The 144,179-nt window shown below is 42.4% G+C and overlaps 5 protein-coding genes across 19 annotated transcripts in view; all 5 read left to right on the top strand.

Moving 5' to 3' along the window:
• LOC115207869 (protein transport protein Sec61 subunit alpha) overlaps positions 1 to 4,814 on the top strand; it is a 5,362-nt gene extending 548 nt beyond the window's left edge. Inside the window, exons 2-12 of the mRNA XM_029775392.1 lie at positions 434 to 501; positions 628 to 693; positions 801 to 879; positions 1,155 to 1,286; positions 1,399 to 1,508; positions 1,749 to 1,902; positions 2,098 to 2,258; positions 2,462 to 2,659; positions 2,815 to 3,006; positions 3,199 to 3,275; positions 3,410 to 4,814. Coding sequence (XP_029631252.1) covers positions 434 to 501; positions 628 to 693; positions 801 to 879; positions 1,155 to 1,286; positions 1,399 to 1,508; positions 1,749 to 1,902; positions 2,098 to 2,258; positions 2,462 to 2,659; positions 2,815 to 3,006; positions 3,199 to 3,275; positions 3,410 to 3,596 — 1,424 coding nt within the window. The 3' untranslated portion in view covers positions 3,597 to 4,814. The remainder of the gene's footprint in view (positions 1 to 433; positions 502 to 627; positions 694 to 800; positions 880 to 1,154; positions 1,287 to 1,398; positions 1,509 to 1,748; positions 1,903 to 2,097; positions 2,259 to 2,461; positions 2,660 to 2,814; positions 3,007 to 3,198; positions 3,276 to 3,409) is intronic.
• Positions 4,815 to 5,930: 1,116 nt separating this feature from the next.
• LOC115207868 (mitochondrial intermembrane space import and assembly protein 40-A) lies at positions 5,931 to 20,803 on the top strand. Of its 3 annotated transcripts, none has more exons than XM_029775391.1 (4): positions 5,931 to 6,495; positions 10,290 to 10,388; positions 10,611 to 11,014; positions 20,785 to 20,803. In XM_029775391.1, the coding sequence occupies exons 1-3, from the start codon at positions 6,474 to 6,476 to the stop codon at positions 10,973 to 10,975; spliced, it is 486 nt and encodes a 161-aa protein (XP_029631251.1). In that variant the 5' UTR covers positions 5,931 to 6,473; the 3' UTR covers positions 10,976 to 11,014; positions 20,785 to 20,803. The 3 variants fall into 3 exon arrangements, with proteins under 3 accessions (XP_029631251.1, XP_029631250.1, XP_029631249.1); XM_029775390.1 differs by lacking the exon at positions 20,785 to 20,803 and adding an exon at positions 11,991 to 12,146; XM_029775389.1 differs by lacking the exon at positions 20,785 to 20,803 and having other exon boundaries at positions 5,932 to 6,495; positions 10,611 to 11,899.
• Positions 20,804 to 34,505: 13,702 nt separating this feature from the next.
• On the top strand, positions 34,506 to 46,978 carry si:dkey-197j19.5 (EF-hand calcium-binding domain-containing protein 12). Of its 6 annotated transcripts, XR_003881071.1 has the most exons (10): positions 34,506 to 35,110; positions 37,097 to 37,303; positions 37,395 to 37,647; positions 37,824 to 37,987; positions 38,124 to 38,337; positions 43,190 to 43,397; positions 43,572 to 43,700; positions 44,648 to 44,727; positions 46,124 to 46,704; positions 46,805 to 46,978. XR_003881071.1 is itself a non-coding variant. In XM_029775388.1 (9 exons), exons 1-9 carry the CDS (start codon positions 34,631 to 34,633, stop codon positions 46,180 to 46,182), a joined length of 1,767 nt encoding a protein of 588 aa, XP_029631248.1. In that variant the 5' UTR covers positions 34,506 to 34,630; the 3' UTR covers positions 46,183 to 46,978. The 6 variants fall into 6 exon arrangements, 5 of the variants coding, with proteins under 5 accessions (XP_029631248.1, XP_029631246.1, XP_029631247.1 ...); XM_029775388.1 differs by having other exon boundaries at positions 44,675 to 44,727; positions 46,124 to 46,978; XM_029775386.1 differs by having other exon boundaries at positions 46,124 to 46,978.
• A 21,195-nt stretch (positions 46,979 to 68,173) lies between these two features.
• On the top strand, positions 68,174 to 89,069 carry LOC115207865 (MAP kinase-activated protein kinase 2). Of its 7 annotated transcripts, XM_029775377.1 has the most exons (14): positions 68,174 to 69,123; positions 75,074 to 75,213; positions 75,553 to 75,617; positions 75,732 to 75,811; positions 75,966 to 76,092; positions 76,775 to 76,850; positions 77,164 to 77,288; positions 78,031 to 78,116; positions 78,211 to 78,291; positions 83,376 to 83,521; positions 87,522 to 87,607; positions 88,427 to 88,467; positions 88,606 to 88,742; positions 88,916 to 89,069. In XM_029775377.1, the coding sequence occupies exons 1-13, from the start codon at positions 68,848 to 68,850 to the stop codon at positions 88,714 to 88,716; spliced, it is 1,440 nt and encodes a 479-aa protein (XP_029631237.1). In that variant the 5' UTR covers positions 68,174 to 68,847; the 3' UTR covers positions 88,717 to 88,742; positions 88,916 to 89,069. The 7 variants fall into 7 exon arrangements, 6 of the variants coding, with proteins under 6 accessions (XP_029631237.1, XP_029631238.1, XP_029631241.1 ...); XR_003881070.1 differs by lacking the exon at positions 88,916 to 89,069 and having other exon boundaries at positions 68,175 to 69,123; positions 87,522 to 87,608; positions 87,826 to 88,467; positions 88,606 to 88,699; XM_029775378.1 differs by lacking the exon at positions 88,916 to 89,069 and having other exon boundaries at positions 68,175 to 69,123; positions 87,522 to 87,608; positions 87,826 to 88,731.
• Positions 89,070 to 92,183: 3,114 nt separating this feature from the next.
• Positions 92,184 to 133,930, top strand: LOC115207864 (6-phosphofructo-2-kinase/fructose-2,6-bisphosphatase 4). 2 transcript variants are annotated; one of them, XM_029775376.1, is made up of 14 exons: positions 92,184 to 92,306; positions 127,257 to 127,373; positions 127,492 to 127,588; positions 127,893 to 127,959; positions 128,379 to 128,453; positions 128,563 to 128,619; positions 128,887 to 129,008; positions 129,173 to 129,380; positions 129,460 to 129,606; positions 129,897 to 130,001; positions 130,073 to 130,202; positions 130,420 to 130,482; positions 130,918 to 130,982; positions 131,831 to 133,930. In XM_029775376.1, exons 1-14 carry the CDS (start codon positions 92,264 to 92,266, stop codon positions 131,888 to 131,890), a joined length of 1,356 nt encoding a protein of 451 aa, XP_029631236.1. In that variant the 5' UTR covers positions 92,184 to 92,263; the 3' UTR covers positions 131,891 to 133,930. The 2 variants fall into 2 exon arrangements, with proteins under 2 accessions (XP_029631236.1, XP_029631235.1); XM_029775375.1 differs by lacking the exon at positions 92,184 to 92,306 and adding an exon at positions 115,368 to 115,554.
• Positions 133,931 to 144,179: the final 10,249 nt, after the last annotated feature.

Below are 144,179 nucleotides of genomic sequence, written 5' to 3'. Positions count from 1 at the left end.
TATTATTAAATGCCCAGTCAGCTACATTGATAACTATTTAATATCTACCATTGTTACATGATCATTGATATCTCAGAGCTCGGTAACTTTGCAGGTTTATCTTGCAGGGGTTATGCTAACATAGCTAGCTAAACTTGAAGCAGACAACCAGACTAGTGATGACGACGCACAGCTAACAGTCAGTGTTTGCCACATAAGTAGCTCCATATCATAAGCAGCAAATGCTAACTGAAACCCTTCAGCTGGTATGCAAAATGTTTAATTGAACTATTTGGTATAGTGCGAAATGTTTTCATAGTCAATATCCAAAGATGCAAAACCTCTAGTTATGCATGTATCGCTATGCCACGTCCCCCTATAAATAGGTTCACTGCCCTTGATTGATGTTTATAATGGGGAACCAATAACATCCCTCCCATTGTCTGTTTTTTAGTCAAGTTCCTGGAGGTAATAAAGCCCTTCTGCGCTGTACTACCTGAAATCCAGAAACCCGAAAGAAAGGTACAGTATTTACTTCATGATGACAAGAATAGTTTTACTTTAAACTTTATAAACCTCTGTATGTGTTATGTTGTTAATGCTGTCATTTTTGCTTCCATGTCTCACTGTAATTGTTGTGTTCAACAGATCCAGTTCAGAGAGAAGGTACTATGGACAGCCATCACTCTCTTCATTTTCCTTGTGTGCTGCCAGGTAAATATCTGCCTTTTTGTTCACACCATATTTTGTACCATGTTAAACGAGTATAATTAATTAAATAAAAACCTCACACCTGAATGTCTGTCACGTCTATCCTCCAGATTCCCCTGTTTGGCATCATGTCTTCAGACTCTGCAGATCCCTTCTACTGGATGAGAGTGATTCTGGCCTCCAACAGAGGTGGGTTGTCACTTTTGCAGTGTAGAGACATCAAATTAGAGTAACAGGTGAATAAATGAAACGCTCTGCGAATTGATAACTCAATCAAGGGACATATCAACGAATTAATAACTGAGTGTGGGAATTGATAGTGTTTAGTGAATGTTGAGTTGATCAATTGGAGTGATAACTTTATCTCCGACTTGAATGGATGAATGGTGTTATTTATGAATGAATGGCTGAACATCTCTATGGCTCTGCTCTCCTGTTAACGTCCCCTGGGTCTCTCCCTCAAGGTACCCTGATGGAGCTGGGTATCTCTCCGATCGTCACCTCAGGCCTCATCATGCAGCTCCTGGCTGGGGCTAAGATCATCGAGGTGGGAGACACCCCCAAAGACAGGGCCCTCTTCAATGGAGCACAGAAATGTAAGACCACAAGCCCCACTTCCTGTTCCTAGTCTTTGACTTGATTCTGTCAAGCACGAGCATTACTGTGAATGAAGCCATAGATTCTTTAACCCCTTGCCATCTCCTACAGTGTTTGGTATGATCATCACCATTGGTCAGGCCATCGTGTATGTGATGACTGGCATGTATGGAGACCCCTCCGATATGGGTGCTGGGATCTGTCTTCTCATCATCATCCAGGTGGGCCCTCCTCCCCACCCCTCTGAGTCATATTCTTATCCCTAATCTTTACCTCCCCTATCAGATCCAGGCTTGGTCCTAATATAGAGCAAGGTTCACATCATATTCTTGAATCAATCCAACCCTCTCAGATTACTTCATGGAATGTAGGAAGAATAGGTATATTTAAAGGAAGTCAAACAGGGCTTCAGTGCGAGTGGTTTGTCTCTGTCTCTCTAACCCATCTGTCTCCCCCTCTAGCTGTTTGTGGCCGGTCTGATCGTGCTGCTGCTGGATGAGCTGCTGCAGAAGGGTTATGGTCTGGGTTCTGGTATCTCTTTGTTCATCGCCACCAACATCTGTGAGACCATCGTCTGGAAGGCCTTTAGCCCCACCACCGTCAACACTGGCAGAGGTATGGGGCATTGAAACTGATGTGCCATGTCTGGGTGTACATTTAGGACAGACTTACTAATTTCCAAGTAGTAATTTCACATAAGACCAACTAGGGCTCCTATAGATCCAGACTTGGCCTTGAAACCCCCCAGGAGTATGGCCAGGTGGTCTCTAGATGTGAGGCTGATGTTTGAGTCTCTTGTCTTGTGTTCAGGCACAGAGTTTGAGGGGGCTATCATTGCTCTCTTCCACCTGCTGGCCACGCGGACAGACAAGGTGCGTGCCCTGAGAGAGGCCTTCTACCGCCAGAACCTGCCCAACCTCATGAACCTCCTCGCCACCGTCTTCGTCTTTGGTGTAGTCATATACTTCCAGGTCAGTAACGCTCTTTCTTCATTGTCTGTCCTAAAAGCAGTTAAAGGAGTTGAACACATTTGTTATTGTCAGATAATTGGTCACTCCAAAAACAACACAATGTGGTAGATTTTTTTCTTCACCTTTTTAGTAACGTCCATTTAGACTTTATAAATGTATACTGTATCTCACCATGTCCGTATCTTCCTCCCATCTCTCCACAGGGCTTCAGGGTGGACCTGCCCATCAAGTCTGCCCGTTACCGTGGCCAGTACAACACTTATCCCATCAAGCTCTTCTACACCTCCAACATTCCCATCATCCTCCAATCTGCCCTCGTGTCCAACCTGTACGTGATCTCTCAGATGCTCTCCACACGATTCAGTGGTAACTTCCTGGTTAACCTGCTGGGCACCTGGTCAGTAAGTACACACCATTTTTTTAAATCCCTGAACTACCATGTCTGAACTACCATATCTGAACTCTAAACTCAATTTAACTACATTTGACATGTTTGTCACATGAACATATCTAGCAACACAGACTGTATGAGATGACCAGACATGTGTGTTTGTAGGACACGTCGTCAGGCGGTCCAGCCCGTGCCTACCCAGTGGGTGGGCTCTGTTACTACTTCTCTCCCCCGGAGTCGTTTGGCTCGGTCCTAGATGACCCCATCCATGCTGCCATCTACATCTGCTTCATGCTGGGCTCCTGTGCCTTCTTCTCCAAGACCTGGATCGAGGTGTCCGGCTCCTCTGCCAAAGATGTAAGTCCTGCTACCACATGTACTGTACATTTGTTAGACTATGTATTCATCAACTATTCTGATTTAATTAAAATTACTCAAGTGGTTTTGATGTAGAAATCTTATTAACTAAACATTTCCAGGGCTTACGTGGGCAGCATGTGTCAGAGGACCTGTACATGTTATGTAATCATAGTGTGTTTTGTCTCCCAGGTGGCTAAGCAGCTAAAGGAGCAACAGATGGTTATGAGGGGACACAGAGAGACCTCCATGGTCCATGAACTCAACAGGTGAACAATCTCAGCCATCTCTCTAACCTTTAGCCATAACAATCCACATCATCATAGCTTTACCAGGGTTTAATATTACACTATTCCAAACTTTCTTCAGGTAATGATTGGTGCACTACTACTCTGTGTTCCAGGTACATCCCCACAGCAGCTGCCTTTGGTGGTCTCTGTATCGGCGGCCTTTCTGTCATGGCGGACTTCCTTGGTGCTATTGGCTCAGGAACAGGTATCCTGCTGGCCGTCACCATCATCTACCAGTACTTTGAGATCTTTGTCAAGGAGCAGAGTGAAATGGGCAGCATGGGAGCCCTGCTCTTCTAGACAGACACCTGGCTGCCCACACCTATGACGAAACAACCCTCTTAATGCACATGGACAGATCAGACCAAGTCCCCCCAAATCTCCATCTATTATTATTATTCCCATAATTTATGTCCATTTAGATTTTTTAAATCTGCATAATTAATCTGTGTCATTTCCCGGGTGCTTTCTGGCATCTCCCCCTGACATGGCCTATAGAAGGTTCAGCTCGAACAGAATGGTTTGTGTAGCAAAGTGGTGGGACTGACTACATCCTGACATTCACAACCCATGGCCTGCTCCCTCTTTGTCATAACGCATAGATCAATCTCTCAACTCAGTTTGCCTGATGCCTGGGACTGGTTAGCCTCCTCAGAGTCATCATCTGAAGTGTTTCATATCTGTATAAAATGGTCTGATCCACAGGGGGGGTGTTGTTCCTTTTCAGACTGAGAGAAGAGTTCTGTGGCTCATGTATGCAATCATGTGTGCTACACTGGGATGACGGCAGTCCCTCTCTTACTGGACTTCTTTCATACAACCCAACACAGTATACATAGGAACACTTTGTTTTTCTGCTTAATGTCCATCTCTATTACCTGGAGGATATAGATGAGTACGAGTGTACAGTATACCTTCACAGCTGGGCTCTTTGGTACAGTCTTTATCTGGGGTGTTGACCTGATGGCCACTCATTTCACTGAGTAGCAAAGGAAGTTTTGGACCAGGCTCAGAACTATTCAGAATATAACCATGTTTGTCTGCCAGACGTGACTGTTTTCAAGCAGTGATCCAATATAGGATCAGGTAGAGTGTAGGGCTCTGTGTGGTCCAGCTTTGTCAAAAACAAATGTGTTTAATGTGAAAGTGTGCAGCAGTGGAAGAGTTTATCCAGTGAACCACTCAGCAGAAGGTCCTTAATGTTGAAACTGGGCGTGCGTTTAGGGAGAGGTAATCTTATATATGCCACGTTCATACCTGTTGCCCACTTTGTTGGGTAAGATTGGGTGAGGAAAGATTTTTTTTGTGTTTTTGTCTGCTTTGAGCATGACTGTATTAAAACACTTTCACATGTCGTGGATTTTGGTTTTCTGTATATATGCCATGCATTGAATCTATCAACAGTGTAAAATACGTTTTTTTTAATATGTAAAAAAATATATAATAGTATGCTGTTCCGAACAAATGTATTCCGGGAAAAAAAAGATCTTTCTCAATAAAAACTCATTTTAGGGAAAAGTTGTTTTTTCTTTGTCTGTAAAGATTATACTAACAACTTGAATTATTGTCTGGATAAATCCATCACAACACACTTAGAGCAAAGTAGCTTTGTGTCACATGATGAAAATAACTTTCCAATATCTGGAAGTCTAAACTAATGGTCGACGGTGTAAACCAATTTGCTTTCTTGTATCTAATCTACTTCAGTCAAGATTATTGTACCCCACGGTGAAATCGGGGAGGGGACTGTGGTTCTCTTACTGTCTGTCCCTTAAAGCCGATTTATGCTTGGTGTTGAGGCTCTGTATGGAGGTGTAACCGATGTGCAAGGGCCGCGGATTTCGTGGAGCGATGGGTAACGATGCTTCGAGGGTAGCTGTTTATGTGTGCAGAGGGTCCCTGGTTCGAGCCCAGGTAGGGGCGAGGAGAGGAAGCAAAACTGTTAGAGGGTGTGATGCAATTGCTGAGCTTGCGGAGGCCAAATCGAGCTCCGTATACCTCCCAAATATTTTAACGAGTGTATAGCTCCGCATTGACATGATTGGTTGACGTTAGGTAGAGGTGGAAGGTCCTGTATAAACACAAACCCACTTCCTTAACAACAGCTCTGCTCCATGAAACGCATGAAGTATGAGTGCCCTGACTTCTGCAGAGGCCGTATGACAGCATTTTAAGTCATACCTGTACATTAAAGCCGATTTATGCTTGATATGGCCATGTGGCCCGAAGACTCTGTATGGAGGGTTGTGTACCGCATCGCCGTGCGCCTCCCAAATGTTTTAACAATGCGGAGGGCTCCGTATAGCTCTGCATTTGCATGATTGGTTGACAATTTATGTTCATCAAAAGCCAATGTATGGTCATTCAAGCATCGAATTGGCCATACAGTATTTACTGCAATGTGGCCTCTACAGAAGTCAGGGCATTCATACTTCTTGCACTTTGAGAAGCAGAGCTGTTGTGAAGGAAGTTGTCAAGGAAGTGTTTGTGTTTATACAGGACGTATAGGCCCCACCTACCGTCAACCAATCATGTCAGTGCGGAGCCCTACACATTGTTACAACATTTGGGTTGATTTGGCCTCCGCTAGCTGGACCATATTGCATCAAGCATAAATCGGCCTTAGTCACACGAGTATGTTAACTCCGTATTGACGTTGAGGTTTAAAGTTGTAGCGGACTTTTCTTAGCGGATTTACATTCAACGCTAATTGAATTATGGGGCGTTTCAGGCCAGACGTGAACATAGTTGTACACTCGCAAACTCCATTAGAAACTAGGGCTGAGGGGCTTAAGTTGCAAACTTCCCTTGCTTGGCTAATCATTTGGACCGACGACAAATATGGCTGCGGGGATTCCCCCAAGGGCATATGACGAGGGTGTGTCTTTTAAGTGATTGGACTGCAACCTAAGTGTTTGACAGTTCCCTAAGAATTTATGTCAGGAACTAAGAGGGGCAGCTAAAATGGGTCCTTCGTTCTTACGTCCTCAGATGCACTGACACAAAAAACGTGGGTTATGTGAACGATGAAGTAGTTGTGAAACAGCTAGCTAGCTATACAATACCAAATTATTCTCCTTTTGTAATTGATAAAGTAGTATAACATCAGTCGGGAAACTCGGCACCGTAGGGACACCTTGAAGGGCACAACACGTCAGTAGACACCACACCGAAGAAATGTCCTCAGGCAAGGAGGAAGGTAACGTTACGTGCTGTGGGAATGAATGACCGCTTCTCTTCAAACTGGTTAGATGCAGTAGCTAGCTAGCTAACGTTGCTCGATCATTGTATTTTATAATTATGATTCTATTTAGAACGAGGCATTGTTTGTCTCCAATGCTTGTAGAACCAGTTTCAGACAGAGACAGATTGTCTAAATCTGTCTCTATGTCGCTGATTTCAGGCATGGTGTGTGAGATATCAGTTTCAGTACAAGTAGACGGACTGCTGTCGGTGTGATAACTTATGAATGGGTGATTCTGCAACTACGGGCACTTCTATGTATTCGGGTCAATTTTGGGGATTTTATAAATAATAGAACAAATACAAATATTTGTTAAGTTCACACAGTAATCACTCCATACTTTTTAAACACCTTTCTATATCAAGTATTTTAGGTACTGTTCAGATGCATTTTATACCTCAATTTCACTATTTTGCCCTTGTCCCTGACCCAGACTTTTAAACTTCTACTATGTTTTTCTATGAGAGAACATTAATAATTACACATTATATAATGGTATGTACTACAGAGTCAATTAAATAAAATCTATATCAATATTTATTGTGAGTATGCCCTTTTATATTGTTTCTTTTACACAAAATATACCTGTCCTTTGGGAGTGGTGTCATTTCCACCATTAAGGACGAAATACCTCATTAATAAAAAAAAAATCAATAGAATGTTAATTTAGTTACCATGGAAACATATTGTGACACTGAAGCACATGCCTGCAGTGGACAGTTGTTCCAGATGTGATGTCCAGAAGTTGAAGAAAAATCGAGGTAAATATTGCTTGTGTAGAGAATATTTGAATTGTCAGTCATTTCCAAACAGGCTATAATTTCTTTAATTTGTGGTAGAACTTTTGGGGGGGAAAAGTATATTTTAATAATTTAGTATAAATGATATGCTAGCTTTAATACTAACCAAAGCATGCTAAGCAGTCTGTCGATTTTCTTCAGAAACTGTAGAAGTGTAATTTCCATTACAAACTTAAGTGTGGTGGAAATGACAACGTGGTGGAAATGACACAAATCCATTATCTTACTTGTTTTTACATTGTTTTCTTCTTAATTTAATTTAGAAAATGGTCCAAGGTGTGCACAAGTTGAAAACTAAGTAGTATGTCTTTATTCTTAGAAGATGCCACATAAAACAGCACAGAGGTCACAGACATATAGAAACAAAATAAAAAATGATCCTATAAGATACCAGGAACATCTGCAAAAAGACAGGGAGAAGTGAAATCTATCTCTGAGCTTACAAAGCGAGAACAAAGAAACAAGAGAAGGCAATGGTAATGCAACCAACGGAATAGAAGACAGACTTTTTAAAGAGAACAGTTGCAATGGAGACCTACCTATCAGGCAACACACCACCTCAGTCACCAGATGTAGACCTACCTATCAGGCAACACACCACCTCAGTCACCGGATGGAGACCTAACTATCAGGCACCACAACACCTCAGTCACCAGATGGAGACCTACCTATCAGGCAACACAACACCTCAGTCACCAGATGGAGACCTACCTATCAGGCACCACAACACCTCAGTCACCAGATGGAGACCTACCTATCAGGCAACACACCACCTCAGTCACCAGATGGAGACCTACCTATCAGGCAACACACCGCCTCAGTCACCAGATTGAGACCTACCTATCAGACAACACCTCAGTCACCAGATGACTTGCAGCCAGAACATGAGGCTAACATACCTCCCCCTAACTTGCCTGCCCCTGATGCACACCCTGATACCCCTTCCTCATCGTCTGCAACAGGAATGAGAAGTCGAATACTTGCTGGAAGGAAAAAAGTTGGAAGATTTCGCTCAAAAGCATACAGAGATCTTAGTATGACAAACGTCAAACTTGATAATGCTTTACGGAAAGCTGAGAAATACAAAAAAAGGTATGATCGACTGATGAACAAAATGGAGAGACAAGATTCCCCAAAGACAAAACAGCAAATGAAGGGACCTCCGAAGAACTTGAGAAGGATTTTATTGTTTCAAAATGCCATCATTGCAGAGTTAAAACAAAAGTATAAAAAAAATGTCCAGTGCCAAGGACAAACAAGTGGCTTCAAAAATGCTCAGAGGCAAAGTATGGCTTGGTCAAAGCCACAAACAGAGAATTTGGATTTTCAGCAAAAGCAATGAGGGCAAATGAAAACAGGCCATCAAGTCTTCAATACTCCAGGAAAAATCAGTGTAACAGAATTAGCACTGCCACAGAAGAGAAAATCACTAGATTCTATGAACGTGATGACAACAGCAGAGCAACAAGAGGGAAAAAGGACCCACTAACGAGGAACAAGAAGAAAAAGCAGAAGCGCTTCTTGAATGGCACAATTCAGAACCTTTATCAGAAGTTTAAGAGGGAATATTCAGAAATTCAAATTTTGGGTTGTCAAGCCAGCAGTCCAGGATAGGGACACGTCTCTGCAAACCCCACACCAACCTCCAGTTCATGGTGGACAAACTACAGTATCACAAAGTGATCAGCTGCAGCAACATTGAGAAACTTTGAGTCTTTGTGCTGTAAGAACCTAAAGAAAGAGTGTGTGTATAGAGTGCGCTCCCTTTGTCAAGCAAAATAGCTTAAAACATCTGACTTTGATGCTGGTGAGCAGACATGGTGGTTTGAGTGGAAAAACAGAGGGACACATGGAGAAGTTCATGGTACATTTGACAGTAAAAGAAAAGGTATGTGGCACACTGCAGATTCTATTGGAGAAGTTCTCCAAAGGATTTTAAGAGAAGTTGGGGAAACACGTGTACAACATTCGACACCAATACTCCAAACGGAGAGAATTAAAAGAGAATTTGGGGAAAGAGATCATTGTGCATATTGACTGCAGAGAACTACCTGTGTAAATGGCCAATGAGAGACGACATCATATGGTACAGACCACAGCATATGCTTGGACTTGTCCCTGAGCCCCATCCAGGGACCAAAAGGCACATGGAGCTGGATGCCTTGGTCTGGGAGAAACATAGCTCTCTTTCTAAGCCTTAGATATATTGGAAACTCACTATACAGTACATACAAAGCAGGGCATAAAATCATACATGAAATAAAACGTGTAGCTCTCAATTAACTCGTCCCTCTATGTGCTAGAATTTCTATTTGTAGCATTTATTTGTTTTAGATATGGAAATCATATGGTTGTTATCATAATCTCACAAAAAGGTTGGGTGGAAATATCTTATTTTTCATGATAAATGTTTTCAGCTGTCACCAAGGAAAGTTTATACTTTCAGGTGTCGTGTTGAATTATTAATATTAGGAAAACCTTATCACTTAAAATAATATTCAATACAAGTTCATGTACAAATGTATAAGAAATCCATTATAAATCAATTGTATGATATTTAATTTAACTAAAATGGATGTTTAAAGACGTGATGGAAATGACATTTGTCTATGGCTGTCTGGGGGAAAATGACAAAAATATATACAATCCTGAATAGGATGATCGCAGCCATTCTCGGATATAGTTTCTAGACAAATCAAAGACAAGTACAATACTGGTAAAATGGTTTTTGAATAAGTTTTAATTTCTGAAAGTTTGCATGGCCCAAGTGCCCGAAGTTGCAGAATCACCCGACTATAAATTGGTCGGCCATTAATTTCCATCACATTTGACTGTATAAGTGAATAGTATATGATTGGACATATTAGCGTTGACTAACTTCAGTCCAAAATCCTCTTCATGCCACTTGAGTCAGCGGAGACTGATATCTGCCTGTCCTCTCCACACCAGGTAAGGACCGTGTCATCTTTGTGACTAAGGAGGAACATGAAACACCGAGCAACGCTGAGCTGGTGGAGGAGGATCCTGATGACCCCTATGAAGAACGAGGTGAGTAGAGAGGAGTAGTGCTTCTCAATTAGATTGCATTAGGCCCAGATTAGCTCAATTGCTAACTAGATTGACATGAGGACACGCCCCACATGTTTTCATTGGTTTGTTGTGACATTGGCCAGACTTGCTGACCTCTGTTATAACCAGTAACCTAATAGATTTGCACTCCTTTCTGGTATAATTAGTATCTGTTTCCCTTTTTCTCTGTCTCCTCCCAAGGTCTGATCCTGCCCAATGGGGAGATCAACTGGAACTGCCCCTGTCTGGGAGGGATGGCCAGCGGTCCCTGTGGAGCATCGTTTAAGGAGGCCTTCTCCTGTTTCCACTACAGCAAGGAGGAGGTGAAGGGCTCAGAGTGCCTGGAGCAATTCAGGGGCATGCAGGAGTGTATGCAGAGATACCCAGAACTCTACCCCCAGGAGGACGACAAGGAGACCCAGGGAGGGCCATCTGAAACGGATCCCTCCAAACAAGACTCTGCCCCTGAACCAACCCCTACACCTGCAGCCCCTGTCCAAGACTCTAGCCCCTCCACCGCCCCTGCTGACACCCCACCACCCTCAAACAGCTCAGCCTCAGGCTGAGCATGATTCACGACAAGCCCTTTCTATGGATGTGTTAAGGTGATCCTTTTTGTATCAATTATTTAAACTGATAAATGAAAGTGTTGACTATTCCCCCCCACTCTAACCCAGATTGGGTTTTCCTCATAGAATATAAGAGACTTGTAGAGGGAGGAGGGTAAGGAAAAAGATGGGATAACTTTATTCTAGGTGTGTGTATATTCCTCTCTTTTTGCTCCTTCAGGAAAAAAACAAGACCATGTGTGCTGTGCTATCCTTTGCCATTACTAGTGTTCTGTTTTTGTATTGATTGTTCTCTTTACTATAAAGTCCATTAGTAATTGTTCTCTTTACTATAAAGTCCATTAGTAATTGTTCTCTTTACTATAAAGTCCATTAGTAATTGTTCTCTTTACTATAAAGTCCATTAGTAATTGTTCTCTTTACTATAAAGTCCATTAGTAATTGTTCTCTTTACTATAAAGTCCATTAGTAATTGTTCTCTTTACTATAAAGTCCATTAGTAATTGTTCTCTTTACTATAAAGTCCATTAGTAATTGTTCTCTTTACTATAAAGTCCATTAGTAATTGTTCACTTTACTATAAAGTCCATTAGTAATTGTTCTCTTTACTATAAAGTCCATTAGTAATTGTTCTCTTTACTATAAAGTCCATTAGTAATTGTTCTCTTTACTATAAAGTCCATTAGTAATTGTTCTCTTTACTATAAAGTCCATTAGTAATTGTTCTCTTTACTATAAAGTCCATTAGTAATTGTTCTCTTTACTATAAAGTCCATTAGTAATTGTTCTCTTTACTATAAAGTCCATTAGTAATTGTTCTCTTTACTATAAAGTCCATTAGTAATTGTTCTCTTTACTATAAAGTCCATTAGTAATTGTTCTCTTTACTATAAAGTCCATTAGTAATTGCTTTTTGTATTTTAAAAACTTTGTTTCTACTTTCTTTCTTTCCATTTGTCTTTTATATTTAATTCACACCTGGTTTTTCATTTTTATTTTCCAATTTTCTCAGATTCTGTGGGTGCCTTGCAAAAGTATTCAGACCCCTTGGACTTCTTCACATTTTGTTGTGTTGCAAAGTGAGATTTAAAATTGATTTAATTATTTTTTTGTCAACAAATCTACAAAAAAGTTGAATAGAAATTAAATAACTAAAATAGTCATTGCATAAGTATTCAGCTCCATGAGTCAATACATGTTAGAAACACCTTTGGCAGTGATAACAGCTGTGAGTCTTCTTTGGGTAAGTCTATAAGAGCTTTACACACCTGGATTGTGGAATATTTGCCCATTATTATTTTCAAAATTCTTCAAGCTCTGTCAAGATGTTAGGGATCATGGCTAGATTTTCAAGCAGAAAAAAGTCTTGCCATAGTTTTGACTTAAATCTGCTTGAAAATCTAACTTGGCCACTCAGGAATATTCACTGTCGTCTTGGTGGATTTAGGTTATTTTCCTGCTGAAAGGTGAAGTCTTCTCCTAGTCTCTGGTGTAAAGCAGACTGAAGCAGGTTTTCCTCTAGTTTGTTGCCTGTGCTTAGCTTAGTCCGATGTCAAGTATATCCATTCCATGATGCAGCCATCACAATGCTTGAAAATAAGGAGGCAGTTACTCATGTGTTATGTTGGGGTCAAATCCAACACAAGGCTTTGCATGAAGTATATTCCTTTGCTGTTTTTTTTTTTGCAATATTAATTTCGTGCCTTGTTGCATACAGGATGCACGTTTTGTATATTTGTATTCTTTTCACTCTGTCATTTAGGTCATTATTGTGGAGTGACTACAATGTTGATCCAACCTCAGTTTTCAACCATCACAGACATTACACTCTAGCTGTTTTAAAATCACCAATGGCCTCATGGTAACATCCCTGAGCTGTTTCAACCTGTCCTGCAGCTCAGTTCAGGAGGACGACTATATTTCTTTATGTGTCTGGGTGGTTTAATATACACAGAGTACAAAACATTAAGATCAACAGCCTTAAGACAATTGAGACATGGATTATGTATGTGCGCCATTCAGAGGGTGAATGGGCAAGACAAAAGATGTAAGTGCTTTTGAACGGGTATATTATAAGGTGCTAGTTGCACCGGTTTGTGTCAAGAACTGCAACGCTGCTGGGTTTTTCATGCTCGACAGATTCCCATGTGTATCAAGAATGGTCCACCACCCAAAGGACATCCAGCTAACTTGACACAACTATGGGAAGCGTTGGAGTCATGGGCCTGCATCCTTGTGGAATGCTTTCGACACCTTGTAGAGTCCATTCCCCGACGAATAGAGGCTATTGTTATGGGGGGGGGTGTTAGTCACTCAAAGATCATGTAATTTATGTGATTTGTTAAACCAAATGTTACTCCTGAACTAATTTAGGCTTGAATGTATTAATCCACTTTGATATTTCAGATTATTTTGTCTTAATTGTAGACAAATGACAAATCCATTTTAATCCCTCTTTGTAAACACACAATGTGAAGAAATCCAAGGAGTCAGAATAGTTTTGTAAGGCACTCTGTATTGTTTCTGGATCGCTGAAAGCTTAAAAATATATATGAAATGGGAACGCAATAGAAGCTACAGTGCCTTCAGAAAGTATTCAAACCCCTTAACTTTTTCCACATTTTGTTGTGTTACAGCCTGAATTTAAAATGGATACAATTTCAATTTTGTGTCACTGGCCTCCACACAATACTCCATAATGGTAAAGTGGAATTATGTTTTTCAATGTTTTTACAATAATGGATAATGAAAAGCTGAAATGTCTTGAGTCAATAAGTATGCAACCCATTTGTTATGGCAAGTTCAGGAGTACATATTTGTTTAACAAGTCACAAGTTGCATGGACTCACTCTGTGCAATAATAATGTTTAACATGATTTTTGAATGACTACCTCTGTACCCCACATATACAATTAATTATCTGTTAATTGTATGTCTGGGGTCGAGCAGTGAATTTCAAACACATTCAACCAAAAAGACCAGGGAGGTTTTCCAATGCAACGCGAAGAAAGGCACCTCTTGCTAGATAGTTTTTTTTACCTGACATTGAATTTCCCTTTGAGCATGGTGAAGTTATTAATTACATGGGGTATCAATACACCCAGTCACAACAAATATACAGGCGTCCTTCCTAACTTAGTTGCCGGAGAGGAAGGAAACTGCTCGGAGAAAACTGAGGACATATCAACAACATTGTAGTTTCTCCACAATACTAACCTAATTGACAGTGAAAAGGAAGTCTGTACAGAAGAAAATTATTCAAAAACAAAAAACTGGCAAAGCAATTAACTTTTTGTCCTGAATACAAAGTGTTATGTTTGGGAAAAATCCAATATAACAAATTACTGAGTACCACTCTCCAAATGTTCAAGCGTAATGGTGGTTGCATAATGTTATAGGCATGCTTGTAATCGCTAAGGACTGGGGAGTTTTTCAGGATAAAAAAGAAACACACTGGAGCTAAGCACAGGCTAAATCCTAGAGGAAAATCTGGTTCAGTCTGCTTTCCACCAGACACTGGGAGATGTATTCACCTTTCAGCAGGACAATAACCTAAAACACAAGGCCACATCTTCCCTGGAGTTGCTTACCAAGAAGATAGTGAATGTTCCTGAGTGGGCGAGTTACTTTTTTGACTTAAATCTACACTGAACAAAAATATAAACACATGTAAAGTGTTGGTCCCATGTTTCATGAGCTGAAATAAGATGCCAGAAATTGTCCATACACACAAAAAGCTTATTTCACTCAAATTGTAACAGATGAGAAGAAGGCAGAGATGATGGCCAAGCGTTTGTTCAAGTGCATAGCTCAGCAAATTTGTCAGAGGGAGAGAGAACGAAAGAGGAGCATCCTGGAGTGCTAGATAGGAGGGAGGATGTAAATGATGCGTTGAATGAACCATTTATCATGGCAGACGTGAAGAGGGCAATAGGTAAGGCTGGGTTAACTTCACCTAGGAAAGATGAGCTGATGAGGCACTGGATAAGGTATTGGGGTTGTACAACAGAGTGTGGGAGGAGGGCAAACTACCAGGCAGTTGGAAGGAGGCAGTAGTGGTACCAATTCGGAAGCCAGGGAAGGACCCAACGAGGCCAACAAGCTATCGGCCAATAGCCTTAACATCACATGTATGTAAGATTATGGAGCATATGATAACGGAGAGGCTAACTTACTTCCTGGAGAGCAGGGGGTTAGTATCGCCAGATCAGAGTGGATTCAGGAAGGGTAGGGGAACAATGGGCCCAGTGCTCTGCTTAGAAACAGAGGTCAGGTGAGGCTCAGGTGAACAAGAAGACTGTTGTAGCTGTATTTTTTTGATGTGGAGAAGGCGTATGATATGATGTGGAAGGAGGGGTTGTTATCAAGCTTGATATTATGGGGGTAGGAGGAAGAACGTACAACTGGATAAAGGATTTCTTGTTTGGAAGGTCTATCCAGGTGAGGGTGGTGAAGTCTCTCAGGCAGCTACATGGTGGATAATGGTACACCACAGGGGAGCGTGATTAGTCCTCTGTTGTTCTCAATCATGATCAATGATGTTGACTCTCAGGTACAGCTGGATTTTGGGAGGTCGTTATTTGCAGATGATGGGGCCTTATGGAAGAGAGGAAGAAATGTTCCATACATAGTCAGGAAGGTACAGGAAGCAATTGATGAGGTAGAGTGGTGGGCATTAGGTTCTCTGTAGAGAACTGACAGTGTTCTTTACCAGGAGGAAGGTGGGAGATGAGGTATGCTTGAGGTTATAAGGGAGAAACTTGGAGAGGGTGGGGGTCTTCAGGTTCCTTGGGGTATACTTTGATACTAGAATGACCTGGGCAGAACACATTGAGAGAGTGGTGGGAAAGTGTATGAAGGTACTAAATGTGATGCGCTGTCTGACAGGGAAGGAGTGGGGGGCTGGGCGTGCCTCATTGAAGACCATATATGTTGCATTGATCCAATCTGTAATAGACTATGTAAGTATAGCGTATGGTTCGGCAGCCTGGACATCATTGGAAAGGCTAGATGTCATACAGGAACAAGGACTCAGAATATGTAGTGGGGCGTTTTGGATGTCTCCGGTGTTTGCAGTACAGGTGGAGGTGGGAGAAATGCCATTGCAGATTAGGAGACAGCAGCTGGCAATTAATTATCAGGTCAACCTACAGGGACATGGGGTATCTCATCCTGCAAAAGGGATTTTACAGGCATGCTGGGAACATGAGCAAAGACAGAACACGAGCTTTGGGTGGGTGGGTAGTACCCAGGCGAGGGAGATGAGACTGTATGGAAGGGAGTTTAGCCCAACGGTAGCTATTCCTGTGAATCCACCATGGCTCCTCCCACATCCAGTAGTAGATCTAGAAGTGTTGGAGAGAACACAGAAATATAGGGAGGGTGTTGATCCATCTGATTTGTTTAAGAGAAGTCTTGATACTGTGTATCAGGATTTTGCCATATACACAGATGGTTCAAAAGATCCAAGGACAGGATGTACTGGGTCAGCATTTGTAGTGCAGGAATATGGGGTGAAAATCAGGAAACGTATTACAGATCATCTGGCTGTATATATGGCGGAGATGGCCATACTGTTGGCCTTGCAGTGTGTGGGGGAAGTTAAGCCAGAAAGAGTAGTCATTTGCTCTGATTCATGTGCAGTGCTAAGGAGTGTCCAGTCCTTTATATCACGTAGCAGACAAGACCTGCTTTATGAGGTGCTACAAACCCATGGCAGGAGTAAACAAATGGGTATAGAGATAATATTTACATGGGTCCCAGCTCATGTGGGAGTGGAGGGGAACGAGGCAGTTGATGTACTGGCTAAACAAGCACTAAGTAGTGGGGATGTTGATGTGGTAGTTTCAATGAGCAAGGCAGAGGCAAAAAGCTTGATATGGACAGTGATGGTGGAGAAATGGCAGGAGCAGTGGAAGAGATACACTAAGGGCAGGCATTTATTTCAAGTACAGAGGAAAGTTGGGGAGGTGAGAACGGCAGGAAGGGACAGAAGAGAGGAGGCTATATTTACAAGATTAAGGGTGGGACACAGCCAGTTGAATAAGACCTTACATGTGATAGGAAAGCATCCAACAGGAAAATGTGAGTATTGCCAGGAAACAGACAGTGGACAGTATTGTTTGTTCACTTTCACAGCTAGAATACAGCTAGCTAGTTCAGCCTACTCAAACACCTGTCTCAAACAGCTGGCTATGGCTATCCAACACTGGAACTCTTCCAAGTCAAGGTAAACTTTTGGTTTTATGAATTTATTGCCACCGGGGCCTACCGATGTACTTGATACACTTTGATGAAACTGCTTGCTTCTGACTGTACACTGTAGTGAATGATTGTTTACTAATGCGTTAGTTGTAGTAGCTACAGTATGTTGACTATGACGTTAATATGGTGACAACGATGTAGGCTGTGTGCAGCGTTTAGCAGTAATGATATGAAGGTTTGGCTTGGAAAGGTTTTCAAATCAAATGTTTTGTCACATACACATGGTTAGCAGAGGTTAATGCGAGTGTAGCAAAATCTTGTGCATTTCTCTTGACTTTTTTAGCCTGGTCACAGACAGCTCATGTGTTGTGCACTGAAGTTGAAGTCCACAAGCGAAGAGAAAAGGTGAGAGGAGGAGAGCAAGTAGACGCGAGAAGGATTTATACAATGATCAATGCGATCATGCTATTTGTATGTGGCTGCTATGAAAGTGAACTGTGTTTGTGTGTGATCAGGGGTGTATTCATTCCGCCGATTCTGTTGAAAAACGTTTCTTAAACAGAAGCAAACGGAACTAAACGGGGATAAACATACCTGAATTTGTCTAATAGAAACTCGTTTGCAACTGTTGGACTAATGATTACAACCTAGATCAGCTAGTTGCAGGCAAGAGTGTGCAAGGCGGTATTGGATGTGTCAATGTCTGTCACCTTGATTACTCAAATTTCTCTCAACCTGTGCACCTACATTGTAAACTTTAATTCATAGGCTAGATTGTAGCAAACTCATGATGGGTATAGGGAAAATTAGAGTATCGTGTATTAGCCTAAACCTATCGACGTTATATTGAGCTGGGTGAATGTAATATGAATGACAGTCATCCACTATGCTGTAATAGAAATAAGGCCATGCTCGTAAAGAAAATGATTGTCCTCCCTCATCTTAAACGGCACCAACCGCCACTGATTGACATAGTTGAGCTGTGAGTTGTGGATTCTGACTGAGGTGTGTTTCCAGTGCTTTTGAAATAAATGAGACTGAATCAGCTTGATCTGAAGTGAATAGTGATATTATAATAAATTGTTCTCTTTAAATTGTTGTGAGACATTTTAAATTAACCCTTGTATCTATTGTGAACAGCAGTATGTGGTTGTTAGAATTAAGGTGAGTTGGCGCTCTTAGACAGATACAAGATACTTTGTTGAAGTTTGATTTTCCCCAATCCTACTCTAAAATAATATGGAAACCATACAGCAAAGAGATGTCAGTTCAAAAATGTAATGTAACAAAACCTGCACCTGAGTGCATAGTTCTGAGATCCATAGTTGTTACTTAAACCAATCTCACAATAACTTTATTGTGTAGGGAACACTACTTCAGAACAAGGTCACAGCATTACATGACAACAAACCTAGAATAGCAAAAATGTACATAGGCACGAGTCAGTCATCTGAACACAATCTATATTTGAACCATGAGTTTTGTATCAGCAGTGTGACTGAACTGTCTACTATTACAGAAAGAAACCTGTCAGTTCTGAGCATACAGTTAGGGAAAAAAGTATTTGATCCCCTGCTGATTTCGTACGTTTGCCCACTGACAAAGAAATGATCAGTCTATAATTTTAATAGTAGGTTTATTTGAAGTGAGAGACAGAATAACAACAACATCCAGAAAAACGCATGTCAAATGTTATAAATTGATTTGCATTTTAATGAGGGAAATAAGTATTTGACCCCTCTGCAAAACATGACTTGCTGTACTGCTCCTTAGTACATAACTCTAAGGCTACTTCTGAAGGAGCTTGAACAAAACTGCTCAGAATGGAAGACATTTTCCTCAACCAATACAACTATTACAAAGGCTAAAAAAAAAAACACAACTCACCTGCTGTCAGTCTGGGTTCAAGGACAGGAGCCACACCCCACTATTCTCCAAAAACAACTAACTAACTGGCCCTGGTCTTCGTGCAGTCACATGTGGTGGGGTTTTATGCACACAAAACCAGTGGAGTGGAAAAGACAACCAGAAACTGGCGGCCCCCCCATAACCACGGAGGTGCTCCCGAGCCGATGTAGGGGAAAGGAAAAGGGAAGCTCTATCCACGTTCACTGCCACCTAAAACAAAAACACCACGAGCCTCCTATTGACACTCGCTGATAAGCCTGAACAGGAGAGGACTCCCACTTGAACAAAAACCCAGAAAAATCCAGAGTGAATTGTTAACCAAATTTAGCTACCAAACTGAACCAAAATAACACATGGCTCTCAACACTCTCTCCAACAATGTTGGCCCAACCAAAACATCCCCTCAAACCAAAAAATTTGGCAAACTAAACTAACCCAAGTTAACTATAAAACAATAGTCAAATAAGCCAAATTACAAATAAACAAACGTATCAATAATAAAGCAAAGACAATCTAGACAAAACCTTAACCAACTATGACAAAAATGTTAAAGTAAACTAAAATATTAAAGTAAGACTAAAGTACAATCAACTTTAACTTACGGATGAGCCCCCACTTGTCACATGCCGGCTCATAGCCTGTGGCAAAAATGAGGGGACATCAACAACAGGTATAGGCCAATTCAAAAAGGTTCTTTATTATAAACAAAACTATTAACTTTAAACAAAGGAAAAAGGAATGAGGTGTGGAAATGTCATAATGTAGGGTGTATGTAAAGTGCATGGATGCGTGAATATGTGTGTGTGAACATGACTGAGTGGAAACTACGTAAAACTACAAAGGAACAAACCAAACAGGATCATACCTGGAGGAGCAGGGGGAGAGAGGTTAGTGGAGCAGTTTTATACCCTGAGACCAGGTGGCTCCAATCACTAATGACCCTCCTCTGCCTGCAGGAGGAACCGCCCCTGCACTGCAGAGGAGGAGCCGTGACACAACCTATTTCTGGTTAATACATAGTCATTATTAGAGATGGTTCCATTGTATTTTCCTGATTAAGGGGGGTGGCAGGTAGCATAGTGGTTAGAGTGTTGGGCCAGTAACCGAAAGGTTGCTGGATTGAATCCCAGAACTGACAAGGTAAAAATCTGTCGTTCTACCCCTGAACAAGGCAGTTAACCCACTGTTCCCCGGTAGGCCATCATTGTAAATAAGAACTTGTTCCTAACTGACTTGCCTAGTTAAATAAAAGTAAAAAAAATTCTGTAGGGTACATGGGCCTGTTCTGAGATGCGTACAGTATGTGTGTTTTTCTGAGTTACATGATTTAGCTGAGAGGTCAGAGGTCAGTGCCAGTTTACGTCCCAAATGGAACCCTGTTCCCTAAGTAGTGCAGACCCAGTAATTGTCGACTGAACGTGTGTGCCACATCATATTCACTAGAAGATCAATTATTACCCTTTTCTGGTTCTGCCCTGCTATTGGTGCGGTGAGGAGGGGGAAAAGGCCAGATAACCAATGAGAGTGCCTAGAGGAGGGTGACACTCAACACAGGTAGCTGTCTGACAATCTACGTCACCTTTACTCTGATAAAGAGTGGACAGCAGTGAGCTACAGAGCTGCATGCCCATTTTCACTGTGATCCTGACATTGTGTGTCTCTATGGGTTTGTCTCTCCTCTGATCCTGCTTAAGTCCCCCACAGTAGACAGGATGTTGAACCTGAAGGAGCTGTGTAGGGGCCTGCCCCTGGACCCAATGACACCCAACCAGGGCCGGGACCCCAATGAGCCACACGCACCCGTCCGGACGCCCAACCTCACTCCAGAGGAGGGGAGGGTGAGTACACAGACATACTGTCACATCTCTGGAATGCAGACCCATGTCAACGAGCATAGACATCACACTCAGGGATTTACCTGTAGATTTTTCCAAGACTTCTCAGTTTATCTTTGAGTGGAACCATAATGCTTTTAATATTTTAGGAGTAACTAAACTAGAGGCATATCCCATTTATAGCCAAGGAATTATCTTATTGAGGCCAGTGTCATAAACTTCATAAGCTTTTTTTTATCTCATCCAGAGAATTGTCAGTTTAGGTGTCAAATAATGCCCATCCTTGTATTCCTCAGTGAGAGTGAATCTTTAAATTGAAAAAGGAGGAGTGAAGATTACAGACACACTACAGCTTGTGGGTTGTATCCAAATATTGTTGGAGACAATTGGGGAAACTGAACATAATAACACACAGTGCATGTGATTAACTTGATCCAATCTACTGGGGGTCAATGATGTGTTGACGCACGGTTCACATTATGTAATGCTCAGCACAATGGCATTTTTTTGGCTTTAGGGTAGGAGACAGTGTTGGTTCACCCCCTCAGAACCTTCTATCAGCTTCACTACCGTTTGCCAGAACTGGGAGCAATGGACACTGTCAACGATTAAGAGAGATACGAGTGAGTGCTTTCAGAGGGGGCTAGAGAGGGGGAGCGAAACACAAAGGACCAGAAAGTTAGCAAAAGAGAGGATGCAAAAGAAAAAGAGGGTCAATGTCCTTGAGTTATTTCAAAACAATTACGCCACATTCTGACCTCCTGTCTCACCCCCTCCTTTCGTCCTCCTCTCTAGCTGGCCCTGAGGAATGACCTGCGCTACCCTTCCTCCCACAACAACATCCCGGCTTCTGAATTTGCCTGGGAGCTCAGGCAGTATGGACACATCTTCATGTACCGCTTCTGCCCTCTAATACATATTAGGTACTTATAAACATCAAAAACACCACCTCTCATCTCCCCATCTGTAGTAATCTGTCTCTCGATTCCATGATACGGTCCTATCCCCTGATCTGTGTGTGTGTGTGTGTGTGTGTGTGTGTGTGTGTGTGTGTGTGTGTGTGTGTGTGTGTGTGTGTGTGTGTGTGTGTGTGTGTGTGTGTCCGTCCTCAGGGCCTACCCTATAGATCAGTATCCCTGTCGTACACGCCAAGCTGCCTCCATCATGCTCATCATCATGAATAACCTGGACCCTGCAGTTGCCCAGGTAACCACCACTCTCACATACTGTACATGGCACACAACAGTTCACTTCTCATTTCTGATTTAACTAAAACAATGTATTAATCCACCGAAGTCACTCTGTCTATGGTTGCTTCATCATCTTCCCGTGCTCTGCTCTCCAGTTTCCCCAGAAGCTGGTTACCTATGTGGGGAATGGACAGGTGTTCAGTATCTGGGCCCAGGTAAGGACAGAGCACGTGAGTATGATGGTATTACAGTATGTAGGTATCTGTGTGTAATAATGTGTGTGTAATTTTACTTGTACTGTGTGGAAACACATTCGTTGCTATATACAGTATCTTTGTGTGTATGTGTGAGTGGGTAGATCCGTCTGGTGATGCACTACCTGAGTGACATGACAGAGGAGCAGACTCTTGTCATGTACAGTGGTCATCCATCAGGGCTGATCCCCAGCCTGCCCTCCTCCTCCCATGCCATCGTCACCAGTGGCATGGTAACCACACATCCCTCCCTTCACCTATCCTCCCTTCTCTACAGCATTTCAATTAGATGCTGTTTTTCCGTTACCATTTAGGTTTTCCCAGTTTGATTTGGAATAGTCCATGGCACCACGATTAGTCCTAACAGTCAACAGTAGAGGGCACTAACCCCTTTGTAAACTCACATTGACATTGTCTTAAAGGGAGACTTTGGGATTTTGGAGCCCTTTATCTACTTCCTCAGAGGTAGATGAACTCGTGGATATATATTTTTTTGTCTCTGGGTGCAGTTTGAAGGAAGTTGCTAACTGGCGTTAGCGCAATTGATAACTAGCGTTAGCGGAATGACTAAGTCTATGGTAACTGCTAGCATGCTAGTAGATACCATGGACTTCCAGCCATTGTGCTAATGCTAATCAGCATTGGCTCGCAAAACTACATCTAACTTCCTTGCAGAGACATAAATCCTTGCAGAGACATGGGCTGCGGACCGTCGCTGGAGACTCCGGTCGGCGGACCGTCGCTGGAGACTCCGGTCGGCGGACCGTCTCTGGAGGCTCCGGGCTGCGGGCCGTCTCAGGAGGCTCCGGGCTGCGGGTCGTCTCAGGAGGCTCCGGGCTGCGGGTCGTCTCAGGAGGCTCCGGGCTGCGGGTCGTCTCAGGAGGCTCCGGGCTGTGAAACGTCGCCGGAAGCTCTGGACTTGGAACTGTCGCCGGAAGCTCTGGACTGGGAACTGTCTCCGGACTGGGCAGGCGCACTAGAGGCCTAGTGCGTGGAGCCGGGACAGGTGGCACCAGACTGGTGACACGCACTTCAGGGCAAAGTGCGAGAAGCAGGCACAGGACGTACTAGACAGGGGAGGCGCACTGGAGGCGTGGGACCGGTACAGGTGGCACCGGACTAGTGACACGCACCTCAGGGCGAGTGCAAGGAGCAGGCACAGGACGTACTAGACTGGGGAGGCGCACTGGAGGCCTGATGCGTGGGACCGATAAAGGTGGCACCGGACTAGTGACACGCACCTCAGGGAGAGTGCAAGGAGGAGGCACAGGACATACCTGACTGGGAACACGCACTTCAGAGAGAGTGTGGGGAGCAGGCACAGGACGTATCTGACTGAGGACACGCACTTCAGAGAGAGTGCGAGGAGCAGGCACAGGACGTACTGGGCTGTGGAGGCGCACTGGAGACCTGGTGCGTAGAACCGGTGCAGGATATACTGGACCGTGAAGGCGCACTGGAGGTCTGGAGCGTAGAGCTGGCACAACCCGTCCTGGCTGGATGCTCACTTTAGCCCGCCAAGTGCGGGGCGCTGGCACAGGACGCACTGGGCTGTGAAGGCGCACTGGCGACACAGTGCTTAGAGCCGGCGCAAGATATCCTGGACCGAGGAGGCGTACTGGAGACTAGGAGCGCTGAGCCGACACAACCCGTCCTGGCTGAATGCTCACTTTAGCCCGGCAAATGCGGGGCGCAGGCACAGTGCGCACCGGGCTATGAATGCGCACTGGAGATACAGTGTGCATCACCGCATAACACGGTGCCTGACTGGTCACATGCTCCCCACGGTAAGCACGGGGAGTTGGCTCAGGTCTCAACCCTGACTCCGCCAATCTCCCCGTGTGCCCCCCCCCCCCCATTTTTTTTTGGAGCTGCCTCTCGGCTTCCGTTGTTGCCGTGCTAGTTCCTCGTATAGTCGCCGTTCCTGTCTCACTGTCTCCGCCTGCTTCCATGGCAGGGTCTTTTCCACTGCCATTACCTCCTCCCAGGTCCAGGATGTCCTCCACTCTCTTCTCTCCCGGGCCCAGGATCCCTGCTCCTCCTGGGCACGCTGCTTGGTCCTTTGGTGGTGGGAGATTCTGTCACGGCCGTCGTATGGAGGAGACCAAGGAGCAGCGTGCGTATCGTTCCACATCTTTATTTCTATGCAAGACAGACAATAAACTATAAACAAAAACAACACACCCTGACGAACAAGTGCTACATGCATAAACTCAAAATAATCTCCCACAAACACTAGTGGGAAAAACAACAACTTAAATATGATCCTCAATTAGAGACAACGATGACCAGCTGCCTCTAATTGGGAATCATATGAAAACCCCAACCTAGAAAAAAATTACCTAGAACACAACATAGAAAATTTAAACTAGACAAAAAAACAACATAGAAAAAAGAACCTAGAACACAACATAGAAAATCTAAACTAGACAAACACCCCAACATAGAAAAAAGAAACTAGAACCAAACATAGAAATAAATAAACTAGACAAAACCCCCTAGTCACGCCCTGACCTACTCTACCATAGAAAAATACGAGCTCTCTATGGTCAGGACGTGACAAACTGCTAACACTAGTAAGTTAATGTAATAAATTAAATACACCTTCAATCTTCATGGACACATACATACACTACATAACTAAATTACCTCCTTGGTTAGTTTTCCCATTCCATTTGGCAATATGTTGAATTTTAACTTCAAGTGTATCAATATAGCCACATCCATCACATCTTGCCGTTATGGACACTGCCATTTTGAAATTGGATAGAACTTACGAACGCACCCTAAATAACGTTCTTAGAACTTTCTCTGAATGTTACTAAAGTTTTCTTGTGGTTTTTATGGAAAGTTTACTTAATGTTCTCAGGAACAATTTGAGAACATTACTTTAAATAGAACTATGAGGAAACCTGTAGGAAAAATTATGTTGAAGTACTGAAATTCCCACACAAGAACATTGTTTCTTGAAGAGCGTTGTTCATTCCTAGAACATTACCAAACCTGAAATGAAATGTAACAATGTTTGAACTTTTAGGAATCATTCCCCCTTTTGCCCTCAGAACAGCCTCAATTTCTCAGGGCATGGACTCTACAAGCTGTTTGAAAGTGTCCCATAGGGATGCAGGCTCATGTGGACTCCAATGCTTCCCACAGTTGTGTCAAGTTGGCTGGATGTCCTTTGAGTGGTGGAGCATTCTTGACACACACGGGAAACTGTTGAGCGTGAAAAACCCAGCAGTGTTGCAGTTCTTGACCCAAACCGGTGCACCTGGCACCTAACCTACTACCATACCCCGTTTGAAAGCACTTAAATCTTTGGTCTTGGCCATTCACTCTCTGAATGGCACATATACACAATCCATGTATCAACTGTCTCAAGGCTTAGAAATCCTTCTTTAACCTGTCTCCTCCCCTTTATCTACACTGATTTGAAGTGGATTTAACAAGTGACATCGATAAGGGATCATAGCTTTCACCTGGATTCACCTGGTCAGTCTATGTAATGGAAATAGCAGGTCATAATGTTTGTATATTCAGTGTATATATACATCACTCAAGTATAACTCCCTTGCACCTTATCCCTGCAGGTGGCTCATCGGTGCTGGTCGGGGAACTCCAAAGCATATGAGACCAATCAGCCCACTGATGTTCTGAAAGAGCTGCAAAATCTGGATCCCTACAAATCAGCTGGGCTAGACAATCTGGACCCTCTCTTTCTAAAATGATCCGCCGAAATTGTTGCAACCCCTATTACTAGCCTGTTCAACCTGTCTTTCGTATCGTCTGAGATCCCCAAAGATTGGAAAGCCGCCGTGGTCATCCCCCTCTTCAATGGGGGAGACACTCTAGACCCAAACTGTTATAGAGCTATATCCATCCTGCCCTGCCTTTCTAAAATCTTCGAAAGCCAAGTTAACAAACAGATCACTGACCATTTTGAATCCCACCGTACCTTCTCCACTATGCAATCTGGTTTCCAAGCTGGTCATGGGTGCACCTCAGCCACGCTCAAGTTCCTAAACGATATCATAACCGCCATCGATAAAAGACAGTACTGTGCAGCCGTCTTCATTGACCTGGCCAAGGCTTTCGACTTTGTCAATCACCGCATTCTTATCGGCAGACTCAATAGCCTTGGTTTCTCAAATGACTGCCTCGCCTGGTTCACCAACTACTTCTCAGATAGAGTTCAGTGTGTCAAATCGGACGGCCTGTTGTCCGGACCTCTGGCAGTCTCTACGGGGGTGCCACAGGTTTCAATTCTCGGGCCGACTCTTTTCTCTGTATATATCAATGATGTCGCTCTTGCTGCTGGTGATTCTCTGATCCACCTCTACGCAGACGACACTATTCTGTATACATCTGGTCCTTCTTTGAACACTGTGTTAATGTGACAGGTTAAAGGAAATACTCATAGCCTGGTATACATTAAAAAGTATTAGTAAGTTCATAGTATGTGAGGATCTTAAAATATCTAAGGTTAAAAAGACCATGCATTCAGTACTAGTTGATAGAGATTGATAAAATTCATATAATTGTGTTAAAAAGTTCAAATCTGTCAAGCGTACAAAGGGTAAGAATTGTGAGAGGAAGGTGTAAACTTTATGTTGATTACTTTATTTTGTGATGCCTAATTGAAGGGTAAAAGTGTTAATCTGTGATCTACTAAATGCTCTTAATCTATGAGCCTGAGATCGATTGCTCTGGTCTCCACCCAAGTTCCCGGGGAAATCGCGGGCTTTTTCCTCATTGCACTAAAAGTTCTCATTGAGGAAACAATACCATATCACTCTCGTGATTATTTCTCCCCTTTTTCAGGTACGTTATTGATGATAAAACAGATTATTTTAATGTAATAACTCGCTAACATGTCAAGAGTGTTTAAGGTGTGTTTTAGTAACATCTTGAGGAAGTTAGAGTTAAGTTTGCAGAGAGTAATATGTGCGTGTGAGCGAAGCCCTGCTTGGTTGCAGCGAAGAATAGCTTCATACTGAGAGTAGTTGCCATTTTATGTCGATTGTGAATGAACATGTGCGTTGTTAATAACCTGTTGAGGACAGACGTTCCGCTAGCGGTACCCCGTTCCGCCTGCGGAACCCCTAGCCAACAGCCAATGGCATCGCACGGCGCGAAATACAAAACCAACTAAAATACCACAATTAAATTTTCTCAAACAATCAACTATTTTACACCATTTTAAAGATAAGACTCTCGTTAATCTAACCACATTGTCCGATTTCAAAAAGGCTTTACAGAGAAAGCAAAACATTAGATTATGTTAGGAGAGTACATAGACACAAATAATCACACAGCCATTTTCCAAGCAAGCATATATGTCACATAAACCCAAACCACAGCTAAATGCAGCACTAACCTTTGATCTTCATCAGATGACACTCCTAGGACATTATGTTATACAATACATGCATGTTTTGTTCAATCAAGTTCATATTTATATCAAAAAACAGCTTTTTACATTAGCATGTGATGTTCAGAACTAGCATACCCACCGCAAACTTCCGGTGAATTTACTAAATTACTCATGATAAACATTCACAAAATACATAACAATTATTTTAAGAATTATAGATACAAAACTCCTTTATGCAATCACGGTGTCAGATTTTAAAATAGCTTTTCGGCGAAAGCACATTTTGCAATATTCTGAGTACATAGCTCGGCCATCACGGCTAGCTATTTTGACACCCACCAAGTTTGGGGCTCACTAAACTCAGAATTACTATTAGAAAAATTGGATTACCTTTGCTGTTCTTCGTCAGAGTGCACTCCCAGGACTTCTACTTCAACAAAAAATGTTGTTTTGGTTCCAAATAATCCATAGTTATATTCAAATAGCTCCATTTTGTTCGTGCGTTCAGGTTACTATCCGAAGGGTGAAGCGCGAGCGCATTTCGTGACAAAAAAATGTGAAATATTCCATTACCGTACTTAGAAGCATGTCAAACGCTGTTTAAAATACATTTTTATGCTATTTTTCTCATAAAATAGCGATAATATTCCAACCGGGCGACGTTGTATTCATTCAAAGGCTGAAAGAAAAAAATTGAGTAGTCTCGTGACCGCGCATCTCCAGTGTCACTGTCCCCAGGCTGACCACTTACAAATTCTGCTGCTGTTCTTCGCCCAGAGACAGCAGACACCCCATTCCACTTTCTGGCGGCTTTAGAGAGCCAATGGAAGCCTTAGAAAATGTCACGTTACAGCACAGATGCTGTATTTTCGATAGAGATGCAACAGAAGGACAACAAATTGTCGGACAGGGCACTTCCTGTATGGAATCTTCTCAGGTTTTGGCCTGCCATATGAGTTCTGTTATACTCACAGACACCATTCAAACTGTTTTAGAAACTTTAGAGTGTTTTCTATCCAAATCTACTAATTATATGCATATTCTAGTTTCTGGGCAGGAGCAGTAACCAGATTAAATCGGGTACGTTTTTTATCCGGCCGTGAAAATACTGCCACCTATCCCAAAGAAGTTAATAAGATATTTTGCGGTGTTATTTGTATAATGGTTTTTCAAACACTTTATTGACTGTTGATAAATTGAGTTATGGTTTACTGAGTTTAAGCTTTGTGCTTGACAGTTATATTGAAATTAGTATATGTTTCAGTGAATTACAGTGTATACTGTTGTGACTTGAATAAGCCTTGTACCCTACAAAACTATCTACTTCCTGTAGATCTGTTGTTCTGTAAAATGTGTTACTTTTGTAAAATGATTGCACTAAAAGTTCTCATTGAGAAACAATACCGTATCACTCTCGTGATTATTTCTCCCCTTTTTCAGGGGCATAACATTAACCCCCAAACGAGCTTCAATGCCATACAACACTCCTTCTGTGGCCTCCAACTGCTTTTAAATGCTAGTAAACTAAATGCATGCTCTTCAACCGATTGTTGCCCGCACCCTCCCGCCCGACTAGCATCACTACTCTGGATGGTTCTGACTTAGAATATGTGGACAACTACAAATACCTAGGTGTCTGGTTAGACTGTAAACTCTCCTTCCAGACTCACATTAAGCATCTACAATCCAAAATTAAATCTAGAATCGGCTTCCTATTTCGCAACAAAGCATCCTTCACTCATGCTGCCAAACATACCCTCGTAAAACTGACTATCCTACCGATCCTTGACTTCGGCTATGTCATTTACAAAATAGCCCCCAACACTCTACTCAGGAAATTGGATGTAGTCTATCACAGTGCCATCCGTTTTGTCACCAAAGCCCCATATACTACCCACCACTGTGACCTGTATGCTCTTGTTGGCTGGCCCTCACTACATATTCGCCGCCAAACCCACTGGCTCCAGGTCATCTATAAGCCTTTGCTAGGTAAAGCCCCGCCTTATCTCAGCTCACTGGTCACCATAGCAACACCCACCCATAGCATGCGCTCCAGCAGGTATATTTCACTGGTCATCTCCAAAGCCAACACTTCCTTTGGCCGCCTTTCCTTCCAGTTCTCTGCTGCCAATGACTGGAACGAATTGCAAAAATCACTGAAGCTTGAGTCTTATGTCTCTCTAACTTTAAGCATCAGCTGTCAGAGCAGCTTACCAATCACTGTACCTGTACACAGCCAATCTGTAAATAGCACACCCAACTACCTCATCCCCATATTGTCACTTATCCTCTTGCTCTTTTGTACCCCAGTATCTCTACATCATCATCTGCACATCTATCACTACAGTGTTAATGCTAAAATGTAATTATTTCGCCTCTATAGCCTATTTATTGCCTTACTTCCTTACTCTTCTACATTTGCACACACTGCACATAGATTTTTCTATTGTGTTATTGACTGTACGTTTGTTGATGTGTAACTCTGTTGTTGTTTTTGTCACACTGCTTTGCTTTATCTTGGCCAGGTCGCAGTTGTAAATGAGAACTTGTTCTCAACTGGCCTACCTGGTTAAATAAAGGTGAAATATATTTTTTAAACATTAACTATGGAGGACCAGACGCAGCTACGAGTCATTATGCCCTACCCTATACAGGACGAACGTGTTAGACCGGTCCCTGCAGGGCTAGCACACAGCTCAACAACACATCTAGCTAATGACAATCAGCTAGTCACAGAGAGTAGTGTGATCAAGGATATACAGTGTATTCATTGTGTTAATCCACACCACCATTCACCATACCAGATGGTCCTGAATTAACAGCATAACTAAGATGATCACTAACAAGTATTTCGCTACACTCGCATTAACATCTGCTAACCATGAGTATGTGACCAGTAAAAATGTGATTTTATTTGTAAATGTGATCTCGTGTCATATTTATCCAAAAGCCTTATTGCACATCATCAATTTAAAAATAATATCTAACATGGTGTTCTTTAATGTGGATCTAGATGTCTTAATATTAAATGTGTGTACCTTTTCAACTTGTAACCGAGTAATTTATTAAAATAAAATCCCATGGTAGGACAATGGTGTTGACATCCTATTCTCATAGTATTGGGACAGAAACTTGCACATGAGAATTATGCCTACAATTGGGATAGGCATAGAACCAAAATGTTTTATTTATTTATTTTTACACCCTTTTTCTCGCCAATTCCGTGATATCCAATTGCGATCTTGTCTCATCGCTGCAAATTCCCAACGCACTTGGGAGAGGCGAAGGTTGAGTCATGCGTCCTCCGAAACATGACCTGCCAAACCGCCCTCCTTAACACCCGCCCGCTTAACCCGAAACCCAGCTGCACCAATGTGTCGGAGGAAACCCCGTTCAACTGACGACTAAAGTCAGCCTGCAGGCGCCCGGCCCGCCACAAGGAGTCGCTAGAACACGATGAGCCGAGTAAAGCCTCCCCGGCCAAACCCTCCCCTAACCCGGACGGGGTTTGCCTGAAGTCAGCTCTGCCTGCCCCGGGACGTCTTCCTGGGGGCTTGGAAATTGCCCTGGAACTCTCTGCCAGCTCCGCAGAACACCAGGACCTACAGGAGGGGTTCAGTAAGGCCCGGGCCACTTCGCTTCCGCAGCACCCGTATCCAAGAATGTCAAGCCTGAGGCGCTGGCACGCTGCTATAGTCCCGCGGCTACTACCCCGGAAGCCAAAACCTTTCACCCCCACTCCAAAATCATTAGCCCACCTGCTGTTCGTCCTCTGTTGCCCCGTACCCTCCATATTCTTCCTACCCTTTTTGTGCCTAGAGTTAAAATCAGTACCTGGTTGACTGTGAGGTTTATGGCCCGAAGGAGAGCTGCTGGGTCTCCGCTAGGGACATCCTGGACCCAGGTTTCATCTCTGAGTTCCAGCGCCGGCACCCCGCTCAACCAGGTATGCACCCAGGTAGGACCTCAGGTGGCGTCCCTAGGGGGGGTATTGTCAAGGCCTGATCTGTTTCACCTGTCCTTGTGCTTGTCTCCACCCTCCTCCAGGTGTCACCCATCTTCCCTACTTATCCTCTGGGTATTTATAGCTGTGTTTTCTGTCTGTCTGTGCCAGTTTGTCTTGTTCAAGTCAACCAGCATTTTCTAAGCTCCTGTTTTTCCTCAGTCTCTCTTTTTCTCGTCCTCCTGGTTTTGACCCTTGCCTGTCCTGACTCTGAGCCCGCCTGCCTGACCACTCTTTTTCTCGTCCTCCTGGTTTTGACCCTTGCCTGTCCTGACTCTGAGCCCGCCTGCCTGACCACTCTGCCTGCCCCTGAGCCTGCCTGCTGCCCTGTACCTTTGCCGCTACTCTGGATTATCGACCCCTGCCTGCCTTGACCTGTCGTCTGCCTGCCGCTGTGGTTGCAATAAACATTGTTATTTCAACACAGTCTGCATCTGAGTCTTACCTGAAACCTGATATCTCTGTGTGTGGAGTAAAGGTGGTCCAGGATTTTTTTCCCTCTGGTTGCACATGTGACATGCTGGTAAAAATTTGGTAAAACTGATTTAAGTTTGCCTGCATTAAAGTCCCCGGCCACTAGGAGCACCGCTTCCGGGTGAGCATTTTCTTCTTTGATTATGGCCTTATAGAGTTGGTTGAGAGCGGTCTCAGTGCTAGCTTCGTTCTGTGGTGGTAAATAGACGGCTACGAATAATATAGATGAGAACTCTCTTGGTAGATAGTGTGGTCTACAGCTTATCATAAGGTACTCTACTTCAGGCGAGCAATACCTCGAGACTTCTTTAATATTAGACATCGCTCACCAGCTGTTATTGACAAATAAACACACACCCCCACCCTTCGTCTTACCAGATGTAGCTTCTCTGTACTGCCGGTGCATGGAAAATCCTGCCAGCTCTATATTATCTGTATCATCGTTCAGCCACGTCTCGGTGAAACATAAGATATTACCGTTTTTAATGTCCCGTTGGTAGGATAATCTTAATCGTAGGTCATCAATTTTATTTTCCAATGATTGCACGTTAGCAAGAAGAACGGATGGCTGTGGGAGTTTACTCGCTCGCATATGGATTCTCAGAAGGCAGCCCGATCTGCGGCCCCTTTTCCTGCGTCTTTTCTTCAAGCAAATGACAGGGATCTGGGTCTGTTCCAGTGAAAGCAGTACAGTATATTCTTCTCGTCGGACTCGTTAAAGGAAAACATTTCTTCCAGTCTGCGGTGAGTAATCTCTGTTCTGATGTCCAGAAGGTATTTTCGGTCATAAGACAACATTATGTACAAAATAAGTTAAAATAAGTTACACAAAATGCAAAAAAAAACTAACAAAATAGCACAATTGGTTGGGAGAATGTAAAACGTCTGCCATGTTCTTCAGCGCCATCTTTGGCACACATTGAACAAATCTGATCTAACAAAGTGGATATTCTTCAAATCTGTCATTTACGAGCAATGCCTTGTAAATTCACCAAAAGTATATTCAAGTATATATTAAGATATCAATGTGTATGGCTAAGCTATTCTTCATTGTGCCAGTTAATTGAATTTAAACATTGCCAAATGCATCAGTTTAATTAGCCATCAATGTGCAATAAAAAATATTGTGCCTATAGCTTATTTATTGAAACCTGGCTGGCTGTTGATGTCCTAGGTCAGGGCTCTCCAAACTTGTTCCTGGAGAGCTACCTTCCTGTACATTTTCACTCCAACCCCAGTTGTAACTAACCAGCTAATTACTGAATCAAGTGCGCTAGATTAAGGTTGGAGTGAACCCACAGGATGGTAGTTCTCCACGAACAGGGTTGGAGAACTCTGTCCTAGGCAATAGATCACAAAGCAGGGTATCCCCGCTAAACCTTGTGAAAATGCAAAGTTCACTTTCTCATCCATAAATGCATCTAAAGTGCAAATATGGTCCAGCAGCTCAAATCAGCCGGATGGGGTGCATTGTTATTAGGAAGGTCGTCAACCATGGATCGCTAAAATAATGATTATGATCACACTTTATCAATTTAAATATTATGGGAACATCTATACATTTGGCAGCCAAGCACGAGTTATCAGTATAGACTATGACGTTGAAATATCTTCATGCCTACAATCAAATCCTCCAGGCTTCTGTCGTAAATGTAAATTCTATTTTAAAACGTTTAGAATTACAGGGGGCAGTTTGGAAAAAAATATGGTGTGTGAATTGTCCTCTGGAATAACGCACATGCTTGGATAATAATGACAAAACCAACATCTCTAGTAATACCCGTCCGAATAGGGCTATAACATGGTAAAGAATAGGTTTATCAGCATAGTGCCCCGCATCATCCCACGTGATCGTCAAGGCTGCATACAGCAGAAATATCACTGAAATATTCTAGTTCCAACACATCACCTTCTAGTTGATGACCAAATAGGCAGCATCATGCTCATGCCAGTCCTCTTGAACCCGCATGTAGTCTAGTAGGACTCTGCAATAATGAGGTGGTGTGTACATGTGTGCGCATCAATTTCAGCTTGTTTTCGGAGTCTTCGACTCTAACAACAGGAGTCGGAGTCGTGGTCGACTCCAAAAATCCTGAAGTCCATTACTTTGACCCCCACGCGTTTCCATGGCAATTCCATTGTTGGTCGAGTTCGACTGACATCTTTACCGCATCTACAGTATGGAGTGGCCCCTGCAAAAGCAACAAAAGGTTCCATGGTTACCATGCGTAAACACGCACGAGTGTATCGAGAACCAGCGCTACTCCCCAAGAGTAGACGGCCATGACAAGTCGAATGCTGAAAACAGAACTGGTGTCGCTACTTCTCCATTTACAATAGGAATACATTATATACAATATAAATCCAAAACTGTTTCATTTGACTAGGTCTATAATCTCAGCACCCAAAAATGGATGATTTGGAGATAGAGGAACAACTGGCGCGCATTAAAAAGAGAGATTTATTGCAGACATATTTCTATAAAATGGCAAGCAGAGTGTTCGGTCCCGCTAAAACACGGGACAGGGTTTTCATCGCGCCACCGATGCCCAAACGGCCCGTTTGCATGCCGAAGCCTGAAAGCCAAGTGCTGACAAAAAGCCGATATGGGTCAGTGGCGGCCATGGTGTCGGGAACAGGGGACAGAGTCAGTGGCGCTCCAATGACAGTGATGCCTTTGGAAGGTAATGACTCGAAGCACCAAGACTGGGTTAACCAAAGGAGGTCATTTCGTCGACAGTTCGATAGTCTCGGAGACTTGTCGAAGTGGGTTAACAGCAAGCCGACGGTGACCGAGCTGGAGATGTTGGTTGTGGAAAGAGAGAAAAAGAAGCAGAGAACTCCCTCACCTGTCCTGGGTTTTACTTTGACACCCCCTGAGGCTCTTAAGGTAACACCAGTGAGCAGAATTATGTTGAAAATATGTATTGTAGACATTTTTTCCAGGCGTTGAAATCAAGTTCATTTTCGTTCTGAATTAAAGTTGAATAGACCTTTAAAATGTATAATTTTTTGTTTCTATGGCCAAATTTCAACTGTACTTTCATTCACATATATAGAAAGCATTATCACATTCATCATTTTTTATTCTAATTGGAGCCAACTGAAGATTGCATTATGGAATATTTATTATTCCTCCCATTGTGTGTTTTTCAAAAAGCATTAGAAGTGGCAAGTTTTCAGACCAACAAAAAACAACAACAGAACACAAACTACAATAACACACTTTTACAGTCTTGCTAAGACTGTGATATGTGGTTGTTTATCTTCCTTAATTGAATGCACTGGCGGTAAGTACTCTGACTAAGAGCATCTGCTAAAAGACCAAAATGTAAATGTAAAAAATAAAGACTTGCAAAGCATGCAGGGTATTATTATAATGACATCCGCCCCCAAACAAGACCACATTTGGTTTGTTCTGACCAGACCAAATCTGAACCAATCATAGACATCTACGTGTTAATGTAGTTTTTAAGTTTAATGATGTATAATGGCGCCGGAGGGGATGGCTGCCGTTTTACGGGCTCCTAACCAACTGTGCTATTTTGTTAATTTTTTTGCAATTTTTGTAGCTTATTTTATACATAATGTTGCTGCTACCGTCTCTTATGACCGAAAATAGCTTCTGGATATCAGAACAACGATTACTCACGTCGAACTAGACAAAGAGTTTTTCTTTAATGAGTTCGATGCAGAGGATGTTTTGGTTCCCCGAGACCAGGCCCAAATCCCTGTCATTCGCGTGAAGAAAATACGTAAATACAGGGGGCGGAGATCGGGGTGCCTTGTGAGAATTCATCGGCGAGTGGGTAACCCGCCTCTACCATCTGTTCTATTGGCTAACGTGCAATCACTGGAAAATAAACTTGATGATGTCCGTTCGAGATTATCCTACCAACGGGACATTAAAAATTGTAGTATCTTATGTTTCACTGAGTCGTGGCTGAACAACTAAATGGATAATATAGAGCTGGCTGTGTTTTCCTTGCATCGGTAGGACAGCAGGACAGAAGCCTTTGTGTTTAATCTCTCCCTGACCGAGTCTGTAATACCTACATGTTTCAAGCAGACCACCATAGTCCCTGTGCCCAAGAACACTAAGGGAACCTGCCTAAATGACTACTGCCCCGTAGCACTCACATCTAGGCCCAAAAGGCTCCTTAACAGCTTCTACTGCCAAGCCATAAGACTGTTGAACAATTAATCAAGTGGACACCCGGACTATCTACATTGACAACCCCCCCCCCCCCCCCCCCTTTGTTTTTACGCTGTTTATTATCTATGCATAGACACTTTACCCCTACCTACAGTACATGTACAAATTACCTTGACTAACCTGTACCCCCGCACATTGACTCGGTACTAGTACCCCTTGTATATATTGTTATTTTATTGTGTTACTTTTTATTTTATTTTTGACTTTAGTTTATTTAGTAAATACTTTATTCACTCTATTTCTTGAACTGCATTGTTGGTTAAGGGCTTGTAAGTAAGCATTTCACGGTAAGGTCTACTACACCTGTTGTATTTGGCACATGTGACAAATAAAATGTGATTTTATTTTATTTACAAGTTTGTATAGCACCATACAGCACACGGCAGTGGAGCATATCAGAGTGTAGTTCAGTACGGTGGCGTTTAGTTCAGTAAAGTAGAATACAGTTCAGTACAATAAAGTACTTTATACTGTACTTTACTGTGCTCTGCTGGACTCTACTGTGCTCTACTCTACATCACTGTAATCTACTCTACTGTATTCTACTGTACTGTACTAAACTATGTGTTCACTGGGAAATCATCAATGAGTGATGCCTCCATGGCTCATAGACCCCATTATGTTACTTGTCTTAATCACCTTTCTCTATCCCTTCTCCAGGCCAGAACACGTGCCAGCCCGACCCGTCCTTCTCGGCGGGTTAATGTGCCTCGCGCACGCGCAGTCCGGTCCCCACTGCGCGAGGTAAAGGAGGTAAGGAGGTACCTCCGCACTCACAAGCTCCGACCCTCTGAACTGGCCAAGAGGCTTGACAAACATGGCACGGGACGCATCAGTCGGAATGACCTCCGAGATGTGTTTCAGAAGGTAGTGATCCTATAAATAATATAATGACATGGCAATCCGTGTGAGTGTAGGCCTATGTGTGTTTTTATTGATATTGATGCATCTCCATCAGGAGGGCCTCCCTGTGGTGCCAGAGCATCTGGATGACCTGGTGTCCACTCTTAGCGGCATGGAAGGGGACACAGTGACAGTGAAGGACCTGGCAGAGGGCATCAAGGCCTGGAGCCTAGAGAGGGAGAAGGAGGAGAGTGCCAGCTGGGGCCGCAGGGGCCTGACAGAGAGAGGAGAGCTAGAGCTGGAGAAGGGATGCAACAGGGAAATAGAGAGAGTGAGGGGCAGGGAGCAGCGGTCTCCGAGCATCCCAGGTTAGTAAAGATGGAGACATGATCCTCTCAGCTCATCACCCAATCAGCATTGTGTAGCATTGTTAAGTTGTATGATGTGATTAAATGGATACAAATGCAGTGCTAGAAAGACCTCCCATTGCCTTGTCTCCTCTCCCCTCCCCTCCCCTCCCTCCTATCCCCTCTTCTCCTCTCAGCACGGAGGCCAGTGTGGAGCCGTGGTCTTAAGCGTGGGTCGGGGAGGCATGGTGCCCAGCTCCTGCCCCTCCCCAGTCCTGAGCTGTGCCTACAGGCTCCCCTGTCTCTGGAGGAGCAGCAGGAGCAGGCCCTTATCCAGCAGCACCGCCGCAACAGGATCAAGGTGAGGGCAGGACCAACACAATCAAATCCTACAGGCAGGACACCTCCTGTCCAAAGACAGTTGTCACTACAGAGCATCAAGGCTATTACAGACATTCTCTCTGTTTCTCACTCTCTGACTCTAACCTGGTCTGTAGGAGGGCATGCAGGATGAGGAGGTGCTGGCCATCATGAAGACAGTGTGTACAGGGAACACCACCCAGGACGCCCACTCCCACCCGTCCTCTCTGGGAGGAGACACGGCCCGAGCGGTGGACAGGTTCAGGAGACAGTGTCTGGCGGAGTACCTGGACTCACTGGACCAGTGTCACACACAGGGGGTCACGGTCAACCAGGCCACACTGGAGAGAGGTGAGACCCATAAAAAAACACACATACAGCAAATATGACACACACAATACACGAACACAGTACACTAGACACCCAAGCACATAGCCACAGGAAAAGGTTTAGTTGGGTGTGCTGGATGGGGGTGGACACCTTTATAATAATGCATTGCAAGCATCTATAATCGCATTTGCATGGTGGCATACAGTTGAGCAGACACGTTTTTAGGATTTACACACTTGGGTTAACATGTTTTAGCAGGGTCTGTTAAACAAATGGGCCTTTAATAAACGCATTTCATGCAATTCTACGTCATTTACATGATAGAAGACATTAGCACAAAATGGCCAAAATAATACTTTGTTTCATCATTATTATTATTTTATACCATTGTTATTATTGTATGCGTATGTATTTACAGTTGAAGTCGGAAGTTTACATACACCTTAGCCAAATACATTTAAACTCAGTTTTTCACAATTCCTGACATTTAATTATGTAAAAAATTCCCTGTCTTAGGTCAGTTAGGATCACCACTTTATTTTAAGAATGTGAAATGTCAGAATAACAGTAGAGATAATTACTTATTTCAGCTTGTATTTCTTTCATCACATTCCCAGTGGGTCAGAAGTTTACATACACTCAATTAGTATTTGGTAGCATTGCCTTTAAATTGTTTAACTTGGGTCAAATGTTTCGGGTAGCCTTCCACAAGTTTCCCACAATAAGTTGGGTGAAATTTTGCCCATTCCCCCTGACAGAGCTGGTGTAACTGAGTCAGGTTTGTAGGCCTCCTTGCTCACACACACTTTTTCAGTTCTGCCCAAAATTGTCTTTAGGATTGAGGTCAGGGCTTTGTGATGGCCACTCCAATACCTTGACTTTGTTGTCTTTAAGCCATTTTGCCACAACTTTGGAAGCATGCTTTGGGTCGTTGTCCATTTGGAAGACCTATTTGCGACCAAGCTTTAACTTCCTGACTGATGTCTTGAGATGTTGCTTCAATATATCCACATCATTTTCCTACCTCATGATGTCAACTATTTTGTGAAGTGCACCAGTCGCTCCTGCAGCAAAGCCCCCCCACAACATGATGCTGCCACCGCTGTGCTTCACAGTTGGCATGGTGTTCTTCGGCTTGCAAGCCTCCCCCTTTTCCCCATAACGATGGTCATTATGGCTAAACAGTTCTATTTTTGTTTCATCAGACCAGAGGACATTTCTCAAAAAGTACGATCTTTGCCCCCGTGTGCAGTTGCAAACAGTAGTCTGGCTTTTTTATGGCGGTTTTGGAGCAGTGGCTTCTTCCTTGCTGAGCGGCCTTTCAAGTTATGTCAATATAGGACTCGTTTTACTGTGGATATAGATATTTTTGTACCTGTTTCCTCCAGCATCTTCACAAGGTCCTTTGCTGTTGTTCTAGGATTGATTTGCACTTTTCGCACCAAAGTACGTTGTTCTCTAGGAGAGAGAACGCATCTCCTTCCTGAGCGGTATGATGGCTGCGTGGTCCCATGGTGTTTATACTTGCGTACTATTGTTTGTACAGATGAACGTGGTACCTTCAGGCGTTTGGAAATTGCTCCCAAGGATGACCCAGACTTGTGGAGATCTACAATTTTTTTTCTGAGGTCTTGGCTGATTTCTTTTGATTTTCCCATGATGTCAAGCAAAGACGCACTGAGTTTGAAGGTAGGCCTTGAAATAGATCCACAGCTACACCTCCAATTGACTCAAAGGATGTCAATTAGAAGCTTCTAAAGCCATGACATAATTTTCTGGAATTTTCCAAGCTGTTTAAAGGTACAGTCAACTTAGTGTATGTAAACTTCTGACCCACTGGAATTGTGATACAGTGAATTATAAGTGAAATAATCTGTCTGTAAACAATTGTTGGAAAAATTACTTGTGTCATGCACAAAGTAGATGTCCTAACCAACTTGCCAAAACTATAGTTTGTTAACAAGACATTTGTGGAGTGGTCAAAAAGCGAGTTTTAATGACTCCAACCTAAGTGTATGTAAACTTCCGACTTCAACTGTATCTTAACCAGTTCTTTAAATATGCAAAACGTGTTTTGTTTCATTCTGTAGAGAAATTTAGGTTGGCTAAATTAAGTTTGATCTGTCTTTTTAATTATGTGCTCAGTATTTATTTTAAGATAGGTACTGTATATGTAGGCCTTTTGTTAAATACATATAATTAGTCCATTGCTGTCATTTGTTGGGTAAGTTAGGCGCTAGCCTTTCTTGGTAATTGCTGCAATATAGCCTGTTCAAAACTTTTGTGAAGGTTTAAGCCCAGTTCCAAGTGTTTTGCTTCATTCTGTTGAGCGATTTTCTTTGGCCAAATTAAGTTCCAACTGTAATGTTGTGTTTTCCGCGATATAATATCCATCTCATATTTTACCTATAAACAATGGCTTGACTTACTTTTGATATTACCCTAATAAAGTTTAGGAACTTTTGTGAAGGTTTGGTGTGTTGGGGCTATTAGCGTATACTGCAGCCTATGATATGAAGGTAGAGCACACCCGCGTTCCAACTGACTCTGACAGTTGAACTTGAGGTGACAAATAATGTTTTAGTCCTACCAGAGTTACTCCTACAATCTAACAATATAATGCTTGTCTTTATAGAAAATGTACGAATGAATCTCCTTCTGTACGCCTATATATCGGTATAGCAGACGCAGTAGCCCATCTGACAAGGATAAACAAATGCATGTTGGTGTCGTAGCATGCAGCTGGCATATCTCTTTCGCTCTCTGGGGCTAGGCCTAAGCTGGGTTCTCTTCCTTTATATTCATTTTCTAAATATGAATATCATACAGTAAACACCTAAGCATAGCAGTCCATTTAAATGTTGAGCTCGAGGTGATTTAGTCCTCCAACCGCTAGAGAGTGTCCGAAGTTAGGGGGTGTCCGTTGTTGGGGGAAAATTAGCAATACAGGTCTATGCATGCCCTGATGCATTTATTGCTGAAATCTCTGACAACTGAACCATGAGGTGGACTATTATTGTTTTAGGAAAGTAAAAACAATATAACAATAGGCTATAAAGTGTTGCATATGCTACACATCGAAACACAAGGAATAGTGTTTTTGTAATTTGTTATACGCTGTTTTTAAGGAATGTAAATGTGTCTCATTTGGCCAATATCCCTGGTTTATTGATGGCACTGGCTGCGTGGGTGGACGCTCTATTAGGTAATGCACCCAATGCATATGGATGACCAGTACATTTCCAAATGTCAGATGATAAATTAAAATCTTCCCAGTCACTTGTCCAGAGCCACATTTTCCTAACAAAAACCCTGATATATAGTATTCACTGAGTGTACAAAACATTACGAACACCTGCTCTCCATGACATAGACTGACCGGGTGAAAGCTATAATCCCTTATTGATGTCACTTGTTAAATCCACTTCAATTAGTGTAGATAAAGGGGAGGAGACAGGTTAAAGAAGGATTTTTAAGCCTTGAGACAATTGAGACAGGGATTGTGTATCTGTGCCATTCAGAGAGGGAATTGGCAAGACAAAAGATTTAAGTGCCTTTGAACGGGTATGGCAGTTGGTGCCGGGCGCACCGGTTTGTGTCAAGAGCTGAAACGTTGCTGAGTTTTTCATGCTCAACAGTCTCCCGTGTGTATCAAGCAGAGGCTGGTGGGAGGAGCTATAGAAGGCAGGCTCATTGTAATAGCTGAATGGAATGAATGGGCCGGAGTCAAACGTGGTTTCCATATGTTTGATTTGTTTGATAACGTTCCAATGATTCCATTCCAGCCATTACATTGAGCCCATCCTCCTATAGCTCCTCACACCAGCCTCCTCTGGTGTCAAGAATGGTCCACCACCCGAAAAGACATTCAGCGAACTTGACACAACTGTGGGAAGCATTGGAGTCAACATGGGCCAGCATCCCTGTGGAACGCTTTCGACACCTAGAGTCAATACCCTCACGAATTGAGGCTGTTCTGAGGGCAACTCAATATTAGGAAGGTGTTCCTAATGTTTGGTATACCCAGTGTATAGTATAGGCTACAGTAGGCTACAAAATACATTTTCCAGTGACACTGACTCACCCAATGATGAAGATGAAGCATAGGGTACTCACCGGTGATGTGCTCATGCCAATATCTAAGATAAGCTACTTTGAAAATCAGTGCAATTCGCTCAGAATTGCTCCAAAGTTGTTGAGAATTTTCTTTTGCTTGTACAGACAGATTTGTCTTCTCTTTTTAAACTGACAGCCGCAACCATAGAAATATAACCCATAGATGGCAGTTCCCATTCAAGTCAGGACTGGCAGCCAATGCTAGTGTACCCATGAGTTTAACAGTCAAAGTGCCAGGATTAGAGGTTCCAAAATCCTTCTATGGATTATCCTGTATCTATGGCCACAATGCAACAGGCTGTTCTATATTTGCCTTGCATGCTGCCCTAATTGCGTCCTTCCCGAGTCTAAGTGTTTGTGATAAAACTTCATCCACAGCTATTTTTTTTAGAAGCTATTGATCCTCTGTAGATAAATGATGCTCTCTGGTGTAGTATTTTGAATTATTTAATTTATGTCTGTTCAGGCAGGAGTAATATCATTTTTGGGGAAATAATTTTTTTATAGCCTAATTTTGGCAAAATTATTTATATTTATCAGGGGGTGCTGCAGCACCCCAAATACCTTGAGGCAGGCATTAGGTAAAGCACAAACATATACCCCTTTGGCTTTACATACACAAACAATTCCAGATGATGTTTACACCTCTTCTATTCTAATTACACAACCTTAAGTGACAAGTACTCTTCATTACCGATTAATAGCACTTTAAATCACCTTGATTGTCAGTGTGTGTGTGTGACCTGCTCCTCCTCAGTTCTGCTGCATCCAGGGGACCATGTCCTAGAGGGTCCAGAGAGTCTCGTGCTGAGGCAGGCAGGAACCAATCCCATGCCGGGGTGTGGGGGCCGTCTGAGGACCTGGATCGGTTACAGCAGCAGTACCCCCCGGGGGGGCGAGGAGAAGGAGGAAGAGGAGCATGGCCTGGAGGAAGAGGCCACTCTACACAAAGTCTGCAAGGATACGTGAGTATTTATGTCATCAACCGAAGATAGATGATCAAATTGACCACACAGTGACAGTCAAATCAAGCAGAGAATAGTGATTTAAGTTTGTATTATACCACATGCAGTTCTGACAGTGAAGGAGAAGTCTACAGCTCTGACATTACCTGTGGTGTTTTCTGCCTTCTCCCCCAGGTCTTTGTACCCCCCCCATAGGTCTGTACGTCGGGGCCCCAAGATGATGACCCTGTCCACAGGTCGAGCTGAGGTCAGACACAAGACAGAGTGCTGGCTGACCAGGGAGGAGTACACCCACATGACCAGGTGAGGAGGAAGTGACATAAGTGTTATAGCAAGCAGCCACACTCTTAGAAAAAAAGGTGCTAAGTAGAACCATACAGCGTTCTTCGGTTTGTCCCCACAGGGGAACCCTTTTTTGTGCTGGGTAGAACCCTTTGCAGAGGGTTCTTAAAAGAACCCCCTGTATATTGTTCTACCAAAAACCATTTTATCATCTAAAAGTTCTTCCTAGAATCGTCTATGAAGGGTTTTACCGAGAACCCTTTTATCTTTGGAGGGTTCTTCCTAGAACTCTCTTTGAACGGTTCCACCAGCCTTATTAGCCTTTTAAATTAAATAATTTTTTACAATATATTCCATATATCATAAGGCATTTATTTGAGGGCTTAGTTATACCTAACACAGTGGTGTTAGGAATCTCCTGGTTTACAGGCCACATCAGGCCTGCAAGTCACATTATGCTGGCTTGCAAAGTGATGTGTAATTCCTATTAGAATCCATGCAGAGTTAAGATATCCAACAACTGAAATTGTTAATCACCCGCAACCTGCATTCAGAATGACTGCCAAGGTAGAGAAGATTGAGACTACCTCAATAATCTAAACTGGGACAACCATCTCAGTAACGGGTGCAATAAATCGGTACATTCAATGTACATTCAAAAACACAGATTACAGTAAAACAAATAATTCTGATAAATCTCTCTGCAATAGAGCATGCTGGGAAATAGTATATATGGTTCTATGTACAACCATTCTTGCCTTCCAAAAAATCATCTTCCAAAAACGGTTCTTAGGATGTTAAAAGTTAGGTAGAACCCTTTAACTTAAAAATAACCCTTGTCTTCCTAAAAGGGTTCTTCTGATCAAATCCTATCGCTCTGCAAAGAACCCTTTTGGAACCCTTTTTTCTAAGAGTGCACAATGATAGTAGCCACAGCAACAAGAATGTGTACTGTTTAACATGTGTAGTGTGTATGTTCTGTTTGTTTGGAGCAGCAACATGAGGGAGCCGTCCAGCCGTAGAGCCGACCCGAACGCGTTCTGGACTGGTAAGGACAACCATGTGAGACTCTACCTGCCCACAGTGAGCCTGTCTCCTGAGGGGGTCCTCTTTGAGCACATCATCCGCTCTCCCGCCCCAAGCCCCGGCAGCTGGCCTGTTAACGACAGGGGCTACTCCACCTCTGGAGACATAGATGGACACAAGGCCTACACCCTGTAGAGTGCTTTACTCCATGCTCCAGATACAATATTGTACTTTCATGTGGGAGTTCAAAGACTTTTTGCTGTTAGATTATGGTTACGGTCTTATCCAAAGGTCACCTCTTCATTTCACGAGGCTATTTTTCATTGAGATTATTTTGTCTTTTAAGCTAATAAAGACTATAATATAAAGTGAATGTACAGTCAGAGGAGTATCCTTTTTGTCACACGGGTCGTAAAATGGAGACCAAGACGCAGCGTGGATAGTGCTCATTTTCAAACTCTTTAATGAACACACTTGACAAAATAACAAACGACCAACACAGTCCTGTCAGGTACACTAGACTAGAACGGAAACCAACTACCCACAGCCCCAAAGGAAAAACAGGCTGCCTAAGTATGGCTTCCAATCAGAGACAACGAAAGACACCTGCCTCTGATTGGAAACCATACCCGGCCGAACATGAAAACCAACACATAGAAAATGATAACTAGAACAAACCCACATAGAAACAGAAACCCCAAAATACCTACAAAACAAACCCCCCTGCCACGCCCTGACCACTCTACTATGGCAAATGACCTCTTTCACTGGTCAGGACGTGACACTTTTAGGTGAGTAGTTTTTAATGACGATCTCTCAAGAATGTCCCGAAGATAACCCACATACTGCTTTACGACATGTAGTCACATTGTCGTGCATACTATGACATCTCCCCTTTAAAGAGATACTTCAAGGTAGTTTTGTGAGCCAATGCTAACTAGCGTTAGTTTTTGGGGGTTGTGTCCCTTTCTCTACCTTCTTTCTCTCTCTTCTATTTTATTTTCAACGGACTAGGGGACAATGCTAGTAACAGTGGCTTGACCGCGATTGGTGCTGTTCCCATAGTCCACGGACCCCTCTGACACCTGAAGGACTGGGGATGAAGGAAAGGTAACAGTGGCTTGACTGCAGCCCGACCTGACTCCCCAGTCCACGGACCACCCTGACACCTGAAAGATTGGGAGCGAAGGAAAAGTAACAGGGGCTTGACCGCGGCCTGACCTGACTACCCAGTTGACGGACCACCCCAGACCCCCCCAGCATCTAGAACTAGCACCGGACCAGCTGCCTGAGGAGGAGACGACGGACTGCAGGCCTTGAGGCGAGTAGAAGCGCTGCCATGGCTAGCCTTTACTCACTCTACCCCCTGGCCTGCAGCCCTCCTCCCCTGCTTATTCTTTTCCATCTGCCCTCCTCAGGACACCACCATCCAGACCAGGACCAGCCGACCACCAACCATCTGGAGCAGTTTTATTAGAATGAGACACCAGACCAGACCAGACCAGACCAGAGGCAGAGAACACCACCACAACCAGGGTGCGGAGGAAGGAGCCCCTTTAAAGATACCAACCTACGCCTGAAGCGAGTAGACTACAGGGGAGTGCCTCCATTGACCTTCGAGTTACAGACTTCCAGGTGTGTCTGCTCGCTCTAAGATTGTCCTTCCTCCCCCTGCAGGACCGGAGCAGACCAACGACCAGAACAGACATCATCAAGACCAGAACCAAGTTCCGTTAAGACCATCCCCCAACAGGAGTGGACGGAGTCCAACACCTCACCAGTACTATCACGCTGGGGAATAACAGGGGCTCCGTCAACTACTATGGCATGCCCAAGCTGTGCAGGAACTGTGGCCAACTGGGCCATCTAGCTGTAGTCTGCACAGCCATCATCTGCCGAATCTTTAAAGGGATACCATCCCACCTCCACACGACCCTGCAACCTGTGCGGGAAAGGGGGCTATTTCTTCAGCACCTGCCCCAGTTCCTACGCTGGGAAGGTAAGGGTCAACGGCACCGACCCTAAACCCACTAACTCACTGCCCCTGACCCCCCTCCCATACCCCTTACTGCCCCTGTCTCCTCCGTCCTGCTCCTTAGTGACCCAGCATCCAGCCTTGCCGCCGCATCGCTCCTCCTCCAGCACCAGCCCAGGCCGATGGGCATACTACCCCCACCATAACCATACCACAAGTTGCCTGTAATCATTCATGATGAGAAAACTAACTGGAAAAAGCTAGCTTGCTAGCCAAGTTGCTAGTTAGCTAAGTTAGCTTATATTAACCAGTAATACAAAATACAGCTAAACCTTTAAAATGTTAGCTGTTACCTTCAGGCTTGATAGGAAAAAAATCCACGAAGGGAAGGCGATTTTTGTTATTTGTTAGCTAGATAGCTAGGCTAACTTACCAGTTAGCTTTTACCTGCCTATCAAGCCTAGCTAGCTAGCTAGCCCTACTGGCTGCTGGCCAAATAAGCTAATGTTCTTGATTCTAGTTACTAAGATCAAATCAAATTTATTTATATAGCCCTTCTTACATCAGCTGATATCTCAAAGTGCTGTACAGAAACCCAGCCTAAAACCCCAAACAGCAAGCAATGCAGGTGTAGAAGCACGGTGGCTAGGAAAAACTCCCTAGAAAGGCCAAAACCTAGGAAGAAACCTAGAGAGGAACCAGGCTATGAGGGGTGGCCAGTCCTCTTCTGGCTGTGCCGGGTGGAGATTATAACAGCACATGGCCTAGATGTTCAAATGTTCATAAATGACCAGCATGGTCAAATAATAATAATCATAGTAGTTGTCGAGGGTGCAACAAGTCAGTAACACAAGAGTAAGTGTCAGTTGGCTTTTTCATAGCCGATCTTTGAGAGTATCTCTACCGCTCCTGCTGTCTCTAGAGAGTTGAAAACAGCAGGTCTGGGACAGGTAGCACGTCCGGTGAATAGGTCAGGGTTCCAGCAGGTCTGGGACAGGTAGCACGTCCGGTGAACAGGTCAGGGTTCCATAGCTGCAGGCAGAACAGTTGGAACTGGAGCAGCAGCACGGCCAGGTGAACTGGGGACAGCAAGGAGTCATCAAGCCAGGTAGTCCTGAGGCATGGTCCTAGGGCTCAGGTCCTCCGAGAGAGAGAAAGAAAGAAAGAGAAAGAGAGAATTAGAGAGAGCATATTTAAATTCACACAGGACACCGGAAAAGACAAGAGAAATACTCCAGATGTGACAGACTGACCCTAGCCCCCGACACATAAACGACTGCAGCATAAGTACTGGAGGCTGATAAATAAAAGATAAATAAAACATCTACAATTAGCTACCAAGAGAGTTTATCTATATTATTAGTAGTCGTCTATTTACCACGACAAACCGATGCTGGCATTAAGACCGCACTCAACAAGCTGTATAAGGCCATAAGCAAATAAGAAAATGCTCATCCAGAAGCGGCGCTCCTAGTGGCTGGGGACTTTAATGCATGCAAACTTAAATCCATTTTTACCTAATTTCTACCAGCATGTCACATTTGCAACCAGAGGAAAAAGAACTCTAGACCACATTTACTCCACACATAGATGCATACAAAGCTTTCCCTTGCCCTCCATTTGGCAAGTCTGACCATAATTCTATCCTACTGATTCCTGCTTACGTCAAAAACTAAAGCAGGAAGTACCAGTGACGCGCTCAATACAGAAGTGGTCAGATGACGCGGATGCTATGCTACTACAGGACTGTTTTGCTAGCACAGACTGGAATATGTTCCAGGATTCATCCAATGGCATTGAGGACTATACCACCTCAGTCACCGGCTTCATCAATAAGTGTATCGACGACGTCGTCCCCACGATGACCGTGCGTGCATATCGCAACCAGAAGCCATGGATTACAAGCAACATCCGCACCGAGCTAAAGACTAGAGCTGCCGCTTTCAAGGAGCGGTACGGCCCAATACATCACTGGGGACAAGCTTCCTGCCATCCAGGATCTACAGTGATTGCAAAAGTATTCATCCCCCTTGGCATTTTTATTTGGATTTCATGTAATGGACATAAACAAAATAGTCCAAATTGGTGAAGTGAAATGAAAAAAAATAACTTGTATCAAAAAAATATAAAATGTAAAAGTGCTGCGTGCATATGTATTCACCCCCTTTGCTATGAAGCCCCTAAATAAGATCTGGTGCAACCAATTACCTTCAGAAGTCACATGATTGGTTAAGTAAAGTCCACCTTTGTGCAATCTAAGTGTCACATGATCTGTCACATGATCTCAGTATATATACACCTGTTCTGAAAGGCCCCAGAGTCTGCAACATCACTAAGCAAGGGGCACCACCAAGCAAGCGACACCATGAAGACCAAGGAGCTCTCCAAACAGGTCAGAGACAAAGTTGTGGAGAAGTACAGATCAGGGTTGGGTTATAAAAAAATATCAGAAACGTTCAACATCCCGCGGCGCACCATTAAATCCATTATTAAAAAATTGAAAAAATATAGCACCACAACAAACCTCCCAAGAGAGGGCCGCCCACCAAAACTCACGGACCAGGCAAGGAGGGCATTAATCAGAGAGGCAACAAAGAGACCAAAGATAACCCTGAAGGAGCTGCAAAGCTCCACAGCAGAGATTGGAGTATTTGGCCATAGGACCACTTTAAGCCATACACTCCACAGAGCTGGGCTTTATGGAAGAGGGGCCAGAAAAAAGCCATTACTTAAAGAGAAAAATAAGCAAACACATTTGATGTTCGCCAAAAGGCATGTGGGAGACTCCCCAAACATATGAAAGAAGGTACTCTAGTCAGATGAGAATAACATGTAGCTTTTTGTCCATCAAGGAAAACGCTATGTCTGGCGCAAACCCAACATCTTTCATCACCCCGAGAACACCATCCCCACAGTGAAGCATGGTGGTGGCAGCATCATTCTGTGGGGATGTTTTTCATCGGCAGGGACTGGGAAACTTGTCAGAATTGAAGGAATGATGGATGGTGCTAAATACAGGGAAATTCTTGAGGGAAACCTGTTTCAGTCTTCCAGAGATTTGAGACTGGGAAGGAGGTTCACCTTCCAGCAGGACAATGACCCTAAGCATACTGCTAAAGCAACACTTGAGTGGTTTAAGGGGAAACATGTAAATGTCTTGGAATGGCCTAATCAAAGCCCAGACCTCAATCCAATTGAGAATCTGTGGTATGAGTTAAAGATTGCTGTACACCAGCGGAACCCATCCAACTTGAAGGAGCTGGAGCAGTTTTGCCCTGAAGAATGGGCAAAAATCCCAGTAGCTAGATGTGCAAAGCTTATAGAGACATACCCCAAGAGACTTGTAGCAGTAATTGCGGCAAAAGGTGGCTCAACAAAGGATCGAATTTGGGTGGGTGAATAGTAAGGCACGCTCAGGTTTTCAGTTTTTTTGTCTCATTTCTTGTTTGTTTCACAAAAAAAATGATTTTGCATCTTCAAAGTGGTAGGCATGTTGTGTAAATCAAATGATACAACCCCCCCAAAAAAATCTATTTTAATTCCAGGTTGTAAGGCAACAAAATAGGAAAAATGCCAAGGGGGGTGAATACTTTCGCAAGCCACTGTATATATTAGGCGATGTCAGAGGAAGGCCCTAAGACTCCAGTCACCCAAGTCATAGACTGTTCTCTCTGCTACCGCACGGCAAGCGGTACCGGAGTGCCAAGTCTAGGTCCAAAAGGCTCCTTAACAGCTTCTACTGCCAAGCCATAAGACTGCTGAACAATTAATCAAGCGGTCACCTGGACTATCTACATTGACAAGTCTATTTCTTGAACTGCATTGTTGGTTAAGGGCTTGTAAGTAAGCATTTCACGTTAAGGTCTACACCTGTTGAATTCGGCGCATGTGACAAATAAAATTTGATTTGACTCACTTTAGCATGAACTTCTTGAGATATTTTTTCCAGTTGTCAGTTCAACTACACACCGTTTACACACTCATTAGTGGTGCCCAAATGTAAAAATGACAGTTGGAACTCCACAGCAGAAAATATGTGATTCTTGTTGCTAGGCTACTTTTGTGGGGGGGGTTTGTAAAAAATTTTGTGCAGAGGAATACCAAAATTATCATTATAATTTTTATATTAAATTATGATTTATTATTAAATTATAGCTAGAGTCTGAAAGAATGATACGGATTTATTGTTTGTCAAATTATTGAGCATGTCGTCAACTCAAATAAGCATCAGAAATTGTCCTTATTTAACGTATCAAGATCTTGATATGGACCTCAGTCAAGAGCATATGCATTGTATGTGCTGAGAAAATATACTATGTAAGCCTACTGTCAGTATTTATCATCATATAGAGAAAATAAGATGCGAGTCCATATCTAATACTGTAAGTCAATATCTGGCAATACCATGTATGATATCTGGAGGGAATCCAAAAATGATTGGGGCATGAAAGAAAAATATGGATTTCATGTTTGTCTGAAAACTCAGAAATGCATCAGAAATCATCCTTATTTTCAGCATATCAAGATCCTTATATGGACCTCAGCCAAGAGAAGCATATCTGGAATCAATATGGCTTACTATATATGAATGTGCTGAGAAAATACAGATATGCGATTTATACAATCAGTATTTGTCAACTTGAAGAGAAAGAATAGCATGTCACCTACAGTGGATTCGGAAAGTATTCAGACCCCTTGACTTTTTCCACATTTTGTTACGTTACAGCCTTATTCTAAAATGGATTAGATCGTTTTTTCCCCTCATCAATCTACACACAATACCCCATATTGACAAAGCATAAACAGGTTTAGTCATTTTTAGAAACGTATAAAAAAAAACTGAAATATAACATTTACATACGTTTTCAGACCCTTTACTCAGTACTTTGTTGAAGCACCTTCAGCAGAGATTACAGCCTTGAGTCTTCTCGGGTATGACGCTATGAGCTTGGCACACCTGTATTTGTGGAATTTCTCCAATTATTTTCTGCAGATCCTCTCAAGCTATGCCAGGTTGGTGGTGGGGAGTGGTGCTGCACAGCTATTTTCAGGTCTCTCCAGAGATGTTAGATCGGGTTCAAGTCCGGGCTCTGGCTGGCTTTACCCGAAGCCACTCCTACGTTGTCTTGGCTGTGTCCTTAGGGTCATTGTCCTGTTGGAAGGTGAACCTTCGCCCCAGTCTGAGGTCCTGAGCGCTCTACTTTGCGCCGTTCATCTTTCCCTCGATCCTGACTAGTCTCCCAATCCCTGCCGTTGAAAAACATCCCCACAGCATGATGCTGCCACCACCATGCTTCACCATAGGGATGGTGCTAGGTTCCCTCCAAACGCGATGCTTGGGATTCAGGCCAAAGAGTTCAATCTTGGTTTCGTCAGACCAGAGAATCTTGTTTCTCATGGTCTGAGAGTCCTCTAGGTGCCTTTTGGAAAACTCTAAGCAGGCAGTCATGTGCCTTTTACTGAGGAATGCCTTCCGTCTGGCCACTCTACCATAAAGGCCTGATTGGTGGAGTGCTGCAGAGATGGTTGTCCTTCTGGAAGGTTCTCCTATCTCCACAGAAGAACTCTGGAGCTCTGTTAGAGTGACAATCAGGTTCTCGGTTACATCCCTGACCAAGGCCCTTCTCCCACTATTGCTCAGTTTGGCCGAACGGCCAGCTCTAGGAAGGGTCTTGGTGGTTCCAAACTTCTTCCATTTAAGAATGATGGAGGCCACTGTGTTTTTGGGGACCTTTAATGCTGCATAAATATTTTGGTGCCCTTCTCCAGATCTGGACCCAGACACAATCCTGTCTCCGAGCTCCAAGAGCAATTCCTTTGACCTCATGGCTTTGTTTTTGTTCTGAGATGCACTGTCAACTGTGGGACCTTATATAGACAGGTGTGTGCCTTTCCAAATCATGTACAATCAATTAAATTCACCACAGGCGGACTCCAATCAAGTTGTAGAAACATCTCAAGGATGATCAATGGAAACAGGATGCACCTGAGCTCAATGTTGAGTCTCATAGCAAAGGGTCTGAATACTTTTGTAAATAAGGTATCTGATTTCTTTTATTTTTTATAAATTTGCCAACATTTCTAAAAACCTGTTTTTGCTTTGTCATTATAGGGTATTGTGTGTAGATTGCTGAAGATGTTTCATTTATTTAATCAATTTTAGAGTAAGGCTGTAACATAACAAAATCTGAAAAAAGTCAAGGGGTCTGAATACTTTCCAAATGGACTGTATCTCAGGATATTGAATGAGTCCATATCTGGCCATAGGAAATATATGTGTAAAAGACATCTGGATTCAGAATTTGTCAGGATATGGTGCATATCCACAAATTCAAAATATGCATTGGAAATGGTCTGTATTCTCTAGAATATCAAAGACTTGTCATGTAAAGATATGCCCTGATATGGACCCTTTTTGCCCAGTGCCCGGCTTCCAATCCCGATCCCAGCAACAACCCAGGTTTTCCCGGTCCCAGCCCCAACACCAGAACCAACCCTGGAAACAGCACAACCAAGCACAACTGCCACCTCCATCCAGCAACTGCCAGCCCAGACCCGAACCCTGCCCCAGCACAAAGACACACATACACCATCAACCACTGCACTACATTCCTTTTTTTGATTAATTGCCTTTATTTTTTGATTAGCCTAAATTGGATTGATTACTTATTGCTTTAATTGTTTATTTTTTTCGAATTTTATGTTAACGATGTATTGAATTAAGTGAATTTCCTTTTAAACTGATTTAACATTTTTAACCTGCAATGAATTTAGTAAAAAACTAAAAATGAATTATAACTAAAGGTGTTTATACCTCTATAGGAACAAATCTGAACCTTTTTCTGGAAGAGTGTACTACGGTGGCATGAAACTAACGGTTTTCAGGCCACATCAGGCCTGCAAGTCACATTGTGCTGGCTTGCAAAGTGATGTGTAATTCCTATTGGAATCCAGCCAGAGTGTGGCTATCTGACATTTGGAATTTTAGATCACTCTCAACCTGCATTCAGAATGACAGGGTTGGGAAGACTAAGATATAAGCATAAGTGTTTTCCTCTCGAGTTACCTTTGGATAGGAGACTTGCTCTAACACTAAAAACTCAGGAGCAGAAGGCTCTGGCAAAGACTTAACATGAGGGCCGATGGGGGTTACCAGCGCACTGTTCTTCTCTCACCTAGGAGCAGGGACAGGATGGTCTCTCACACATGGCCTTAGATTAACCCTGTGAACCCTTTTTACAGGCCCACCCTCTAATGCAGGGGTGGGCAACTCCAGTCCTCGAAGGCCTGATTGGTGTCACACTTTTCCTCCATCCCTAGCAAACACAGCTGATTAATCAAATTGCATTCTAAACTGAAGATCATGATTAGGTGATTATTGGAGTCAGGTGTGTTGGCTGGGGCAAAACTGTGACACCAATCAGGCCCTCGAGGACTGGAATTGCCCACCCCTGCTCTAACGGCTTGACCGCATGTGTATTAAGTACCCTGTACCTCGATCATTCTGTACATAGTAGGACCCCAAGCATCCTGAATCTTGTTTCTACCCTTAGGTCTGTGGCGTAAGTAAACCAGTTGGCCTACATCAATGGGTGGATGGTACACTTTGTCTTTGTGTAGTTCAACTTTCTGCTGCTTTTTGTTCTGTGTACTCTCTTGCCCTTGCATGCCTTGTTCAAACGCTCCTGGTGAACAACCAGCCAGTCGTGTTTCTTGTTGAGCACCTGCTCTTGACCTAAAAAAGCATCAGCAGGACGGTGTGGTTGGACCCACAAAAGCTGGTAGTACGGCGAGTACCCAGTGGTGGAATGGGGCGTCACATTGTAGGCATTCACCAACTCTGGTAACTGCTCAGGCCAACAGAGCTTTTTTTCTGGAGGCAGTGTGCGTTGGAGATCATGGAGCGTTCTATTAAACCTCTCGCACTGAGCGGTCCCCATAGGGTGATGGGGGTCATGCAGGTTTTCTTGACTCCATAAAGCTTACACAACTCGGCGATGACTTCACTGTCAAAATTTCTCCCTGGTCAGAGTGCAATCTCTCAAGGATCCCATACTTCATGAACCACTCCTTGAAAAGGACCTTGAATGTAGTATCTGCTTTCTGGTCACGAGTAGGGAACGCCTGAGTGAACTTAGTGAAAACATTCATTTCCACTAACACATTCTCACGGCCATCAGATGCAAGTTCAAGGATGGTGAAGTCCACAACTTGAAGCTAGGAAGGGTTTCATTGGTGCATTTATTTTGGGCTGTGGCATTTTTATCAGAATACATCTCTGGCATTTCTTCACCCACTGCTTAACATCTTCATACATCCCAACTCAGAAACACCTCTGTCTCAGGAGGTTCTGTGTGCGTTCTATCCCTTGGTGTCCCATGTAATCATGTACACTTTCAAGTACTGGTTCTTTCAAGCAAGCTGGCAACAGGAGCTGGTGACATTCAGCTACATGGGCGTCCTCAATCACACAGTACAACAACCCATCTTGTTCTTTTACTCGATGCCATTACTTCAGCATGGACATAACTGGCTTAGTTAACCTCTTCTTGTGAGTAGGTTTTTTCTGTCTGTCCCAAAACTTTCTGAACCCACTGAGTGTAGGCTCTGTGTCCTGAAACATGCGTAACTCGTACTTTAGAGTAACCAGGAAGTGTTGGTGTGTTACTCTGAGACTCACTATCAGCTTCTGAGGCACAAATCTGTCTGATCTTACTACACTTGGCTCCTGCTGTCAGTAAGTCTGGTTCCATAGCTGTTTCCTGTCGAATGACATTGCAAATGGCCACACAAAAGCATCATACTCGGCATCATCATTACCATGCAAACGGCTGCCTAGAGAGGGCATCTGCAGCTGCAGTGCAGCATCCCGGGTGGTACTTGACCTCAAAGTCAAACACTGCTAACTGAGCCACCCATCTTTGCTCAATGGCACCTAACTTGGCTGTAGAAAGGTTGTTGTCTGTTATCACAGTGAACTTAGAGCCCAAAAGAGCCCCTAGAAATGTCTCTGAAACAGCTGTAGTTCCTGTCATTCTTTTCAGCATTGCTGAGCCTCCTGCTGGCGTACGCTATCACTCTCTTCCTATCTCCTTGCTGCTGGTAGAGAACAGCACCTAATCATAGGCCACTTGAATCTGTCTCTACAATGAAAGTATGAGTAAAATCAGCATAACCTAACACAGGAGCAGTGGTAAGTTTCTCTTTCAACAGCTCGAAAGCAGACGTTTTGCTTTTGCAGGGCTATCTTCTATGAGGCACGCATTGACTAGGTCATGGAGAGGGCCAGCCAGTTTGGAAAAAACCCCAATGAACCTCCTGTGGGAGTTACAGAAGCTAAGAAACGACCTCAGATCTTTGAGTGTACTGGGGACTTGCCACGGTTTTACAGAGGTGATCTTCTCTGGGTCTGTCTCAATTCCCTCTGCTGAAATCTGATGCCCAAGGAAACCTACTTCTTGCTGGAGGAAATGGCACTTCTCAAGCTTCACTTTCAACCCTGTATCTTTCAGTCTCTCCAGAACTGTCTCATGTCTCTCCAAGTGGTCCTTGAATATCTGAGAGAACATGAGTATGTCATCCAAGTATACTAACAGTATCTGAAAGACTAGGTCACTCATAGTAACGTGCATGAGTGGTTGAAACATCGCAGGACCATTACAAACCCACCTAAGATACTCCCATAGGCCAAAATAAGTTGTAAATGCAGTCATGTGTCTGTCACTTGCGCTGCAACCTGATGATAACCACTTGCAAGATCAATAGTCGAAAAGAACTTTGCATCGTGAAGGGCATCAAAACTTTTGTCGATGCGAGGCAAAAGAGAAGCATCACGTCTGATTTTTGCATTCATGTTGCCTATAGTCAACACATAGATGCAGACTCCCATCACTCTTATGGACAAGGACCAAAGGGGAAGCGTATGAGTTTGAGCTCGCCTGGATGACACCCTTCTTCAGAAGCTTGATTATGTGCTCCCTAACCTCTTTACACTGCGTAGGACAAATACGTCGGTAGGGCTGTGTTACTGGTGTGTCATCGACCAAATAAATCTAGTGCTTGACTATCAGTGTAACCCAGGTCCTCATCCTAGAAAGAAAACACATCTGAGTAACTGTCCAAAAAAGCAGCTAGCCGGCTTGTTCTTCCTGTGTCCCACGGATGTGTAGGCTGTCCAGGATCAAATTAATGTCACTGTCAGATATCTGACCATCTTTTCTGCCAACAGTCACTTCTTCTGTGTCGGCAGAGATACGCTCGAACCGCACCTCACATTGATCACTGTGAACACACTCAACCTGAGTCAGAATGCCAAGTCGGGTCCTAGGGTTCAACCACACATCCTCCTGAGAGAAATTTTGTTGAACTGGAAACAAATGACTGACTCCACAAGTGTGGGAATGACCACGAGACCAATTGGCAATGGTATTTTATTTGGTTCCAACAGCATCCTGGTGCTGTCTCCCGAAAGAGTTTTAAGTCCACTTGCATAGACTGTGGCTATGGAAAAACACAGGTACATTTACAGTATCCCTACCAGCCACACGCACAGCTAAATGAAATCACATTTACAGTATGTACTTGCTGAAAGGCTTCTCTCCAATCAGAATCCAACTCTCCGCCTAGAGTTGTGTCAAACTTAGCATGAGAGTTTGTCTGCATCTGCTGATGTTCATTCCAAGGAGACCTGGTACTGTAGTCTGTGACTGCTGAGGCTCTTTGACTATCAGGAAGTCACACCCAGGTAAAGTTGTCCCAATGGTCTCTATGTCTAACTCAAGGTAACCTAGGTAAGGGATGTCCAACCCGTTAGCTGCAGTTATCTTAAGCAATCCTGTTGTAGAAAGCATGTCTTACATTTACATTTTACATTTTAGTCATTTAGCAGACGCTCTTATCCAGAGCGACTTACAGTAGTGAATGCATACATTTCTTTTCATTTCATAAAAAAAAAATTCTGTGCTGTCTTCATCTTCCCCTAATAAGTGTTATCTGCTGACAAGTACTGGATGGATGAAGATGATGGCAGATGGTCATCTGCGATGATCTACACTGGTTCACAGCGTTCTCTGGATCCCGGCAGTCTGGTTACTGAAGTTACACAAAAAACCAAAGCAGGCTTACTGCCCGTTCTCAGATCCCATGGCACCGTCCTTCGTCAGATCTCTCTCTTCCTGTATCACCCTTCACCACTACCGTAATTATGCACTTCACTACCCTAACAAAGCTATCAGAACCCCACTCCTGGTACCAAAATGTGTAGCCTGATGGAAGTAAACAGCACAGGACACAAACTAATTTGTGGTTGTTTATTCTGTCAAAACTTAAAGTTGAAAGTACTACTTAAGTAGTTTTTGGGGGTATCTGTGCTTTACTTTACTATTTACATTTTTGACAACATTTACTTTTACTTCACTATAATTCCCAAAGAAAATTATGTACTTTTTACTCCATACATTTTCCCTGACACCCAAAAGTACTCGTTACATTTTGAATACTTGGCAGGACAGGAAAATGGTCTAACTCACACACTTATCAAGAGAACATCCCTGGTCATCCCTACTGCCTCTGATCTGGCAGACTCACTAAACACATGCTTTGTTTGCAAATTATGTCTGAGTGTTGGAGCGTTTTTCTGGCTATCTGTAAATTAAAAAAAACAAGAAAATGGTGCAGTCTGGTTTGCTTAATATAAGGAATTTGAAATGATTTATACGTTTACTTTAACTTTTATTTTTTTACAAATTCATAGAAAATGAAAAGCTGAAATGTCTTAAGTCAATAAGTGTTCAACCCCTTTGTTATGGCAAGCCTATATAAGTATAAAAATTTGCTTAACAAGTCACATAAGTTGCATGGACTTACTCTGTGTGCAATATTATTTTTTAACATGATTTTTGAATGACTACCTCATCTCTGTACCCCACACACAATTATCTGTAAGGTCCCTCGTCGAGCAGTGAATTTCAAACACAGATTGAACCACAAAGACCAGAGAGGTTTTCCAATGCCTCGGAAAGAATGGAACCTATTGGTAGTTGGGTAAAAATGAAAATAACAGACATTGAATATCCCTTTGAGCATGGTGAAGTTATTAATTACACTTTGGATGGTGTAACAATACACCCAGTCACTACAAAGATACAGGCTTCCTTCCTAACTCAGTTGCCGGAGAGGAAGGAGACTGCTCTATACTTTCCCCATGACATCAATGGTGACTTTAAAACAGTTACAGAGTTGAATGACTATGAAAGGAGAAAACTGAGGATGGATCAACAACATAGTAGTTACTCCACTATACTAACCTAATTGATAGTGGAAAGAAGGAAGCCTGTACAGGATGAAAAATATTCCAAAACATGCATCCTGTTTGCTACAAGGCAATAAAGTAATACTGGTTAAAAAAATGTGGCAAAGCAATTACATTTTGGTCCTGAATACAAAGTGTTATGTTTGGGGCAAATCCAATCCAACACATTACTGAGTACTACTCTTCATATTTTCAATCATAGTGGTGGCTGCATCATGTTAAATGTATACTTGTAATTGTTATGAACTGGGAACTTTTTCTGGATAAAAAATGTACAGAATGTAGCTAAGCACAGGCAAAATACTTGAGGAAAACCTGGTTCCAACTGCTTTTTCCACCAGACACTGGGAGATGAATTAATCTTACAGCAGGACAATAACCTAAAACACAATGCCAAATCTACACTGGAGTTGCTTACCAAGAAGAGTGAATGTTCCTGAGTGGCCGAGTTAGAGTTTTTACTAAAATCTACTTGAAAATCTATGGCACAACTTGAAAATGGTTGTCTAGCAATGATCAACAACTAATTTGACAGAGCTTGAAGAATTATTTTAATAATAATGGCCAAATGTAGCACAATCCAGGTATGGAAAGCTCTTAGACTTACCCAGAAAGACACAGCTGTAATTGCTGCCAAAGGTGCTTCTACAAAGTTATTGACTCGCGGGTGTGAATACATATCAAAATAAGATATTTCATTTTCAATAAATTAGCAAACATTTCTAAAAACACATTGTCACTTTGTCATTATGTGGTATTGTATGCATATGGGTGAGAAAAAATACTTAACCAAGAGAGACGGCCCACTGTCCGGAACCAAGATAGACGGCCCACTGTCCGGAATCAAGAGAGACGGCCCACTGTCCGAAACCAGGAGAGACGGCCCACTGTCCAGAACCAGGAGAGTCATCCTACGGTCCGGAGCTCCTAGAGTCGCCCTACAGTCCGGAGCTTCCAGAGTACAGTCCAGGGTCTTCAGTGACTGGCCTCAGGCAGAGATATGCAGTGGGGGTGGTTTGGTCAGGTAGGGGATTAAGGCCTGAGCCTAAGCCACCTACCTCCAGGTTTGGGGGGGGTGTAGCACAGGAGCCGTCGGTGACGGCAGCCACCCTCCCTTCCCTCCCTTTAGTTTAGGGGGTTATTTTGGGGTATTTTTTTTGTCAGGTGCATCCGGGGTATGCACCTTTGGGGAGGGTACTGTCACGTCCTGACCAGTAAAGGGGTTATTTGTTCTTATTAGTTTGGTCAGGACGTGGCAGGGGGTATTTGTTTTATGTGGTTCAGGGTGTGTTTGTGTATGTGTTCATGTAGAGGGGGTATTTGGTTTATATGGTTTGGGGTGGTTGTGTATGTAGAGGGGTATTTGATTGATGTATTCCGGGGTTTTTGGGGTTATCGTTCTATGTTAGTTTATTTCTATGTTCTGTCTAGGCGTTTGTATTTCTATGTTTTGGTAATGGGGATTGGGGCCTTCAATTGGAGGCAGCTGTCTATCATTGCCTCTGATTGAAGGTCCTATATTTAGGAGTGTGTTTGTTTTGGGAATTGTGGGAGATTGTTTCTTGTATTGCTGTGTGTTGCCTACAAGACTGTTTTGTCGTCAGTTTATCGTTTTTCGTGTTTGTTTTGGATAAATAAAAATGAGCATTCACGTACCCGCTGCGCCTTGGTCCATCTATTACGACGATCGTGACACCATAATGTATTATTGCAGCCCAGGTGCAATTTATATTTGGCCCACTAGATAGCAGCAGTGTATGTGCAATGTTTTAGACTGATCCAATGAACCATTGCATTCCTGGGAAAAATGTACTATCAAGACTGCCCAAATGTGCCTAATTTGTTTAGTAATAACTTTTCATGTTCAAAATTGTGCACTCTCCTCAAACACTAGCATGGTATTCTTTCACTGTAACAGCTACTGTAAATTGGACAGTGCAGTTAGCAAGAATGTAAGCTTTCTGCCAATATCTGATATGTCTATGTCCTGGGAAATGTTCTTGTTACTTACAACCTCATGCTAATCGCATTAGCCTACGCTAGCTCAACCGTCCCGTGAACGGGACGCCAATCCCGAATAAGTTTTAAACCCAGACTTGGGCCACACTCCAACTCCACTGAATTGCAAGCTAGTTATTTTTATTTTTTTTATTTCACCTTTATTTAGCCAGGTAGGCCAGTTGAGAACAAGTTGTCATTTACAACTGTTACCTGGCCAAGATAAAGCAAAGCAGTGCGACACAAACAACACAGAGTTACACATGGGATAAACAAACGTACAGTCAATAACACAATAGAAATATCACAATAGAAGATCTGCAAAGAGGAGTGGGACAAACTCCCTCCTGAGATTTGTGCAAACCTGGTGGCCAACTACAAGAAACGTCTGACCTCTGTGATTGAAGGGTTTTGCCACCAATTACTAAGTCATGTTTTGCAGAGGGGCAAAATACTTATTTCCCTCACTAAAATGCAAATCATTTTATAACATTTTTGACATGCGTTTTTCTGGATTTTTTTTTCAGTGGGCAAACGTACAAAATCAGCAGGGGATCAAATACTTTTTTCCCTCACTGTATAAGCTGAAATAAATCATTCTCTCTACTATTATTCTGACATTTCACATTCTTAAAATAAAGTGGTGATCCTAACTGACCTAAGACAGGGAATTCGTACTAGGATTAAACGTTAGGAATTGTGAAAAACGGAGTTTAAATGTATTTGGTTAAGGTCTATGTAAACTTCCGACTTACACTGTATGTCAATTTTATTTATACATCTCCCATTTGGCATTTCTCCCAAATCACGTTATATCTACGTAGCTTTGATTGGACTGATCATGTCAACATCATACTTTCAAAATCTTAGCGAAATTATAGATAAAACGTATTGGTGCTCATCGGCCATAAACATTAAACAACAAGTTGGAAATCGCAAATTCAACAATGAGTGGTTTGAAAGGAATCAGTGGCTAACCGCAAGCGTTGCAAAGCAAGGAGAAGCGGGGGTGCTCACCCAAATCCAGACAGCTGATGTTCTGAAAGAGCAGCAAAATCTGGATCCCTACAAATCAGCTGGGCTAGACAATCTGGACCCTCTCTTCCTAAAATTATCTGCCACCGTTGTTTGAACCCCTATTATTAGTCTGTTCAACCTCTCTTTCGTATCGTCTGAGATTTTTAAAAATTGGAAAGCAGCCGCGGTCATCCCCCTCTTCAAAGGGGGAGACACCCTAGACCCAAACTGTTACAGACCTATATCCATCCTGCCCTGCCTTTCTAAGGTCTTCGAAATCCAAGTGAACAAACACATCACCGACCATTTTGAATCCCACCGTACCTTCTCCGCTATGCAATCTGGTTTCAGAGCTGGTCACGGGTGCACCTCAGCCACGCTCAAGTTCCTAAACGATATCATAACCGCCATCGATAAAAGACAGTACTGTGCAGCCATCTTCATCGACCTGGCCAAGGCTTTCGACTCTGTCAATCACCGTATCCTTATCGGCAGACTCAATAGCCTTGGTTTCTCTAATGACTGCCTCGCCTGTTTCACTAACTACTTCTCAGATAGAGTTCAGTGTGTCAAATCGGAGGGCCTGTTGTCCGTACCTCTGGCAGTCTCTATGGGGGTGCCACAGGGTTGAATTCTCGGGCCAACTCTTCTCTGTATATATCAATGATGTTGCTCTTGCTGCGAGTGATTCCTTGATCCACCTCTACGCAGACGACACCATTCTGTATACATTTGGCCCTTCTTTAAACACAGTGTTAACAAACCTCCAAACGAGCTTCAATGCCATACAACTCTCCTTCCGTGGCCTCCAACTGCTCCTAAATACAAGTAAAACTAAATGCATGCTCTTCAACCGATCGCTGCCTGCACCTGCCCGCCTGTCCAGCATCACTACTCTGGACGGTTCTGACTTAGAATATGTGGACAACTCCAAATACCTAGGTGTCTGGTTAGACTGTAAACTCTCCTTTCAGACTCACATCAAACATCTCCAATCCAAAGTTAAATCTAGAATTGGCTTCCTATTTCGCAACAAAGCATCCTTCACTCATGCTACCAAACATACCCTCGTAAAATTGACCATCCTACCGATCCTCGACTTCGGCGATGTCATTTACAAAATAGCCTCCAATACCCTACTCAACAAATTAGATGTAGTCTATCACAGTGCCATCCGTTTTGTCACCAAAGCCCCATAAACTACCCACCACTGCGACATGTACGCTCTCGTTGGATCAAATCAAATCAAATCAAATGTATTTATATAGCCCTTCGTATATCAGCTGAAATCTCAAAGTGCTGTACAGAAACCCAGCCTAAAACCCCAAACAGCAAGCAATGCATGTGAAAGAAGCACGGTGGCTAGGAAAAACTCCCTAGGAAAAACTCCCTACAAAGGCCAAAAACCTAGGAAGAAACCTAGAGAGGAACCAGGCTATGAGGGGTGGCCAGTCCTCTTCTGGCTGTGCCGGGTGGATATTATAACAGAACATGGTCAAGATGTTAAAATGTTCATAAATGACCAGCATGGTCAAATAATAATAATCATAGTAGTTGTCGAGGGTGCAACAAGCACGTCCGGTGAACAGGTCAGGGTTCCGTAGCCGCAGGCAGAACAGTGGGAACTGGAGCAGCAGCATGGACAGGTGGACTGGGGACAGCAAGGAGTCATCATGCCAGGTAGTCCCGAGACATGGTCCTAGGGCTCAGGTCCTCCGAGAGAAAGAAAGAAAGAGAGAAAGAGAGAATTAGAGAGAGCATATTTAAATTCACACAGGACACCGGATAAGACAAGAGAATACTCCAGATGTAACAGACTGACCCTAGCCCCCCGACACATAAACTACTGCAGCATAAATACTGGAGGCTGAGACAGGAGGGATCAGAAGACACTGTGGCCCCATCCGATGATACCCCCGGACAGGGCCAAACAGGCAGGATATAACCCCACCCACTTTGCCAAAGCACAGCCCCCACACCACTAGAGGGATGTCTACAACCACCAACTTACCGTCCGAAGACAAGGCCGAGTATAGCCCACAAAGATCTCCGCCATGGCACAACCCAAGGGGGGGGCGCCAACCCAGACAGGAAGACCACGTCAGTGACTCAACCCACTCAAGTGACGCACCCCTCCCATGGACGGCATGGAAGAACACCAGTAAGTCAGTGACTCAGCCCCTGTAATAGGGTTAGAGGCAGAGAATCCCAGTGGAAAGAGGGGAACCGGCAAGGCAGAGACAGCAAGGGCGGTTCGTTGCTCCAGCCTTTCCGTTCACCTTCACACTGGATGGCCTTCGCTTCATAATCGTCGCCAAACCCACTGGCTCCAGGTCATCTACAAGACCCTGCTAGGTAAAGTCCCCCCTTATCTCCGCTCACTGGTCACCATAGCAGCACCCATCTGTAGCACGCGCTCCAGCAGGTATATCTCTCTGGTCACCCCCAAAGCCAATTCCTCCTTTGGCCATCTCTCCTTCCAGTTCTCTGCTGCCAATGACTGGAACGAACTACAAAAATCTCTGAAACTGGAAACACTTATCTCCCTCACTAGCTTTAAGCACCAGCTGTCAGAGCAGCTCACAGATCACTGCACCTGTACATAGCCCATCTATAATTTAGTCCAAACAACTACTTCTTCCACTACTGTATTTATTTATTTTATTTATTTTGCTCTTTTGCACCCCATTATTTCTATTTCTACTTTGCACTTTCTTCTACTACAAATCTACCATTCCAGTGTTTTACTTGCTATATTGTATTTACTTTGCCACCATGGCCTTTTTTTGCCTTTACCTCCCTTATCTCACCTCATTTGCTCACATTGTAAATAGACTTATTTTTCTACTGTATCATTGACTGTATGTTTGTTTTACTCCATGTGTAACTCTGTGTTGTTGTATGTTGTCGAACTGCTTTGCTTTATCTTGGCCAGGTCGAAATTGTAAATGAGAACTTGTTCTCAACTTGCCTACCTGGTTAAATAAAGGTGAAATTAAAAAAAATCTTTGTCAGTGGGCAAACGTACAAAATCAGCAGGGGATCAAGTACATTTTTCCCTCACTGTATTTCTATCATCACATTCCAGTGGGTCAGAAGTTAACATGCACTCAATTAGTATTTGGTAGCATTGCCTTTAAATTGTTTAACTTCCACAAGCTTCCCACAATAAGTTGGCTGAATTTTGGCCCATTCCTTCTGACAGAGCTGGTGTAACTGAGTCAGGTTTGTAGGCCTCCTTGCTTGCACACACTTTTTCAGTTCTGCCCATAAATTGTCTATAGGATTGAGGTCAGGGCTTTGTGATGGCCACTCCAATACCTTGACTTTGTTGTCTTTAAGCCATTTTGCCAGAACTTTGGAAGCATGCTTTGGGTCATTGTCCATTTGGAAGACCTATTTGCGACCAAGCTTTAACTTCCTGACTGATGTCTTGAGATGTTGCTTCAATATATCCAAATAATTTTTCTTCCTCATGACGCCATCTATTTTGTGAAGTGCACCAGTCCCTCCTGCAGCAAAGAACCCCCAAAACATGATGCTGCCACCCCCGTGCTTCACGGTTGGGATGGTGTTCTTCGGCTTGCACCCTTTTTCCTCCAAACATAACCATGGTCATTATGGCCAAACAGTTCTATTTCATCAGACCAGAGGACATTTCTCCAATAAGTACGATCTTTGTCCCCATGTGCAGTTGCAAACCATAGTCTGACTTTTTTAATGGCAGTTTTGGATCAGTGGCTTCTTCCTTGCTGAGCGGCCTTTCAGGTTATATCGATATAGGACTCGTTTTACTGTGGATATAGATACTTTTGTGCCTGTTTCCTCCAGCATCTTCACAAGGTCCTTTGCTGTTGTTCTGGGATTGACTTGCACTTTTCGCACCAAAGTACGTTCATCTCTAGGAGACAGAACGCGTCTCCTTCCTAAGCGGTATGACGGCTGCGTGGTCCCATGGTGTTTATACTTGCGTACTATTGTTGTTACAGCTGAACGTGGTACCTTCAGGCGTTTGGAAATTGCTCCCAAGGATGAACCAGACTTGTGGAGGTCTAGAATTTTTTTCTGAGGTCTTGGCTGATTTCTGTTGATTTTCCCATGATGTCAAGCAAAGAGGCACTGAGTTTGAAGGTAGACCTTGAAAGACATCCACAGGTACACCTCCAATTGACTCAAATGATGTCAATTAGCCTATCAGAAGCTTCTAATGCCATGACATAATTTTATGGAATTTTCCAAGCTGTTTAAAGGTACAGTCAACTTAGTGTATGTAAACTTCTGACCCACTGGAATTGTGATACAGTGAATTATAAGTGAAATAATCTGTCTGTAAAAATTGTTTACAAACTTTTCTGTTTTTTTAAAAACCTGTTTCACTTTGTCTTTATGGGGTATTGACTGTAGATTGCTGATGATTTTTTGTTATTTAATCAATTTTAGAATAAGGCTGTAAAGTAACAAAATGTGGAAAAAGGAGAGGGGTCTAAATACTCTCTGAATGCACTGTATACATTTGGTATGGGGTATTTTATTAGGATCCTCATTAGCTGTTGCAAAAACAGCAGCTACTCTTCCTGGGGTCCACACAAAACATGAAACATAATACAGAATGACATAATACAGAACATCATTAGACAAGAACAGCTCAAGGACAGACCTACATACATTTTTAAAAAGGCACACGTGGCCTACACATCAATGTATACACACACTATCTAGGTCAAATAGGGGAGAGGCGTTGAGCTGCAAGATGTTGCTTTATCTGTTTTTTGAAACTAAGTTTGCTGTTTATTTGAGCAATATGAGATGGAACAGAGTTCCATGCAATAAGGGCTCTATATAATACTGTACATTTTCTTGAATTTGTTCTGGATTTGGGGACAATGAAAAGACCCCTGGTGGCATGTCTGGTGGGATAAGTGTGTGTGTCAGAGCTGTGTGTAAGTTGACTATGCAAACAATTTGGGATTTTCAACACATTAATGTTTCTTATAAAAAGAAGAAGTGATGCAGTGTCTTTCCTCAACTCTTAGCCAAGAGAGACTGGCATGCATAGTATTTATATCAGCCCTCTGATTACAATTAAGAGCAAAACGTGTCTCTCTGTTCTGGGCCAGCTGCAGCTTAACTAGGTATTTCCTTGCCGCACTGGACCATAATCAAGATTAGACAAAACTAGAACCTGCAGAACTTGCTTTTTGGAGGTTGGTGTCAAAAAAATATTGATAGATATAGATATAAAAGTAAAACTAGGCAATCAAAATAAGACCTTATGAAATACGTATGATATTGTGTTCAATAAAATGTATATATATATAACTTTAACATATTTATTGAGAAGTCCATGGCACAGAATATTTCTGCTAACTCTGCAATTCACTCGAAAGGCAAGGCACTCTTTGGAAATATCTGAGTAAGGTTTAACACTAAGCAGTGTGTTAATTTAACACTGGTTCCAGTGTGTATATGGTCCCACTATTTTATTGTTGATATAACACTGGAGAATTTGCTGTGAGATGTGCCTCTCACAAATTTCTGACACCATGTAATATAAAGTAAAGGTCCAGTCAGAGGAGTATCTTTTTAGGTGAGTAGTTTTTAATGAACGTCCCTCAAGAATGTCCTGAAGATAAAGCAGTACATAATGCCATACGTGGGTTATGACATGCAGTTACAATGTCTAACACCACAAGACTACTTCTGTGACTGACCAGCATTTTTTGTCCTTTCCAATTTTTTGTTAAAACAAAAATCTATGCCACATCCTACTGGGTGTAAATTGCTTGCATGTGAACATAAACTTTTGATAAGCAGCTTTTTTTGTATATTGTAAAAAGATATGCCTTAAAATAATGTTTCTTTATTTGAATCAACGCTGTTTCCACATCATTTCAAAAGTACGTTGAACCAATGTGGAATAAGGTTCCCGAGTGGTTTAGTGGTCTAAGGCACTGCATCTCTGTGCTAGAGGTGTCACTACAGACCCTGGTTCAATTCCAAGCTGTCACAACTGGCTGTGATTGGGAGTCCCATAGGGTGGTGCACAATTGGCCCAGCGTCATTAGAATTTGTTCTTAACTGGCTTGCCTAGTTAAAATGGGCAATGAATTTCTGTTTGTGGCCAGTTGCGTCTTTGCGTGTGGAGGCTCCTTTAAGAGATGAGGGCCGTGTGAATAAACTTGAGCTGTGCTGCGCTGACGTAAGGGGCTTGAAGAGTTTTGTGTAGCCCCAGAGAAGGGCACAGGAGAGGAAATAACGGAGAGGAAAATAACGGAAAGAATAATAACGGAGAGGATAGGGAACTGGACCGAGGACTGTTATCTTTTCTTAATTTGGCCGATGATTTAACAGGAAATGTAATGCGCATTTTGGTCAATTCCTACTAAACTGGACATCCGGTACAGATGTATTTGCTGTTGCACATTTACCTGTGTTCCATTTATTTTGATGCAAACTCAAATTTAGCATAATAGATTGTTAACTATACCACAAATTACAATGTTCTTTTAGAGTGAAGTTCAAAATGCTTCATATAAATAACTATTCTAGATATGCAATGGAAAAACTTCTTATTCGGTCAATGTGCCAATATTATTATAGGGTAGCTATTCCTCGAAAGAAATAAGCCTACTGTGGATTAATTCGCCTATTTTTGCTTCATAATTGAAAGTCAAATCGAGAAAGGAATCTGAAAAATTGCCATTTCGTCTCAGAGCTGGGGGGAGAAAGGGAACGTGAGGCTGCTGCTGGACATTGGACGGGGAGGGGACACCACTGCATCTCTCTCTCTGTCTGTCTGTTCCCGTGGAGAGCAGGGGGGATTGAACGGCAAGAAACACATCATGCAACATAATGGTAACGGAGAGGAGAGGCAGTCGGCCAACCAATCCGAGCCTCAGCTCCAGGGGACGCCGAGTGGAAGCATTCCACACATCCCAGGCAGGGACACCCTTAGCGACCCCACACTCTTCCAACTGCCTGCCCAGTCAAAACTGGAGTTCAAACGCAACGCAGTCACAGAGGACTACAAAATAACAACTCAAGTACTAGGACTGGGTATCAGTGGGAAGGTGATGGAATGCTACTGCAAGAAGACAGGGGAGAAGTGTGCCCTCAAGGTAGTGTGCTTGTGTGTGCGTGTGAGAGAGAGAGACAGATCCATTTCACTTGCTTTGTTAATGTAAACATATGTTTCACATTCCAATAAAGCACCTTGAATTTAATTTGAGCGAGAGAGACCATCAGTCATCAGACCCAAGTGGCACCAAGTATTTGAGGTCTTGCTTGCTTTCTTTTCTTATCCTCTGATGTAAATTAAAGGGAACTTGAGGATGTATTTACAATGGTGACATAAGAGGGAGAATAGTCATCAATTATTCACTGCTCCTCCATCTTAGACAGTCGCTTCCTAGACAGATCTCTCATCCTTCTTTGCGGTTTGATACCAGGGGCGACAGGTAACCTAGCGGTTAAGAGCGTTGGGATAGTAACCAAAAGGTTGCTGGTTCAAATAATCTGCCGTTCAGCCCATGAGCAAAGCAGTTAACCAACCCCCTCACAACAGCTGCTCCCTGGGCACCGATGACACGGATGTTGATTAAGGCAGCCCCCTCGCACCTCGCTGGGTTGGGTTAATAGTGCAAGACACATTTTGGCATTCAGTTGTGCAGCTGAAGGAGGACATATATCCACATTATAATGCTAAAAACTGATTGACATATTGACATATTTTGGCATGGTTACAGTATACAGCATGCATCTGGTGTGCAGAGGTTACAGAGGTTGTCAGTTACTGTCACATTCTGTCCCACTTCTTCCCTCTGCTACATTTGCTGTATCAACAAACAAGAGGATATATGTACAGAGTCAGAGAGAGAGTGTGTTTCTTTGACTGGTGACTGTTCCTCTTTTAAAGAGGTCCACTTAAGCACTAATAACACCAATAGATAACTGTCTCTCTGTGAGCCGGGTTTGGAGAGGAGCCACTAGCGGCAACAGTGCAGCTCTTTAAGCTAACTCGACTACTCCTGCCCAGACAGACAGTGGATGAGTCTGGGGAGAGACAGTGATGTACTGTGTGGGACCGTGTCTTACGCAGAGGGATTGTTGTTAGTGCCAGTAGTCATTGTCATGTTGTATGGACAATGACATGCTCTGTCTGGACTGATTCTATGTTCCATCTAGAAAGGATCTACTCTGGTGTGCAGGCTTTTGTTCCAGCCGAGCTCTCACATACCTGATTCAACTCAAATCTGGTGTGTGTTCGTGCTGGGCTGGAACAAAAGCCTGCACAGAATGCGACCCACCTGGACCAGATGTTCCCCTTTCCTTAAGTTATGCCTTGGCATGTGCTCTAAGCTCTCTCTCTCCTTTCTGGACATAAGGGGATCTGTGGTCACCCACTGGACACACACTGGTTAAATCAACGTTGTTTCCACGTCATTTTAATGAAATGAGCCCAGTGGGGAATGTTTTTCTTCTGTTCTTTGAAGATCAACCACTGGAATAGTGAGCAACTTGGAAACAGTGCTAGGGCAACAGGTTATGCAAATTCAAAACCTGAATAATGGGTCACCAGAAGTATTCTTGAAAAAACAATAACAGAAAGCCTATGGGTATGTTTTCAATGGAACAGTCTCAACCTCCAAAATAGTTCCCTATTATTTTTGTCCAGGTAGACTAAAGATAGATAAATGAAATGTGTTGAGTATGATCAGTTGTACTAGCACAAGTGTATACATTCTTTTGTAAGTGTGCTCTTCAAGTATTTGTGGACAATGTTGAGGCTGAGTATTAGGTTACTCCTCTGTAAACAGTTTAATCTCAACCTGCCCTCTCCTCCCTGTCCCACCATGCACTGCATCCTGTCACAGAAGATAAGCTAGTTTATCTGGCTGTGGTGCCTTGGGATCCCTCCCACCCTTACATCCAATCACATTGCAAGGTTGTTATTACTCGTACACTATGAAGGCAGATTTTGAATGCACAAATAAAAGGCAGCATTCATTTTAAAAACTCTAGAGGGAATCGTCCTGACAAGCAAATTAATATGAATGAAGGGCCCAGATTTCATTTGTAATGATAGATTCACTTACGTGAGAATATGAAGAGACTGTGTGTGTGTGAGAGAGAGAAAGTATGAAAGAGAGGTGAGAGAGAGAGATGTGGGACTAAGATTCAGGGATTTTAACCTGATTAAGGCTATTATACCCATGACCAATTCCTCCAAGACCTGTGAGTGGTTATAGACAACATGGACACATGCACTCAAAAACACACTCACCCAGGATATACAGTACCAGTCAAAAGTTTGGACACACCTACTCATTCCAGGGTTTTTCTTTATTTTTTACTATTTTCTACATTGTACAATAATAGTGAAGATATCAAAATTATGAAATAACACATATGGAATCATGTAGTAACCAAAAAAGTGTTAAGAAAATCAACATTTATTTTATTTTTGAGATTCTTCAAAGTAGCCACCCTTTGCCTTGATGACAGCTTTGCACACTCTTGGCATTCTCTCAACCAGCTTCATGAGGAATGCTTTTCCAACAGTCTTGAAGGAGTTCCCACATATGCTGAGAACTTGTTGGCTGCTTTTCCTTCACACTGCAGTCCAACTCATCCCAAACCATCTCAATTGGGTTGAGGTCGGGGGATTGTGGAGGCCAGGTCATCTAATGCAGCACTCCATCACTCTCCTTCTTGGTCAACTAGCCCTTACACAGCCTGGGAGGTGTGTTGGATCATTGTCCTGTTGAAAAACAAATGATAGTCCCACTAAGCGCAAACCAGAGGGATGGGGTATCGCTGCAGAGTGCTGTGGTAGCCATGCTGCTTAAGGGCGCCTTGAATTCTGAATAAATCACTGACAGTGTCACCAGCAAAGCACCATCACACCTCTTCCTCCATGCTTCACTGTGGGAAACACATGCGGAGATCATCCGTTCACTTACTCTGTGTCTCACACAGACAGGGCTGTTGGAAACAAAAATCTAAAATTTGGACTCATCAGACCAAAGGACAGATTTCAGTCCAATGTCCATTGCTCATGTTTCTTGGCCCAAGCAAGTCTCTTCTTATTATTGGTGTCCTTTAGTAGTGGTTTCTTTGCAGCAATTTGACCATGAAGGCCTGATTCACACAGTCTCCTCTGAACAGTTGATGTTGAGATGTGTCTGTAACTTGAACTCTGAAGCATTTATTTGGGCTGAAATCTGAGGCTGGTAACTCTAATGACCTTATCCTCTGCAGCAGAGGTAACTCTGGGTCTTCCTTTCCTCTGGTGGTCCTCATGAGAGCCAGTTTCATCATAGCGCTTGATGGTTTTTGTGACTGCACTTGAAGAAACTTTCAAAGTTCTTGAAATGTTCCGTATTGACTGACCTTCATTTACATTTAAGTCATTTAGCAGACGCTCTTATCCAGAGCGACTTACAAATTGGTGCATTCACCTATAATATCCAGTAGAACAACCACTTTACAATAGTGCATCTAAATCTTTTAAAGGGGGGGGGGGTTAGAAGGATTACTTTATCCTATCCCAGGTATTCCTTAAAGAGGTGGGGTTTCAGGTGTCTCCGGAAGGTGGTGATTGACTCCGCTGTCCTGGCATCGTGAGGGAGCTTGTTCCACCATTGGGGTGCCAGAGCGGCGAACAGTTTTGACTGGGCTGAGCGGGAACTGTGCTTCCTCAGAGGTAGGGAGGCGAGCAGGCCAGAGGTGGATGAACGCAGTGCCCTTGTTTGGGTGTAGGGCCTGATCAGAGCCTGAAGGTACGGAGGTGCCGTTCCCCTCACAGCTCCGTAGGCAAGCACCATGGTCTTGTAGCGGATGCGAGCTTCAACTGGAAGCCAGTGGAGAGAGCGGAGGAGCGGGGTGACGTGAGAGAACTTGGGAAGGTTGAACACCAGACGGGCTGCGGCGTTCTGGATGAGTTGTAGGGGTTTGATGGCACAGGCAGGGAGCCCAGCCAACAGCGAGTTGCAGTAATCCAGACGGGAGATGACAAGTGCCTGGATTAGGACCTGCGCCGCTTCCTGTGTGAGGCAGGGTCGTACTCTGCGAATGTTGTATAGCATGAACCTACAGGATCGGGTCATCGCCTTGATGTTAGTGGAGAACGACAGGGTGTTGTCCAGGATCACGCCAAGGTTCTTAGCACTCTGGGAGGAGGACACAAGGGAGTTGTCAACCGTGATGGCGAGATCATGGAACGGGCAGTCCTTCCCCGGGAGGAAGAGCAGCTCCGTCTTGCCGAGGTTCAGCTTGAGGTGGTGATCCGTCATCCACACTGATATGTCTGCCAGACATGCAGAGATGCGATTCGCCACCTGGTTGTCAGAAGGGGGAAAGGAGAAGATTAATTGTGTGTCGTCTGCATAGCAATGATAGGAGAGACCGTGTGAGGATATGACAGAGCCAAGTGACTTGGTGTATAGCGAGAATAGGAGAGGGCCTAGAACAGAGCCCTGGGGGACACCAGTGGGGAGAGCACGTGGTGCGGAGACAGATTCTCGCCACGCCACCTGGTAGGAGCGACCTGTCAGGTAGGACGCAATCCAAGCGTGGGCCGCGCCGGAGATGCCCAGCTCGGAGAGGGTGGAGAGGAGGATCTGATGGTTCACAGTATCAAAGGCAGCAGATAGGTCTAGAAGGATGAGAGCAGAGGAGAGAGAGTTAGCTTTAGCAGTGCGGAGAGCCTCCGTGACACAGAGAAGAGCAGTCTCAGTTGAATGCCCAGTCTTGAAACCTGACTGATTAGGATCAAGAAGGTCGTTCTGAGAGAGATAGCAGGAGAGCTGGCCAAGGACGGCACGTTCAAGAGTTTTGGAGAGAAAAGAAAGAAGGGATACTGGTCTGTAGTTGTTGACATCGGAGGGATCGAGTGTAGGTTTTTTCAGAAGGGGTGCAACTCTCGCTCTCTTGAAGACGGAAGGGACGTAGCCAGCGGTCAAGGATGAGTTGATGAGCGAGGTGAGGTAGGGGAGAAGGTCTCCGGAAATGGTCTGGATAAGAGAGGAGGGGATAAGGTCAAGTGGGCAGGTTGTTGGGCGGCCGGCCGTCACAAGACGCGAGACTTCATCTGGAGAGAGAGGGGAGAAAGAGGTCAAAGCACAGGGTAGGGCAGTGTGAGCAGGACCAGCGGTGTCGCTTGACTTAGCAAACGAGGATCGGATGTCGTCAACCTTCTTTTCAAAATGGTTGACGAAGTCATCCGCAGTGAGGGAGGAGGGGGGGGAGGGGGAGGAGGATTCAGGAGGGAGGAGAAGGTAGCAAAAAGCTTCCTAGGGTTAGAGGCAGATGCTTGGAATTTAGAGTGGTAGAAAGTGGCTTTAGCAGCAGATACAGAAGAGGAAAATGTAGAGAGGAGGGAGTGAAAGGATGCGAGGTCCGCAGGGAGGCGAGTTTTCCTCCATTTCCGCTCGGCTGCCCGGAGCCCTGTTCATGTTTTAAGGTAATGATGGACTGTTGTTTCTCTTTGCTTATTTTAGCTGTTCTTGCCATAATATGAACTTGGTCTTTACCAAATAGCTATCTTCTGTATACCAACCCTACCTTGTCACAGCAAAACTGATTGGCACAAACGCATTAAGAAGGAAAGAAATTCCAGAAACAACCTTTTAACAAGGCACACCTGTTAATTGAAATGCATTCCAGGTGACGACCTCATGAAGCTGGTTGAGAGAATGCCAAGAGTGTGCAAAGCTGTCATCAAGGCAAAGGGTGGCTACTTTGAAGAATCTAAAATATATTTTGATTTGTTTAACACTTTTTTGGTTACTACATGATTCCATATGTGTTATTTCATAGTTTTGACATCTTCACTATTATTCTATATTGTAGAAAATAGAAAACAATTAAGAAAAACCCTGGAATGAGTAGGTGTGTCCAAAATGTTGACTGGTACTGTACATGTTGCATAGATGCACACGTTCCACTACAGATGCATGCTGCATCCATCATCATACCTAGTCATAGTAAATGTGCTTCCTAAACATGCCCATTGTTCTCTCTCTTCGTCTCTGTTTCTATACCCACCCTTCTTCTCTGTGGGGGCAGATTCTGTATGATAGTCCTAAGGCGCGGCGGGAGGTAGAGCTGCATTGGAGAGTGTCGGGGGGCCCATACATCGTTCACATCCTCAGCCTTTATGAGAACATGCACCAGGGGAAGAAATGCCTGCTTATCATCATGGAGTGGTGAGGACCATAGAGACTACATAGACCAGAATGCATTTGTGTATGATACATATCTTCCCTCTTAGCTTTTCTAGCATGTCAGACTTTAAAACCATAACTAATGAGTAGGGACAGGAATTTTTCCTGGTTAGGTCACGTGGTCAGGAAAAACTCCTGGCCAAATGAAAGTTTACGTAAACATCAAATATGTCTCAGTTCTCTTTCTTGGTTATTATGCTTAGAATTTGTTGATTGGGCTCAGTAATTACTAAGGGACAATGCTGGCCTTGTTCAATTGATGGCTTTGTTCTCTTGTTGAGAAGCTCTGATCTGTGTCTCTTGTTGTTGTTCCTGGCTCAGTATGGAAGGAGGGGAGCTGTTCAGTCACATTCAGGCCAGAGGGGACCAGGCATTCACAGAGAGAGGTGAGTTATGATGGGGAACTGTGTTGTATTATTTACAGTGCTCAATTATTTACAGTGACCCTATAGCTGTGCGCATTTTGTTAATCCGATTCATATGTCATGGCTTTTAATCAGAGGCTGCGGAGATCATGAGGGACATAGGCACGGCCATTGAGTACCTTCACCACATGGACATAGCTCACAGAGATGTCAAGGTGGAACTCTACTCTTAGACACACATAATTTACATAATTTTATTTTTCACCTGACACTCGCTGACAGGCATATATTTACCGCTGGTGGTTTTAGTGATGTACTTATTGCTTTCTTTTTTACACCTCCCTCCCTCCACACACAAACACGCAATAGCCTGAAAATCTGCTCTACACCACCAAGGAGACCAATGGCGTGCTAAAACTAACTGACTTTGGCTTTGCCAAGGAGACCACCCTCCACAACTCCCTCCAGACACCCTGTTACACCCCCTACTATGTTGGTGAGTGTTGGGTCTGTTACACCCCCTACTATGTTGTTGAGTGTTGGGTCTGTTACACCCCCTACTATGTTGGTGAGTGTTGGGTCTGTTACACCCCCTACTATGTTGGTGAGTGTTGGGTCTGTTACACCCCCTACTATGTTGGTGAGTGTTGGGTCTGTTACACCCCCTACTATGTTGATGAGTGTTGGGTCTGTTACACCCCCTACTATGTTGGTGAGTGTTGGGTCTGTTACACCCCCTACTATGTTGGTGAGTGTTGGGTCTGTTACACCCCCTACTATGTTGGTGAGTGTTGGGTCTGTTACACCCCCTACCTACTATGTTGGTGAGTGTTGGGTCTGTTACACCCCCTACCTACTATGTTGGTGAGTGTTGGGTCTGTTACACCCCCTACCTACTATGTTGGTGAGTGTTGGGTCTGTTACACCCCCTACCTACTATGTTGGTGAGTGTTGGGTCTGTTACACCCCCTACTATGTTGGTGAGTGTTGGGTCTGTTACACCCCCTACTATGTTGGTGAGTGTTGGGTCTGTTACACCAGTAGTGGTATAGTATACTATCCGGATCTGAATGGTGTGCAGGCTATAAAGTATTATGGTTGACTTTTACCCATCATATTGTCCGTCTGTCTGCCTGACTGGTTGTCTCTTGGTGTCTTGGTCTCTGTCTCAATGTCAGCCCCCGAGGTGCTTGGTCCAGAGAAGTATGACAAGTCGTGTGACATGTGGTCTCTGGGCGTGATCATGTACATCCTGTGAGTACCTAGTGTGTCTGTGTGCTATAAGTGTGTCAGTGAGTGTGTCTGTGAGTGTGTGAGAATCAACTCACAGGCCTCTCATTCACTCTCACTCCCCCTACTGTTCACCCCTGGGCCTCATTTACACCCTCATTTCTCTCTACTACCCCTCTTTTAACACTCAGCTTCTCATGGTCCACTTGCTTTCTCCCTCTCATTCTCTCCCTCCTTGTATATAGCATGAATGACTGTTCAATGAGTGTCCAGTTGGAGTGCATACAGTAGCTGTAGTTGCTCTATTCTCATGTTGAAGTGTGTGCTGTGTCCCCAGGCTGTGTGGGTTCCCTCCATTCTACTCTAACACTGGCCAGGCCATCTCTCCAGGGATGAAGCAGAGGATCAGGATGGGCCAGTACAAGTTCCCCAACCCTGAGTGGGCGGAAGTGTCGGAGGAAGGTCAGACTAGAGACAGAATACTCTGGGTTCTATAGAGAGGGAGATGCTTCACTGCAAGACAAACTATGTTCTGCTAAGTTCCAAATATTTTACAGATTTTTTTACGGTTGTGATTTGTAGGTCCTTTGACAAGCATCTTGACTAGTTGTTAAAGGAATTTTATATCTTTGATGATAATAATCAATAATCAATTCGCCTTGACTAATGCCCAAGGTTTGTAAGACAACGGGTTAAAATAATTAGGCAAGGACTCAGCTTTCTGCAAAAGGTATCTGTAGCTTTTATTCAGAGAACGTTCTGAGGTCAGGATAACAAAACAGTCATTATATAGTTCTTGCTTTCTTACGCACATGCCTTTACACACAAACTGTTGGTGACCTGCTTCCCCCACAAACTTCTCACACTCTTTATCACTATCCCGAGCTCGCCTGTTCCTTTCCCTCAAGGTTAGAAATGCTTTGAAGCTTTTACTCCCAGGACCATCTGTCTCCTGGTGCCCCTCCTAATTGTATACACACATTTCTTTCCCTATCCCATGGTTCCTGGACTTTCCAGAACTAATCAAACTTATCGATCCCTACATTGATCATTACATTGATTATTCATTAACCATTCTGTATGACTAATAATTCATCATGGTCTATTGATTCATTTACCTTTAATAGATAATTCTCTTATCACTAGTTTATCTAATCATGTTTTATTTACTATGCTTGTTGACCTATGACCTTTACCTCTGTAGCCAAACAGCTGATCAACCAGCTGCTGAAGACAGACCCTAACGAGAGGATGACCATCGGGCAGTTCATGAACCACCCTTGGATCAATGTGAGTATTACTACTGCATGTCTGAGTGCTGTGGATAATATGACTCTCATTTACACTGTGTGGGTGTGTGTGTGTGTGTGTGTTAACATTACAGCAGTCGATGGTGGTCCCTCCGACTCCTCTGCACACGTCCCGTGTTCTGACAGAGGACAGAGAACTGTGGGACGATGTCAAGGTGAGACTAGAGAGCTGTAAAACACAGACACTGTGGTAATAAGAAACGCTGCATATCAATGGGCCAATTTCATCTAACACTAAGAAACCATTAGGGGGTGGTAAACACTATATTTGTAAGACCCACACTGCAACTATCTACAGCGCCTTCAGAAAGTATTCACACCCCTTGACTTTTTCCACATTGTGTTAAACTGAATTTAAAATGGGTTACATTTAAATTTTGTGTCACTGGCATACACACAATACCTCCTAATGTCAAAGTGGATTTAATGTTTTTACACATTTTTACAAATTAATTTAAAATGAAAAGCTGAAATGTCTTGGGTCAATAACTACTCAAGCCTTTGTTATGGCAAGCCTAAATATGTTCAGGAGTAAACAAGTCACAAAACAAGTTGCATGGACTCACTCTGTGTGCAATAATAGTGTTTAACATGATTTTTGAATGACTCATCTCTGTACTCCACACATACAATTATCTGTAATGTCCCTCAGTCGAGCAGTGAATCTTAAACACAGATTTAACCACGTCTCGCAAATAAGGTCACCTATTGGTAGATGGGTAAAAAAAATAGCAATGAATATCCCTTCGAGCATAGTGAATTTATTAAAAACTTTGGATGGTGTATCAATACACCCAGTCACTACAAAGAAAGGCTTCCTTCCTAACTCAGTTGCCGGAGAGTCAGGCAGAGTTTTATGGCTGTGATAGAAAACTTAGGATGGATCAACAACATTGTAGTTACTCCAAAAATACTAACCTAAATGACAGAGTGAAAAGAAGGCCTGTACAAATATTCTATAACATGCATCTGGTTTGGAATAAGGCATGAAAGTAAAACTGCAAGAAATGTGGCAAAGAAATTAACTTTATGTTCTGAATACAACATTTTATGTTTGGAGCAAATCCAACACAACACTGACTAACACTCTTCATATTTTCAAGCATGAGGTTGACTGCATCATGGTATGGGTATGCTTGTCATCGGCAAGGACTAGGGAGTTTTTTTTAGGATGAAAATAAATGAAAATGGAGCAAAGCACAGGCTAAATCCTAGAGGAAAACCTGGGTCAGTCTGCTGGGAGACAAATTCATCTTACAACAGAACAATAACCTAAAACACAAGGCCAAATATACACTGGAGTTGCTTACCAAGAGGACATTGAATGTTCCTGAGTGGCCTAGTTACAGTTGACTTAAATTGGCTTGAAAATGGCTGTCTAGCAATGATCAACAACCAACTTGACAGAGCTTGAAGAATTTTTAAAAGAATAATGTGCAAATATTGCACAATCCAGGTGTTCAAGGCTCTTAAAGCTGTAATCGTTGCCAAAGGTAATTCTAACACGTATTGACTCAGGGATGTGAATACTTATGTACAGTAAATTAGATATTTCTGTATTTCATTTTCAATAGATTTGCAAAGATTTCTAAAAACATTTCACTTTGTAATTATGTGGTAGTGTGTGTAGATGGGTGAACAAAAATATTTCATCAATTTTGAATTCAGGCTGTAACACAACAAAATGTGGAATAAGTCAAGGGGTATGCATAATTTCTGAAGGCACAGTATCTGTACTGTCTGGCTACAGGAAGAGATGACCAGTGCCCTGGCCACCATGCGTGTAGACTACGACCAGGTGAAGATCAAAGACCTGGACACGTCCAACAACCCGCTGCTCAATAAGAGACGCAATAGACCTGGTGCTGGGGCGGCTGAGGGAGAGGGAGGAGGAGGGGGAGGTGGGGGAGGAGGGGGTGAAGGAGTAGTCGGAGCAATGGTTTGTAACAGCCAGTGAGAGTCTGAGGGAAGGGAGAGGGAGGAGGGGATGTTATATTAAGGACATTATTTGGACCAATATTTCCCAGGGCCCTGATCACGAGTTGTTTCGGGAATAAATCAGATGTGGTCAGGAAAACTATTCTCGTTATTGGTCAAAATAAGTGTTTAATTGGACCACGCCAAGATTGAGATGGCAGCAATTTGCCCTCTGTTGGCAGTAATCAGAAAGATAAGGCTTTTATCTCTGTCTTTTACTTGTTCTGTCACCAGCACATACGAGTTTCCAGCTCAGTTAATCAGACTGATCTATAATATAATTGCTTTTGTAGATGTCATGTTTATTTACTGCTATTATTTTCATGAAATAAATGTTTGTTTCTAAGGAAGTTTGTATTACTTTGTTGTTTGGGTCTGAAAGTGTCATGTATGAAGATGTGGTCTCACATGGAGTACAGTACCTTCCCTTAGTACTTTCTCATGCACATTTCTGTATGTGTATGCATGACTGTTTAAGTGACTGATGCATGTGAGAGAAAAAAGGACAGTTGTATTTTATTTGAAATTACCAACTTTTCAAATACTTGAAGTAGTCGAATATAGAGAATCAATTAAAAAGTAACCATTTCCTTTGATATTCAAATACAGGTCTCAGAAAAACAAATATTTGAATGCATGCAAGTTAAAAAAAAAAAAAATACATTTTTGCTGAAGAACCAAAAACTAGAACAGTTAGTTTAGTCTAAATATAATTAGCACATGGTTTGGAGGGCTTTCAGATATGAATCTTAATAGCATAGAATTAAATACTTAATGATTCCATTTTTTTTTTACATGCTAAACATCAAAAGAATGAAAGTAATACAAATATCAAGCTAAACAGACTTTAACATTAAGATTCTAGAATTTCTTTACATCATGCATTGCATTATATCATTGTCATAGCATATGGTTCTTTAACGATCATTTTAGATCTTGGTTAATCATTTAAGATGGCGATTGCATTTGATTAACATCAGGGTCTCAAATGTTGTCAGTCATTGAGCAACAGTCACGCCTGAACGTTATTCCAGCGATCTAACTAATTGATTGGATTAGTTTAGAAAAATGTATGTTATTTATCTTTGTGTAGCATAAGATTAAGCAATGTACATGCACAAACATAGCTATAAAACAATTCTAAAAATAAACCTGCAATACAGCATGCTGGGAAATATGATGGGCATGGTTTTGGTTCAAAGGGATGTGTATGAGTTTCAGGCCCCTGTATTAAGGAAAACTAGGCCCTCAAAATAAGGCCTTGTGAAATACGCATGGTATTATCCTAAATAAAAGTGATGTTACGTTTGATACCGGAGCTCCGAGGCATGCGTCAAAATCGCTAAGCAGCTGACTTCGAAGCAGTGTACCGATTCATGTATCAGAAGTACATAAACAATGATGGCCGAAGCTTTGTTTGACCACATGCTTTTTCAAACCATGTATTGCAAAATCCCACTAAATCACCGTGGTTCTAGTGCCTTCTTAGATTCCAAGCTGCTTTCAAACACCGACCTCCACTGGACACCGTACTTACAAATCTATTTAGGATTTTGTAGAAAATGTTTCATTAGGTCAATAATTTAGCAGGTAGAGTAGGGAACATTCAGGGACGGGAGGGCATGGAAGACACTTTGTTTTGAAACCACACTTTCACTGTTGAAATTAACTTATTCAATGCTAAATAAATTGTCTTAAGCAACCTAAATAAATCCATAGATTATGTTTTTGAAACAAATTGTAAACTTGAAGGCAAACATGTGAACCTGGTATTCCAATTTATTGAGGGCTACTACAGCCAACGACTTACTGCTGCGGCAGTAAAAATCAAATATATATACAGTTGAAGTCAGAAGTTTACATACACCTTAGCCAAATACATTTAAAACTCAGTATCACAATTCCTGACATTTAATCCTCGTAAAAATTCCCTGTTTTAAGTCAGTTAGGATCACCACTTTATTTTAAGAATGTGAAATGTCACAATAGTAGAGAGAATGATTTATTTCAGCTTTTATTTCTTTCATCACATTCCCAGTGGGTCAGAAGTTTACATGCACTCAATTAGTATTTGGCAGCATTGCCTTAAACAATTTAAACTTGGGTCAAACGTGTCGGCTAGCCTTCCACAAGTTTCGCACAATAAGTTGGGTGAATTTTGGCTCATTCCTCCTGACAGAGCTGGTGTAACTGAGTCAGGTTTGTAGGCCTCCTTGCTTGCACACACTTTTTCAGTTCTGCCCACAAATTTATGGGATTGAGGTCAGGGCTTTGTGATGGCCACTCCAATACCTTGACTTTGTTGGCCTTAAGCCATTTTGCCACAACTTTAGAAGTATGCTTGGGGTCATTGTCTATTTGGAAAACCCATTTGCGTCCAAGCTTTAACTTCCTGACTGATGTCTTGAGATGTTGCTTCAACATATCCACGTAATTTTCCTCCCCCATGATGCCATCTATTTTGTGAAGTGCACCAGTCCCTCCTGCAGCATAGCACCCCCACAACATGATGCTGCCACTCCCATGCTTCACGGTTGGGATGGTGTTCTTCGGCTTGCAAGCCTCCCCCTTTTTCCTCCAAACATAACGATGGTCATTATGTCGATATAGGACTCATTTTACTGTGGATATAGATACTTTTGTACCGGTTTCCTCCAGCATCGTCACAAGGTCCTTCGCTGTTGTTCTGGGATTGATTTGCACTTTTCGCACCAAAGTATGTTCATCTCTAGGAGACAGAATGAGTCTCCTTCCTGAGCAGTATGACGGCTGCGTGGTTCCATGGTGTTTATACTTGCGTACTATTGTTTGTACAGATGAACGTGGTACCTTCAGGCGTTTGTAATGGCATTTACGCAGCGGTAGTCCATACATAAGAGGGACTTACCGTCAGGCTTAGGAATGAGAATACACGGGAACTCCAGGAGCTGTTACTGGGTTTTGCCATGTCATTCTGTAATAAATAAGCTACCTCACTTTTCATTACCTCCCTTTTCTTAGCGTTAACCCGTTACGGTTGCTGACGTATAGAAGCAGCGTTCCCCACATCCACTTCATGTTCCAAGATAGACGTGCGACTTGGAATGTCCTGAAACACATTTAGAACTATTTATCAATAGGATAAGATCATTAGTTTGATCGTTATCCAAATGTTCCATTTGAGAGTGTCACTTTTTCAGCATCTCTGAATTACATAAGCGTTCAAACTGCTGTCACGTAACATATGGCGTAACTCCAATCCGTACTCCTTATCCTCCTCTAGGTCCCAGCCAGGCTTCAGAACCACCGCAGCCACACTGGAGATGGCGGGTTGGACCAGATTACCCGAGGACCTGTCTGGAGTGTCACGCATATAATATGCTTTCAGCATGTTAACATGACACACCTAAAGAACGCCTACGGTCTGGGGTGTTCATCACATAATTGGTGTCAGAGTTTCTTTTCCACAAGATATGGCCCAGAAAAACCTGCCGACAGATGAGCCAGGGATTGGCAACAAAACCAAAACTTGATCCCCTTGTGCAAAAGAATGGCCAACAGCCTCTTTGTCATGTAATTTCATGCGTTTCAAACGAGGAGAGACTTTTGGGCCAATGCACATGCGGCGCTCAGTCTCTCCCGCATCTTACTGACATAATCCAACACAGTTTTAGGGGCGCTACTGGGTGTAGGAGGTAGTTTTGAAGGAGCATATCCTTTTAGCAGACCCCATGGGGTGTATCCAAACACAAGGTCAGCAGGGCTGAACCCTAAGGACTCTTGTATTGTTTCCCTGATAGCAAATAAGACAAAGGGCACCCCCTCATCCCAATCGGTACTGGTATCCATGCAATACTTGCGTAGCGTCGCCATTAAGCGTCTGATGCCAGCGTTCGAAGGCCCCTTGACTCTCCGGATGATACGGACTGGAGACCTGATGGGAAATACAGAGTCTAACACATTTGAGAACAGTTGACATAAATTTGGTTCCCTGATCAGTTTGGATTACTTTAGGGAGTCCAAACGCAGAGAAGAACTTCACTAGTGCCTTAAACACAGTCTTAGCCATTATAGTACAGAGAGGGATAGCCTCTGGGTATCGAGTAGCACTGCACATTGTTAGTAAGAACTGGTTACCTGACCTGGTTTTCGGCAACAGACCTACACAATCGATTATCACTCGTTCAAACGGTTCCTGTGGTGGGGGAAATCAGGCAAAGCGGCGCACAAGGAACTGTTTGAGTCGCTTTCCCAGTGAGTTGACATGCATGACATGTTTTACAAAAATTGAACAATGTCAGACTTAAAAAATATTTACGAAGGACTCGGTTATAAGTCTTCGTGATCCCCAAATGTCTGGACCATGCCTGGTCATGGACGAATGACAACACCTGTTGTCAGAACGGTGTAGGAACAACCACATCACTCCAGTTATTAACTGTTATGAGCTGCCCATTTACGCATCAAAACTTCTGCTTCCATAAAGTAGGCAGTCTCCCTAGTTTCAGCTTCCTCAATGGAAATTACCGAAGTTAAACACTTCAAAGACTGAATGTCAAAAGGGAGACACCAATCACCTTCTCGGGGGTGCCAGACAAAAGAATGTCATGTAATTGGGGCGCGATTTAACTTTCCCATGCCTTAGTGTTTTTTACGGGGGTAAAAACCATCAGCCTTCCAGAAGGTATACTCGGTGCATTGTCTTCTACCTCACATTCTCAAAAATGGAACTACACAGCTTGCGAGATTGTGCCCTCGTTAACACAAGCAGGAAAAACATGGGGAAATGCTTGAACCAATTTATCATCTGCAGTTTTGATTTCTTGGTTGTCAACTACTTCTAACACAGGAGTTACGTTACCACCAGTGATATCATTCCCTAGTAGCAATGGGACTCCTTTTACTGGCAGTGTAGACACTACACCGACACAGAAACGTCCTGATACCAAGTCTGACACTAAGTGGACCCAGTGTAATGGGACAGGTATGTTTGTCTCTATACCCTGTAATACGACATGCGAGGCACAATACGTTTCATGGGACCGGGTAAAGCGTCAGTAATGATTACTGACTGCACAGCACCGGTGTCTTGTAAGATTTGATCTGCTTGTTCTCCAGTTAAGGAAAGAACCGGCAGAGATAAAACGGAGCATAGATAGGATCCGGTTTCCCAAACGCTGAATCAGTAACTCGGTCCAATGGACGAGCCAAAGACTGGACTAAACCCACGCTTTTTAACTTAAGGGATGGTGACAGGGACTGTTTCGGTTTATTTTGCAAAACTGGGCAGTCCGCAATCACGTGACCCTTTTGGTAACAGTAAAAACATTCACGGATCTCTTGCGAAGGCTTAGGGTCGCCGTCGAGAAAAAAAAAAGACCCGAACGAGGCACTGATGACGTTATCCTTCGGCTTTCAAAACCACACACACACACACACACACGCAGCCTGGGCCAATGTCGCCACTTTCTGTTCATTGCAATGAACTACAACTCTCAGGCAGGTTGCTTTTAAAACCCTCCAACAGCATCAACGCCCGAATATCAAAAGGTGTTAGCGTAACGGGCCGAACACCAGCGATTGAACAGAGACTTTTTGTACCTAGCAAACTCAATGAAAGTACAGTGAGCGCTGCCTTTAAGCTTCAGGCACCAACTCATAAGCCCGCAACACGGTTGTTTTTAACTGTATCGTACTGTAAACTTGTCTTCCAAGGAGAAAACGGCTACTACTTCCTGGGCTTTCCCAGACAATTTAGATTGCAACAGGGGCGGCCAAACCTCGACTGGCCAAAGCAGCGCAGCGGTCACATGCGCAAACGCAGAGAAATATGAATCAACTTCCGAAATGGAGGGACTTTTTACTCACTTCGAAGTAGGCTTGAGGATGAGTAGGTTGTGGAGTCACACTGGAGCCAGCGTCTAGCTCCAGTTGTCGGATCCTCAACTCCTTGTCGGCTTCTATTGATTTAGAAATTAGGAAAATGGTAAACTCCAGCTGGATAAACACGCTCTTTATATTTTAGCTGCATTTCCAAACAGGCCAGCATCACCTTTAGCCTAGCGGTCCCGTCTGAACAACCCGAAGCACAAGATAAAGGGTTGAAGCGGGGCAATGTTGAGGGTGTACGAGCAACCCCTTCCTCCGACTTGGCATCGGAAGGTCTATCCACCTCCCTCATCTTTCAACAAGAAAATTCATTCTCACTAAACCCTCCCTGACTAGCACCAACAACTCAGCCTTTAGGGCTTCCTCAGGGATGAAGAGTCCATAATGGTCAGCTATGGCACAAAGGTCTACTTTATGAAACCCCACCAATCGATCAACCGAGGGCACTTCAATAAATTGGGAGATGGCTGAGGCAGCCATGGTACACAGCAGCCTAGTGAACACACGTAAATTAAGTCACCCAAACTCACAACCTACCACCACACCTCAATCACCAATCACAGAGATCAGAGCAGCGGAGTACTGTGGATTTAATAATCCTGGATGAACCCCGCATTATGTTACGTATGCCTCTTGGCGGAGGGAACGCAACACCCTGCTACAACTCAACTCCCCGTGGAGGGAAAAAGGTATGTGATCGTTGGTGCAGGGGAAGGATAACAAAGGTAGAAAAGATGACAGTTTACAGTGAATTTATTATTCCTAACACAGTAATGTGGGGAAAAGGGGCTGGACAGAACCAAAAGAAAGAAAGTAAAATAGTCCCCTCTCCTACCTACCCACTACTTACATAATCATTTAGCACCTCCTGGTGCGCTAACCAAAATACAGGGGGTGGTCCACCCAGGTCTTCCCTAGTGTGCATAGACAGTAAATACTACAGGTTATGTACGCCCGCAGGCCTCTTGCCTAAACACTCTAAAGGTGCATTTCCCTCCCCCCCAGGAACAAATAAAACAGAATAATTACTAACTGAAAGTGAACAATTTCAATAATCAAAAACACTAAGCCCTATTGGCATACACATACCTCAGGAGTAGCAGCTACAAACTACATCAACAAAACTTTCACGGACCAACAACCAACACAGGACATCAAAGAAGCTCTCTCCTCCTGACCAAGAAACACTGGCTTTTATCCAGCTGTAGAAGGAGTTGGTAATTGAAGACAGCTGTTTCCCCTGACGAGAGGGAGGGTTCAGAGTGCCAATCATCGATGGGGCCGACCAATCAGCTGCTTGAAGAATACAGGATTCCATTTCCTGAAATACACACACACATACATACAAACCCAAAACAACACAGAAACCGGGGAACGTAACACAGTTTTCTTATGTCTTTACCAGTCACCATGAGCTTGCATGTTCCTTAAAAAACAATAGGCTTTGTTGTAAAGGGTGTGGATGTTTTTCTTTTGTAAATTACTGATGACTCATTTTAACCACTTAATTCTCTAATCTCTTTCTCCTTTAACCTACCAGAGAGCTGAGTTGCTATGGGAACAGGAACTGTATGTTCCATTTCGTTACTCTGCATCTGCCCATACTGCCACACCTTCCCTGCAAATGTAAGTGACATGCTCCAAGTTCTCCCCTTATCAAACACAATCCTACAATCCTGTTTCACCCCTGATGGTCAAATCAACAAAACTGTTTATGGAACAGCTTTTAGGGGCATATTAAGCATTCTGCTATTAAAAAGGCTTTGGCCAATAGCATGGCTCTGAAAACGTCTTTGTTCTGGTCCTTGACGGCCTCCCACATTGGCTGTGTGTGTTTGTGCAATACTGCCAGGTGAGCCTGAACCTTGCAGCTGAGGCAGAGAGGTTCTGTGCAGCCTTGGAGAGACAGATCCAACAAGCCCCAGATTTGGAAAGCAACACACACACACACACACACACACACACACACACACACACACACACACACACACACACACACGTCACATCACATTTACATTATAATTAGTTCTCTCAGCTTCAGGCAGGCCAGTCCTCTTCTCTTTCTCCCCGCGTCTCCTCTTCCCCGATCTCGCTGTCTCACGTCACTCTTTGTCATTTTCTCCCATAACACTTTATTTTACTGTTTATCTCTTGCTGTCGCTTCCTCTCCCTCTCTTTCTCAAACAGAGCTAGTGGGCAGACTCAGCTGAACCGTACTGACAGTGTGGACTCTGCCTCAGGCTGTCAGTGAACAGGAACAGAGCAGATCAGAGATCAGCACTCCATCTCCAGATGTGTCAGAGCGAGAAATATATAGGCCTACATCAGCACACTGGAGCTCAGACAGACAGATAATTCACTATTAGATACATTTTATGATGCTGCATTAGAATGGAAGAAAATATAAATGGCTGTCTGACTGATTTAATCTTGTCTCTTCTCCAGACAGTAGTCCCAGGAGGGAGTGGGCCCAGAGCAAGGCCTCAGTGTGAGTACAGCACCTGCACCACTATTGTTTTAACACAACCATTAACATTTTGATACTGCATTATGATCACATTTATATCTCTGTTATATCACAGTCATTAATGCTATTGTATTGTAACATCTTCATCTGTGTGCAGTCTAGTGAGCTGGACCCTGCTCTGAGGAAGCTGCTCAGGAAGGCGGGGCTAAATGAGGAGGATATGAAGGACAGACACACCCTCCTCCTAGAGGGGCACACCCTGAGATGATCAGAAAGAGCATCAGCTTCCGATCAGTGAGAGAATATGACTGTGGCATGTCAATGACAGTTGTAGACAATTTCCAATACATGGTGAATTTGATGTGTGGTTAGTACAATGGTGTGTGAGTGCACGTATGACAGGTGGGCTCACCTTCTGCTGTAGTCTGACCTGATCTGTATCTCTCTCTATTTCATCTCATCCACAGTCTGTGACGCAGTGGTGACCCGTCATTCAGGGCAGAGCCCCACCTGTTAAGCTTTTTGTTGCCTGTTTTTCATGTTATTTTGGCATTAATACATGTCACATATGTTCGCAAACAATGTAAAAAAAATCATTGAGTTAAAAAAGCTACAAACAAACTTGGTCTCTTTTTTGCTTTCTTGAGTAAAGCAGCTCCAAAATGCAGGTGTTTCAGCCTTGCTCTGTGCTTTCTGTGATGGTGGGGCAACCAGCGGAAAATATAGAGCTTAGGGGTTGGTAATGTTCTCTAGTTGCGCCGTGATTGGCTCACTCATTGGGACACGTCACCGCAAAATCTACTGGTAGAGCTCAAATTCAAGTCCCTTGGGTGCTGCCATAGAGTTACATTAGAAGTGCCCATCCAAGAAGGCTCAAAGTCATTGGCCACAGATAAAATTACGTCAAATCACATTATATCTCCCGTAGCTTTGATTGGACTGATCATGTCAACATCATACTTTCAAAATCTAAGCTAGCAGTCATCATCATGAATCAAGTCAACAATCTACTGGAAAATCCTTTTCAATCCGTGCCACATGAAGAGAAATTATAGATAAAACGTATCGGTGCTCTTCGGCCATTGGACATAAACCTTACACCAGTCGGAAATCGCAAATTCAACAATGAGGGGTTTGCAAGGAGTCAGTGGCTAACTGCAAGCATTGCAAAGCAATCACTAGCCTGCTTTTCAGTGGAATGGGTGTATGGTCCAAGTCTGGGTTTAAGGGTCTCTTTTTCAAGCTTAAAAGGACAAACATTACAACATTGACCATGCCGTCAATGCAGCATGATTTCTGCTGTGCTCGAATCAACTGGGAACTGAGAAATCTCATTCTTCAGTGAGTTCAAAACAACTGGTATCTCTGGGGAAAAAATTAGCTCCGACTGGGAAAATACGTTTTGAACGGTCATCCAACTCGGAATTGCAAGTCAGAAACTCAGGCCTCTTTCTAGAGCTCCGACCTGAAGATCACTGACATCATGGTTCAACCTTGTTTTTCAATGAGTTCCCAGCTGTCTTGAAAGCACCATAAATCCAGAGAATGCCAGACTTTGATGACAAAATTTGCAGACGAAGGACTGCCGCACCACCTTCCAGTTCAAGTGAGCACAGAACAAGGTCCAAAAATGTATTGTATGCTGCTGCATAAATTATCTAATATGCCAGGAGATATGTATACTGTAGCTAAGAAAGTAATACTAAGTATGTTGTGTAGTAAGCTGTTAGTAGCCCATGTGCCTCACCCTAATAATTTGGTCCCTTTTCCCTTCATAATTTCGCCTACTGTTCTAAATTGGTGGTGCACATGTAGCCTATAGCCTGTTTTAGATAAATGTAATCATCGAATATTGTAAGAGCTTTCATTGTCTGCTTATATGCCCCTTTATTAATCCTATGGTTCTGACTTGGTGTACAGGGAGAATACTGTAAGAACGGCCCATGTTCTGAATTCTGTTGCCGTACATTTCAAAAGTGCTGAAGTTATTTTGACTATGTCCGTCCTAGCTCACTCATTAATGTCTTAATTGAAATGATGGATTGCCACTTATTTTGGGCTCCCGAGTGGCGCAAGGCACTGCTTCTCAGTGCAAGAGACGTCACTGGTACGAATTCAGGCTGTATCACATCCGGCAGTGATTGGGAGTCCCATAGGGCAGCGCACAATTGGCCCAGCGTTGTCCGGGTTTGGCCGGGGTAAGCCTTTATTGTAAATAAGAATTTGTTCTTAAGACTTGCCTAGTTAAAGGTTAAATAAAATAAATATATAAATACAAATTATCCGCTCATTGTCACCTTATGCCATACTTTGTACATCTCAATTGTCAGTAGAAACCACATTTGTTTGCCTCCCTAGTGGTGCAGCGGTCTAAGGCACTGTATCGCTACAGACCCGGGTTCGATCCCGGGAGTGTCGCAGCCGGCCGCAACCGGGAGACCCATGAGGCGGTGCACAATTGGCCCAGTGTAGTCCGGGTTTGGGGGAGGATTTGGCCGGCCGGGATGTCCTTGTCCCATCGCGCTCTAGCGACTCCTGTGGCGGGCCGGGCGCATGCTGACACGGTCGCCAGTTGTATGGTGTTTCCTCCGACACATCCGGGTTAAGCGAGCAGTGTGTCAAGAAGCAGTGTGGCTTGGCAGGGTCTTGTGTTGGAGGACGCGTGGCTCTTGTATGGGTTGCAGTGATGGGACAAGTCTGTAACTACCAATTGGATATCACGAAATTGGGGAGAAAAAAATGCGTAAAAAAAAAACATATTTGTTTAAGCAGGTCAGCTATATCCGCTGTTTTTTTAAAAGGCAGTAAATAAGGCTGAATGAACTGTTTCGCTGCCAGACAAGGCTCTGCTGATAGCCAGGTGTAGCGGTAGTAAGGTATTGGGACTGTACTGTTGGAACAGCTTAATATAGGCCCTAACAGTTTGTGGGCACCGTTTCTCACCGTTATAGTGCAATTAATATATTGTTTAGTGTTGTGACTTTGCTGGCATGCATCCCCCCAAAAGTTGGGAGAGTTTGCCCCACCAAGATTTACATGCTAAAATCGCCACTGTTGTGACGTCAGCTCACCCTGACATTTTGTCAGGTCAGTCATGTTCTGCAACTCATCATCATGTCTGTCCTCTCTGCAGACGACACCATAGTCAGAGCTGGATTCTTGCAGTGCGGTGCAGCTGTAGAGATAGATCCTAGATGAGAGGAGAAATATCTTGCTTTCACAAGCATGTTGTGTGAATTCTGAGCATTCTCTTCTTTTTAATGAATTCTGCTTTTGAAAAAAGTTTGCATCATGATTCATTCCAAGATGTATTGTGGAAGTATTGGTATTTTATTGAGGATTGCAATGCACAATCAAGCCCTTTCTAAAATTAAATATGTGAAATCCTTTCCATTGAACTATGACTAAAATGTCCCATGAATTGCGTGTATGTGTGTGAGAAAGAGAGAGATGTTATGAGTTTATGAACGTTCTCATTCTTGCTGACCTCATCACAACTCCCCTGGCCCCTGATCTCATTGCCACATAGGCTGTCATCTTTTGATTAATGTGAACCCAACCATATTTAAACAAAAAGGGAAATTTGTATTTTCAAACATTAGTCATTACTGCTAGTGAAACTCAATTTAGCTAGTGCTCACATAACCCTTTGCCTGTTGTAGCGCATCTGTGCTCTCTGAAATCCTCTCAGTCCTGTTGGACAGGACTTGCATGCCTCTCCAAACGTCACTCCATTCATTGCCATCAAGCACCGCGGAGAAGCGCACACAACGAAACAACGCTGGCAACGAGCAGCTCTCCTTCAAACCTGGACTATGAGGGGTTCCTGCCGACCACGAGCCACGCAAGACTGGACAGGTAGGGTTTCAACCCCGATGGAGTCGTAACATGTATAATTTCATGATGGATGCGATGAGGGAGTTTCAACGAGGACATACTGCCTAGTGCGTCGGCTAGCTAGCGCGCGGCGGAGGAAGTAAACAAGGTTGTCATGTAGGCTAGGTCTACATACAACAACAGAGCCATATCGACTCTTCAAATAATAATAAAGCGATGTCAACAGATTTTATTTTTATTTTTTAGAAGCAACAGACGAATATTATCAGCGTTCGCAAAGACCGCTGTTCATTGTGCCCCTCTGGTAGCATCGCAATCTGTTTTGCTAGTGAACCGTCAACTGTCAGTGACTATTGGTTGGTTAGTCAGTGTTAGTACATGTTGCGTTTTTATTTGTGGAATCGTGGGGATGACAGCTGTTAGTCAAAATGTATCTTGCTAACGTTAGCTAGTCTATTTCATTATTAAATATGCGTTTAAATATTGTGCAATAAATGCTATGAGATGCAATGTTTTGAGAAATGAAATACATTGCGCATATTTTATCCACATATCCTATCATCATTGCGCATATTTTATCCACATATCCTATTATCATATCCTATCAGCCTATCACGCAGTGCCCAGAATAGTGGATTAAACTCCACTCCGTGGTGAAGGAAGTTTCTGACGACTCCACCAACAGTGGAGAAGAGAATCATGCTATGTGAAATCTAGCTCCTAATACATCGATTCGCCCAAGTTCAATATTAACGAAACAAGGAAATTATGAAACCTTGTGCCTATGTTTGTCCCAGTAGTTACATGCTTTTCTTTGATTGCTGAAATCCATACTTTTTCAGTGAACAAATACAACCTCTGAGTGTTTGCTCAGCGCAGATGTGCATGTGCCGATTGAATCTCAACAAGGAAAGAGTCAGTGGTTGTATTTGATTAACGTTTATTGAAAAGTATGGATTTTAGCAAAGAAAGCCACACAACTACAGAGGACAAACATCGGTACAGGGTAGGAGTTTAATGTAAAAAAAAAAATTTAAGTATTGACCTTGGCGAATCGATGTGGTTGGAGCTAGATTACACAAAACCTGGTCTCTGCGCCACTCCGTTTTTTTTATATATATATGTTTACCTTTATTTAACTAGGCAAGTCAGTTAAGAACAAATTATTATTTACAAGACGGCCTACCCCGGCCGAACCCTAACGACGCTGGGCCAATTGTGCGCCGCCCTGTCCTTCACCATGGAGTGGTTTAGTTAGCAAAGACCTGAACTGACATCTGCAGGACTGGAGAGGTGGGGTGTGTGAATGTGTACCATAATAGTGTTTATGTAGGGGAGGATTTACCCTTGGGAACGTATTATCTAATCTAAGTTCTTTAAAATGGTATTTACATGTGGCCTTGTATTTTAAAGCCCAATCCTTGTCATAGAATGCTATAATTCTTAGGTCTATATATTGAACCATGTGTCACCATAAACCTGTCAGATGCAAGCATTTCGTTGCTGAGTACTGCACATAGCCTAACCCCTTCATAGATGCCTTGATGATAGTATCTTCTGGCAGGGAGAGTTTTGTTAATAAGAGCCCGCTTTTGGAAACATATGGAATGTATCTTTCCAGTCATTGAGAAATAATAATTTAAAAAGGGTTAAATTACTACACCTTTTTAGGGCTAGGGTTCCCACACAGCCATATTTGCATGTTACACCACTTACTTGCGTAAAACAGAGGCTCCTTTAGGGTACGTGTATCCCAATAATGGACTAACTTCTGTTCTGTGGGATTCTGAAAGCCTTGGTGAACTGTAGTCTGTCTGTGGCATGAGAGAAAACAGCAGTCTTTTTTTAATACTTATACAGCTACAGACTCAGTTTAATTTACTGACACTGTTAGAAGAGCCATATAAGGTCTGTTTCTTCCATATGTGGGACTGTCAGATTTCACTTCCAGGTTTGGCTGTTTCTCTATGAACAATCAGTGCTTTGTCCATTATCAAGGGCGCAACAGGAACATGACCATGAATATAGCCTACATTTCTATTTCAGACTGGCCACATGCTGTATGTAGGCTGGAGTGTGAGTGCACAAGCTGCTTTTTCACTGAGTATCCATCAATGGTAAAACGCATTACAATGTTGGCAGTTGAATAGGTATACTTTCTTCTGCTGTTGTCTGACTACACAGTATACCATTTCTATCTCCATATTTAAACAGCTGATGCTATATGTTATCCCATGACTCAGTCATTATGACACTGCACTATTATGCAAGACCCCTGTTCTGGCATCAAAACAAGCTCAGACCTTCCATTAACCAGATTGGCGCACATTCAACAAATCTGATCTAACAAAGTGGATATTTGTCAAATCCGTCATGATGTATGTATTGTAACAGGTGCAGAATGTTGTTATTTAAGTCCGATTTAGATATAGTTGTCTGTTTTTCGCTACATAACATGTAGAAGTTGTCCCTTTTCAGGTTTAGAAGAAGTGACTGCTAAATGCTAACTCCCGTTCGAATAAGCTGGTCAGTCATTTTTAACTGTAATGCAGTTTATTCTTAACAGTGACATGAACATGTGTTGGGGTTGACATCCATACAAGCATTATACTCAGATTTTTATCTCAACATAGTGTGAAATACACATAAACAATGAGATGTAGGCACATTTTGCTGGGGTGCAACGAGGAGCCTCGGGATCTTTCCCCCACAGCCCTTTCTCCCGCGCGTTTCCATGGCAATTCCATTGTTTTGGTCTAGTTCGAATTGACCTCTTTACCGCATCTATATGGAACCTGAATGCTTCTAATGAGGACATTAGCAGCAGGAGCATCATCATCACCACCCTCTATTCTTAAGAATTGATCCAAGTCAGGCTGGACCACGTGACTGACTTTTTCAACCTCTCTCTGACCATGTCTGGAATGTCTGCATGTTTCAAGCAGACCACCATAGTCCCTGTGCCCAAGAACCCCAAGGTAACCTGACTAAATGACTATCGCCCCGTAGCACTCACAGCTGCACACAGCAAATTCTCCAGTGTTAAATCAACCCTGACAGTGTTAAATTTAACACTGGGCCACTGTCTATACAGGTCCATGATAATGAGTGTTAATTTAACACTGTGCTTAGTGCTGATGGGGTTACACCTTAACAGCAATGTTCCCTCGTTTTTTTCCGGTACTGAGCAAATTTCAGGTTTAGTGATTGCAAACTTGAACATTGTGAAAATGTTGTGCAACTTCCAGCACGCGTTTACTGTGAACACTGAGGCTGTACCCGCTTTAAGTTACAGTTTTAACAGTAGTCAAGTAGGCTACTGTGACTATTTGATCATAATGTATGCCTACCAGAGTGGCCTGCCATCAAAAAGAATGGATAGAATACATCCCATAACATTTTAACATGGAAATAGATGTTCTATCATTCAGCCGACAATAGCAGCCAATGTGTGGTGTTCAATGTATGCTTAAATTCCTTGACTTCTGAAAAAAACAGGCAGGGCTTGACATTAACCTGTTTATCCACTTGTCCTTCAGACAATGAGGTGACTGAAAATGTTGTGTTGTTTGATGCAAAAAAACACTTTACAAAATAGAATGCATTATTATTCCCATACAATTATTACAGAGAATCAGACAAATTATCCAACCCCTGCCTATTGGCTACTTGGCTATTCAAGACTGTATCAAAATGCAACACTGCCCCTTTTAAGACAAAAAAATACACTTTTTACCTAACTAGCTTTTCAAAGATGTTAATAAATGTGCTAGTTTTGTGCTCTTGTAGGAAGCAATCACTCCCCCATTGCTGACTACAAATGATCTATAACTGGGCTAATAACTCACTAACTATCAAAGGATATGAACAAATGTGCACACGTGGCTACATGCAGCTCTCGCTTTGATCTCAAAACAAGCACATCTTGGTTATGCCGCGCCGGTCTGTGTAGCGTATCGCTGAGTCCTGCAGGTCAATGCAATAGAATCCTACTCTGATGCATTCTGCCTACAACAAAATCTCTTGCATAGTTAGTTTTGCATAAGAAGTCTTGCATAGGTCGTTTTGTTTCGGTATGTTGCATTGAAAGTGGCTAATATTTTGTTGATTTGATCACAATTCCCTTTTTGCCTTCTATTTTTATTTTTTTTACTGAATCTATGGCATTATTTAGGATGCTTAAGACAGAAGCTTATACTAAATACAACTAATTATTTGAACAACAGTGCAGAAAGTGTGGCTTCACATAAAACTATTTTCTAAATATTGTGTCTTTTTAATGGGATTCACCCTCGCGTCCCTGAATGTTCCATAGTTCCACACTCTACCTGCTAAACTACCCGTCGGGTAAAACTTCATAGAAAATCCTAACTAGATTTGTAAGTATGGTGTCTAGTAGAGGTCGGTGTTTGAAAGCAGCTTGGAATTGAAGAAAGCATCGGAACCACTGCAAAATCAGTGGGTTCTCGCATTCAAACACACGGTTTGAAAAGGCATGTGATCAAACATAGCTTTGGATGTCATTGATGACGTACCTCTGATAAAGTGACACGCATCGGCACACTACTTCGAAGTAAGCCTCTTAGCGATTTCAACGCATGACTTGGAGCTCCAGTATCAAACGTAACATCACTACTAGGAAGTGTATATAGTTTACACCAATGGTGTTATGCAATAACACCTTGTATAGTATTTTTAACTCCAGAAAGTGTATATAGTTTACACCAATGGTGTTATGCAATAACACCTCATATAGTATTTTGAACCAACACATAAAGGTCCTTATCTCTTGACAAGATCAGTCAGTGTTAGGTTATGGACATTACAATAGTATTTATAACGAAAAAAACAAAACAAAAAAATGTGTATGAAATGTATGCATTCACTACTGTAAGTCGCTCTGGATAAGAGCGTCTGCTAAATGACTAAAATGTAAATGTAAATGTATAAATCATTATTGTCACATGCCGTTATGTAAGCAAGTTATATACTTCAGCACTAGTAGTAGTCATGCTTCATTTTAATTTACATAACCATAGACCACTTAAACTGGTACAACACTTCCACTCACAGGTAGCCAAAAATATGTCCCCACCAAGCCACGCCCCCAATATAATTTCCCAGTGCTTCTTGCCTTTTCAAGTGAATTGTAGAGTTACCACCCATGACTGTATGTGTTAGTGACATTATTGTTAAATTCGTTCAGTTTCAGTCCTCTGGAATTCACCAAGTGAGTTCCTACTGTAGACGAATGTTATCATTAAAATAAAACTTTTTGACAATACATATGTCGTTGAGGCCTTACTTTGATGGATGAGTTTTACCTTGACACAGTGGTGCTAGGAACATCATGGTTTACAGGCCACATCAGGCCTGCAGGGCACATTATGCTGGTTTGCAAAGTGATGTGTAATTCCAATTGGAATCCATCCAGAGTTAGGACAGCCAACTGTTGGAACTTTTCATCAGCAACCTGCATTCAGAATGACTGACATTGATAAAGGAGACTACCTAAACCATTTAAACTGGATCAACCATTTCAGTAACAGGTGCAATAAATGTAACTAGCTGATTGGATTAGTTTAGAAAACATTCTGTTATTTATGCTTATGTAGCATGAGATTAATCAATCAATCAATCAATGTACATGTGAAAATACAGATATTAAAAACAATCCCCCCAAAAAATCTAATATCAGTAGAGCATGCTGGGAAATATGATAATGATAGGTGTGGTTTTGAAGGGAATATTTTACTCTCCACAGAGTATAACTGACACAATCACTCTTTCGCACACAACACTGGTTTTTATTAACAACAACATTGAGGTACTTTTAAACCACTGAGTGTTAATTTAAACCCTGAATCGACACTAGAAATGATACACTGAAAAATCAACACTCGGTAACACTGGCCAATTTGCTGTGTAGCCATGAAATGCTTTGAAAGGCTGGTCATGGCTCACATCAAAACCATCATCCCAGACACCCTGGACCCACTCCAATTCGCATATTCCACAGATGACGCAATCTCTATTGCACTCTACACCGCCCTGTCCCACCTGGCTAAAAGGAACACCTACGGTGCCTTTGGAAAGTATTCAGACTCTTTGAATTTTCCACATTTTGTTAGGTTACAGACTTTTTCTAAAATTGATGAAACAGTTTCCCCCCCTCATCAATCTACACACAATACCCCATAATGACAAAGCAAATATGGGATTTTAGATCTTTTTTAGTAAAAAAAAATAAAAAATACTGAAATATCACATTTTACATAAGTATTCAGACCCTTTACTCAGTACTTTGTTGAAGCGCCTTTGGCAGCGATTACAGCCTCGAGTCTTCTTGGGTATGACGCTACAAGCTTGACACACCTGTATTTGGGGAGTTTCTCCCATTCTTCTCTGCAGATCCTCTCAAGCTCTGTCAGGTTGGATGGGGAGCATCACTGCACAGCTATTTTCAGGTCTCTCCAGAGATGTTCGATCGGGTTCAAGTTCGGGCTGTGGCTGTGCCACTCAAGGACATTGAGACTTGTCCCGAAGCCACCCCTGCGATGTCTTGGCTGTGTGCTTAGGGTCGTTGTCCTGTTGGAAGGTGAACCTTCGCCCTTGTCTGAGGTCCTGAGTGCTCTGGAGCAGGGTTTCATCAAGGATCTCTGTACTTTGCTCTGTTCATCTTTCCCTTGATCCTGACTAGTCTCACAGTCCCTGCCGCTGAAAAACATCCCCACAGCATGAAGCTGCCACAACCATGCTATGCTGTAGGGATGGTGCCATGTTTCCTCCAAAAATTACGCTTGGCATTCAGGCCAAAGAGTTCAGTCTTAGTTTTATCAGACCAGATAATCTTGTTTCTCATGGTCTGAGAGTCTTTTTAGGTGCCTTTTGACAAACTCCAAGCGGGCTGTCATGTGCCTTTTTACTGAGGAGTGGCTTCCGTCTGGCCACTCTACCATAAAGGACTTCGTCCGTTCGCTCACTTTCTTGACTGCTCTATCTTGAGTTAATATACATGACATATTGCCAAAAATACTATGCATATTATGCATGAAACGGACAAAATGTAAACATAATTTGTATGGGCTATGATGGCCATTGGCTCAACTTACCCCAAGGCAAACATTTTGACTATAAATAAAACTATAATATTGTCCCACAGAGCTACAAGGGTGCACTTTCATGCTAGGTTTAGGACCTCATATTGTAGCTTATAAAGACCCCAACTGATGTGTAAAACAATCTACTTTGGTTTAGATACAAACATCATGAGACCTAACGCACTGCATTTGATTTTGTGAAAATCAGTTTGTTGGACTTAACTTGCTTACCACTTTTTCCATGTGGTGTATTCCTTCAAAGACTCCATGAAATGATTACCTCTTCCTAAACATTTGCTCACATGATTCATTTTGTGTATTGTTTCCTAGAAACAAGGGGTGTCTCAACTTACCCCACTCTCTCCTATTGTGTGTGTGTGTGTGTGTCTGTCTGTGTGCATGCTCATGTTCATGAATCCATGTTTATTTCTGTGTAGGTCCATCCAGATGAGAATGTCTTGGCTTCCTAAAAGCCATAGCCTACATTACAATATGAACATAGGACGAATGACGGAGGGGGCTTGCATTGAATGTATTTTATTACAAATGGAAAAAGTGGTAAGCAAGTTAAGTCCAACAAACTGATTTTCACAAAATCAAATGCAGTGCGTTAGGTCTCATGATGTTTGTATCTAAACCAAAGTAGATTGTTTTACACATCAGTTGGGGTCTTTATAAGCTACAATATGAGGTCCTAAACCTAGCATGAAAGTACACCCTTGTAGCTCTGTGGGACAATATTATAGTTTTATGTATAGTCAAAATAGTCAACATATTATGTTATAAGCCTTTGTCATTGATGAAATAGGCCTATTTCATTTTCTATCGTTGATACTAGTCTAATGATAGACGGACCATGAAGTAATTCTTTGGACTACTCCGTTGATTTAACTGATTACAGGGTGTGCACCAGCATGAAACAATATTAGTTAGGTCAGAGAGAGGCTGATGCCATTGTTTGTATATGTGTGTGTTTGGTTTATGTTAAGGCTCGCAAAGCAGAGCTGCGTTTTATTGTTAGGGCCCAGGAAAAACTCCTGATCCTACTGCAGAGCTGTGTCGAAGTGGAGCGTAGAACCAACCGTTGCAGTGAATTGAAGCCTGATTTATGCTAGTATCTCCCACCATAAATTGTCGTTGCACTGTCAGCCCATCCCCTGATCCCATTGTAGCTGGAGGAGAGTTGATGAGGTGGGTGGTGGTTGTTGTTGTGACAGAGTAATAAGTCACGGATATTTCACAAGGACCAGGAAGGGCTTTAAATGCGGTGTCTGTTCTGTCTGTGGGGTGGCTGGATCATTTCTAAAAGCTTGGACTGAAGCCAGTAACTTTCCATTGCTGTCTGTGTTGATGCAGGCCACTGTGCATGATAAATACAGAGTTCCCTTGATGATCACAGATTCTTTTTTTACTTTATTGCTAAAATTAGATAATCGCGTCCTGGTTCCTGCATGTGACTGTTTCTCTCCAACATTAGGCCTGGTATGTGATTATTCCCGAATTACCTTTGATCTGTCTGGTTTGGCAACTCTGGTAGTAGCACACTTTTGACTGTACCCAGAGGACAGCTTTGGTATTGCAGTTTAACTGATGTCCAGCCCAGAGACAATTCCCATAGACGGCCCCATAGGGCTCCAACGTTCTGTGCCCCTCTTCCTGTGGTTATGGTTTCGAAACTGATAAGCCACTTTTAGCATACACATTTCAACAACACGATGGTTGTGGTTCCAAACATTGAATAGGCACTTTTTAAAATATTTTACATTTCTTTTTAAGCTCCAGTGCAGTCAAAAACGTGATTTTTCCTTGTTTATATATATTTCCACACTATGAGGTTGGAATAATACTGTTAAATTGTTAAAATGATGATAATGCCCTTTTAGTGTAAGAGCTGTTTGAAAAGACTGCCTGAAATTTCAGCCTGTTTTGGTGGGAGGGAGTTTTGGCCTTGCATGGTGACATCACCATGCGGTAAATTAGTTAAAAGACCAATAAGAAAGAGTTCTAAACCTCTCTGCCAATAGCAGCAAATTTTCAGTTTTTCTCTCCCCACTCAAACCACTCCCAGACAGTCCTAGCTAAATTATGTTTGTTGTTGTACTTTTACCCTTTTATCTCCCCAATTTCATGATATCCAATTGGTAGTTAGTCTTGTCCCATCCCTGCAACTCCCCTACGGACTCTGGAGAAGCGACGGTTGAGAGCAATGTGTCCTCCGAAACACAACCCTGCCAAGCCGCACTGCTTCTTGACATACTGCTCGCTTAACCCGGATGCCAGCCGCACCAATGTGTCGGAGGAAACACCGTCCAGCTGGCAACCGAGGTCAGCTTGCAGGCGCCCGGCCCGCCCCAAGGAGTCGCTAGAGCGCAATTGGACAAGAAAATCCCGGCCGGCCAAACTCTCCCCTAACGCGGACGACGCTGGGCCAATTGTGCACCGCATCATGGGTTTCCTGGTCACAGCCGGCTGTGGCACAGCCTGGAATCGAACTCGGGTCTGTAGTGACGCCTCCAGTGCCTTAGACCGCTGCGCCACTCGGGAGCCTAACTAAATTCTTGCTTGAGAAACTGCTCTTGGCTAAGAAGCTATTTTTATTTGTTTCATTTTGGCCATTTTTAATTGAAAACATTCACAGTAAAGTACTTAATTGTTACCCAGAAATGATTTGATATTGAGATAAAAACAGCTGCATTGGACCTTTAAAAAAAAGAAAAATAATAAAAAAGATAAGAAAATGAAAAAAATAAGATGTGAAGAAAAAAGTCAATGGTACAAGACTGTGTACATACCAGAGTTAGGGGGCAAACAAACGACTCCTCCCATACAGCATGGTGGTCTATCTCAGACATCACATGACCACTGGACTCATTCATTGGAAAGCATTGGGCCAAAACACCACGTTGGCCAGCTCTAAATACTGTAGAACAAGATACATGATAATGAGGAATATAAGCTATGAAGGCAGCTGTCTAAGACCTGTAGAACTAGATAATGGTTATATTTAAGCAAAACGGCCCGAGGGGGGTGTGGTATATTGCCAATGTGGAGTGCCTGGATACAGCCCTTAGCTGTGGTATATTGGCCATATACCACAAACCCCTGAGGTGCCTTATTGCTATTATTTACTGGTTACCAACATAATTAGAACAATAAACAAGTAATTTAGTGTCATACCCAATGTTCCCTCTAAGCTGTGCGGGTGCACAGCTCATCCAGGACTGCCGTGCGAAGAAATACCAGCCTGCGCAGACGCACGAGATTGAACTTCAATCAACTTTACTCAAGTTTGACCCGTTAATTTACACTATCAACATTTTCTTCTACTGTGAGATTTGTTTGAATCAATGCAACATACCAAAACAAATATAACTATGCAATAATTAGTCTGTGATTTTCTTTTAGACAGAGCGCATTGGAGAATTCTATTGCAATGACAGGCATGAGCGATCTCGAGTAGATATACTTGTTTTGAGACCAAAGCTGCATGTTGCCAAGTGTGCACATTTGTTCATATTATTTGCTAGTTAGTGAGTTATTAGCCCAATTATAGCTAATGTCCCTCAGCAACCCCTTTATTCGTCAAGTTTTCATCCAATATGTTGTGAATACAATATTGTAAATGATGAAAGTATTGTTGGTAAGATAGGAATGTTCTTTTAGGAGTCATGAGAACTTCTAATCATGTCCTTTGCACATTAAGTAGCCACGCCCGAGTGAGGTCAGAGAGCTTGTGACCATGACGGAACGCCCCTTTTGATCAGGAGTGCATAAAGGCTTGGAATAGGAATCAACCTTTAGACCAGGAAAAGTGAGGTGAGAGCTACATTTTTTAAAAGGTTGAAACTCTGAACCTCAACACGAGGTGAAGAAATAAACTCCCCTTCCAGAGACACGAAGAGCTGCAGCTCATGTCCATCGTGGTCCGAATCCTGAATACCAAAACAAGGAGGAAGAGGTGAGGTGGTCTTAAGTCAGATATCAAGAAAAGCGAATCTAAGTGAGACTATCCTACTACGCTCATCACCAATGGGAACCGTCGACATGGCTGGTTATCTTCCAGAGTGAACAACAGAAGACGGGAAAGGGGAGACCCCTTTCGGGCAGTCCGAGCCATACAGCTGGAAGGCCAACAACCTTCCGAAGTAGGGCTGTTCCGACAGAGATAAAACTCACACGTAAATGCATTCATGATTTCTTATTCCAAACGCTTGGCGGTTCTTGTGCAAACTATATGATTAATGTTACTGTGAGAATAATTCTGAGATGTCTCAACAATAAGTGTGCCTTTCTCTCTCTCTCCCCCTCTCCATCTACTATTTATTTTGATTTTCCCGTGATGTCAAGCAAAGAAGCACTGAGTGTAGGCCTTGAAATGCATCCACAGGTACACCTCAAATTATGTCAATTAACCTATCAGAAGCTTCTAAAGCCATGACATCATTTTATGGAATTTTCCAAGCTGTTTAAAGGCACAGTCAATTTAGTGTATGTAAACTTCTGACCCACTGGAATTGAGATGAAGTGAAATAATCTGTCTGTAAACAATTGTTGGAAAAATGACTTGTGTCATGCACAAAGTAGATGTCCTAACCGACTTACCAAAACTATAGTTTGTTAACAAGAAATTTGTGGAGTGGTTGAAAAACGAGTTTTAATGACTCCAACCTAAGTGTATGTAAACTTCCGACTTCAACAGTAGATATGTGATGAGTAATGCAAGATATCTAAACATCATTATTAAAGTGGCATTAATGAAGTGACTAGTGATCCATTTGTTAGAGTGGCCAATGATTTCAAGTCTATGTAGGCAGCAGCCTCTCTGTGTTAGTGATGGCTGTTTAACAGTCTGATGGCCTTGAGATAGAAGCTATTTTTCAGTCCCGGTCCCAGCTTTGATGCACCTGTACTCACCCTGCTACCATCCACTCACCCCGCTACCATCGGCTTCTGGATGGTAGCAGGGTGATCAGACAGTGGCTCGGGTGGTTGTTGTCCTTGATTATCTTTTTGGCCTTCCTGTGACATCGGGTGCTGTAGGTGTCCTGGAGGGCAGGTATTTTGCCCCCGGTGATGTGTTGTGCAGACCGCACCACCCTTTGGAGAGCCCTGCGGTCGTGGGTGGTGCAGTTGTCGTACCAGGCGGTGATACAGCTCGACAGGATGCTCTCAGTTGTGCATTTGTAAAAGTTTGTGAGGGTTTTAGGTAACAAGCCAAATTTCTTCAGCCTCCTGAGGTTGAAGAGGCGCTGTTGCGCCTTCACCACACTGTGTTGGTGGACCATTTCAGTTTGTCCGTGATGTGTATGCCGAGGAACTTAAAACGTTCCACCTTTTCCACTGCTGTCCTGTCGATGTGGATAGGGGGGTGCTCCCTCTGCTGTTTCCTGAAGTCCACAATCATCTCCTTTGTTTTGTTGTCGTTGAGTTAGAGGTTGTTTTCCTGACACAACACTCACAGTGCCCTCACCTACTCCCTATAGGATGTCTCGTCATTGTTGGTGATCAAGCCTACTACTGTTGTTGTCATTCATAGAAATACCAGTCGATGTAAATACATTTGACTGGTCATGCTTATCGGTCTATAGGTTAATTTGCATAGTTTAGTGGAATTAAATTGATGCGTGTGTATATTCATTATGTATCTTATTTATCACACGCGTACAGCATGCAGATACAGAGGTTAGGAGTGGAAAATCTGTCATACAGCGTGAGAGCTGCTGCTACAGCATCTCAAACAGCAAAAATGCATAGGAAACGGAAGGCAGGCTTCATCAGTGTGTCACACACCACTTTGCAATGAGCTGGAGGCAGTATGCATTTTGAAAACATATACTTCATTGTTTGAAAGCTGAATGTTTGAATTAATATATATTATGAGGCATGTCTTACCTTGCTTCAAAGTAGCCTAGCCAAAATCAGACTATATCTGTGGAGGCAATTCTTTTCTATGAACTTTCTTTCATTGTCCAGTAGCCAAAGGCACAATCCAAGTCATATTAGCAACCCATGCTAGTTGTTGCATATTAGATCTCCCCTTTTTCTAAATGTTATTTAGAAAAATGAAACAGCCCCCATGTGCGGTGCGCTTTTGACAACTGTGTGTTCCTGCTAATTGCATTATGGAACAAACATTTGCACGTAACCTACTGCCTTGTGCACATTGCTGCGCTTATAATGTGAAGAAATAATAGTTTAGCAACATTTTAAGCTAAACATTCTGATCTGTTGAATCAGACTCATCACTTTTTAACACTTTTTATGTAGCCTAGGCCTGCTGGGTGTATTATTTTACATTTACATTTTACATTTTAGTCATTTAGCAGATGCTCTTATCCAGAGCGACTTACAGTAGTGAATGCATACATTTCATACATTTTTTTTCTGTGCTATCATCCCACAACTGTTCCACATCTGTCCCAGAGTCTATTTGGAATAGGCCAGTTCTTTCTTGACAAGCTGACCAATAGAATAGGTCAACTTTTATACTATGGGGGATAGTAGATTGACAGGCTAGTGATTTTGCTGTTCGTTACTCATCTTGTTGACTGAGGAAAAGTAAATGTGGACAGTTATTCTAACGTGTTCAAAGTGCGCATCAGAATTATGTAAGGACCGCACATTGTTGCTTCCCCGACTTGCATGTTCTGTTAATATAAATGACCATAATCTAATCTAATCTAATTCTGACCACTGTGAGTGTATGCCCTAATCAGGTTATGCACCCAATGCATATGGGTCCGGTAGATTTCTCAAATGTCCAGTAAATAAATAATGCTGCCAGGTCAAATGTCTGCTGCCACATTTTCCTTACAGAAACCCTGATTCTGCATCACTATGAACATTTTAAAATGTTATTGGGAATACTACAATTATAGTTCATAGCGGTATGGTCATGAGAAACGTATCAAATCAACTCACCATTGAGTTGATTGGCGGCCATATTGGAAAAAGGCTTCTGTGGGGTTAATACGTGAATCTTGTGATGGCCCTGTACAAATCTTTTTAAAGCCCTGTTCTAGCTGTTTGTGTGAAATGTGGTGCCTCTATCACCAAAGTTAGAATACAAAAACATAGCTGTAATTCAATGGCTAGGCTCCTAACATTCTATGGTCAACGGCACAATACGGGCTATTTTTAAACAATAGTTGTAGCTGGTGCTTTCAAAGTTGGTCATATTATATATAATTTAAAGTCATTTATGACCTTTTGCAGAACCACTTGTCAAACAAAGACTAAAATGTATAAGGCTTTCCTTTTTTAAGCAATTTACACAGGTTATTCTGATTTGTATGCTAAAGGTCAAAAGTCAAGGTTCTGTTGACCTGAACATTCCAAAAAATGTGTCCAATTTGATAGCTGTGAATCTAAGCCTTCAAATGATATATGATTAAAGAGTGTACTTGAGAAATAACTTGTTGTAAATTGAAATTGTTTTTCATAGGGTCAAATCTGTTATGGGGAATAACTTGGATAAAACCGAGAAAGCTACCATTGCTGCACTGCTATCACACATTTTCCAACTCTAGCTCAATTGGTAGGGTTGTGGGTTCGATTCCCACGGGGGACCAGTATGAACAAATATGAAAATGTATGCACTCACTACTGTAAGTTGCTCAGGATAAAAGCGTCTGCTAAATGACTAAAATGTAAATGTAATAGACCTTCAAGAAAATCACTGAGACATCTTGAGCCTGACCGCCCTGGCTCATGGACTAATAGACATAGACATATACATCATTGACATACGCGCACACAGAAAGAAGTCAGCTCTGACAAATCCAGCTCAGAGAAGCACTATGAGTGCGTAGTTGAGCACACATAGAAGGACGTTGTGAGCTGATTGTCCTCGCAGTGGCAGACCACGTGTAACAATACCTGCACAGGATCGGTACATCCGAACATCACACCTGCAGGACAGGTACAGGATGGCAATAACAACTGCCCAAGTTACACCAAGAACGCACAATCCCTCCATCAGTGCTCAGACTGTCCACAATAGGCTGAGAGAGGCTGGACTGAGGGCTTGTAGGCCTGTTGTAAGGCAGGCCTACAAAAAAAATAGTATGTGGACACCTTCAAATTAGTGAATTCTTCTCTATATACAAAAGTATATAGTGTGTGTGTGTGTGTGTGTGTGTGTGCGTGTGTGTATGGATGACACACACACATATATATATATATATATATGACCAACAGATGCATATATGTATTCCCAGGCATGTGAAATAGATAGATTAGGGCCTAATTCATTTATTTAAACTATACATTTTTTAATTGTTGCGTTTATATTTTTGTTCAGTGTAAATTAGCTTTAACTTCCCGTCCCACCTAGTCAACAGCCAGTGGAATCGCGTGGCGCGAAATACAAATACCTCAAAAATGCTATAACTTAAATTTCTCAAACATATGACTATTTTACACAATTTTAAAGACAAGACTCTCGTTAATCTAACCACATTGTCCGATTTCAAAAAGGCTTTACAGTGAAAGCAAAACATTAGATTATGTCAGGAGAGTACCCTGCCAAAAATAATCACACAGCCATTTTCAAAGCAAGCATATATGTCACAAAAACCAAAACCACAGCTAAATGCAGCACTAACCTTTGATGATCTTCATCAGATGACACTCCTAGGACATTATGTTATACAATACATGCTTGTTTTGTTCAATCAAGTTCATATTTATATCAAAAACCAGCTTTTTACATTAGCATGTGATGTTCAGAACTAGCATACCCACCGCAAACTTCCGGTGAATTTACTAAATTACTCATGATTAACGTTCACAAAATACATAACAATTATTTTAAGAATTATAGATACAGAACTCCTTTATGCAATCGCGGTGTCAGATTTTAAAATAGCTTTTCGGCGAAAGCACATTTTGCAATATTCTGAGTACATAGCCCGGCCATCACGGCTAGCTAATTTGACACCCACCAAGTTTGGCCCTCACCAAACTCAGATTTACTATAAGAAAAATTGGATTACCTTTGCTGTTCTTCATCAGAATGCACTCCCATGACTTCTACTTCAACAACAAATGTTGTTTTGGTTCCAAATAATCCATAGTTATATCCAAATAGCTCCGTTTTGTTCGTGCGTTCAAGTCACTATCCGAAGGGTGACGCGCGAGCGCATTTCGTGACAAAAAAATTCAAAATATTCCATTACCGTACTTCGAAGCATGTCAAACGCTGTTTAAAATACATTTTTATGCGATTATTCTCGTAAAATAGCGATAATATTCCAACCGGGCGATGTTGGATTCATTCAAAGGCTGAAAGAAAAAATTTGAGAATTCTCATGAACGCGCATCTCCAGTGTCACTGTTCCCAGCCTGACCACTCACAAATTCCCCTGCTGTTCTTCGCCCAGAGACAGGAGACACGTCATTCCACTTTCTGGCGCCTTCTGAGAGCCAATGGAAGCCTTAGAAAATGTCACGTTACAGCACAGATGCTGTATTTTCGATAGAGATGCAACAGAAGGATAACAAATGGTCAGACAGGGCACTTCCTGTATGGAATCTTCTCAGGTTTTGGCCTGCCATATGAGTTCTGTTATACTCACAGACACCATTCAAACAGTTTTAGAAACTTTAGAGTGTTTTCTATCCAAATCTACTAATTGTATGCATATTCTCGTTTCTGGGCAAGAGTAGTAACCAGTTTAAATTGGGTATGTTTTTTATCCGGCCGTGCAAATACTGCCCCCTAGCCCCAACAGGTTAAAACAGCAACATTTTCTCTCAGCTCCATGGCAAAATGTGTTGCGTTGCAAAAAAATTGCATTAAAATGCAAATATGTCTCTCAGCTCCACAGAGAAATATGTAGAATTGCAGGAAATTGGCTTAAAAATGTAAGAATTTCTCTACACCGCCAAGATGGGGGCATCTAATAGTTTTCTCTCAAATTCAACTGGGACGACCATGCCCCCTTTGATCCAGAAAATACTCTATGATCATTACCGAAATTAAGGTTATCGTTATCAAAACGGACCTAAAAATGATGTGGTAATTAGATGCCCTTAGCTGATTTACTTACTTAATCCTATTAAATTATCAACGTCATAGGCTAATAAATATCCTAATGCATGGCTGGCTACTACTGCCTGCATTTATTCCAAACACAGATTTAGATGGTAGGCTAATTTGCTTGCCCCATATATTGTTTCACTTTCGATAGGAGCAAAATTCTTCCCCACAACGTTTGTACAAAATCTACATTTATAATTCGATTTTCTAATGATCTGTCGCTCGGTAAACATGCCTGGGCGAGAATAAATCATCATAATAGCAAGCATGCGCTTGGATAACGACAGACGTCAGCAATGGAATAATTATATGGACAGACAAAGTAGGCCTACTACACAAGACAGACTAAAACAATCATATACCGTCAGCAAAGTCGACAGGAAATAACTAGATTGAACAATAATGACTAGCTACGGATTCTGATTCGTACACGATGTTTGGAGAAGGGGAGACTTGTACCCTGAGACAAGTGACTGTCTGGGTATTTGTTTGATGAAATTAGAGCCGAGGGAGTAATTTGTTGTAATCCAATCGTTGCAGCAGGCTCAACCGATACCCCGCCCATTTATTTACAGACAGAAGAACTAGCCAATAATTGTTTAGAGCACTCAGTGCTTCATCACAATTGTTGTGAGAGATTCGTGCTGCAAGTGAAGCGCTTTTTTTTAAGAGCTTTGTCATTAGCGTATTCAGATAAATCTCCATATCTGTTAGATACTTGTTTTGTTCATGTACTCGGCACACCCCTAATAATCAGAACCCATGCAGTGAACACGCCATCCCGACGACTGTTTCAGCCTTACCGTTGGACGATGCTTTTCCCCTTTTCACCAGTGATTGGTTAAATCCACATCAACGTTCCTTGCTCATCTGCGTTGCATGCGATTAGCGGAAAACTTGTTAAAAAACAATACTTGTTACCATTCCCCTTCCTTTGCCGAGTGCGCCCCTTTTTTTAGCATAATATAATGTCAGATGCACTGTTGAGGACACACTGTTCTACTATATTACTGTACAGGCACAGTTGCACATTGTTAAGATGTTGCATGCAGTAGCTACATTGTTATAGTGAATGGGGGAACAAAGCATTTTAGAAACAGGCTATATATATTTTCTCCAAACTCTTCCTATATAAGATTACTTTTTGTTATTATAATGTATCATTTACGCTTAGGCCTGTAGGCTAAACTAGGGAAGTCGTTGTCATTGGCATCCCCTTTTTCAAGTGAGCCCTGTACAAGAAAAGCAAAACACACACACACACTTGGATGCTCTGAGTTAATGGCAGATCACTTTAATAGAAATGTTAATGAACAGAAAATTGCCTAAATAACTGTTTTGTTCAACATAATTGAATGGTCGTAAATGTAGCCTACTAGCCTGGTCCCAGATCTATTTGTGCGCTTGCCTACGCCATTGCTGTTCTTGTCAAGCCAAACATGTTTGGCATGACAATGAACTGGCATAATAGCACATTCAGGCTATAAAATAGCACACTCAGGCTATAAGCATACTGTCACTCACGCTATAAATGTCTACCTGTGTACATTGATTGAGCGTCTCAGCTCTGTAAAGGCTATACACAAGGGCAGGAGTATATATATATATATATATATATATACTTGTCAAAAGTTCTAGAACACCTACTTGTTCAAGGGTTTTTCTTTATTTTTATTATTTTCTACATTGTAAAATAATAGTGAAGACATCAAAACTTTGAAATAACACATATGGAATCATGCAGTAACCAAAGGGTTAAACAAAATATATTTTAGCCACCCTTTGCCTCTATGGCAGCTTTGCACACTCTTGGCATTCTCACAACCAGCTGCACCTGGAATGTTTTCCAACAGTCTTGAAAGAGTTCCCACATATGCTGCTTTTCCTTAACTCTGCGGTTCGACTCATCCCAAACCATCTCAATTTGGTTGAGGTTGGGGGATTGTGGAGGCCAGGTCATTTGAAGCAGAACTCAATCACTCTCCGTCTTGGTAAAATAGCCCTTACACAGCCTGGAGGTGTGTTGGGTCATTGTCCTGTTGAAAAACAAATGATAGTCCCACTAAGCCCAAACCAGATGGGATGGTGTATCGCTGCAGAATGCTGGTTAAGTGTGCCTTTGTAACAGTATAGCTTCCGTCCCTCTCCTCAACCTGGGCTTGAACCAGGGACCCTCTCCACACATCAACAACTGACACCCACAAAGCATCGTTACCCATCGCGCCACAAAAGCCAAGGCCCTTGCAGAGCAAGGGGAACAACTACTTCAGGTCTCAGAGTGAGTGACGTCACCGATTGAAACGCTATTAGTGCACACCACCGCTAACTAGCTAGCCATTTCACATCGGTTACACCTTGAATTCTAAATAGATCAGACTGTCACCAGCAAAGCCCCCCCACACCATAACACCTCCTCCTCCATGCTTTACGGTGTGAAATATATATGCGGCGATCATCCGTTCACTCACACTGCGTCTCACAAAGTCATGGCAGTTGGAACCAAAAATCTCAAATTTGGACTCAGACCAAAGGACAAATTTCCACCGGTCTAATGTCCATTGCTTGTGTTTCTTGGCCCAAGCAAGTCTCTTCTTATTATTGGTGTCGTTTTAGTAGTGGTTTCTTTGCAGCAATTCGACCATGAAGGCCTTATTCACACAGTCTCCTCTGAACAGTTGATGTTGAGATGTGTCTGTTACTTGAACTCTGTGAAGCATTTATCTGAGGCTGGTAACTCTAATGAACTTATCCTCTGCAGCAGAGGAAACTCTGGGTCTTCCATTCCTGTGGCAGTCCTCATGAGAGCCAGTTTCATCATTGCGCTTGATGGTTTTTGCGACTACACTTGAAGAAACTTTCAAAGTTCTTGAAATGTTCTGTATTGATTGACCTTAATAATGATGGGCTGTAGTCCCCCCCCCCCCCCACACACACACACACACACACATTGTCACAACACAACTGATTGGCTCAAACGCATTAAGAAGGAAAGAAATTCCACAAATGTACATTTAAGAAGGCACACCTGTTATGCGTTCCAGGTGACTACCTCATGAAGCTGGTTGAGGGAATGCCAAGAGTGTGCAAAGCTGTCATCAAGGAAAAGGGTGGCTAAATATAAAATATATTTTGATTTGTTTAACACTTTTTTGGTTACTACATGATTCCATATGTGTTATTTCATAGTTTTGATGTCTTCACTATTATTCTATAATGTAGAAAATAGTAAACATAGAAAAACCCTTGAATGAGTAGGTGTTCTAAAACATTTGACCGGTAGTGTGTGTGTGTATATATAGATAGATCGATATGATTGTATCATCTCCAGTACTATGTTACTTGGTGTCAATGGGGGATTGAGTTGGTACATAGCCCCTCCCAGTGTTTTTAGAAAGTCCATAGTTTTCCGCTAAGAAATGCCACAAGGGGGCGCTATGATCCCTCTGCTCTGAAAGTGAGTACTGGCAATTTGGGAGTACTGGCAATTTGGGAAAACTGTAGCTACTATATTGCAATATGATTCAATATTCTGTCCATTAGTAGAACTTTGGCAGCTCGGCCAATAAAACAACGACACACTGGTTAAAAGCTGTTTTTTATCCTATTGCTACAATTAAAAACACAGACCGACTGTTAGTGGCATAATAAACGTGTTTTAATTAACTTTTAATCGATTCTGATTCAATGACAATTTCTGATTAGGGAAACTCATAATCACCCAGTTTGTCCAGGAAGATAGTGGATAAAGTTGCCCGACTGCTGTAACTAACCTGTGAATCTATGCTATGAATCTGTATGATGAGTTGTTGCAAAATACAGTTATGTACTGTGTGTGGTATGTTTACCTTGGATTATTTTCATCCAGGTTATTTTGATGCAGAGGAAGGGAGTTTGTTCTGAACAGTTTGTTCGAATTGCTGAACATTAATGAATTGTACACCTCCCACTCTTTGACCACTGCGTTTATAGTCAGATCCCCATGCAGTGAACACGCCCTCCCGACCAATGTGTCAGCCCTACCATTGGACGATGCATTTTCCGTTTTCACCTGTGATTGGTTAAATTCACATCAACATTCACTGCCCATGTACGTTGCATGTGAACAGCAGAAGACGTATTTTTCTCAAACTAGTGCGTTATCTTAACCTTTCCCCTTCATTTTGCCGAGTGCGCGACTCTTTTTAGCGTAATGTGCTGTCAGATGCACTGTTCTATTATATTACGATACAGGCACAATAAAACAACACACTGGTTAGAAGCTGTTTTTATCCTATTGCTACCGTTAAAAGCACATACCAACTGTTAGTGGCATAATAAACGTATTTTAATTCACTTTTAATCAACTCTGTTTCAATGACAATTTCTGTGTAGGGAAACTTATCACCAGTGGTGGAAAAGGTACCCAGTTGTTGAGTAAAGGAAAGATACCTTCATAAAAAATGACTCAAGTGAAAGTCACCCAGTAAAATACTACTTGAGTAAAAGTATTTGGGTTTTATTTAACCAGACAAGTCAGTTAATAACAAATTCTTATTTACAATTACGGCTACCCCGGCCAAACCCTAACCTGGACGACGCTGGGCCAGTTGTGCGCCGCCCTATGGGACTCCCAATCACAGCCGGTTGTGATACAGCCTGGAATCGAACCATTGTCTGTAGTGATGCCTTTAGCACTGAGATGCAGTGCCTTAGACCGCTTTGCCACTCTGGAGTTTTACTTAAGTATCAAAAGCAAATTGAATCGCTAAAATATACTTAAGTATCAAAAGTAAAAGTATAAATCATTTCAAATTCCTCCTATTAAACAAACCAGATGGCACTATTGTTACGGATAGCCAGGGGCACACTCCAACACTCACACCTCATTTACAAACTAGCATTTGTCTTTGGTGAGTCTGCCAGATCAGAGGGAGAAGGGATGAGCAGGCATGTTCTCTTGATAAGTGCAAGAATTGAACCATTTTTCTGTCCTGCTAAGCATTCAAAAGTACTTTTAGGTGTCAGGGAAAATGTAAGGAGTAAAAAGTACATACTTTTACTTCACTACATTCCTAAATCAAATTAAAGGTTGTCAAAAATATAAACAGTAAAGTACAGATACCCCAAAAACGACTTAAGTAGTACTTTAAAGTATTTTTACTTAAGTACTTTCCACTACTGCGTATCACCCCGTTTGGCCAGGTAGCTGTACGACTGCTGTTAACTAACGTGAATAAATGCCATGAATTAGCATGATGTGTTGTGTTGTTTATCGTCAGATCCCATGCAGTGAACACGCCCTCCTGACCAATGTGTCGGCCTTACCATTGGATGATGCATTTCCTCTTTTCACCTGTGATTGGTTAAATTCACATCAACATTCTCTGTCCATGTGCGTTGCATGCGAACAGCGGAAGACTCGCTTCTTATCTTTCCCCTACTTTAGTTTAGTGCGACCCTCTTTTTGGGGCACTGTTCTACGATATTACGGTACATGCACAGTTGGGTTGTTAAATTGTAGCATGCTGTAGCAATTTGTAAGTCGCTCTGGATAAGAGCGTCTGCTAAATGACTTAAATGTAGCTATATTGTTATAACGTGAACAAGGCATTTTAAAAACAAACGGGCTATGTATATTTTCTCCTAACTCTGACAGTATTTGGAGCATTAATAGTCTTCCTATATAACATGGCATGTTATTATGTTAATGTTGCATTTAAGCCTAGGCCTGTAGAATACAACAGGGAAGTCATTGACACTGGCATACCCTTTCAAGTAAGCCCCATACAATACTCAGACCTCACACACAAATGTTCTGAGTTAATTTCAGGTCATTTTCATAGAAACGGAAATAAACGGAAAATAGCCTAAATTACAGCGTTTTGCTCAACTTTATTTAATGATCATAAATGTAGCCTACACCATTTAATGGTCTCAGCGTAGTGACATTACGGTAATGATATACTAGCTGTCATCAAGTAGGAAACAGCTTCTATCGATTAAAACGGGACAGGTGCAGCTACCAGGATGACTTCCAACGAATACCATATAATGGCAACATCACCCCGTGAGCTTACTCAGAACCCGCTGAAGAAAATATGGATGCCATGGAAAAACGGGCTCTTTGTACATATTTTACAAAGAAGGGGTAAGTTGCCTTGGTGTATCACCGGCTTGTGCCAACAGCGAATGGGCGCAGGGGAAGGGTATGCTCGATTTGGCCAAATACAGAATATTTTAAACAAATGTAGATATGTTGTACTTAATCGAAGTTCGAGATTCCCAGATGTTCTACACTGGCGTTGCGCAGCATGACAAGGTCAGGATTTTCTTCAAGGGACTAGCCGGGGCGGCAGGGTAGCCTGGTGGTTAGAGTTTTGGACTAGTAATCGGAAGGCTGCAAGTTCAAATCCCCGAGCTGACAAGGTAAAAATCTGTCGTTCTGCCCCTGAACAGGCAGTTAACCCACTGCCGTCATTGAAAATAAGAATTTGTTCTTAACTGACTTGCCTTTTTATAAAAAAAAATATTGAATCATTTCGATTTAGTCTTAAATGATTCCACTTTTAAAAATATTTTTATTTAGGTATTTCCATTTTAAAATGTTGTTTATTCATGCCTATATTACAATTACGCATATGCTATATGAATTGATAAAGAAATGGTATGGAAGCGCTCAGAATTGAATTAGACCAGGCAGATGACTTGCACATGACAACGCGCCCGTTTGCCCGTGATGGCACAACCGATCAACCCAACCATACCGATGTGGAGTACAACAAGGTTATTTTATTGTTTAACTAAACATGTTTAAAGGGAAACTGAACGCTAAAACCAACATCTCTTGTGAAAATTGCATATGTTGCATCGGTATTAGTCAAACATGTATTCCAGTGGCAAAATTGACTAAAACGTGTAAGTAGGATAACTTTGGTCATAAAGTCAGTCTATTCCAAAACATAGTTACACACACATCTCACAAAACTGAGGTTGTCACAATTTACACGAGGGTTGGTTTAGATTACAATCATGCACTTGCCCGTTAAAGTGCCACTAAAGTCCAAAACGCGTGTTCTAGAATATTGGCTTTCATACTTTTCGATTTTCGAATTATCAGCGTGGCTCAATCAAAACTGTCAACACGTTCAAATGGACGCAGTGCAGTGGTTGGGAATTCTGGCTAGGTGCGCATTAGGGCTGTTAGTCCCGTAGATGGTGGTCTCAGAGCGCTACGAAGCTATGTCACAATGGGATACTAGCGGTTCGGGGGGGGGGGCAGTGCCCCTGTGATAACAATTTTGGACCCCCTTGTGGCCCCCCTACATAATTTTTACATAACAAATTTTTGCTATCTTTCTTTTTTTACATCCATTATTAGACAGTGGCAACAATGATGATTATGAACATGGTCTTTTGCCTGCAAATGCCTGCAATGCAGTGAAGAAAACGATATGACAACAATAAGTCTAATGTAACTGGCCCCTCTTACCAGACTATAGCGTCTCTGTATCTGGACTCAGACCCTTTACAATCCTCTGTTAACTGAATTCTATCACAGTACCAAAAATGTACGGTATGCAATGTTCTAGAATATTGGACCATTGGCATTCATACTTTTCAAATTCTCAGCACAGCTCAGGCAATTTCTCAAACTGTCAACATGTTCAAATTAACAGAGTACATGTACTGGAGACATGTTGGTTGGGAATCTTGGGGAGGTAGGCGTTCAGGCTGTAGCTTACGTCCCCCACGGATGGTGGTCTCAGAGCAGTTTAGCTAGTGTCACAGGGTTGCCGGACTATCGTGTCCTAGCATCTGTGGACTATGATTTACGATTAATTCCTATGGTGAATTGCCATGATTGATGGCTGATTACGCTCTATCCACTCATAGCAGCAGGACCTGAGTCAAACCTGCCCATTACGCAGCGCCTCTGATTTATTTACAGTACCAGTCAAAAGTTTGGACACCTACTCATTCAAGGGTTTTTCTTTATTTTTACTATTTTCTACATTGTAAAATAATAGTGAAGACATCAAAACTATGAAATAGCACATATGGAATCATGTAGTAACCAAAAAAGTGTTAAACAAATCAAAATATATTTTTGATTTTAGATTCTTTAAAGTAGCCACCCTTTGCCTTGATGACAGCTTTCCACACTTGGCATTCTCTCAACCAGCTTCACCTGGAATGCTTTTCCAACAGTCTTGAAGGAGTTCCCACATATGCTGCGCACTTGTTGGCTCCTTTTCCTTCACTCTGCGGTCCAACTCATCCCAAACCATCTCAATTGGGTTGAGGTCGAGTAATTGTGGAGGCCAGGTCATCTGATGCAGCACTTGATCACTCTCCTTCTTGGTCAAATACACAGCCTGGAGGTCTGTTTGATCATTGTCCTTTTGAAAAACAAATGATAGTCCCACTAAGTGCAAACCAGATGGGATGGCGTATCACTGCAGAGTGCTGTGGTAGCCATGCTGGTTAAGTGTGCCTTGAATTCTAAATAAATCACTGACAGTGTCACCAGCAAAGCACCCCCACACCACCACCATTACACCTCCTCCTCCATGCTTCACTGTGGGAAACACACATGCGGAGATCATCCGTTCAACTACTCTGCGTCTCACAAAGACAGCAGTTAGAACCAAAAATCTCACATTTGGACTCATCAGACCAAAGGACAGATTTCCACCGGTCTAATGTCCATACTCGTGTTTCTTGGCCCAAGCAAGTCTCTTCTTATTATTGGTGTCCTTTAGTAGTGGTTTCTTGCAGCATTCCAACCACCAATGCCTGATTTCACGCAGTCTCCTCTGAACAGTTGATGTTGAGATGTGTCTGTTACTTAAACTCTAAAGCATTTATTTGGGCTCCAATCTGAGGCTGGTAACTCTAATCAACTTAAAATCTGCAGCAGAGGTAACTCTGGGTCTTCCTTTCATGAGAGCCAGTTTCATCATAACACTTGATGTTTTTTGCGACTGCACTTGAAGAAACGTTCAAAGTTCTTGACATTTTCCTGATTGGCTGACCTTGTCTTAAATTAATGATGGACTGTCATTTGTCTTTGCTTGTTTGAGATGTTCTTGCCGTAATATGGACTTGGTCTTTTACCAAAATAGGCTGTCTTCTGTACACCACACCTACCTTGTCACAACACAACTGATTGGCTCAAATGCATTAAGAAGGAAAGAAATTCCACAAATTAACTTTTAACAAGGCTCACCTGTTAATTGAAATGTATTCGAAGTGACAACTTCATGAAGCTATTTGAGAGAATGCCGAGAATGTGCAAAGCTGTCATCAAGGCAAAGGGGGGCTACTTTGAAGAATCTAAAATATATTTTGATTTGTTTAACACTTGGTTTTTTTGGGTTATACAGCAAGCCAGCAAAACACTAGTCTCAACGTCAACAGTGAAGAGGCAACTCCAGGATGCTGGCCTTCTAGGCAGAGTTCCTCTGTCCAGTGTCTGTTCTTTTGCCCATCTTAATCTTTTCTTTTTATTGGCCAGTCTGAGATATGGCTTTTTCTTTGTAACTCTGCCTAGAAGGCCAGCATCCCGGAGTCACCTCTTCACTGTTGATGTTGACTGGTGTTTTGCGGGTACTATTTAATGAAGCTGCCAGTTGAAGACTTGTGAGGCGTCTGTTTCTCAAACTAGACACTAATGTACTTGTCCTCTCGCTCAGTTGTGCACCGGGGCCTCCCACTCCTCTTTCTATTCTGGTTAGAGCCAGTTTGCGCTGTTCTGTGAAGGGAGTAGTTCACAGCGTTGTACGAGATCTTCAGTTTCTTGGCAGTTTCTCGCATGGAATAGCCTTCATTTCTCAGAACGAGAATAGACTGACGAGTTTCAGAAGAAAGATCTTTGTTTCTGGTCATTTTGAGCCTGTAACCGAACCCACAAATGCTGATACTCCAGATACTCAATTAGTCTGAAGGCCAGTTTTATTGCTTCTTTAATCAGAACAACAGTTTTCAGCTGTGCTAACATAATTGCAAAAGGGTTTTCTAATGATCAATTAGATTTTTAAAATGATAAACTTGGATTAGCGAACACAGGAGTGATGGTTGCTGATAATGGGCCTCTGTACGCCTATGTAGATATAATATTAAAAATCTGTCGTTAGCTACAATAGTCATTTACAACATTAACTACACTGTATTTCTGATAAATTTTATGTTATTTTAATGGACAAAAAATTAGCTTTTCTTTAAAAAAATAAGGACATTTCTAAGTGACCCCAAACTTTTGAACGTGTGTGTGTGTGTGTGTGTGTGTGTGTGTGTGTGTGTATTCATTCACACACTTTACACCGACACTTTTACACAAAACCCGCATACAGACACAACACACACTTTACACCGACACTTTTACACAAAACCCGCATACAGACACAACACACACTTTCATACTCATCATATACTGCTGCTACTCTATTATTGTCTATCCTGTTGTCTAGTCACTTTACCCTGCCTTTATGTACATATCTACCTCTTACCCCTGCACATTGGTCTGGTACTCCCTGTTTGTAGCTTAATTCTTGTGTATTGTATTCCTCTTGTTACTGTTTTTATTTGTATTAATATTTTTGAACTCTGCATTGTTGGGAAGGGCTCGTGAGCAAGCATTTCACGGTACAGTCTATAACTCTTGTATTTGGTGCATGTGACATACGATTTTGATTTGAAATGAGAATTGAGACAATGTGCTATTTCTTACCGATTCTCTACATCTCCTGTCCAAAAACAAATCCTGTGAAATGACGTCAACACATACTGGAGGAGTTACTGGCTAGCTTAGTTAACAAACTACCTACGTTGGTTCTGGCGCGTGTGACCAGAATGACACTTCGAAGAACCACCAAAGGCACCCTCCATTTCTGTTTGAAAAGTGAGAAAGAGGCGGAGTTGGACCATTTTTCATGGCCAAAGTCTATCTTTGCTTGAGAAATACTGCATCAAACACCTTCGCTAGATAAAGTTGCGCGACTAAGATGGCAAAAACGTCACTTTGATTACTTGATTTATCTTATATTAATTCATATTTATCTTATATTAATTCTGACTATTTTGAGGAAGTAGTAGTGGCTATATTGTTGCTACAATGACTTATGGGGAAACAACAATAACTGCCAGCGTAGGGTTTGGCGGTAGGGCCGGCAATCATTGACTGGTTTGGATTTTTACTTTACCTTCTAAAACAGTATTTAAATGTTTGATTTGTTACAAAGAATAATTCAGTAATGACTCAAAAAATTATGGCAATCTGTTTTTAGGGCGATTTTTAAGACCCTGCTAACAGCTGAGAACCACTAGCTAACTTTATAGCGTAAGTCAAATTTAGGAAGCTTTCCAAATAGACCCTTGTAAATTGGCTGACTACCCCTAGTGGTGAAAGACGAAAATACGCAGTCAGAGGAAAATAATTATTTCCATAAAGGAAATGTTTTTGTTGTTGAAATAGAAGCATACTAAGATCAGAAGGATAACACAGTGTGTAAATAATAAATTAGTTCAGGAAATTAATATATTTTTTAAAATGCTGGAAGTGAATGCTAGAATTGAACAAATCACTATGCAAATGAAAGCCATTGGTTGAGTATCAGAGTTTGATAGTACACAATAGGATTTTGATTGCAATGTTCTACAAATGGGACTACTTCAGTTTTGTCCTCATTATTAGGAGTTCACGGCGACTCAACAAATCACAGCGCAGATTGAAGGGTACCATTCCTGCTTTTACTTCCAGGTATGGGTTTAGGTTGAAGATGAAGGTTAAGATGAGGATTCTAATATGCCATAACTCTTTATAACTCCGAGTCACTATTCGCCTCATAAACCGTGGGGGGACACAACTGCGCCGATTCAACATAGTCTAGATTTAAGTAGTTATTTCTTCTAAACCAAAACACTTTTGGGGTTCTCATACCCTTACAATGTTGTTTTCATTATTGCTTGAACAGTCGCTAAGATTATACTTGGTTGAATCTTTGCAAAATACCTACTTTGGATGCAGTAGTTATTTTCTGCTGGTCGAGAAAACTCCCCCATGTTTTCCCCCACGGTGGGAAAATTATGAATACTGGCTCAGTCTATGGGATCAGCTATGCTAAGCAACAGTACTGGGCCCATGAATTTGTTTATTTCGAAAAGCTTCCACATGGAATCATAACTTGTCCTAACCTTTGTAATCTTCAACCAAGTTATGGGTACACTCAAAATGGCTGCCACTCCACCCATTATGCCATCCGTGACTTGAAAGGGGAGGCCCGTTCTATGGATTCTATGGCTGCGACTGTCGGTTTTCATGTCGCAGACACATGAAAAAAGTTCAACTTTGACCTTGTCGTTGCATCCATTGCAGCTCGCCATTACCTTGTAAATAATGATCTTTGTTGTGAGTTTATTTTCCTGAATACAAAGTAAGATGTCCACTATGCTCTGGTCATTATTTGAACTAGCTAGCTAGTAACAAAACATTGTTTAGAAAGTTGCTTTTAGTTGCCTGGCTTATGACATATACAAAATACATTTTTAAACAGATGGGTTTATTGTTATTCAAATTCAGAAATTTGGACCACCAGGCTGCTGATGTTATGCAGCCTGTCATTTTTGTGTTTATACCTTCTCATAACAATAGAATGTTCATGATGTCACTGCGACAACTGTCGACAGATATGTGGATAGACCAACTGTGAACTTGGCATGGGCACTGTGAATTGAATATCCGGATATCTGAATGGACGTTAGTATTCAAACACTTGTGAGAGATTTAAATAAAAAATAAAAATAATAAAAAAACATTTTTTGGGGGGCCTATTTTAACAATGAAAAAGCTTTGTCTAAGTGTAATTAAATTGTCCATGTTACACACAACGATATAAAGTACCATGACTTGAAATATTCTGCATGCTTATCGTCACATTTTAGACTAAAATGAAAAGTTATTTGTAGTAGTTGTCGTTTTTCTCCCAGGGCATCTCATCTCGTTAACACTGTAGTTTTAGCCAGGAAAATGTTGTTGACAAGTATTTTTTGTCATAGTTGTTGTCGACGAAATGAACGCTGTATTCCATTCTCCCTATCACTTCATTTATCATCTGCTCTAGGCACATCTCAATAGGTGGTCTAGGTATCCTCATGACATCGCACAAGTGGGGTGGGGGAGGCCGATGACATCAGAGGGCACCATCAGACCAACTCCTTGAATGGCCTACTCCTTGGAAGTTTGCAGAAAAAAATAGATTTTTCTCAACATATTTGTTTGCCCTTAACCTTAAGTGTGTGTACAGTTGTGGCCAGAAGTTTTGAGAATTAATTTTCACAAAGTCTGCTGCCTCAGTTTGTATGATGGCAATTTGCATATACTCCAGAATGTTATGAAGAGTGATCAGACGAATTGCAATTAATTGCAAAGTCCTTCTTTGCCATGCAAATGACCTGAATCCCCCAAAAAACATTAGCACTGCATTTCAGCCCTGCCACAAAAGGACCAGCTGACATGTCAGTGATTCTCTCGTTAACACAGGTGTGAGTGTTGATGAGGACAAGGCTGGAGATCACTCTGTTATGTTGATTGAGTTCGAATAACAGACTGGAAGCTTCAAAAGGAGGGGGATGCTTGGAATCATTGTTCTTCCTCTGTCAACCATGGTTACCTGCAAGGAAACACGTGCCGTCATCATTGCTTTGCACAAAAAGGGCTTCACAGGCAAGGATATTACTGCCAGTAAGATTGCACCTAAATCAACCATTTATCGGATCATCAAGAACTTCAAGGAGAGCGGTTCAAATGTTGTGAAGAAGGCTTCGAGGCGCCCAAGAAAGTCCAGCAAGTGCCAGGACCGTCTTCTAAAGTTGATTCAGCTGCGGGATCGGGGCACCACCAGTACAGAGCTGGCTCAGGAAGGCAGGTGTGAGTGCATCTGCATGCACAGTGAGGCGAAGACTTTTGGAGGGTGGCATGGTGTCAAGAAGGGCAGCAAAGAAGCCACTTCTCTCCAGGAAAAACATCATGGACAGACTGATTCTGCAAAAGGTACAGGGATTGGACTGCTGAGGACTGGGGTAAAGTCATTTTCTCTGATGAATCCCCTTTCTGATTGTTTGGGGCATCTGGGAAAAAAGCTTGTCCGGAGAAGATAAGGTGAGTGCTACCATCAGTCCTGTGTCATGCCAACAGTAAAGCATCCTGAGACCATTCATGTGTGGGGTTGCTTCTCAGCCAAGGGAGTGGGCTCACTCACAATTTTGCCTAAGACCACAGACATGAATAAAGAATGGTACCAACACATCCTCCGAGAGCAACTTCTCCCAACCATCCAGGAACTGTTTGGTGACGAACAATGCCTTTTCCAGCATGATGGAGCACCTTGCCATAAGGCAAAAGTGATAATTAAGTGGCTTGGGGAACAAAACATTGATATTTTGGGTCCATGGCCAGGAAACTCCCCAGACCTTAATCCCATTGAGAACTTGTGGTCAATCCTGAAGAGGCGGGTGGACAAACAAAAACCCACAAATTCTGACAAACTCCAAGCATTGATTATACAAGAATGGGCTGCCATCAGTCAGGATGTGGCCCAGAAGTTAATTGACAGCATGCCAGGGCAGATTGCAGAGGTCTTGAAAAAGAAGGGTCAACACTGCAGATATTGACTCTTTGTATCAACTTCATGTAATTGTCAATAAAAGCCTTTGACACTTATGAAATGTTTGTAATTATACTTCAGTATTCCATAGTAACATCTGACACAAATATCTAAAGACACTGAAGCAGCAAACTTTGTGGAAATTAATATTTGTGTCATTCTCAACTTTTGGCCACGACTACATTACTGGATTTATACATGGGATATTGTTTCTCAACAGGAAAAAAATGAAATATAAATAGCTGGAGTGTCCATTTTTAATAGCAACAATCAATACAGTATTGTAGCATAGAAGTAAGGATGGAAAAATATAGTGATGGCTATATATCATGAGAAGGTGATATTGAACCAATGCACTGTGAGTATACAAAACAAAACTGCTCTTTCCATGACATAGCTTTCACCTGGTCCGTCTATGATCTCTTGATGTCACTTGTTAAATCCACTTCAGTCAGTGTATATGAAAGGGAGGAGACAGGTTAAAGAAGGATTGTTAAACCTTGAGACAATTGAGACATGGATTGTGTATGTTTGCCATTCAAAGGGTGAATGGGCAAGACAAAAATGTAAGTGCCTTTGAATTGGGTATGCTAGTAGGTGCCACTGGCACCGGTTTGAGTGTGTCAAGAACTGCAACGCTGCTGGGTTTTTCACGATCAACAGTTTCCTGTGTGTATCGAGAATGATCCACCACCCAAAGGACATCCAGCCAACTCACTGTGGAAAGTTTTTGACACTTTGTAGATTCCATACCCAATGAATTGAGGCTTTTTTGAGCGCAAAAGGGGGTGCAACACAATATTAGGAAGGTGTTCTTAATGGTTTGTACTCTCACTGTATATTTGTATAATTAGCACAAAGAGCCTGTGAGATGACTTGTAGTAGAAGAAATGTGTTGTACAAGTTAGCAGCGTCCTCCGCTAAGCCACAGCTTCCCCTTGGCTACGACAGACAGCTCGCTCTCTTTGCTCTACAAGATGGTGTCCGGACGCATATTTAAAAACTCTGTGCCGTCTAGCTCATTCCACATCCAGTTCAACATCCACTCAAGGGCTCCGCTGGCCGAGACGTCCAGGTCGCTCTCCACTGTCCGTCCTCATCTTCGTCAGTGTTACAACTGCCCCTCCCCCCCACCCAAGACGCAAATCTCGTTTTTCTTAATGAGCCCAGGCAAATTCTGTGAGTTCAGCCGCCCTTTAAACATCATTTGAGCAAATATATGCACAGTGAAGGCGACGTTGAACTTATGGAAATGACAGCACAGGAGCGCCTGTTTGTGTATTTGTTTGTTTGGACCACCTGTCCATGGCCCAGCAGCATTGAGAAGGGACTGGTAAACGATCAATATGAGCCACTGTTATTGTTGCGCTGCAGAATAACAGGCAGCCAACTATCGTCAAAAGTCCAAAAGAAACAGTTGGGGAAAACCTACCGATTCACTCCAGAACTTCCATATGTCCCTTCACTGTGGGTTCGGGTCCCAACAGGGATTGCCCCAGATGGTTTTATGAAGAACATTTCCTTAGAGGACATATTTCTTTAATTAACCCTTATTTTACCTGGTAAGTTGACTAAGAACATATTCTCTTTTACAGCCATGACCTGGGGTAGAGTTGCAGGGGGGAAGAGAGTGGATGTGTAGGGTGCCGTCTTTCGGATGGGACGTTAAACGGGTGTCCTGACTCTCTGAGGTCATTAAAGATCCCATGGCACTTATCGTAAGAGTAGGGGTGTTAACCCCGGTGTCCTGGCTAAATTCCCAATCTGGCCCTCATACCATCACGGCCACCTAATCATCCCCAGCTTACAATTGGCGCATTCATCCCCTGCTGTCCCCTGTAACTATTCCCCAGGTCGTTGCTGTAAATGAGAACGTGTTCTCAGTCAACTTACCTGGTAAAATAACGGTAAAATAAAAATGAATGAGCCAATTGGAAGCTGGGGATGGTGGCCATGATGGCATGAGGGCCAGATTGGGAATTTAGCCAGGACACCTGGGTTAACACCCCTACTTTTCCGATCAGTGTCATGGGATCTTTAGTGACCACTGAGAGTCAGGACACCCGTTTAACGTCCCATCCGAAAGACGGCACCCTACGCGGGGCAGTGTCCCTGTCACTACCCTGGGGCATTGGGATCTCCTTTGACCAGAGGGATGAGTGCTCCCTAAAGGCCTTCCAACACCACTTTCAGCAGCATCTGATCTCCCATCCAAGGACTGACCAGGCTTAGCTTCAAAGGCAAGCCAGCAATGGGATTCAGGGTGGTATACTGCTGCATAACTGTGTTGCAGAAGAGAGATTTTGTTTGTGTGGAGGGCAGTGTCGTTTGTGTGTGGTAGGTAGGTAGCAGATGATTACTCTGCAGTCTTGGTTTGTCTCACCTCCTGTGGAACTCTGTCTACTTTTTGCTGAGTCAACCAAGGGTTCAATCAGCCACTGCTTGGGATCTGTAGTATTTTAGTTTGACTTGTTCCGTGTCCTCACACTAAATCTAATGCCTGCCTCAGACCACTCGTAGAAAAGCTAAGTACGTCATTAGATGCTTTTTTTGCCCTCAGCAAGCAGTTGGGCAGCGTTTTATGCTGTGTCACTCTTTTTGAACTTTTGTTGATGGTTTCAATAAGGCTGTTCTGTAGTTGATCACTGTAATTTGGTTGTTCTAGGATCATCGGATAGTATTCCTGTGTGCAGTCTGTGGATCCCTCTTAGCGTCAGGTCTGTTTACCCTAGTTTAATTAGATCTGGAAATGTGTGTCACAGCTTCAGCAGCTCTTGCAAAGCCATAGTCTGACTTGCTCTTCGGTATGGGAGCAATTTATTTATTCATTTATCTATTTTTATTCCTAGATTCCATCTGTCAACAACACAATTCATGCCTACTTCTCCACTCTACATTCTCATTGTTCCTCAGTTGGCTCAAATATGTTAGGGGTTTCAATTCTCATTGTGAATGCATGTATCTGTTTCTGTCTGCTTTACCTTCACTTAAATGATCACCCAAAGCTACTCCATCCAGTCTACGCCTTAATTAAGGTCTGAGTTGTTCGATTAGATTCTGCATTAATGGCGCAAGGTCCCACTTGATTCAACAATAGACTGTACCTTCCACTGATATTCACAATGTCTGTGTTCATTAAACTTTCTGTCTCTCTCTTCCTATTTTTCTGTATCTCCTCTTTCTCTCTCAGTATGTATGACCAACTGTCCCACCCTCATTGTGACGGTGGGCCTCCCAGCGAGAGGGAAGACCTACATCTCCAAGAAGCTGACCCGCTATCTCAACTGGATTGGTGTGCCGACCAAAGGTACTAGGTCAAGCTCTTTCTATCTCTCTCTCGCACACACATGGACACATACACACAGGGAATATGGTTTACACTACAAACATGTTCATCTTGACTAAAAGTATCTATGTTGTTTTAGAGTTCAATGTGGGTCAGTACAGGAGGGAGTGTGTGAAGATCTACAAGTCTTTTGAGTTCTTCCATCCAGACAATGAAGAGGGGCTGAAGATCAGGAGGTGAGGCTGGAGAAGGGCTGATGGATTGAAATGCATGGGACAAGTTAGGCCTAACCCAACACTCTATTCACGTATCTCTCACTACAGGCCAAAGTTACAGAGAATAGGCTCTTTGTTGGGCTCTACTAGGCAGATACAAATAAGTAGCTATTTACATTAATATCTACAACGTGCAATTTCACCCAGTTGCTTTATTTGAGCAAAGTTTCAATTCAGTCAATTATCATAGATCTGTACCTACATTGTCTCTTTAAGGAGTTTCTTGTCGTCTTTCTGATTCTGTTGTGTACGTGTTCACCCATAGGCAGTGTGCACTGACGGCGCTGAAGGATGTGAACCAGTACCTGACTGTGGAGGGGGGCCAGGTGGCGGTGAGTAGAGCAGATCAGGCCCCCGGGGACTTGTTTGGTTCATGATCACAGTGTGAATGAGGATGTTGCTGAGTAGTGGGGAATGGGTGCACACGCCAATAGTTATTTCTTGCTTGGTAATTACATTTACTGAAATGTATTTATGTACATTAGGTACATGTATTTAAATGCCAGGGCTGTCTTGAATGTTAAATTCAGTATACAGGTATGTAATTCATCTAGCCTACTATGCAAAGAATAACTTGTGTTTTGGCGTGTGCACCCTTTTTCCCACTATTGCTCTTCAGTCTACAAGACTTGTTTGGGTAAGCGCAGAAACTCCTATACATGTTCATGTTTTGCTTGGTGCTGCCGGGACTCCTAACCTGAATGCAATGAGGATGTTGTGACTGACTGGGGTTTGATCTTCCTTACCTCAGGTGTTTGATGCCACTAACACCACCAGGGAGAGGAGATGGACCATCACCAGGTTTGCAGAGCAGAACAGCTTTAAGGTATGGAACCACCGTTAGTATCTGTAGTTATTGGCTTCGCTACCTTATAGTGTACAGTATATTTCACTGTAATGTATTTTATACTAAATCTTCATGTTCAACCTCCCAGGTGTTCTTTGTGGAGTCTGTGTGTGAAGACCCTGATGTCATTGCGGAGAACATAGTGGTGCGTGACATCTCTGCTATCTTTCAGCACTGTGCGTGTGTCACTGGTTGTATGAAAGATCAGACATTATTAAGCATAATTGCTCATAAAATTCAAGACTTCTGCTTTAATAATTGATATTCCTGTGTGACAGGATACCTGGTGAATAATTTGTACTATCTTTCTATTGATATACCCTGGGAAACATTCAGACAAGCAAGATGTTTTTCCTCTTTTTCTCTCGACTCATTTCCTCTTACTGTCTGTTTTTCCTATCTGTCCGTGCAGCAAGTGAAGCTGGGTAGTCCTGACTACATAGACTGTAATACAGAGGAGGTCATCGAGGACTTCATGAAGAGAATCAAGTGCTACGAGAACTCTTACCAGCCACTGGATGATGTTCTAGACAAGTGAGCACACACACACACACACACTAGTGGTTTCAGAATACGCTCTGACAAGATACTGGACAAGTGAGAATGCAAACACACACTCAGAATACACATGGACAAGGTCAGCAGTCTTAACCTCACACTGCTAATAGATCTGATAGTCACTCCATCCCCCACCCCAGGGATCTGTCCTACATTAAGATCATGGACGTGGGCCGGAGATACCTGGTGAACAGGGTGCTGGACCACATCCAGAGCCGCATCGTCTACTACCTAATGAACATCCACATCACACCACGCTCCATCTACCTGTGTCGCCATGGAGAGAGTGACCTCAATGTCAAAGGATGCATCGGAGGAGACTCAGGCCTGTCTGGCAGGGGCAAGGAGGTTTGTTGGTTTGTCCTTCTGTCTTTTCGTAATAAAAATGTATATTTAACGATCTTTCTCTCCCTTGCCTGTTGGTCAGTTTGCAAAGTGTCTGGGGAAGTTTATCGAGGAGCAGAACATTAAGAATCTCAAGGTGTGGACCAGCCAGATGAAGAGAACCATTCAGACAGCAGAGGCCGTGGCCCTGCCCTACGAGCAGTGGAAGGCTCTCAACGAGATCGATGCTGTAAGTCGTGTGTGTGTGTGTGTAAGCAACATTTGTTTGTATTTTAGCCTAAAATATGAATTTAATGTGTCCTTTTAATTTTAATGTGATGTCTCCTAAGCCTGCTGTTAAACAATCTTTTAGTTTTTTGTTGCGTGTGTGTTTTGACTTGGTATTTTGTTTGTATTTATTCTTTCATAGTGTATCTACGAATATGCTCTGAGTCAGCCAATGTGATTGGTGGTTCCCACTTCCCATGTCTCCTAACCCTGCTGTTAAACAGCTTGTTTTGCTTTGTCTCCCTCTCCTAGGGTGTGTGTGAAGAGATGATGTATGAGGAGATCCAGGTACATTTCCCTGTGGAGTTTTCACTTAGAGACCAGGACAAATACCGCTACCGCTACCCTAAAGGAGAGGTGAGTCCATCACAGCACAAACACTGACTGACAAAGTGTGTGTGTTAACAGGCCTCTGATTGTCCCCTCAGTCCTATGAGGACCTGGTGCAGCGGTTGGAGCCAGTCATCATGGAGCTGGAGAGGCAGGAGAACGTCCTGGTCATCTGTCACCAGGCTGTCATGCGCTGCCTGCTCGCTTACTTCCTGGATAAGAGTGCAGGTACTGTATATCTCTTGAAATACCCAACACACCCCAGTATTACAGTTTAATTCCTACTATTCGATAACAAACTGAGCCTATAGGAGAGTGAGGGTTCTGCATGTGCTGTTCATCAGTCATGATCAGATAAGCATTGATATATGATTTTAGTAGCTCTAACACAACTCAGTTGAATCCATTTAGGCTTTTACAACATTGTTCTGTTTTTGTTCTTCAGAGGAGCTGCCTTACCTGAAGTGCCCTTTGCACACTGTATTGAAGCTGACCCCTGTGGCATATGGTGAGTACACTATTATCAATAACTGCATGAAAGTGTATTAATAAACACAGCATAGTGGTTTCAATGAGATGCTTTTATTTCAGGGGTGCAACTTTCACTGGGGACCTGACCCCCCCCCCACATTCTGAAATAGCATTTTTGTGTATGCCCTCCCACAGTTTTATCATTACACTGTGATACAAAAAGTGATATTGTGTGTTTTTATATTTTTATTCAGTATAAAACCAAAGTTGCGCCCCTGCTTTATTCCATGCATATTTACTCCAATGACATGTATTTATCCATTTGATTCAGAACACCTGGATCCTTTACACTGCACCTATATTTTATGTACCTTAGTAGTGTTGATCTGTGTATTAGACCCAGTGTTCTGCTGCTCTCTAGTGGTCTGAGGAAGGAACCTGTTTTGTTTTGTCTCCCATCCTGTCCATGTAGGATGTAAAGTAGAGTCTGTCTGGTTGAATGTGGAAGCTGTGAACACCCACAGGGACAGGCCGGAGGTAGGTACCCCAGACAGAAGCACCCTTACTGGGCTTGCACTCTCAAAAGGCTTGTTCACACTGCAGGACTTAATGCTCAAATAAGTTTTTTAAATCAGTTTTGGACTACTGACTGTCCAAACAGCAAGTTACAAGTTACCAAATCGGATTTGTGTTTAGACAGCGTTGATTTTCTGACAAGGCTACACTAGTTGTCACAGTAATGATTGGTGTGTAGGCTGATAGGAAGCCTGAGCACCACTACCAATCACTGAGACGTTATGTAGCGTGCTAAGGTGACAACAATGCCTGCCATGGATGTTTCCTAGTTGCTTTGAATGTTCAAAATCATAGTTTAAGAACACTTTTAAAGTCTCAAGATTAGATGATCCAACTTTCAAAACTAGTCCTTTTTGGCTAGCCACAGCAGTCAACTAGCTAGCTAGGTAGCTGTTTAACTTTCTAGCACATTCACTCATTTCTATGTAAACAATGAAGAAGCTAGTTTGCTACCACACGCAAGCAACAAGATGCATAAGAATTTGTTCTTAACTGACTTGCCTAGTTAAATAAAAAATGAAAAAATAAATATGCCGAATAATAAACCACTTGAGGGCAAATAAATCTGATTTGACCGTTCAGACACACGGCCAGAAATCGGATTGTAACCGACATCAAACCACCTAGGTGGTCCTATGTACTTTTTGGCTGTTCAGACTGCAGGAAAAAGAACCGATTTCCATATGCAAATAAATAGGATTTGAGTCACTTCAAACTGCCAATGTGAACACGGCTAAACAGAGAGAAAGGTTCAATTAAACTAACCTAATGTGTCCTAGTACTGACTGCTCTCTCTTTTCATTGTACAGAATGTAGACATTTCACGGATGCCAGAAGAAGCCCTGTTCACAGTCCCCGCCCACCAGTGATGAGTGACAGCGCACAAAGTTTAGATTCAATCAGTTCTTCCTTAACCTGTGATAACCGACAACTGCATAGCAGTTTCATTGCTTTTATTCATGGAATGTCGGAGGTGTAACTGTGTTAATGCTGTCAAATCAGGAAGCGACTCCCGGCGTGATACCTATTGCGGACATTTCCATTTTATGTGCCGAGTCGCATTAGTAATAATCGCATGCAGCCTTGTTACAGTTCGAACACTGGAATGTGTTGTAATATACACCTCGATTAGGCTGATATGAATCCTCATTATTTAGGTTAATGATATTCAATTTGAGTGTCATTATTTCTATATACCCTACACTTTCTCGTTCTGAACTTCTAACGTGAGTGGGACGGGTGTGGCTTCGATTAGACGGCTCTATAACAGTTCCACCTCCAGCACCTCCTAAACACCAGCTACCACTGGTTAATGCTTGATCTGATTGAATCCAGGCCCTAGAAACCAAAGTGACATCACTCACCGTGGCTACTTCATCTACTCAATCAGAAATCAATGCAAATTGCTATAAAATGAAAAAAATCCTTGCAGCGCTATTTGAAAAGAGTGCATCCGAATCTTTCATTTGACATATGTCTATCTAAAGCGGCAATCGGCAGAGGAAACGATAGCGAAGCGTAATCCCTGCCCCAGTTTCGGTAAAAAGCTGATGGATGGGCTGGAGAAATGTAACTATTCTCAAATTCATAGCTAGAGCTATGGATGCATGGGCTGACCATCCATGATATCAACATTGAGTTTTAACCATGTTTTGAGGCTATATAGTGTTTGTTTACATTTACTTTGTTTACAAACATTGGAGTAAAAGCTTAGATTTTGGGTTCTAATGGAGGCATTTATTCATTTTATTCTTCAAGAATCATTCATTTATAAGTCCAAAAATGTATGTAGCGACTGCTGATTTCCTCTTTAAGGTTCTTTAAAAAAAAATACTTGTTTAATCGGCTGTGTTTAGACAGGCATCCCAATCCTGATCTTTTTTCCACAAATTGGTCTTTTGACCAATCTTATCAGATCTTTCTCAGAGCTGATCTGATTGGTCAAAAAAAACAAGTAGTGAAAAAAATCAGAATTAGGCTGCCTGTCTAAACGCAGCCGTCTAGACAACTGGAATCCAGTTCAATGGTGATTCACCCCACTATCGGGTATGTGTGCCTGCGAGTGTGTTTTGTATGTGTGTGAGTGTATTATGAACAATCTGATGTGAAACCTTTTTTATATACATGACATATGGCTTTTAATCCAATTGTAAAGTGTCTGACACAGGCTGCGTTTACACAGGCAGCCCAGTTCTGAACTTTGTCCACTAATTGGCCTTTTAACCAATCAGATCAAATCTTTTGCCAATCATTTGGCAAAGATCAGAATTGGCTGCCTGTGTAAACTAAATGTAATACTCCTTGTTCTTAGTTTTTGTCCAAACATTTGTCTGTTAACAAGTGTTTTTTTTAAAAGCTGTTTTTTATTTTGTGAATTTCCTATTAAACCAACTATTGCGTTTACCCGCTGTAGAAGATGTGATATTTGGAATCGGACTCTGGGTGGGGACATAAATTGTAGGTAGTATTTTTTTTATATGTCTGGTATAAAATCAGACATATTAAGGTGGTTTTGCACATCTTTCAATCAGGTCATATTCATCTAGTTAAAATCTAAACTGATTGACTTGTTTCATGTTGCATCAGTGATCTGCTATATCTAGAATGTGTTTGGCTCTATTTCTCAATGTCTAAAATGCTGCTGTATTTTAGCACCTGTAGTATCATGACAAATCAATTGAAATAACTACTAATATATGTGTAAATGCATAAGTAATGATCAGCATAATAATCAGTTGTCAGTAATGCTGTGAATGTCATTAAATCTCTCACTGGTTGTTTATCATTTTCAGCATGTTCACCATGTCTTGTTTGTTCATTTTGACTTGTTTGTCAACGTGCCAAGAATATGATGCATTCAATGTAAATATCTACATCATCCAAATGGAATAAAAAAATTTTTTGTTAAATCTCTTGCTGTAGTCTTCTGCTAAAAAAAATGTCTCCTTGAAGTGTTTCATGTAATAGTCAGAGCCATATTTATAGAGTCCTTACTCAGGCCTTGGCCTTAACTGTCCAGTGAAAGTCTCACTTTTAAAAGCACATCTTAACTCATACCCAAATAGTGTTTTTGATTCATCCTATACTTGTATTTGTGGCCAAAGCATAAGTGAGAGAAACACTTCAAAAACCCCACCTCAAACTTGTATCTCAAACACACGGTTTAAAAAATGCTTGCCATCTCCTCAGAGGATGTTGTCATGTTTTTGGCTTGAGACGTGTCATTTTTATTGACCAGTATACGCCCACACCATTTTGTTGTTGGGATATGCCCACAACATTCAAACAGAAAGCTGCTTTTTAAACAGGACCAAAGCAGCTGTTTTTATCTCAATATCAAAAAAAATTGGGTAACAATTAAGTACCTCACTGTGATTGTTTTCAATTAAATTGGTAAAAAATATAATTTATAGCTTCTTAGCAAAGAGCATGTTCTCAAGCAACAGGTACAAGGACGGTCTGGAATTTGTCTGAGTAGAGAGGGGGGGAAAACTGAAAATTAGCTGTTGGAACTTTCTTATTGGTCTGTTAACTAACTTACCATTTGGTGATATCACCAGGCAGGCCAAAACTCTATCCCACCAAAACAGGCTGAAATTTCAGGCTGTCTTTTCAAACAGCTCTTGGGGCTCTATTCAATCCGCATTACGGAAATTCAGTTTTACAGCGTAATTGAAATTAAAAGGCAATGTTCCCACTTTAGCAGAGACTGCATTGATGGTAAACACTGCTTATGTTGTCTCAATCCAAAATTACATTTACAGTACCAGTCAAAAGTTTGGACACACCTACTCATTCAGGGGTTTTTATGAATTTTTGTACTATTTTTCTACATTGTAGAATAATAGTGAAGACATCAAAACTATGAAATAACACATGGAATCATGTAGAAACCAAAAAAGTATTAAACAAATCCAAATATACAGTTGAAGTGGGAAGTTTACATACACTTAGGTTGGAGTCATTAAATCTCGTTTTTCAACCACTCCACACATTTCTTGTTAAAAAAACTATAGTTTTGGCAAGTCGGTTAGGACATCTACTTTGTGCATGACACAAGTAATTTTTCCAACAATTGTTTACAGACAGAATATTTCACTTATAATTTACTGTTTTACATTTACATTTACGTCATTTAGCAGACGCTCTTATCCAGAGCGAATTACAAATTGGTGAATTCCAGTGGGTCAGAAGTTTACATACACTAAGTTGACTGTACCTTTAAACAGCTTGGGAAATTCCAGAAAATGTCATCATGGTTTTATGAGCTTCTGATAGGCTAATTGACATTTGAGTCAATTGGAGGTGTACCTGTGGATGTATTTCAAGGCCTACCTTCAAACTCAGTGTCTCTTTGCTTGACATCATGGGAAAATCAGCCAAGACCTCAGAAAAAAAATTGTAGACCTCCACAAGTCTGGTTCATCCTTGGGAGCAATTTCAAAATGCCTGAAGGTACCACGTTCATCTGTACAAACAATAGTACGCAAGTATAAACACCATGGGACCACGCAGCCGTCATACCTCTCAGGAAGGAGACGCGTTCTATCTTCTAGAGATGAACGTACTTTGGTGCGGAAAGTGCAAATCAATCCCAGAACAACAGCAAAGGACCTTGTGTCGATGCTGGAGGAAACGGGTACAAAAGTATCTATATCCACAGTAAAACAAGTCCTATATCGATATAACCTGAAAGGCCTCTCAGCAAGGAAGAAGCCACTGCTCCAAAACCGCCATAAAAAAGCCAGACTATGGTTTTGAACTGCACATGGGGACAAAGATCGTACTTTTTGGAGAAATGTCCTCTGGTCTGATGAAACAAAAATAGAACTGTTTGGCCATAATGACCATGGTTATGTTGGGAGGAAAAAGGGGGATGCTTGCAAGCCGAAAAACACCATCCCACTGTGAAGCACAGGGGTGGCAGCATCATGTTGTGGGGGTGCTTTGCTGCAGGAGGGACTGGTGCACTTCACAAAATAGTTGGCATCATGAGGTAGGAAAGTTATGTGGAGATATTGAAGCAACATCTCAAGACTACATTTTAGTCATTTAGCAGACGCTCTTATCCAGAGCGACTTACAGATGTGAATACATACATTTCATTCATTTTTTTTATTTTCTTTGTACTGGCCCCCCATGGGAATCAAACCCACAACCCTGGCGTTGCACACACCATGCTGGTGTTGCAAACACCATGCTCTACCAACTGAGCCACAGGGAAAACCTGAAAACATCAGTCAGCAAGTTAAAGCTTGGTCGCAAATGGGTCTTCCAAATGGACAATGACCCCAAGCATGCTTCCAAAGTTGTGGTAAAATGGCTTAAGGACAACAAAGTCAAGGTATTGGAGTGGCCATCACAAAGACCTGACCTCAATCCTATAGAAAATTTGTGAGCAGAGCTGAAAAAGTGTGTGTGAGCAAGGAGGCCTACAATCCTGACTCAGTTACACCAGCTCTGTCAAGAAGAATGGGCCAAAATTCACCCAACTTATTGTGGGAAGCTTGTGGAAGGCTACCCGAAACATTTTACCCAAGTTAAACAATTTAAAGGCGATGCTACCAAATACTAATTGAGTGTATGTAAACTTCTGACCCACTGGGAATGTGATGAAATAAATAAAAACTGAAATAAATAATTCTCTTTACTATTATTCTGACATTTCACATTCTTAAAATAAAGTGGTGATCCTAATTTTTACTAGGATTAAATGTCAGGAATTGTAAAAAACTGAGTTTAAATGTATTTGGCTAAGGTGTATGTAAACTTCCGACTTCAACTGTATTTTAAAGTAGCCACCCTTTGCATTGACAGCTTTGCATACTCTTGGCATTCTCTCAACCAGCTTCATGTGGTAGTCACCTGGAATGCATTTCAATTAGTTTTTTTTTACAATCGCTTACACATTAAAAGTGGTACTTGAGGCACACTCAGTGAAACCATTAACTCATTTACCTAATCTTCAGACCAAGTATGCAAAACTGCAAGCACGTTATCTGCTTTACACTCAGTTTGCAATTTTAAAACACACTTTTTGCTAAACACTGAACACAGTTCTCTACATTAGACACATCTTTCAAAACTAACAGATCCTGTGTTTCGTTTGGAAAACACTGCTATTCAAAATGCCACACTCATTTACCGATTACCTACACCCAGTGCTCACGTGTGAAAACACTTAAAGCTAATTTCTTCACTTAGAAATCAGAGATTGAGCGCTTTAAATAGGCTTCAGGTTGGCTTTCTTGGTTTGGACAACAATGGAGGCAAATTTTGGAGAGGGTAAGAGGGAGACGAGGACAAAAAGGAGGCCTGTGGTGACATAAACGAGGAGGCATGCCAGGGCTGGATACGCCACTCCAGACGCTACTTCCCCCGCTGTTTAGCCAGAGAGAACATCGCTTGTGATTTTGATAAGGTGCTGTGGCCAGACCCAAATAGGAGACAGGATGCACCCTAATTGTTTTTTTCTTTATAGTAACAAGCCTATTTATTTTATCTTGTACTGTATTTGTTTTGTCTGTTACTGTTCATCCCAAAATATGGATGAAAATACAATGTTTTGAGAAAGAAATACATTTTATTTTTCCCCCCTTGCATTTCTGTTTATATGGTAAATATATACTGAATATGCATACATAATGTATATATTTGTGCACGTACATGTACGTGTGAGTGCTATGATGAACTGCCGTGGACTCCACTGCACACTGAACATGCAAAATACACAAGATGGTAGTGTTTTTACATTTTTCAAATCTGTGTGTATGGCACGATGGAGAAGTGTGCTCTTCATGGAGGAATCCCGGTTTCAACTGTTCCAGGCAGATGGCAGACGTCATGTGGGCGAGCAGTTTCCTGATGTCAGTATTGTGAACAGAGTGCCCCACGGCGGCAGTGTGGTTATGGTATGGACAGCCACAAGCTACAGACAACGAACACAATTGCTGACCATTGTTGTGGCAATCATCGGCCGCCATCACCTTGTGTTTCAGCTTGACAATGCACGGCAACATCTCGCAAGGATCTGTACACAATTCCTGGAAGCTGAAAATGTTCCAGTTCTTCCATGGCCTACACACTCACCAGACATGTCACCCATTGAGCATGTTTGGAATGGTCTGGATCGGCGTGTACGACAGCGTGTTCCATTTCCAGCCAATATCCAGCAACTTTGCATAGCCATTGAAGACGAGTGGGACAACATTACACAGGCCACAATCAACAGCCTGATCAACTCTATACGAAGGAGATGTTGCGCTGCATGAAGCAAATGGTGGTCATACCAGATATTGCCTACTTTTCTGATCTGCTCCCCTACATTTTTTTAAAGATATCTGTGACCAACAGATGCATGTCTGTATTCCCAGTCATGTGAAATCCAGGGCCTAATGCATTTATTTCAATTGACTGATTTCCTTATATGAACTGTAACTCTTTAAAATCTTTATTGTTGCATTTATATTTTTGTTCACTGTAGATACAGTCATGATAAACAAGAGACACTACTTCAAGTCTCAGGTGGATGACATCACATCACAGTGGCTACTACAACTCACCTGCAGCTCACCTCTGCTAGTCACACCCCTTTCACCACCTCTTACACCACAGACAGTATAACTTAGCCGCCGACTGTGTGATCTGAGTCAATGTAGCAGAATGAAATACCCACAAAATGAATTCTGTGGATGCTAGATTGACTCAGTTCACACAGTCTGCTCTGCTGGCTGCTGAGGTTGATGCAGAGGAGGTCAGTGAGTGTAGCAGAGGGGTGAGTGCTAGGCTCTTTCTCAATTCATCCTTCCTCGAGTCCTCTCATCGCCTCCTTCTCAAAACCATTTGGAGAAGGTCAAAGGTGAGGGACCTTGTACCTTCCCCTCCAATACAGTTGCTATACATTACAGGTGAGGAGATAGGATGCGAGGAATCAAGGAAAGACAAAGTGAGACAAAGCCCTAGTAGCCTAAGATCTAAAGTACTGTTATCCTAGCCCAACCAAGATCATGGTTTAGGTAGGATAATGGACACTGCTTTGTGGGTATGAAGTGCTGTTGTGGACAGGGGTTGTATCCTAGGTCAGCCATACAGGAATACTTACACCTGCACAAAGAGTGTTGGGCCAGTAACCGAAGGTCACTGGTTTGAATCCCGGAACCGGCAAGGTGGAAGAATCTGCCATTCTACCCTTGAGCAAGGCAGTTAACCCCCAACAACAACTGTTGACCAGGCGCCGTAGAAGCCCGCACACCTCTCAGATTCAGAGGGGTTGGGTTAAATGCGGAAGACACATTTCGGTTGAATGCATTCAGTTGTGCAACTGACTAAGTATCCCCTTTCAAGGACATCAGCTTCTGCTGCAAATCTGTGCAATATCAGACAAAATGAGGGTAAGTGACAACCAAATAAAACAGACAAACCGGGAATGTTCACTTACTAAAAAAGACACTATACTCAACACTTTATTTCATATCATACAAAGAACGCCTACATAAATGGTTAGTGGGTTTAGACATCCATCTTACTCCAAAACAAGAGATGATTGAATAGTGTCTAGTACTTGTTTACATGCTGCTGTGCGTTTTTTTGCTAACCTTACTTTGCTACCTGCCAACTTTACGGTTTTTACTTTTTAATTGCCGTTTTATATTTGTATTTTTTCCCTCAACTTTTTTCATTCAACTTTTTCACCCCGGATGCTTTATCTGGACGTGGTTTGTCAGGACTTCCACCAGCCGAAGCTAAGTAGTAACATTAACATTATGACTTCTAATTGCAGTCGCTGTACTCAAAATATACAGGAGAACGATTGCCTTATGGCGAGGATAGCTGTGCTGCAAGCCCAGCTTCAGACGCAATCGTTAGGCAAGGGTAATTTAAGTGTAGGAATATATATTTTACCTCTTGGTAATGTCATTCGGAAACATAATGTTAACTTTCACTGATATGCGGATGACACACAGCTGTACATTTCGATGAAACATGGTGAAGCCCCAATAGTGCCCTCCCTGGAAGCCTGTGTTTCGGACATAAGGAAGTGGATGGCGGCAAATGTTCTACTTTTAAACTCGGACAAAACAGAGATGCTAGTTCTAGGTCCCAAGAAACAAAGAGATCTTCTGTTGAATCTGACAATCTTGATGGTTGTACAGTCGTCTCAAATAAAACTGTGAAGGACCCCGGCGTTTCTCTGGACTCTGATCTCAATTTTGATGAACATATCAGGACTGTTTCAAGGACAGCTTTTTTCCATCTACGTAGCATTGCAAAAATCAGAAACGTTCTGTCCTAAAATGATGCAGAAAAATTTAGCCATGGTTTTGCCACTTTTAGGTTAGACTACTGCAATGCTCTACTTTCCGGCTACCTGGATAAAGCACTAAATAAACTTCAGTTAGTGCTAAACACAGCTGCTAGAATCTTGACTAGAACCAAACAATGTGATCATATTACTCCAGTGCTAGCCTCTCTACACTGGCTTCCTGTTAAGGCTAGGGGTTTTACTGCTAACCTACGAAGCATTACATGGGCTTGCTCCTACCTATCTTTCCGATTTGGTCCTGCCCTACATACCTACAAGTACACTACGGTCACAAGACACAGGCCTCCTTACTGTCCCTAGAATTTCTAAGCAAACAGCTGGAGGCAGGGCTTTCTCCTATAGAGCTCCATTTTTATGGAATGGTCTGCCTATCCATGTGAGAGATGCAGACTCGGTCTCGACCTTTAAGTCTTTATTGAAGACTCATCTCTTCAGCAGGTCCTATGATTGAGTATAGTCTGGCCCAGGAGTGTGAAGGTGAATGGAAAGGCACTGGATCAACGAAATGCCCTTGCTGTCTCTGCCTGGCCGGTTCCCCTCTCCACTGGGAGTCTCTGCCTCAAACCCTATTACAGGGACTGAGTCACTTGCTTACTGGTGCTCTTCCATGCCATTCCTAGGAGGGGTGCGCCACTTGAGTGGGTTGAGTCTGATGTGATCTTCCTGTCCGGGTTGGCGCCCACCCTCCCCCACGGTTCGTGCCGTGGGTGAGATCTTTGTGGGCTATACTCGACCTTGTCTCAGGATAGTAAGTTGGTGGTTGAAGATATCCCTCTAGTGGTGTGGGGGCTGTGCTTTGGCAAAATGGGTGGGGTTATATCCTGCCTGTTTGGCCCTGTCCGGTGGTATCGTCGGACAGGGCCACAGTGTCTCCTGACCCCTCCTGTCTCAGCCTATTTATGCTGCAATAGTTTGTGTCAGGGGGCTAGGGTCAGTCTGTTATATCTGGAGTATTTCTCCTGTCTTATCTGGTGTCCTGTGTGAATTTAAGTTCTCTCTCTCAACTCTCTAGAGACAGCAGGAGCGGTAGAGATACTCTGAATGATCGGCTAAGAAAAGCCAACTGACATTTACTCCTGAGGTGCTGACCTGTTGCACCCTCTACAACCACTGTAATTATTATTATTTGACCCTGCTGGTCATCTATGAACATTTGAACATCTTGGCCATGAAATATGTTAATTAGCTAGCTAACATTGTTGTTTTTAGTAGATCAAGCTAACGTTTGTGTCATTAAAAAACTATTATTGGATGGCAGTCTATCCTATTTCTATGTATGTAGCTAGCTACCTAGCTAACTTTACCGATAATAGATTGTTAGCTTGATAAACAACAAGTGCTACACATTAGGGTTGAATATTTTCCTGGTATTTTACAAATGTTTCATCCAGAGAATAAATCCCTTTTCTCCCGGGTAACCCAGTATTTCCCGACAAAACCGTAAGTGTCATTCAAAAGCATTATAAAGCATAGAAATATTTCTGGATATGATTGTAGCTTTGATCAGCATGAAAATTATAACCTGATGCTACCTGAACCTGATGAGCCATATTAAATACATTTTATGAACCCTACATTAACGACATTTAGTGAGCTCAAGCCCAAAAAAGCTCAAATGATTGTGCCGTTATCCAATACATGTGATATAGGCTACTGCACATTACGCACGACAGAAAAACATAAAAGCCCATAGATGTAGCAAGCTATATGCTTTCTTCGGTGTAGTGTTATGCTTTATGTAAAGAATCCAGAGGCGAATATCACTTTGGTTGACTTTAATGAAAGAATAAGTAACATAACACAGGAGACTGTCTTCCCTAGACTTGTTACGACGGATGCACACGGACCAACTTGCCCAATCACTTTTTATATGACGTCATGAATGTACTTGCACTATAATAAAATAGTTACAATACAACACATTGGGTAAATAGATTAGACTAGCTCCAGTAGGCTAATCTTTGAGTGTGAACTGTATTACTGTACTGTACTGTTTTATACTGTATTATATGGACTGGAATTACGCACATCATTCAAACCATGACAAAGCAGAAGAGAACATGCAATTCTGGTGCAGCACATGCGGCCTACACAGTTACAAGTAGGTCTATAGGCTAGCGAATTTCATTACATTTTTTCAATTTAATAGGGCCTATTTGTATAATTAGTAGGCTGACGCATATATACCTTTCATAATATTTCCCCTAATGTTATTAGTTTACCTCTTTCTCTCTCTATTGTTGCTTCATTCCTTCCTCGCGTTCAACAGTTAAATTAAAACGTTTTGTTGTCCTTATCTTCATCATTCTAATGATATCCTTGAATAATATAGGACTAGAATTAGATGCAGAAGGCTTTTACTTCTCCTCACAAAGATTGAAAGAAGAGCAAACACGCGATGCCGGTAGGCGATAGCAGTTATTTATTCAGACCCATAACCTTTCAATCTACCTGTGAGTTCTATTGGCTGCTGTATTTAACATTCAGCAAACAAGAGCTTGCGTCCCTCTTCAAATAGTCTATTGGGGTAGGAAATGCTACAAAAATAATGTTGTATATATGTTATTCTAGTTTAGCTTTTCCTGCCTGGGATTCCAAGAGTTAAGGAGAGACCAGCGGAGCACAGGTGCTTGCATATTGCAAGAGACAGAGCCTATAAGTTAGAAACGTATGCATCATTATTTTTGCTAAATATAAGGATAATACTGCATTGAATGTATTACCTGAAAGAGGTAAGCTACGATATCTATATATAGGGCTATATATCAATCTAGAACAGGATCATCTATTTTGGATGCAATTTGAGAGAGAGAGACTGCAGATGCAATTTTAAAATATGATAGTCTTTACAATTAAAGACACTCATTCGGTCTTTATATTACTGTAGCATAGGCTATGCTGTAGCAAATGTAGGCCTACAAGAAAAACCTTTACCATGATGAGATGATAGGTCTACATGCATTGTGAACTGCGCTCCATACTGAGATGGGCTGTCTGTCCCCACCCTGAGCGTTGATTCATCATGCAGAGGCTCTAGAGAAGCCAGATTTAGACATTGCATGTTATTTAACAGTTCCATTTCACGCAATGCTGTTCATATAAATAATTTATTATTATTTACCGGGTTCTCACAGTTATTTATCCCAGGAAAAGGGAGTGGTTTTGGGTGGTATATCCCGGTAAATCTCCGTAATCGGGTTCCAGCCATTCAACCCTAGTACACATCCTGGCGCTGTCACCTCCTGCTGCTAACATTACTATCCATGCAGGCAATGCAGCATGCTGAAATGCTTCTTTGGGAAATCTATAAAAACATACATTTTCAAAAATATATTCATCCCAGGACCATCCCATCCCATCCGCAAATACTATGTTAAAAATGCTAATTTTGACCTTGAGAAAACTAGACCAGGGATCTCCAATCCTGTTTCTGGAGAGCTACCTTCCTGTAGGTTTTGGCTCCAACCCTAATCTAGCACACCTGATTCTAATAATTAGCTGGTTAGTAAAATTAATCAGGTTAATTAGAACTGGAGTTGGAGCGAAAACCTACAGGAGGGTAGCTCTCCAGGAACAGGGTTGGAGAACCCTGAACTAGACTAAATTAGCTAGCTAGCTGTTGTTTACAAACACACCGGAAGTTCTTTGAGGTTCCATCCTGATCTCGTTCATATGAGGCTACGGTTCACTTCCTCTCTTCTTCAGTGGAGTTTAATGGCGATTGGCATCCAATATGTTGCATTATCGCCCCCAAATGAACTATAGTATAAATTCATTACACTTTGTGATACAAGATGGGAAATGGAAATAATTACCCTACCAACTAACCCTACCCC

Source organism: Salmo trutta, chromosome 14 (genome assembly GCF_901001165.1).
Source record: "Salmo trutta chromosome 14, fSalTru1.1, whole genome shotgun sequence".
In the NCBI taxonomy this organism is placed as follows: domain Eukaryota; kingdom Metazoa; phylum Chordata; class Actinopteri; order Salmoniformes; family Salmonidae; genus Salmo; species Salmo trutta.
This window is presented reverse-complemented; position numbering and strand designations above follow the sequence as displayed.

Bases quoted from the DNA above. Each gene is read 5' to 3' on its own strand.
- LOC115207868 (XM_029775391.1), top strand. From the start codon at position 6,474: ATGTCCTCAGGCAAGGAGGAAG. The intron at 6,496-10,289 runs GTAACGTTACGT...TCTCCACACCAG, and splicing joins GTCCTCAGGCAAGGAGGAAG to GTAAGGACCGTGTCATCTTT. The intron at 10,389-10,610 runs GTGAGTAGAGAG...TCTCCTCCCAAG, and splicing joins TGACCCCTATGAAGAACGAG to GTCTGATCCTGCCCAATGGG.
- si:dkey-197j19.5 (XM_029775384.1), top strand. From the start codon at position 34,631: ATGGATGATTTGGAGATAGAGGAACAACTGGCGCGCATTAAAAAGAGA. The intron at 43,398-43,571 runs GTGAGTATTTAT...CTTCTCCCCCAG, and splicing joins CACAAAGTCTGCAAGGATAC to GTCTTTGTACCCCCCCCATA. The intron at 43,701-44,647 runs GTGAGGAGGAAG...TAACATGTGTAG, and splicing joins GAGTACACCCACATGACCAG to TGTGTATGTTCTGTTTGTTT.
- LOC115207865 (XM_029775377.1), top strand. From the start codon at position 68,848: ATGCAACATAATGGTAACGGAGAGGAGAGGCAGTCGGCCAACCAATCC. The intron at 76,851-77,163 runs GTGAGTACCTAG...CTGTGTCCCCAG, and splicing joins GGCGTGATCATGTACATCCT to GCTGTGTGGGTTCCCTCCAT. The intron at 83,522-87,521 runs GTGTTCATCACA...TTAACCTACCAG, and splicing joins AAGAACGCCTACGGTCTGGG to AGAGCTGAGTTGCTATGGGA.
- LOC115207864 (XM_029775375.1), top strand. From the start codon at position 115,434: ATGACTTCCAACGAATACCATATAATGGCAACATCACCCCGTGAGCTT. The intron at 115,555-127,256 runs GTAAGTTGCCTT...TTTCTCTCTCAG, and splicing joins ACATATTTTACAAAGAAGGG to TATGTATGACCAACTGTCCC. The intron at 129,607-129,896 runs GTAAGTCGTGTG...TCCCTCTCCTAG, and splicing joins CTCTCAACGAGATCGATGCT to GGTGTGTGTGAAGAGATGAT.